The 140,827-nt window shown below is 51.7% G+C and overlaps 1 protein-coding gene across 1 annotated transcript; it reads left to right on the top strand.

The window, feature by feature from the left end:
• Nucleotides 1-46,049: 46,049 nt before the first annotated feature.
• RBM19 (RNA binding motif protein 19) lies at nt 46,050-98,460 on the top strand. The gene is made up of 25 exons (XM_058816718.1): nt 46,050-46,150; nt 46,789-46,971; nt 47,357-47,479; nt 47,652-47,690; nt 48,480-48,693; nt 49,787-50,043; nt 50,488-50,562; nt 50,802-50,880; nt 51,525-51,596; nt 52,521-52,721; nt 53,250-53,380; nt 53,706-53,827; nt 54,531-54,627; nt 55,037-55,147; nt 55,960-56,160; nt 56,673-56,790; nt 57,018-57,154; nt 58,130-58,190; nt 59,445-59,524; nt 59,922-59,977; nt 61,498-61,614; nt 79,568-79,673; nt 85,183-85,303; nt 91,185-91,298; nt 97,918-98,460. The coding sequence occupies exons 1-24, from the start codon at nt 46,115-46,117 to the stop codon at nt 91,274-91,276; spliced, it is 2,829 nt and encodes a 942-aa protein (XP_058672701.1). The 5' UTR covers nt 46,050-46,114; the 3' UTR covers nt 91,277-91,298; nt 97,918-98,460.
• Nucleotides 98,461-140,827: the final 42,367 nt, after the last annotated feature.

Here is a 140,827-nt window from a genome sequence, read left to right as displayed (position 1 = left end):
TCCAGGCAGCAACGAGCTTTTCTTCCCAGAGAAAGCTGGGAATATCAACTCAGGGAGCTGCCTGCAGCACAGGGACGTGCCTGTCCTGCCTTTGGACACAGCCAGGAGGGACCCAGTTTGAGCCCAGTGGGGACCTCGGGCACCAGGTTGGGCTTGAAACCTCTCAAGGATCCTCCTGAACTGGTATTTCTGTGACTCCACAGAAATTTGGTGCCTTTTGGACACCAAGTTGCCTCTCTTTTCCATGAAATCTCATCCATGAGGAAACCACTCCCACCAGTACCAGGCACTGGTTGTTCCATGGATTTTTCTCTCGTTTTTTCAGCACTAAATAAGGGATTGATCCAGCACCACCATCCTGCAGACAGAGGTTTGTGGGACGACTTTCACCACCAGCACGTGAGTGATATCAACAATAATTTCTGTGGCTGTGCAGAGAATTCCAACTCAAAATTGGAAGAAGAGCAGAAGAACTGCTCCTGTTCTTCTCCCAGCAGAAACAGAAGATGATGTTGGGAAATTACAGCACGAGTCTTTCTTCTCCTCCTTCTCCTCCTTCTCCTTCTTCTCCTCCTTCTCCTTCTTCTCATTTTCTTTTCTTTCTTTCCTCTTTTTCTTCTTTTTCTTTTCCCCAAGCTGAACAGAAACACTCAACAAAGAGAACTTCTTTTTTTCCCTTCTCACATCAACAGGATTTGCCAAGTAATGAGAGAGGACCAAGATGTGTCAAATGCCATCCCAGAAAGGTAAAATGGCTTTGATATTCCACAGGATCCAGGTTTGTTTGTAAATTTGGGGCTTTTCAGGACAAAATCTTTGTCGTCATTTCAATTAACAGGAGCAGAGTCTTTTCTATCAAGTTTTTATTTAAGAGAGAACTCAAAAATCTTGGTGGAAAAATCTTTTCCTCCTCTTTTCCCTCTGTGGGAAAAATACAAGCTGAGGAATGCCAGTGCCTTGAGAGCTGACTGAAAACTGCAGTCTTTTAGTTTGAAAACACAAAATGAAATTTTCCCCTTCTGCAAAGCAATTAGAAACCAGCATTTTTCATGCAGAAAAACGGGAGAAAAGCAGTTAAGTGTGGAGGAAGTCTATAATGCTTCCTGACTCTGGGATTTATTTTTTTAAATAATTTATTTTAATAAAAATCTGCCATTTAACTAGGAGAAAATGTTTTATTTGAATTTTTGTATACATAGTTGACATTTACCAGCATCAGAATGCATTATGACATTTAATATATAATAATATGTCATTATATATTTTAATATTCTTTAAACAAAATGGTCCAGTGAAATAATGGCCAAAGTGAAATGAAATATTCTAGCAGTGCCTCTGGAAAACTGAGGAAAAGCTTTGTCCCTCTTCAAAACTTTCAGAGAAATTGAGAAGTTCTTGCAAAATATTCTGATTTTGATCCAAGTGTGGGTTTGGAAGGAGCAAGAACTTCACTTCCAGGAACTCTTTGATCAACTCCTTTGGATCCATGGCTCTCTAGCTGCACTTGGAACTCCAAAATGTGCTTTTTTTGTCATTTCCTTCAATCAAATTATCTCATCCCTCTAGAAGGAAAGGCAAAATTGGTCATTATCCTCATTTTACTGCCCAGGAAGCCAAGTTTTAGGGAGAGTTGGAAGGAAAGCCAAGGTTTAGTGGCCAGCTCAGTGCCTCCCACAATGTGGATGTTCCTACAGGCCCAAAGGAGGAATATTCTGGATTAGGGATTTTGGGAAGGACTGTGGGAATCAACCTCCCTGCTAAATCCACTTTTGGGGGTTTTGCTGTGCTGTATCCCAAATAAACTGGGATTTTTATGCACTGCCACTGTGTGTAAAACTGTGTTATTGCCATTTCCCAGTTGGATTTTTCAATTTCACAATTTAATTTTGTCATTTCCCAGTTTGATTTTGCCATTTCCAGATGGAATTTTTGCCATTTCCCAGTTGAATTTTGCCATTTCCGGACTGAATTTTTGCAATTTCCTGATTTGAATTTTGTCATTTCCCAGTTGGATTTTTGCCATTTCCCAGCTGAGTTTTGTCGTTTCCTGATTTAAATTTTGTCATTTCCCAGTTGCATTTTTGCCATTTCCAGTTTGAATTTTTGCCATTTCCCAGTTTGATTTTTCCATTTCCCCGGTGAATTTTTTGCCATTTCCCAGTTGAATTTTGCCATTTCCAGACTGAATTTTTTGCCATTTCCCAATTGAATTTACCATTTCCAGTTTGAATTTTTGCCATTTCCCAGTTGGATTTTGCCATTTCCCAGTTGAATTTTTGTCATTTTCCCATTGAATTTTTGCCACTTCCCAGCCTAACCTCCTCGGCAAGGAGCTGCCCCCATCATGAATTCCCTGAATATTCCCCAATTTTCTGTTTATTTGCTACAAACTGGAAGTGTGGCCGAGCTGCTCAGGGTTGAATGAAGGTTGTGTCCCGTTTCCTCAGGCTCTCCTTGATCCTGATTTTAGGAGAAGCTTCCTGAAAACAACATGACAAGTGTCGTTTGTCCCATCACAGTCAGCCTGTGTCCCATCAAGTCACCCTCAACTGATCTGCAACCAGATTTGAGAGGTAAAACCTGTTTCTTTTTTATTTTTAAAGTGCCTGCTTTCCCCTGGAGGAACCTCTGGAGTCCTTGGGAAGACTCAAAAGTGACTGAATAAACTGGATTTTTTTAATATTAAAGTGTTAAAAACTGGTTCAGGCTGAAAGGGAACATTAGGAACATGATTATTTATTTTTCCCCCAAATTCCTATTGAAAACAAATAAATAACTTTATGGATTGGCATCTATCAGGGCTTTTTTCATGGTAACAAGTTTTTTTTAGCCAAGATAAATGGCAAAATTAGATCAGGAAATGGCAAAAATTCAACGGGGAAATGGCAAAAATTCGGCTGGGAAATGACAAAATCAAACTGGAAAATGGCAAAATTTAAATCAGGAAATGACAAAATTCATCTGGGAAATGGCAAAGTCCAACTGGAAAATGACAAAATTAAACTGTGAAATCGAAAAATCCAATCGGGAAATGGCAATAACACAGTTTTGCACACAGTTGCAGTGCTTGAAATGGATAATAAATATAATTTCCAAATTACAGTTAATCACAGCAGCTTTGCCCTTGCTGCATGAGACCCTTTGACCCAAAACTCTGGTGGAGGATTGAGATGAGCTGGGATTAAGGTCCTGGAGCAGGATAAGATCCCACCTTCTGGATTTTGGGGTCTGTTCCTCTCCTTGGAGAAGCCAACTGGAAGAAGTCTCCACAAGGTCAGATGAATTCAAGTATTTCTGCAATTTTTTGTCCTTTTCCAAGCCCCATTCCTGCTACTGGAGTCGTGTTCCCATTCCTCAGGTGGGTGGGAATCTGTCCCTTCCCAAACCTTCACCATCCCAGCTGTCCTGAGGAGGATCTGATCCACAGCTCCCAGAAATGGCAGCAGCCAGGGCAGCTCTGAGGTTCACCCGGCTGGAATTACAGCAAACCCTGCAAAAGGGACCCTGCAAAGGGATTCCTGATGTCCTGTGACAGGGACTGCCCTCATTTCCAGCCTGTTTCCAAAGGCTCTGACAGTGGCTGAGCTGCAATCAGAGAAGCAATAAACAGGCTCCTTGGCCACAAATGAGGAATTAATTGAACACTTGCTTTTCATTTCCCCGCTCCTTGCCCAGGACTGAGCTGAACTCAGATCCCTTTGATAACGTGCTTGCCACTGCAGGAAAAGGCCATGATGGCAATTTTCCCCTCTTGGTTGGGGTTTCCATAATTTTCTGCTTGATTTGGGTGGTTTTTTACCAGTTCTTTTTCCTCTTTTCCCACAAGATCTTCTCTTTTTCCAAGCATGGTGAGCTGGGAGGAAGATTTGGCACAATGTCTGTGGAAAAGGTGTCAGTGGTAGCAGGGAGTGGCAATATTTAGTCAATCCCAGAATTCCGGGATGGAATTTGGTTGGGAAGGTTTTGTATTTGCTGGGACCTCTATGGCAGGAAGGAATGATGAATGTGACTCCACATTCTCAGAAGGCTAATTTATTAATTTATGATACTATATTATATTAAAGAACACTATCCTACACTAAAGAATACAGAAAGGATACTTACTGAATGCTAAAAAAATAATAATGAAAACTCCTGACTCTTTCCAGAGTCTTGACACATCTTGGCCCTGATTGGCCAAAGAGTGAAAACAACTCACAGCAGAATCCAATGGAACAATCTCCTGTGGGTAAACAGTCTCCAAACACATTCCACATGAGCACAACACAGGAGAAGCAAATGAGATAAGAACTGTTTTCCTTTTTCTCTGAGGCTTCCCTGCTTCCCAGGAGAAAAACCCTGGGTGAGGGAATTTTTCAGAAAATGTGAAAGTGACAGCGAAAGTGACCTCAGAACTCCTTTTGTTCAACCCCTGCTGGTTTTCGCTATCCCAGGTTGCTCCAAACCTCATCCAAGCTGGCCTGGCCACTTCCAGGGATGGGGCAGCCTCAGCTTCTCTCAGTTCCTTGGTGTCACATCCAGTGCAGCACCTGGATCATGGATTGAGGAGAGTTTCCCATCTCTGCTTGCACCTTTGGATACTCCAGGTCTGGAATGACTTCAGAGAGCTGCTGGGATCCCTGAGAGCAGGTAAATTGTGAGTGAAACTCCTTTTCCTAGGGGACGTGTCTCCAGCTACAGAAAAATTGCTGCTGCTGTGGGAAAATGAGCTTTTCCCTCACCTTTACATGTCCCTGGCACTGGGAATTCCTCAATCGTGTTCCTCCCTGGTTTGCAGCATGTCTGTCCCCTACAAATATGGGAAACCTCCTGACAATGATGGGAACAATGTTTGGGTGCCTGAGGAGAAGCAGGAACACTGTGCTCAGTTAGGGGTTGGGTTTCCCTCCCCATTTCTTGGTAGAAATGACTCCTCTGGGTCCCTGCCATGGATTTTCCCTTCCAGCCCTGATATTTTAAACTGAATTAATCTCTTTACCCTCAGGGCTGGTCTCTCCTCAGCCCTTCTCCCAGAGCAGAGGGACCATCCTGCACGGGGCAGGATCTGACCTGTCCCAAGGCCATCCATGGTCACCACCTTGCTCCTCATTTCAGCGACCCTGTTCCAGGATTTTGCAGCAGAATATGGAATTGCAGAGAAGATCTGACACTTCCCTTGCCCTATTTTTGTCTCTCCCTCTCTTCCCCCAGCACGGCCCAGCGCCAATTACAGCCTGGGGCACTCCCAGAGGGGACATTCAGAGCCAACAAAGTCCCGTCCCCCGCCCTACAAAGGCGACATCTCCTGGGCTTGTGCCCTAATGAGAGCAAATTTTTTGTCCAAACATTTGAAGCGAGGAGGTGCCTTCTCCTGCCACCCCCTGCTGGGGTTAATATCATTATCCACTTGGCTCTGGTTGGGAATTAAACCAGGGGCATTCCCTTCTTTTAATGAGAGCTGACAGTGGCTCCAGCAGTTCAGAAGGGAATTAGGGAAGCAGGGATGGCTGGGGAGTCTGTCTCCCTGGGCTCTTATCCACCAGCCCTGCTGCCCCGAGGGATCAAAGGCCATTTACCTGCTGCTGAGCACAAATCCCTTGGGCTGGCACGCTGGAATAAGGCTTTACCCCTCTGGAAAAATCATTCCAGCAGGCAGAGCAAGCCAAGGATCTGCTTCAACAGGGCACAGAGGAGCCCCTTGAGGTTTTGGGCATCGTGGCCACATCTAAAATAGGATTTTGGAGTGTTAAACCTGGTTTTGGTTAGGATTTGGTGTGAACAGAAAATTGTTGGTGTAGACAGGCTGGTGAAAATGTAGCCAGAGTAACATTGAGGAGAAAATGCTGCATATACATCTATGCTGCATATACATCTATTTAAATTTTTTTTTTAAATTGAAAACTCTAAGTTTTCAATGGCACCTTTTGGAGTTCAGATAAGTGCTTCAGAGAAGGGGTTTTATTTTTAGAAATGAAAAAAAAAAAAAAAAAAAGAGCAAGCTGATTAGAAAAACCCACCAAAACCTCCCCCTGTGTCTTATCACTGAAAAACAGCAAGTTCAGCCTGTCCTCCTCTCTGTCTCAGGATAGGTTTGATTAGAAACATCAAAAAAAATGCGGGACAAAAATGTGAATTTTTAATCCCATTTTAAATGACCTTTACCCATGCGTGAACTCTCCTTTTGAAGTGCTGCAGCGGCTCTTGCCCAGTCTGCTCCGAGGGAGAGGTGCCCAAACAAAGGGAACCATTTGCAGGGATGGTTACTTGTGGCAGGATTCCGGATTCCAGCGCTGGGACATGACCAGGAACTCCATTTCCTGGGATGCCAGGGGAATTGCTGGTGCTCTGGAGGTGGGGAGGAGACACTGAGCCGCACAAAACAGCCCCCAGGGTGTGAGAATGGACTGAACAGGCTGATTGCAATGGTTGCAGGGAATTTTCTTGGAGTTTTTTTGTGTGCTGGAATAGTTTATAGCTGCCCTGTGAAAGGATTGGGAGGAAAACCAATTCCTCCTTCATGGATCACAGAGAGGATGCACATTGCACTGCTCTGCCATGGAGCTTCAGGTGCAGCTGGATGATTTCAGGAGCTGATACAGGACAAATTCAGCCCAAATCCCATCATTTCATGGCATGGTGTCCTCAGGAGCATCCCAGCTTAAAAGTCATGCTCTAGCATAAATCTTTGTCTAGGAATTACTAGCATGGATCTGGGGAGGCAGGATGCCTGCTGGAAGAAAATGGGAGAGTTAATGGCTCTGGGGATATTTCCTTGCTCAAAAGGTCAGGTCAGAGGTGCTGCTGCTGGGGACCTGGTGGCTCTTGCTGTCCCCTTGGTAGCACTGGGGACAAGGGACAGCAAACAACAGCTTTGGGGAACTTACAACACTGGGAAAACCTGGGCAAAACAACAGTTTTGGGGCATTCAGAATACCGGGAAAAACTGGAGAAAATAACAGATTTGGGGTACTCACAACACCAGGAAAAGCTGGATGAAATAACAGTTTTGGGGCACTCAGAACACCAGGAAAAACTGGACAAAAATAACAGTTTTGGGGCACTCACACCGACAGGAAAACCTGGATGAAATAACAGCTTTAGGACACTCACAAAACTGGGAAAACCTGGGAAAATAACAGTTTTGAGGCACTCACAATACTGGAAAAACCTGGATAAATGTGTTGCAGTTACAGCTGTGATAGGAGAAAAAAATCCCTTTCCCTGATGTGCATCACAGAGAAAAAAAAAATCCTGCTTTTTCCCTTTAATTGGAAAGCTGAAAATTAATAATTAATTTGAAAAGGAAAGCACTTTTAGGCTTCTGGATGAGAGCTTTCACTTTCCAATGGCTGGGTGACAGAGCTTGGGGAAAGCCAACACTCTTAGGGGGAAACCGGCCTGGTTTGGTGCAGGGCAGGGCTGCAGGGAAAGGCAGCATTAAGGAGCTGAACCCACTCATGCATGCCCAGCAGGGCTGGGGGTGCAGATGGAAGTGGCTGGAGCCATCCATCCCTTCCCTGCAGGCTGGGAGGGCACCAGGCAGGAGCTCAGGAAACAGCCAGTGAGAATGCAGCCCTCTCTGGCAGGAAATCAATTTGATGTGTGGGGGCTTTAGGTTGGCTTTTTCCCTGTTTCCCCTCCTCTTTCCCATCTCCAGGCAGGTGTCTGAGGTGAGGGTGTGGGAGGAATTGCTGCTTGGCTGCTCCCTGTGCTCACAGCTGAGGTGCAGCACAGCCCCCGTGGCCCCAGGGTTTGTGCTGCTCCCTGTTCCCCATCCTCAGGGAAGGGGATGGAGCTGGAGAGGTTTCCAGGGTCACACATTTGAGCTGTTTGTGATAAAAATGAGAGCAGGCTCTGGGTACTAAAGTGATTTCAGCATTTATTATAATAAAAGAAAGGCCCAAAGCAAGGGGGCCCTGGGCTGAGCAGGAGCGCTCCTGTTGAGGATGGAGCAGCAGAGATGTAGTGATGTTCCAGGAGGAGCAGCACACATTCAGTGGGTCAGAAGCCCTTTTTATCCTGTTTTTGTCCCTTTGGATTGGTTTCTGTTTGGATCCTTCATTTGCATGAAGGTTTAAGGTGCATCTTTGATTGGTCTCATGTGGTTGTTTTTAATTGATTGCCAATCACAGTCCAGCTGTCTCAGACTCTCTGGTCAGTCACAAGATTTTATTATCATTCCTTTCTATTCCTTGCTAGCTTTCTGATTAAATCCTTTCTTCTATTCTTTTAGTATAGTTTTAATATATCATTTTCTTTTCATATAATATATATCATAAAATAATAAATCAGCCTTCTGAAACATGGAGTCAAGATTCTCATCTCTTCTCTTGTCCTGGGACCCCTGTGAACACCACTACAGGGTTTGACTTCTGAACTTGATCAGAGAGGAGGAAAGGCTGAGCAGGGGGTTAAATCCAGCCCTGGTCAGGGAAAATCACTGAAGTGAAGGGGCAGCACAAGGGGTTTGGTACCAGGAGAGCAGAAAATTGATGGGTCAGGCTTGGTGGATTCAGCAGGGCTGGCTGTATTTGGGAGCAGACCTAGCCAGGGGTCTGAGATTTCAGAGTGACCCAGCTTTGAGATCAAACCTCTGATCTTTAGATCCTCTTTGTCACTTGTCCTTGGTGGTTTGGGACCTTGCTCCTCCCTTAATCCCCCAAAAATCAAAACTGGCCATCCCTTTCCACTGCTGGGTGCACAGAGACCTGGGCATGAGAGGAAGAGATGGCACTGGCTTAATCAGGAAGGGCCAAACTACATCTTTGCAAAGGTGGAGATGAGTTTAAGAGATCAAACAGCACCAAGAAATTGGATTTCAAAAAGCTTTCTGCTTGGAAATATCAGAGTATCTGGCGGTCTGGCCTGTAATGTCATGTTTTCATAAAGCAAAAACTGCCTGAGCCGAAATATCAGGTCTTAAATGGCTACTTGGGTCAGCAAATAGTCATTCAGCCCAAATAATGAGAAAGGGAAATGCCACAGTGAGGGCAGGAAAGGGGACAGAGCAGGGGACTGATGGCCTTGAGACCAGGCCCATATCCCTGCATAGGGGCTGGCAGAGACCCTGATATATCATCTGTGCCTTTGAACAGCCCCAGGTCAGCCAGGCAGCTTCATTCATCTCTTTCAGGCAAGGAGAGGAGCAAATTCCCTGCCTGGTCTGGATTCCAGATGTGTGGCAGTACCTGGGCTGCAGAGTCTCAGCAGAGCCCCTGGATCTGGAGAGCACCAAGTGCTCCTGATAGCAGCAGCACATCCCTGGGGACACCAGAGCTGCTCCAGCCTTTGGAGCATCCTGCTGGAGCTACCACCCACCACTGATGGATGTAACCCATTGCAAACATGAAATGTTATTTAAATTCTTTCTCTGGCCAAAAGCTGAAGGAGAGAACTTCACACCACGGTCATTAAGACCCAGCTACCAAATCTCCCTCAGCTGCTTTTAATCATCTGGACATGCCCTGAGCTCCCAGATGCCAGGTTGGGTTTGTTCCCCTGCAGGAACTTGTTAGGCTGTCAGCCCTAAATGTTCCAATATCCCAGGTGAGGCACCTCCCATCTTCATTTAATTATCTATCTCCACTCCTACAGATATATGCAGTCTCCCAGCTTGTAGGGGAAAATAGATGGCTTGGAAAGGAAAGGATTGAGGAGAGTTTGCTTTGCCTTTTGTTCTCCAGCCATCAGGTCTGGACTGGAAACCACAAGCTGACGAAAAGGCTCAGTATGGGGGGCTCGTACATCTGCTGCCTGCATGTCTGATCTGCTCCGGGCTGTGTTGGGCCACTTAAACCTGTGGTTTTCTGCCCTGTTAACAAGGCTGATGTTGGGAAAGGAAATGTCATCCTGGTTCATAATTTCAGGGAGGGGAGAGAAGGGAATCAGTACACAGAACATTACCTGGCTTGGGCAAAGGGGCATTTTTCTCTCTCTTTTTCCGACTTCATTTAGATTCTGCAGAAGGAAACTGCAGTTTGGTTCAAGCCAAACCTAAATGGAAATATTATCTATAGAAGGCTTCAGAATGCTGTGGATTGGGGGTTTTTGTCTGCCTGCACATGATGTCATCTTTTAACACTTGTCTGTGTCAGCCCTTGGTGAGCCCAGCGTGGCCCCAGCGCTGTTCTGTAGCTCATGTTCAGCTCGTTGTGTCCCTGCTCAGTCCCTGGGAAGCAAAGATAAGGCCCTAAGTTATGTCTCTACCTCTTGGCTGTGTTTCCTGCTCCCCACAAACGAGCTGGAAACAGGGAGGAGGAAAATTCTCCAGGGATTTTTGCCCAGTTGCCTGCGAGCAGAGACCCTGCCAGGCTGGAGCATCCTCGCTCCCTGCTGCAAAGCCCAGGAGGTGCCACTGGCTCTGACAGGGAGAAGGAGGCTTTGGAAAACACTCACATTTCTGCCGAGGCCTCTGCTGTGTCCTGTTCCTGCCCCCAGCCCACCGCTCTCATTTCAGCAATCAGCTGCAAGACAAACCAGCTGGCCCCTGCCGAGGTGTGGAAAGTCCACCGGGGGATTAAGCTGGTCTTACCATCAGTCCTCACTTGTGAAAATACAACCTACTAAGTTTTCCTAGATGATGCAGTTTTCAATTGCTTTTGTTTGCTTTTCAGGCAGGTCCTAAATCAGGCTGTCAGTCAGGCTCCCTTCCTCCCCCCGCCTCGCCTCCGAGGCGGCTTCCAGGCTGCTGCAGGACCTGCAATCTCTTTCCCATTGCCCTTTATTTATGGGGCTTTCCCTTCCTCTCGCTAGCAAGGGAGGGAGCCTGAGCTCTGCAGCTCGTTCTCTGGAGCTGCCAAAGCAGGGTGAGGGGCAGTGATGCTGTCAGGGATGCAGGGGCACCGTGGGGACACTGTGGTGGCACTGTGCATCTCCATTTTTCTCCTTCACCATCTGCGATGCTGCAGACTCTGAAGGGAGGGTGTGGAGATCGTTATCAGTGTCCTACGAAGCTCTCACACCTGGAGGAGGATTTCCCGTGAAAAGCTGAGGGAGAGGCTTTATATCTGCCCTTCCTTCCTGCCCTGGGCTGTCACAGCCCTCTCTTGGCTGCAAAAGGGTTTGTGCAGTGTCCTGGTGTAGTTGAGATGGTCATAACACAAAGCAACTCCCCATTTTCAGAAGGTTTCAAACCCTATTTTATTACAGCATGCATGCCTTTTATATATTCTTAAAAAACTCCTAAGTTTATGTTTTACTCATTGGTCAGGAAAGACAAACAAAGTGCCAATTGGAATAGGCAGTTGCAGGTTTCTCCTAATTATAATTAATATATTTCATTATATAACTAATTATAATTATCCTTTCTTTCTTGGTTTCTATGTCAACGAACTTGGTAGAGAATTCTTTCAGGGATAAACATGGATCCTCTTCTCAAACTTCTCTCTGCTCACAGAAGTTGCTGTAAAACCTCTTCCACGTTGTCCTGCACATAGAGAAGAGCTGAAGTTTGTTAGAACTTGTTGCTAGAGTTCCAAAAAAGGGTGCCACGTTTTTGGGAGGATGAGGAGAGGCTGAGAGGAGCAGGGAGCAGCTCTGTAAGGTGGAAACTGTGAGTTCATGAGGAGTCAGCCTCGTGCTCCATCCCACCAGGCACATTTTTATATCTTTAGGTGCTTGAGTACAGCCCTGTCAGCACATGGGAAAGGAGGTGGTCCTGCCTGAGTGTGTGCAGCACATCCAGCACATCCCAGGCAGGGATTGGCTCTGCCTGACCTCTGGAGCAGGTTTGTGCCTCTGGGATGCAGCAGAACTGCTCTGGGAACGTTCAGGGAGGATGGGCTAGGATTTCTGGGCATCCAGAGCAAGGCCTGACCCACATCTGTGGGCACTAAGGTGCCTCTCTGAGCTGCTGCACAGGTCCCTCTGGCAGAGCTTGCTGATCTCCAAGGACCTCTGTCACTGTAGGACAGGAAACAACACAAGCGCACATCGCTGCTCTCAAGGTGAAGAAAAAGGGGAAGTTTATTTTCTGACTTCAACATTTGTTTTCTGATTCCAACATTTATAGTTTTCCAAAAGTGACGGTGGATTGGAGGGTGACAGTGCCACCTCTCTAATGACACTGGACAAACCAACAGTCCATCAAATTTCTCCTCCTCCATAAAAGAATGCAAAACAATGAGTTACTTACAGAAAGTGTGTGAGAAAGTTTGTTACAAGAATGTAAACATCAGAAGGCTTAGAAAATCTTAAAAATCTTAGAAAATATTAGAAATCTTAGAAAATCTTAAAAATCTTAGAAAATCAGGGTGACAGACCTCTACAAATCTGGCCCCAATCCTGCAAGCAGCCACATCTCCTGCCCCCAGCCCGGCCTCAGTGCTCCAGGTGTTTTCTTCCACCTTTGTCTCATAACACAACTCACAAAGGACACAGCTCTTCCAGATCTGGCAATCCCCGAGTCTGCTCCCAGCAGCCCTCTAAATCCTGCCCCTGGATGTGATGTGAATTGCAGGGGCTGTGCCTGGGGGAGGATTCGAATGTCACCTGGTTAACGAGCTCACCGGGTCCCTTCCCTTGCAGGGACAGCAGCAGGCAGGGATGGAGCTAAAACTCTCCAGCTAAAACCCTCCAGCTCTGCTGCTGGAGAAGCTGATGGCTCTGATTCCTCTGATTCCGCTGCTGTGGCTGGTGTGACACAGAGCTGGTGGGGCTGGGGCATTGCTGGGATCAGGGCTTGCAGCCCTCCCCAGGCTCCTGGGGGAGCACCGTGCTGAGCTGCTGGAAACTCTCACCTCTGATAAGGGAGAAGGCAGAGAAAAGCCAGGGCTTGTCTCATGCTGGTGGAGCTGGAATTTGGTGTACAACCAATGCAGAATGGTCCCTTCCTGGCAGAGAGGTGTGTCCTTGCCCTTAACCCACAGAACAATGCAAATCCTGCTCTAATACACCCCATTGTTGCCACAGTCAGGCAAGGAATCATCCCCAAATATTTTATTTAGTGAGAAGTGTGGCTACCTGGGCAGATAAGCAAGGCAAGGTACCCTAAAGCTGCTTGATGCCAGAGGAAGATTTGGGAGTGTTGATATCCAGGTGAATGGTGGTTTTCTGGCTGGCTGTAGGATGGGAGAAAGGGATTCCCAAGCATTTTTCCTGCTCTTGGCTGATGTAAAAATGGCTTGGTCAGCTGAAGAGTCACCATGCAGACGCATGGTCCCAGCAATAAGGCTGACAGTGTGGTGGCCCCTCTCTTTAACAGCTAAACCCACAGGATCTCCTCACTCCAAGCCTTGAGCTGGGTTTATCTCTGATTTTAGCCAAGCCTGAACAACATTGGAACTGAGATAAAGCTTTCTTTTCCTTGTCTTCTTTGCATCTCCTCCCAAGCAGCCTGGAGATGAGTGGAGAAAGCTGCACCTTCCAGCGCTCCAGAGAGTCAAGAAGGACCCAAATTTCTGCTCTTAGTGGTTTTGTTCCATGCAGCAGGAAGGAATAAGAAGAATCCTGGCTGAAACACGAAGGTGGCTGTGCTGTTAAAGAGCCCAGCCCACAGAAGGAGGGGAAATACATTTTCCCCTGTGCCAAAATGAGCTGAAACACCGAAATTCCCTCGTGACACAGCCCTGATGTGAAAGCCAGGCTGCCTCCCCTTCACATATCTGCAGCTTCAGGGGAAAACCAGGCAGGCACAAACCCTGCCAGGTGTGTGCAGCACAGCCAGGGCCTGGGGGGCTGCAGAGAACCAGGCTGGGGTGCACAGCATGGCTGGGGAGTGTTTGGGGCATGCTCGGGGTGGGAGCTGCATTGTGACCGTGTTCACAGGGGTTCTTGGATGACGGAAGAGGCAAGGATCTGACTCCATGTTCCAGAAGGTTTGGTTTACTATTTTATGATATATATTACATGAAAACTATACTAAAAGAATAGGAGAAAAGGTTTCACCAGAAGGCTAGCTAAGAATAGAATAGGAAAGAATGATAACAAAGGTTTGTGGCTCGGACTCTCTGTCCGAGCCAGCTGGTGACTGGCCATTAATTAGAAACAACCAACATGGGCCAATCACAGATGCACCCGTTGCATTCCACAGCAGCAGATAATCAATGTTTACATTTTGTTCCTGAGGCCTCTCAGCTTCTCAGGAGGAAAAATCCTAAGGAAAGGATTTTTCAGAAAAGATGTCTGTGACACTGCATCGTTGCCCTTGGGTGGCTTCATCCCCAGCAGCTTGAGCAAGGGTTTATCGAATTCCCAAGGTCCCCAGGGATGTGGCTCGCTCAGCTGGAGGAAGGAAAAGCATCTGGCTGGTGTCAGCTGGCTGTGGCTGAGGGAGCAATGAGGCATCACTGCACTGTGCCTGGAACTGGGATCTGCTGGATCTGGGACCTCCTGTTTGCTCCCAAGAGATCTTCACACCTTTGGAATGATGCTGGATTCATTGCTGGGAAAATGCTGCTCAGGAGTCTTTACCTGGGAGCTTGGTCCTGATTAGAATTGCAACATCTCAAAGGTAAAAAGGGTTCCTGAAAGAGCTCCAAAATACCTGCTGTGGGTATTTTAACCCAAACATAATAACCAAAGGGTTAATGTTTAACTGAGCTCCATGTACCAGCTTCCCTGGGAATCTGGTTTTTAACCTGATACAGAAAAATGGGAAAATGGCAAAGGTTTTATATTTTATTTGGATTGAGAAGCATCCAGAGGCAGCACCATTCCTCAGGGGGCTCTGGTGGGGACAGCTGGAGGCAAACCAGGCTATGCTGTGGCACTGCTGTCCCAGTCATTGGAACAGACCTTGCAAGGGGATTTGGGAGCCACTGGAAGCAGAGCTGGCTGGGAATCTTTGATAAAGCACATATTGGAGTCACTTGGTCAGATGAAACTTCTCAGAGCAATGTGTGACATGTGTCAAAGCTGAAACTGGGAATGCTTCCTCCTTCAGAAGGGAGAAAAAAGGAGATCCAGGAATAGAAATGAATTTGTGGAAGTGCATCCAGGCTGTGTTGGCTCCAGCTCTCTGCAGTCCCAGAAGCACAAGGAATGGCTGTCACTGACACCTCCTTGGCCACCCAAGACCCCTGATGTGGTGCCAGGACCCACCATGGTGTTGGTGTCCTCAGGGAGTGCCACGTGCCAGAGCCTCTTGTTCCATGCATGGTGGTTTGGATAAAAGAATTCAGGTTGGAAGGGACTTTTAGAAGTCATTAAATCCAATCCCCTGTCATGGGCAGGGCCATCTTCAGCCTCAGAGCCCCATCCAGCCTGGCTTGGATGTTGCTGGATGTTTCCAGGCATGGGATGAGCCATGCTCCTCAATCCCCACTCAAAGCAAACTCTTGAGCCCAAGCCAATAATTCCAACCCCTATGTTCTCCTTTCCCTTTCAGAAAAATTCTGGAGGTAGCCACTTCTGTGTGGTGGGAAGCAGGAACATTTTGGGAATGTTTCAGCATCAGTGTTCCTGCTGCCCTGGGCATGGAGAGGTGCTCTGAGGGTGAGCTCCCTTCAGCTGCTCCTCAGGGTAAATCTGACCCACGTGCTCACCCAGTGCATAGACACTGCCTGTTGAAAAGGCAGTAAATCAGCTAAAACCCTCAGTCAGAGCTGGCTTGGCAATGTTTTATGGTGGAATTAGAATAATGAATGAGAAGCCTGCTGTTTGTGTTAGTTTTGGCTTAGGAGCTGCAGAAAAAGTCTGGTACTGAACTTGGCGATAAACTCTCCTCCATCTCAGGTTGGAAACAACTTTTTAAAGCCTCCAAGAGCCAGGAGGGTGAGAGGTTGGCACAGCACGAGCTGAGTGAGCATTAGGGCTGGGATCAGAGGCCTGGGTGTGTTTTGGGGCATGATGAGCCCTCATTGCTGGAGGATCCAAGCTCTTCAAAGCTTTGGACACTCTCGTCCTCAGGGTTGGCCCAAGCTGGAGGAGCAAAGGGAGTTGGCCAAACCTGTTAAAATCCAGCTATTTTCAAGCTCTGAGTACCAAAACTCTCTGGGATCTTTGGGGTTGCTCCACTCCTGGTGGCAGGTCACCCCTCACGTGTCCTTGGCAGGTTCCTTTCCAGATTTGCTCTCAGATCCCTGCCTGAGCTCGTGGGTGTAGAATGAGCTTTGTGCTCTGCCAGAGCTGCAGGGGCTGGAGAGAACCTGGCTGGGATCTGCCAAGCTTTGACCTGGCTCTGGATGGCTCCTGGGTGGAGCTGGGCCAGTTTTCCTCTGGCTGGGAGAAGATACTCTGGAAAAACCTGAGTGGGACACAGCTGGGATGGATGGATGGATGGATGGATGGATGGATGGATGGATGGATGGATGGATGGATGGATGGATGGATGGATGTGGAGCATTTCTGTGTTAGCATGAATGATCCAACAATGCAGTTCCAATGCATGAGCCCTAATCCATGCATGCTGCAGCAAATTCCCATTTTCTGGAGCACTCTGTGCCCATCAGCCCCTCTGATGGCACTGGGAGGAGTGGGCACCTGGGTGTGCTCAGCTCCCTGCCCTTCAGAACTCAGCAGGGCTCTACAAAGAGCTGGAATTATCTCCCTTTTCTGGATCCAGGTTTTATTTCCTGGTGGTGCTTTTTGCCCCCAGATTCCTGCTGCTTGGCTCTGAGTGGGAGACTCATTTCATCAAGGTTTAGGATCCTTCTTTTCCAAATCCTTACCCTAGAATATGGACCCAAATCCTAATTCTTTCACAGTATCAAAACTTGGCAACACTCAGTCTCATTTTTGCTTCCATAGTTGATTTTCTTCTTTCTAATTAATGTCACCTTTCCAGAGGAAATCCCTGCTCACCTGCCCTTGCCATTTTTCATCTTATTGGTGTTTTTTCCTCTGGATTTTTGAACTTTTCTTTCTTAAATTGTTTAAAAATAAACGTTTCATGATGGGAAACAACTTTTGAGAGCTGCACAAAGGCCTCTCCCACCTGGTGAGGTGAAACAAAAGCTGTGATATGCAGTTTGCAGATGGAGCCTCCCCTTTCACTCTAATAGGAACACCATTCCTAGCAGGATCCTACTCAAAAGACCAAACCATGGAAAGCCTAAACACATCCTACCTCACATCCATGTTGGATAAGCTGAAACCTTTGTGTGGGGGCTGCTTAAAGGGCGGAGTTTGGATTTCCAAAATTTGGAAAGGGCAAGATTTTCTGCCCTGCTGCATCTCCTGTGGGTGACCCCAGTGGAAGGCCCAGGCTTGGCCTTTGCCAGCAGCCATTGCAAGGCCCAGGGACAGCAGAGCCCTGTCCCCACCTCTGGCACAAGCGTGGGCTTTGCACACCCATGTTGAGCTCAGAAGCACAAAACAAATCCCAGCTGAGCTCAGCTGGCTCATCCCAGCCTGGTGTGCCCTCCCCAGCAGGGAATTCCCTGAGGGCTGGATCAGGGGAGAGCTCTGCCCTGTGGGCCCAGCCATGCCTGGACCTGCAACTCGGCATTTCTGTCACATCTTTCGGCATTTCTGTCACATTTCCAGCTGCTCTGGCAGGGCCAGCAGGGCTTGGGGGGACAACAACACCACCAGGGATCCCTCTGTGTGCCCTGCTGCCACCACAAAGCACAGGCTGTCCCCACACCAGCACCAGGCCTGGCCTCTCCGCGTCCTTCCCTGCCCCTTCTCCTCCTCCTCCATCACCCCTGGACTCCTCCACGCTGGGTTCAAGTTGGTCCCAAGTTTATTTTGGAGCTGGATCAGCCTCCCCTGAGGCCAGGCCCGTGGCTGCCTCCTGGCAAAGTGGCTCTCTCAGGGGCAGCCTTTATCTCTTTGAAGATTAGGGGGCTTTAACATGTCTTTAAAGTGAATTTCATCCCCCCCCTCCACCAGCACTGCTCTGTTTTATTATGATAATTGATGACCAGCAAACTTTTCTTTTCCTTTATCTCTTAAATATGTTTCTTTACCCTTAAAAATGCAATATTTCTTTTAACTGGGAATATGGATGGGTCTGTGTGGAGCAGGGCTGCCTTGGAATCATCTGTCAATTTGATCGTGTAAAGCCTCTGTTTTCAGCTGGCATCCAGTGCAGATTTCAAAGCTGTGACTCACCCCTTCTTTGCACAGTTAGGAGTGAAAAAAACAAAAAAGGTAATAAAAAAACTTTAAAATAAACGTTTTCCAAGTGGTCAATTACTGAGTTTTATTTTTGAGCCTCTGTGTCAAGGAGTTTTGGGTGTGTGAGCTCAGGAAGGATTAAAAGCACTAAAAGATTTCAGTAGCAAGGGCTACAAAATGAATGGCTGGCCTTGGAAAGAGGAGGTTGGAAGAAAGAAAATTATTGTAAATGAAAGGCTAAAATTCAAAGTTTTTTAACAAAAGATAAGGCAGGAAAGGGGAAGTCATGGTATTAATTTAATATATAGTCAAAACATTTTATTTGAGTATAATGTAGATAAACTCATATAGCAAATGCTTGGAACTGAAACTGCCTTTTCCCTCCCTGCAATAACTGTATAAATAACTAAATAAATCCATATCTAATGGATAAATATATAGCTATAAATCTAAATAACTAAAATAAACCCACTATTAGACACAAAGGACGTGTAAAACTGAAACACAGATACTTCAGTGAATATTGAAGTATGTGAAAATGTGAATATTTTCATATTCACTGAAAATGTGAATATGCTTTTTTTTTAAAGCAAATTTATATGATTTTACCTAAATTGCCATTTTCATCAGTGTGATCAGAGCTCCACTGGGAACCAGCCTGTGTTTGCTGGGCCTGGTACCCAGCCCAGGGCTCTGAAGGCTCCCAGGAAGTGACAGTGGCTCTGTGCTCCTGCCACCAGTGAATTCTGTCCCAAAATCCCAGGATTTCCCCAAGCCAAGTCTCCAGATGGTGTCAGGACAGAGGATGAGCAGCAGTTTGGGGTTTCCTGGCTTCTCAGAGATTTTTGTGACACCTCATCCTGCGCACCTTAAGTCCACATGTGGGGAAAGGGGGCACAAAAATGAGCATTGGTAAAGCCTGAGGAGCACCAGTGGTGGCTCTGGGGCAGGAGGATTCCAGCAGCAGGGATGATTCCCAAGGGCTCAGGGCTTGCCATGCTGTGGGTAGCAGTGCCAGCTTCCAGAATATCCCACTCCAGGATGGGTGAGCCCAGCTCCCTGCAGGCTTTTGGGGTGAATGCCATGGGTGTTTGTGTTTGGGAGCTCCCACGTGGGACCCACCAAGGCAGGGTGAGCTCATGGTTAAACCCCAAAACCACAGAATTGTTTGGATTTAAAGGGTCTTTAAAACCCATCTCATTCTACCCCTGCCATGGCAGGAACATCTTCTGCTATCCCTGGCTGCTCCAAGCTCCATCCAACCTGGGGGACACTTCCAAGGATGGGACAAACCAGCTGTGATACCTCCAAAGACCCCAGAGAGACTGTGGGGAAGCAGAGCTGAGGGCCAGGAGCTGGGTGGGATGCAGAAGCTCTCAGAGCACAAATCAGGGCTTTTTAACCCCAAATTTGCAAGCATCTGCTGATGGGAAGCCCTTCATGATGCTGAAAAGAGCTGGGATTTGATGGTTGCTCAACCTCTGCAGTGAAGAGTGAGAGGGATGTGAAATGCAAAGATCCCACATGTCCACTCTAATTTACTGAGTTTGCCATTCCTTGCACCAGGCAGTGGCTGGAATTACTCCTTTCCTCAAGCATGATGATGTTTTTCCAAGTGTTTTGTAGGTTGACACTTTCCTTCTGGACCTGGGAGTGCTCCTGCCCAGCTCTGCTGGCTCTTTGTGATCACCTGCAATGAGCCACACTCACCTTTCCTTTGCCATCACAATGCCAAAGGCTGTTTGCTCAAAAATTCACACCAAGCTCCACCTAGAAGTGCCTACAATGTTTTCTGAGCTTCTGAAAACCAAGAGCCGCTCACCAGAAATGTGCCAGGGTTTTTTTATACCCTCTGAATGTGGCCTAGACCTGCAGAGAGCTTGAAACTGGTGTTTTTCAAAATATGGCTGGCAAAGTGAAGTAGAGATGAGATGGGGAATGAAGGTTGGAAGGAGACAGACAGGAAGGAGAGCAGAACTACCAGACTGACCCCAGAAGAGCCCAGAGTTTGGGTGTGAGGGCAGGATCTTTGTGGCGACTGTGCTCTCTGACTGCTTTCAGTGAGTGAGCTGTTGGTGCTGAGGTGGTCCTGCACACACCCAACCCCTCCTGTCTCAGGTTGCTGTTGATAATTGCTGCCCCGAGATGTGCAGGATGTCTCTGCTTTGGCCCGTGCAACTGAAGAACGAGTCTGGACTCTTCACTTTTCGGTCTTGAGGTTGTTTATTAATTTTTATCTATAAAATTTTATTTCTGCCCAGCTGAAATCAGCTCAGCAGGGCAGCCACAGGCACTCTGTGTTGTTCTTTTATACTACAAACTACGTATAACATATTTACACTTAATTCCCAATACCTATCACCTATGGTAGACAGTGCACTTCTACTCTAAACCAATCCCAAAGTGCCAACATCACTGCAGAAAATGGAGAACAAGGAGAAGAAGAAGAAAGGCTGGACATGCCCAAGTTCCTCCATCTTGTCCCCATAACCTCCATGCCAAAAATCCTAAAATCTACATTTTCACCCTGTGATTATTTTGTTATTACACCATTCAAACCTGTGTGACTTTCATGTCCTCATACAAAGCTGGCAACTTGCTCCAAGGGTCAAAATCAAATCCCCAGATTTTGGGCAGCATGCCAGGGTCTCTGAGCCTCCTGATGGGGTCCTCAGCAACTCTGGACATCCAGAGGGATGTGCTGAGTTCCTACACTCCTGGGAAAGGTGATGGCCTTGGAATGAGATGGTTTGAAAAGCAGAGTCAGGCAGAGCTGGGGAGAAGCTCTGCTGAAATCCCCCTTGACCAGTGAGGCTCCCCCTGCTTTTGGGGCCACCTCCATCAGTAGCAACAGGCTCAGGCTGGGTTCTGAGTGGAACCAGGGATGAAAAGCTGCCTTACAGGTCCAGGAGCCCACCCAGGGCCCTGCAGCCGGCCCAGTGCCAGGATGAGGATGGATCCAAGGGCCATTGAAAGCCCTCATCCGGCGTATATTTGGTTTGTCTTGTGTGACACAGAGAACCTGAGTTATTATTTGATCCTGCTCTGAGTAATAACCAGATAAATGGGCCTGAGGATTTCCAAATAAACATTTTAATAAATGAGGGGGGAATTAAAGGAGAGCTGCTCCCCCCTCCCCTCTCCCCTGCTGCCAATATTAATGTTCAAATGAAGGCAGGCAGTGTCTAACAGAGCCCCGTGTACTGTAAATACATTTCTTGCACTGTCACATATAAACACAGCAGAGATGGAGATCAAAAGGTCTCTCAGTGCCGAGCAGAGCCGTGTGATGAAGTGAACATGTTGCTTTGTGCCTGGGCTGGGGTGATGGGACGCCTGAGAATAACAGACTGGCTGGAGACGGAGCAGCCCAGAAGGCCTGGGGGGCCTCAAAGGGGAAAAAAAAAAAGAAAAAAATCCCCACTAGCAGCAGGAAAAATAAATAATTCCGTTATCTCTGATGAATTTCTGCCTTTGATCTGGCTTTTCCTCTCTCTCGTGCTGCCTTTTCGTTCCCTCTTCTCCCCCCAGCTCCCCCTCGGACGCTTTTTCCCCCCTTCCCCTCTGGGTTTGATTTATCCCTGATGGATGGGCAGAGCTCTCTGCCCAGCCCTGCCCCAGGACATCCCGGCTTCCTTTCATTCCTGGAGAGCCCCCTGGGCTCTGCTCTGCCTCCCTGGGATGTTCTTCCCCTTGGGCAAGATGATTTTTGTGCCTCTTCCAAAGCCCAGCCTGCCCCATGCTGGGGTTATTCAGCTTAACCTTGACAGCTGCTAAATAATTGGGTGTTTCTGCCAGGGCCAGTGCCTCCTTCCTGAGCCACATGGGTGCCTCTGATATTTCCCTGCAGCAGGAAAGGAATAAAGGTGGGGTTTGGAAGCAGCAGAGAGGGGTTGGGATGGTGGGAGAGCCTGCTGAGGGCATGGATGGGGAGCAGGGATGGGATGTGGTGGGGTTCATCCTCCTCAGGGCCACTGGGATGGTCCTTGCAAGGAGAGGACACCAAAATATTGCTTGTCTGCACCTTAGGCTCCGCTCTGGAATTCAGGTCCAGGAAGGCCCAAATTGCACGAAAAGGCAGCAAAAGGGAATGGCTCAGGGAGCTCTCAGTGCCCAGGTGAAGATGTCCTTTAAAAACCTGAATTTTTGTCTCTCTTTGCTTGATAATCCATCCAAACCACTCCATGGGCCTGCTGCAAACTCCCACCCTTTTTCTGTAGCTACAAAGGCAATAAAATGGTGTGGCTCTTGCTGGAAGGAGCTCTCAGGAGATGTAAAAACCCCCTGCACACATCCCTGCTGCTGCACCCTCTGTCCCACCCCACAAACCCCTGGGTTGATGCATCTCCTGTTTCCCACAACTCAAAGCCAAAATTCACAGTGTCTTGACCATTGGGTTGACAAAAGGTGCATTAAAAAAATCCTGACAACTCTGCTTTGACATGTCCTGTCTCCCAGCCCAGCTGGTTACAACTTCTGCTTCTACATCATATTTAATATTTATAATTTTCCTAAAAATCCCTGTGAAATAAAGGACATTTCTGGTTCAAGCCCAGCTTGGTCAGATGTTCCCTCCTTTTTCATTTTTTCCTGCCTGTGGTGCTGTTCTGATCAATCATTCCTGATTTTCCATCCCCTGGAGACGTCTCAGCAGTGGCAATCTCTCCCTTTGGGCTCTTTGGCCCTAAATGAACTCATCCTTTTTCCAGAAGAGGATAACTTAAAAATTGATGCTCCACTTTTGGTGATTTGTATTTTAAGGTGTTTACATTGATACAGAGTTCACTCATCTATTCCCTTTTGCAAAATCCTCTGATACTTTTATTTGTGCAATTCCCTATTTTTGTTGCTATAAAAAGAAGTTTTTGCATAAAGAATTTTAAGGATTTTTGTACAATCAGCGTGCTCATGGAACCTGCTGGCAGTGAAATTCCCCCAGACTTCTTTGCCTCACCAAAAACCACCTAACCTGTGAAAATTCCTACAAAACCAATGTCATAAAACCCTGAAATCAGCCTGACTGATGCTGCTGAGCACCATGCAGGGCACTCCTGCCCATTAACACTTCAAGCAAGGGGGAAGAACTGATAGCAAAACTCACAAGGAGAAGAAATAATTCCAATAAGAGCCCAGAGCAGGTTGGAAGCAGAGCTGGGAGGAGAAATTTGGCCTTTCCAAGCATTTTTTGTGGAGCTGCAAGGTGAACAGTAGCAATTGCAGTGCCAGGGAAGGTCACACCAAGCCCCTGGAATCGTCCAGATGTGCTTTGAAGACATCCAGAGATGGCAAATCCATCACTTCCCATGGAGAGCTGTGCCAGAGTTAATCACCCTCACTCCAACATCTGTGCCTTGCCTTTGCTTGGAATTTGCAGGGCTTCAGCTTTGGATTTTTAAAAATTTTTCTTTTTTTCCCTTGCAGGGCTTCAGCTTTGCATTTTTTTTTTTAATTTTCCTTTTTTTCCCTTGCAGAATCACAGAACCTTCCTGGCCTGACACCCTGAGCAAGGGCTTGGAGAGCTTTTCTGAGCTGCTTATCTTGGATGTTTGATTAATTCACTTTTTTTCTACAGCTCAATACAAAACTCTGTACTCCCATCAGAGTGTACAGAGTTATCTTTTTATTAGGATAATAATATAAATTATTATTAATAATTATACGATCAATAACTATATTATTATATAATAACATTACCATTTAATAACATATTAACAATAATGTAAGATAATAATCATGATTAATATTTATTAATTATCACTTAATTAACATTTAATAATAATTTCTATATTAATATTTATATTAACCAATAATATTAATAACTGTATTAATATTAATGCTATTTATAATGTTAATTAGTAGTAATATTTATAAATAATATTAATAAATTATATTAATAATATTTTATAATCAGTAATATTAATTTCTTGATAAGGAATAAAGAATTATCATTCTAATGAATGACAATTTCATTCTTCCTTTTATTAATAAGGAATAAAGAATTGTCATTCTAATTTAAATAAATATATATATTTCCTTATCCATGAATAGGAATTTTGGCATTAAATAAAAATGTTCTGATTTAAATCGCCTGCCAGTGGATTTCTCTAAATTGATAATTTGCAAAAAAACACTCAAAAATCAAAATCAGGGAGGTGCCCTCTGTGGTTTTGTGGCACTATTTTGGTTTCTGTGGTTTCACTTGTCCAGGTTTCCATGGTAAATACATCATTTATGGGAATGATGGGGAAAATATTTTTAAAATGTCATTTTATCTCCAGCCATGCACCACAGACCAACTGTACAACTCCACACACTGGAGAGGCACAAGGGAACAGATCTCCACTCTGATTTTAACAAAGAATGGGATATCCTGATGAGCCCAGCTGGTAAAACACCCAGGAGGGAAGGAGAGAGGATTAATTAGCTGCCAGTAATCAGAGAAAGGGCAGGAGTGTCCCTCCCTGGGGTGGTAAATCCTTTATAAAGCCCTGGGACTGCAGGAGCTGCTGGGATGCTGCGGTGGCTGCTGGCCAGGTGAGCATTCCCTGGGGTAGGTGCAATTCTTTCCTGCATGGGGAAGGTGTTGTTTGCTTGTTTGTGTTATATTTTTGGGGGCAGAAATCTCCTGCCCCGGGTGCTGCTGGTGTTTGGGGAGCAGCATTTAGAGGGCTGGCTGAGGAAATGCTCTGGGCTGGCCCAAGGGACAGAGTTTAGTCACTCCCTGTTCTGTTGAGCAATTCCATTGAGTCCCCTCCTCAGGCAGGGGCTGCTTTGTGCTTTTCCAAGGTTCCTGTTCCAGCTGGATAATCTCTAAAAACCCTGAGAGTCTTTGCCTTGGGGCTTGGCTGGCTCCAGAGCTGCAAGCAGGAGGGCAATGGGGATGTGCTGAGTTTCAGTTTTGGGGTCTTTGTTTCCTTGTTCTCCCAAATTCAGGTGTTCTCCTGAATTCTGCCCCAGTGGCCTTCACTCAGCAGAGGTGTGTCCCTGAGCCCTGCTGGGGACAGGAGGTGGCAGACACTATGGTGAGGGTTTATACCTTCCCTCCCCACCTTCAGAGACCCCTTGGTTTTGGGAAAAGCCCTCAAAATCTTTGGATGAAGCAGGGCACTAATGGGCAGCAGTGGAAGCCACTGCCTCCTCTATCAAATAAATCCTCTAGCACAGATTTCTTGGGAAGTGACTTAAAAACCTGGACTTTAAAACCTTAAAACCCAGGATGTTTTAAGTCTGGAAGGATTTTTCTGTTCTTTAACCCCCTGAATCTCACTGAGCCTTTGCTGCCCCTGATTTTCAGGCTCCATCATGCATGTGGAGGTGAAGCTCTGGAGATGTTGGGGGCCAGCTGAGCAGGCTGGAGCTCCCTCCTGTTGGGAAGGATGAAAGTTTGACAAGAGAGTCTCACAGGTATGTGTGCTTAGCAGAAAGATTTTTGAATGTAGAGTCTGATGAAGGAATAGAGATGGAAGCAAGCTGTGATATAGAAGAAAAGAATTGCCGAGCCAGTCTTACTGGATAACCAAGGAGGCAAAGGGTGTGTTAGTTAGAAGGGGTTTTTATGGCTTAGAGCAAAGGATAAACCCACCTCAAAAAAAAAAATATGTTTTTACCAAGCAGAAAGATAGCACAGGCAAACAAGTCAGCAAAGTTGCAGGTAGAAAAAAGGTCTCAGAATTTTCCACTGCAAGAAAACTGAAAAACAACTTCTAGCTTAAACTGTAATGTACTAACTTTTAGTGATTGGAGAACAGTAACATGAATATGGTAATTATAGTAGTTATGATAGGCTATAGATAATAGTTAAGGTATAGATTGGTTCTTTTGTATTAAGATGCTCAGCAAGAAAAGTCTATAATGCATTGTAACCAAATGAAAAGTATATAATGCAATGGAACCAAAACCAAAGGGACTTCAGGCCTGCCTGCAGCTGGAGCTGATAGATGTGGGCACAGCTCTGTCACCCACAAGCCTGGACTGCTGTAACCTCTTGGATGGAATAAACTGCATTTTGGAGAGCCCCTGGAGTCCTGCATCCCTCATTTAGGCTCTTGGAGCAGCAGCCTGAGGAGGAGGCTGATCCAACATCTGGGAAGGAGCAGCTCGCTGAGCACTCTGCTGAGTGACTCTCAGAAAGAGCCCAGGCCTGGGTGGGGAGTGGGGCCTTATCTCTCCCCCAAACATCTGATCTTGCTCCTGAGGCCAGGACCTGACAGCTTTGTACATTAGCACTTTTTTAAAGTGATGTCCACTTTTGAAATAGTACCTGTCCCAAGAGTGGTCACTTCATTTGACAAATGCCAGCGATGACAGCTGGATGTTACAAACTCCAGCCCAGCTCACCCAGAGCTCAGGGGGGATAGCTGTGCTCCCCTTGGTCTGTGGGGTTATCTGGATGTGGTGCCCACCCTGAGCCATGGCCCAGGGCCCTTTTGGACCTTGGATAGGGGCTGTCCCCATGGGATGGGTGCCTGGATCCCACCAGCAGCACGGTGGGACAAATGGGGCAGCTGAAGGCAGGAAGAAAAGGTAAAAGGGTTTTTACAATGGGGTTTTACCACCCTCTGTCTGTCCAGAGCAAGGAGTGAAGCCAAGCAGAAAATTCATTCATCTCCTCCTTACACAGGAAGGTTTGAGCTGAAGTTTCTGGAAAACCCACTTATCTCCTCTGTCACAGACATCTTTTATGAAAAATCCTTTCCTTAGGGTTTTTCCTCCTGAGAAGCTGAGAGGCCTCAGGAACAAAATGTAAACAATGATTATCTGCTGCTGTGGAATGCAACAGGTGCATCTGTGATTGGTCTCATGTGGTTGTTTCTAATTAATGGCCAATCACAGTCAGCTGGCTCAGACTCTCTGTCGGACACACAAGCCTTTGTTATCATTCCTTCTTTTTCTATTCTTAGCCAGCCGTCTGATGAAATAATTTCTCCTATTCTTTTAGTATAGTTTTAATGTAATATATATCATAAAATAATAAATCAGCCTTCTGAAACATGGAGTCAGATCCTCATCTCTTCCCTCATCCCGGGACCCCCGTGAACACCGTCACACTTCTCCTTATACAGGAAGGTTTGAGCTGGAAGTTTCTGGAAAACCCATTCATCTTCTCCTTACACAGGAAGGCTTTAGCTGGAAGTTTCTGGATGAGGCTCCATCTCCAAAGCTGCCCCTGGCTGTGATTTGCCCTGGACAGAGCTGGCTCTGGGGGCCTAAGGGGGTTTGCCTGGGTTGCGTGCTGAAGAGCTGGGGCAGCCTGGGTGAGAGGAACAGGGCTGGGAATTCCCTCCTGCTCTGCTGGGCCTGCCAAGAGCCCTGGTGCTGCTGCTGGCCTGTCCAAGTCACCACTAAAAGCTGCACTGAAAGAGCACAGCTGAAGTGACAAATGAAGAAAGCTGGGAAACACCACAATTTGGGTTGCTTGATGAATTTTCTGCCTTTGTATTTAACCTCCTATTTAAATAACCCACTGCCTTGGAAGGTGGTGGCCTGCAGAGGGTTTCTCTGGCAGATGCCTGGGGGTGCTGCAGCGATGTTTGTGTTGTGTTTGGTGTGAAAGGGCTGCTCACAGCCCCTGGCTGAGGGGTGCTGGGAGCAGATGGGGTTTTCTGGCCACTTGCCTGCGCTGTGGGATGCCCACCCACTGCTGGAAAAGTGAACTCTCAGCCCTGGAATCCAGAGGGAAGCAGAGGGAGCAGCTGGATGTCAGCAGCGCTTCACTCTTTTCTGTGGCTACCAAGCCTCTCCCCAAAGTTTCCCATATTATTCCCATTTTCCCAGCAGGATTTCCTAGAGAACAAGATGTGGCTGAGTGTGTGACTGCTGTGCCCTGGGGAGCACCAGCTCTGCGCAAGGTCCAACGTGTCTGGTGCTCCTCAGTGTGTTTGGCTCCTCATGCCAGCAATGCTGCAGCTCAGGGGCAGCACCCAGCTGGGTATTGGGCATCTCAAGGCAGCCAAAAACCCCTGAGCATGGAAACCTCTTCAGATAGAGCAGAAAAAATGTTTTTTGGGAAATTCAGGCATAGCTGAACTCTTCTCTTGCTGATGGGCAGAGGGAAAGGATTTCAGTGCTCTTCAGGCATCTCCTGTGGGTTGATGTTCCTCTCTTCGGTTCTTTGGCTCTCCACAGTTTGGCCCCACACCCTTTCTCCTCTGCCAGCCCTTTCTTCCCTTAAAAATATGCTCATAAAGAATATCAGAGGCTGAAAGGATCCACAAGGATTTTGTCCAGCTCCTGGCCCTACACAGGACAGCCCCAACAATCCCCCCCCCCTGTGCCCCTGGCTGATGGAGACTCTCAATTGCCAAACCCATCAGTTTTTGGGCAGTTGTGGGTGGGAGTGGGAACTGGATGAATTTTTTCTCCATTCAGAGGCTCTTAGATGCTTTCCCCAAGTATCACTTTGATGTCTTGTAGCCATCCCTGTATCTCTTGGTGCCCACCTTCCCCTGCAGCTGCCACATGTCCCTCCACCCCTCCTCACCTCTGCTGAGACCCGAGTTATGATGTGAAACTCAAACACTTCTGGACAACTGGCACAGCCCAAGCTGAGCCTGCAATTTCCTGGCTCATAAAAACATGAGCTTCCTTCAGGCCCAGGTCTCTGCCAGGCCACACTGATCCAAGTCCCACACCACCTCCCCAAGGCTTCCCCACCCCCAAAATATTTCGTGACACCAGCAATGAGCTTGATTTTTCTTTTTTTCTTTTTTTTTTTTTTTTTTATTGTTCCATATGTTGGAGACACATGGAAAAATGCATAGGAGAAATCCTCTCAGCCAGGGAGTGAAAAGCCCCTGAGTTTACAGGGTGTTGCAAATAATCTGAGGCAAAACAAATGTTTAAGGCTGCCTCAACTGCCAATTTGGAGTGCATTGTTTTAAACCTGGGAAAACAGGCCAAGGGGCAGTTGTTAATGGGCCAGTAATTTTCCTCCTTTCTAGGCACCCTAGAGCAACAAATATCAAATATTCCTTGGGAAAGGAATCAAGTGTGGGGGCCTTTTTATTGAACATCTCCAAAGCCTTCATTGCCTGGCCCTTGGAGCGCTGCAGCTTCCAGGGAGAGCTTTACAAGCAATAACCTGCTTGGGAAGCAGAGCAGGGAAGCCACAGAGCCCAGTTTGCAGCTCATTGTTGGGGCTGCCTTTTACAAGCCACACTGGGGGCTCCCAGCAGCTGAGCTTTTTGTAGCCCAGTCCATTAAACACAGCAGGCAGAGCTAAAGAGCAGCAGGGGATGGAGCCCCGGGGATCCTGCAGAGCCAAGCCCTCTGCTCTGTAACCAGCTCAGCTGCATCCCTCTCAGCATCCCAGCAGCAAACAGCCTGGGCACTGAGGCTAATGTGCTGCTGAAGGGAAGGTCAAGTGTGGAAAGGGCCAGGGATGGGGTTTTTCCTCAGTGTTTGGTTGTTGCTGCAGGAGCAGTTGGCCAAAACGCTGCTGGTTCTGGTCATGAGCCAAGCCTGGTGTGTGTGTCACAGACATCTTTTTGTGAAAATCTTTTCCTTGAGATTTTTTCTTCTTGAGAAGCTGAGAGGCTTCAAGAACAAAATGTAAACATTGATTATCTGCTTCTGTGGAATGCAACAGGTGCATCTGTGAATGGTCTCATGTGGTTGCTTCTAATTAATGGCCAATCACAGTCAGCTGGCTTGGACTCTGTCTGAGCCACAACCCTTTGCTATCATTCTTTTCTATTCTTAGCTTAGCTAGCCTTCTGAGATGAAACCTTTCCTTCTATTCTTTTTAGTGTAGTTTTAATGTAATACATATCATAAAATAACAAATCAAGCCTTCTGTAACATGGAGTCAGATCTATGTCTCTTCCCTCATCCCAAGACCCCTGTGAGCACCATCACACGTGTGGGACTTTGGAGTCCTTGTTGAGGCTTCTCCTCCTGAGGTCTTGGTGTGCAGTCCAGGAGATGTGGCAGGACCCAGGGAAAGGCTGGAGCTGTGGCAGGGGAGGGTTAAGATGGATTTCAGGAGAAGGCTCTTCCCCCAGAGGGTGCTGGCAGTGCCCAGGCTCCCCAGGGAATGGGCACAGCCCTGAGGCTGCCAGAGCTCCAGGAGAGCTTGGACAATGCTCCCAGGGACAGGGTGGGATTGCTGGGTACAAGGCCAGGGGTTGGATTTGATGACTTTTGAGAGTCCCTTTGCACTCAGGCTGTTCTGTGTGTGCTGGGCAATGTCCCCAACCCCGGCTCCCACCTTTCCCTGGGCACGGTGTGGCTGTGCTGGCTCTGGGCAGCCAAGAACACCAACACTTCTGGAAGGTGCCTCAAACAAAGCCAGCCTGAATTTTGGAGATCCATTATTTCTCTTTTGGGCTGCAGGAGAAGGGAGGGCTGTTGCTTCGTAACATCAAGTGAGGGACTCTCACTCCATGGTGCTGTCGGTGCCATGAGAGGGGGGCGTACAGGGAAAAGGGATTAAACACTTGGTTTTTACAACTCCCAGCTGCCCTCCCTGACTGCCAAGGGCACAGGCACTCCCTGCCTTGTTCACTAGCTGGGATTGCTGGTGTTTTCCCAAGAAAAGCCCCCCAGAGCACTGAATTCCCCCCTCAGCTCCAGCCCTTCCCCTCGGAGGCAGCAGCGTGGAAATCCTGCAGTGCTGATCCTGCTGCCCTTGGGATCACCTGCCTGGGACAAAACTGACATGGGCTGAGTGGGGGGCAGCAAAAACAAACAAACCACCACTTTTCACATTTAATTTTTAAATTTGGCCTGGCTGAACCCTCTGCTGTCCTTCCTCTGCAGGGGCTGCCCTTGGTTCTCAGCTGCTGTCACTTGAGCTGAACATCTTGGTGTCATCTCAGAGGACCTGTGTCTTCTTGTCCTTCCCCAGTGCTTTCAGTGTTTCACTTGGAGGCTTTTACCTGTTGGCAGCTCCTTTTCTGCCCGCCAAGGCTGGGGGAGGGAAAGGAGTTGTTAGATAATGCCCAAGGACTGTGGGCTAACACCAAGGCTGGGTTGCAGTTTTCATCAGTGTTTTTAGTTGGAAAAAAATAGAGATCTGACAACCTGAGTATGCTGTGGGAGCTCCAGGCTGTAGCATATTGCTGGAGAAAAGTAAATTTCTGCTTGAATTCCAACTGTTCACCTCTACTGTTTGCAGAATTGTCCTGTCATTTGTCTGCTTTGGAGCAACCTTGTCATTTAGCTGTTTTTTATCTTTGATTTTGAGGGGTTTTGTTTAAACCACTTGCATTACTTCAGAGGAAAATAGCTTGAGTCTGTATTTTAAATTAACTTCTGATTTATTGATTTGCAAGCCCACGGTGTAAATTGGTCTGGTTCTGGTGTAAATGGTGATAATTCCACTCAAGCCCTCTGTGATAATTCAGCTGCACATTTTCCTGTGCAGGTACCTGCTATTGTCCCATCCCTGGCAGTGTCCAGAGCCAGGCTGGGCAGGGCTTGGAGCACCCTGGGATAGTGGAAGGTCCCTGTCCATGGCAGGGGGTGGAATGAGATATTTAAGGTCCCTTCCAACCTAAACCATTCCATGATTCTATTGCACTCCTGAGGTAGAAAGCTTAAAATCATGGCTCTGAAAACAAGTTATTTTTTATGTAAAAAGTCTGGGTCGCAGTCCTCTGTGTTTAAGGAGGAATAATTCCTGTTCATTAAGGGATTCAGGGCTGTGCTGAGCATCCCGTGGTCCAGCGCCGGTCACTGAGGGATGCTGCAGCCGCTGGTTGCCATGGAGACGGGACAACAGCGAGCCTGGGATGCGATTTGGTCCCCACCGGTGTCGGGGGAGGAGGGGACGCGGCCGGGGACCCTCGGGGCGCTGCCCCAGCCCCTCCGGAGCGGCGGTCTCGGGGCGAAGGGGGCGGGTGACACCTTGTGGTGGCGGCTCCTGGCCGGGGCTGGGCCACCAGAGCAGAGCCTGCTGGGCCACTACACTCAAATCCAAGGGGAGACATTCCCGGGAGCTTCCCTGCCCGAAGCGCCCGCACAGCTCGGGATGGAGACAAGGCAGGAAGCCCCGGGGTCCGGCAGGATGCAAAAGCCATTTTTTCCTCCTTGTGCCAACCAGGATGTGCGCCAGGGAGTGGAAATTCCAGCCATCCTCAGCAGCAGGGCTGTGGATGGGTTTTCCTGGAGTCCTGCCTGGCGGGGTGCTCGGCTTGGCCCATCCTGTTCCTACACACTGGGCACAAACCTGGGGAGGCTCTGGGACCCAGCGGGCACTCATTGCTGCCTTCCCTGGCATCCCACAGCACTGTCAGGCTCTGGGAAGGAGCCTCAGGAGGCAGAGGGCTCTGCCAGGGGGTGTTAAACACCAGGGCCTGGAGGCAATGGGGATGAGCTGTCCCTGGAGCAGCAGCAGGAATAACTCTGGAACAACTTTGTGCATGTGTTGATTCCTGATGCTGGCTGGTGTGAGGAGGATGCTGAGCCCTCTGGGTGTTCACCTCTTCCTGCTGGTTTTTATGGGCCTTGTGTCTTTTGGGAGTCTGTTTCACCCCCAGATGTGGAGATAAAACATTAGAGCTCTGAGAATTCCTCAAAGTGCAGGAAGTTCCTGCCCTGTGCTCCATCCTGGAGAGGAGGGACAGGTGTGATGGTGTTTGCAGGGGTCTGAGGATGAGGGAAGAGATGAGGATCTGACTCCATGTTTCAGAAGACTTGATTTATTATTTTATTATATTTATTACATTAAAACTATACTAAAAGAATAGAGGAAAGGGTTTAATCAGAAGGCTGGCTAAGAATAGAAAAAGAAGGAATGATAACAAAGGTTTGTGTGTCCGACAGAGAGTCTGAGCCAGCTGACTGTGATTGGCCATTAATTACAAACAACCAACATGGGCCAATCACAGATGCACCTGTTGCATTCCACAGCAGCAGATAATCAATGTTTACATTTTGTTCCTGAGGCCTCTCAGCTTCTCAGGAGGAAAAATCCTAAGGAAAGGATTTTTCATAAAATGTGTCTGTGACAGGCAGGCACCCTGCTTTCCTGGGAAATGGGGAGGTTTGGAAGTGTTTGGCCTGTCCTGGGCAGGAAAAGGCTCATCCCTGATTGGGACTGGGATTTTCTTATTCCCCTGGAGTGTGGTTTGGCTGCTGGCTCCCAGCACCCTCCTGCCACTGTCCTGGTCCCTGTGAGTGACAGGGACCTGCCTCCTCTGGGATGCTGAGGGAGCAGCCAGCAATTCCTGCTGTGTCCATCCCTCCAACAGCAATCGAGGAATAAAGAACCTTGGGGCTTTGGTGCCTGGAGGTCACTGGGCTCCTGCTCTTTGGCTCCCTGGCTGCCAGCAGGTCTCTCCCCTGCTCTGTGTGAGTTTGGTGGCACAAAGTCCCTGGTTGGAGTCACTTTTTGGAGTGGGATCTTCTTGGTTCACCCAGCTCTGGGTGGGAGCAGGACTTGGAGTGCAGCCGGGATTTTATATCTGATGGGGGGTTACAGCTGCAGGTACTTCAGTGCTGGATTAATCAAGTGGATTTTGTAGTGCTGGAGGGAAGGAGCTGTGGAGTGAGACCCCACTTTGGGGGTTGTGGTTCTCCTTGGCCTCATGAACCCCTGGTGGGGGGCAGGTTGTCCCCACAGAGGCTTTTGAGAGCTCCTCTCTGGGCAGCTGAGTTGATGGGCAGTTAATGATTCGAGAAGGATGGAAAGGTTTAACTCTACCCTGCCTCAGCCACCATTTTTCTGGTTGGGTGGGCAGGAGGCTTAAAATGCCACTTTGGCTGGCAGAGAGATGGGGGCCAGAGGAAGGGCAAGGAAAAAAGCTTTTACAGCCAAAAATAACTCTGGAACAAAACGAAGAGGGCAGGGGGCAAGCAGGGAAAGGGAGAAGTGCCTTCTCCAGGGAGCAGCCCTGGAGTTCTCATGCTCTGAGCAGGAAAGCTTGGCTGTATTAAAGGCAGTCCCCAGGTGCAGAGCTAAAACAGGCACGTGTGAGAGCAGCAGGGGATGGTGGCACAGGGCACAGCGCTGCCCTTCCTCCACTGCGTGCTCCAAGCTCAGCATCCTCCCAACAAACTCATCTATTCCAGCTGGGACACGCTGGGACGTGGCCATGGTGTGGTGGAGTTCACAGGATGAGGGAAGAGATGAGGATCTGACTCCAAGTTTCAGAAGGCTGATTTATTATTTTATGATATATATTGTATTAAAAGTAAATGATATATTAAACTATACTAAAAGAATAGAGAAAGGATTCATCAGAAGGCAAGCAAGGAAAGGAAAGAATGGAATGATAAAAGCTTGTGACTTTCAGAGAGTCAGAGCCAGCTGACTGTGATTGGCCACTAATTAGAAACAACCAGCATGGACCAATCAAAGATCCACCTGTTGCATTCCACAGCAGCAGATAATTATTGTTTTTCTTTTCCTCTGAGGCTTCTCAGGAGAAAAAATCCCAGCAAAAGGATTTTTCATAAAATGTGTCTGTTACAACCATGGCCCCTGTCCTTGCCTTGTCTCTGGTGATGCTGCAGCTTCCTCCCACCTCCAGCACTGCTGTGACCCTGGCACAGGGCAGGAGAGGGCACTGAGCGGATCTTGTGTCCCTTAATCCATGGATGTGGTCACATCTTGTGTCCCTTATCTATGGATGTGGTCACATCTTGTGTCCCTTAATCCATGGATGTGGTCACATCTTGTGGCCCTTAATCCATGGATGTGGTCACATCTTGTGGCCCTTATCTATGGATGTGGTCACATCTTGTGGCCCTTCATCCATGGATGTGCTGCTCCATGCCCATGGGTGTGTGTCCTGGAGATGAAGGATGGCACTCTCCAAGGCTGGGAAGGGCTGTGGTGTTCACCAGGCTCAGATCTGAGAAGAGCTGAGGACACCCAAGGACTGGGTGTCCCTCTGGGAACACCTGAGGGATGGGGACACATCTCCAGCCCCTCACTGATCAGATTTGATTTGGACAGAGGGAGATGCCTGTGGTGGCAGTGGGGAGCTCTGGCTGGAAGTGTTGTAGGTGGGACAGGAGGAACTTGCTGCTTTTTTGGGATTTTTGGATTTTGTAGTTTTTTTGGTCTCACCCCACTTGATCTAAACACCCATTTCCCTCAGGACCTCAGAACCCCCTTGAAGAACCTGTTCTCTCTCTGATCCTGCCAGATCCCTCCTGTCACAGGGAGCAATCCCATGGGACCCAGGGGCTGTCAGCTTTTGAGCACCAGGAGAGCAGGGAAAATGGAAAAATTTCCTGTGCCAAAATGGCAAAAAATCAGAATAACACCCCAGAGAGGATCTCCTGGCCAAGAGCAGCATCCCTGCAGGGCGCAGGGGCTGTCCCTGCTCCATGAGTGCCCTTGGTGCGTGTCCCAGTGCCTGATGCTGCCAAAGCCTCACCCCTGTGGCAGAGCCCTCCCACCAACACTGGGATTTTCAAAGGAAGATGCAAGTGTTGGTTGGGTACTGAACTGTCAGTGGTGGCCAGGAAACGCTGCTATTCCTTCCCTTGCCAGAGCTGGGAGACGATAAACACCGGGGGCTGCCTCCATTCAGCTGTGATCCATCAAGGAGGGGGGGCCTGGCCCCAGGGAGGGGTGAGCAGAGGTCAGTGATTGTGTAAACAGGCACTTCAGAGTTCACCCCGAGCTGGTATTACTGTAATTCATTAGAGGTGTCAGCCTGCTTTGTAGTTCCTTGCTTGGAGAGCCCCCTTGCCTGGCAGCTTCCAGCACCCAGCCTTGCCAGCAGGAAAATAAACTTTGCAGGAGGCAAAGCTGCACTTGCAGCACCACCCTTAAGTAAAATAACATTTAAAAAAAAGTGAGGTTTGGTGGCTCTGCTGGTTTCCTGGCCAGGCTTTGCTGCAGGCTCAGAGGTTCCTCCTGCACTGGGGAATCTGGGTTTGGGGAAGGCTCTTTGCTCCTGCCAGACACGTGGAAGTGAGGAACAAGGTGGTGTCTGAGCTGGAACCAAGGGATTTGTTTAGGGAAAACACCCTGAGGGCACAGAACACCCCACAGGCAGCATTTACTTCCAGGAATTCCAAACCCTTCCTAGGCAGGAGCTCAGGGAGCACAGCAGCTTCTCCCTGTGTGGAGCATCCTTGGAGCCAACCTCACCAAATCAACAGCTCTGTTGTGCCCAGGGCAGGGTGGGGAGCCTCCTCTGCAGCCCCCAGGTGGATGCTGGGCTTGGCAGGGGGCTTGGTGCCACTTGTCACCATCTGGGGATGGTGACAGCAGCAGGAGCCTGCCAAGCCCAGGAGGAGGAGGAGGGCTGGAGCTCTGGAACAGCTTGTTCTGCTGCAATGCTTCACCCAGCACAAAAGGACACTCAAATTCCCCCTGATAGCGGTGAGGAATCCCAGCATGGCATATAAAGTGCCAGAGGTGCCCAGGGAGAGGCTCCTGGGGAGGATGGAGCACTGTGGGGGCAGCCCCACCAGCTCAGGTGGGCGCTCTGGTGTGGGGGCATGAAGACAAAGGGAAAGAGAGGGAGAACAGTGATGTTCCACTGTGCCCAGGGGTGATAACAGCTCCCCTTCCCACCACAGTGTCCCTGCAGGTGTGTGTGGCACAGCAGAGCAGGGGACTCTGCAGATGGAGGTGTTGGGGGGCTGCTGTTCCCCTGGACCCTGCCCAGGAGGGACTGGGGGCTCAGCTGGGTGCTGACAGGGATGAGCTGGAGACTGGGAGTCCCCTGTGGGTCCTGCTGGGCTCTCCAGCTTTGGGGGTGTCCCTGTGTGGGTCCTGGTCAAGTCCAAGGTCACCTGCCAGTGCTGGTGCAGAGCTGAGAGGAACAGGCACAAAAATGCAGAGAATTCAGCTCTGTTTGCAGACATGGGGGCCTGGCAAATCCCTCTGCAGAGCTGGACTTCATCATCATCATCATCATCATCATCATCATCATCATCCTCCAGGGGACACAGCAGCCCTACGTTTGCAGGTTTTGAGGCACCAATGGAGGTTTCTCCTCCCCTGGGGCACCTGCTGCTACATCCTCTTTGCTCTCACCAAACCCCTGCTAAGGGAGATGCAATGTGGTGCCCAGCCATGCTGGTCTGGACAAAGAGAACAGAGCCTCCAAAACTGCTGAAATTCCAGAATTGGCTTGGTTGAAGGCTGGATTTGATGATTTGGAGGCTTTCCCCACCTTAATGATTCCACAATTCCAAACCAATGACTGCTAAGCCAGGTGACAATTCTTATTTCTCCCTTATCTGCCTCCTAAATGCCACAATCTGCTCCAGTCCCACCTCTCCACTCCCCAAACTCACTGCTGAGGTATCAGAGTGCTGCATTCCCAAATAAATCCATCCTCTCCCACCCCTCTGCCAGGCACTGTGTGTGAAACACTCTGAGATGGGCCCATTCCTGATCCCTTGGGGCTGGAACCAGAAAAGTGGCAGCTCCAGCACTGTAATTGCCAACAAACCATCTGGCCTTGCTTGTTTGAACGGTGTGCTGCTCCCTGGAGGGTCACTGAGGAGAGAGGGTGCCCTGCATTCCCCACTGGCATTCCCAGGATCTGTGCAGGGATCAGCACAGGCTTTGATCCCCAGCCAGGGCAGGTGCTGCCAATATTCCCCTGCTCAGCCTCTCTGAGAGGGAAAAGCATTTGTGAGATTGAACTGCAGGAGGAGGGAGCTCAGCTGGGGTAGGTGACAAATCCTTGGAGGGGGCTGCCCGTGGCCTTGTGTCACAGCTGTCCCTGTCACATCGGGCCCTCCCCATGCTGCTGTCACCGAGTGTGGCCCTCCCGAGGTGTCAGTGGTGGCCTGTCACCCTGTGCTGCCTCAGAGCAGTGCCCAGCGCTGTCCCCTCCCCTGCCACAGCTCTCTGTCCCTCCCTGCTGCCTCTCCAAAACTCCTTTCCATGGATGGGATGGGGATGGGGATGGGGATGGGGATGGGGATGGGATGGGATGGGATGGGATGGAGCAGCTGCATCCCTGTGCTAAGAGTTGATGTCACAGCTTAGGAAGCCTCTGGCCACTTCCAGAGCCCCCACAAAAGTGAGGGTCCTTGGGTGGTCCTTAGTGCTGGAGCACAAATAGTGCAGGTGTGGCAAGGGGAGGCTGTGGTGGCACCCTGGCTGTGTCACCTGGCTTTTCCCTGTGCCTCAGTTTCCTTCCCTGCTCTTTGGTGCAGGATGTGGCCATAGTGGGGGCCGTGGATCTTGGTTTGTGGGGGATATTTTGGCAGGTGAACCCTTTGAGCTGGGACTTGACTGTGGGGACATGGCAGTGCTGCTCACACCATCCCTCCTGCCTTATTGAACCTCATTTTTCTGGCAAATCTTTCCAAGGAGCCTTCAGGTTCACTTGAGAAGACCCAGCCCCATATTCTGTGGGTCTGGCACAGGAACACCCTATTCATTCCCTGCCTGCTGCTTATCCTGCTCTGGAATGGGTCACCTGCAGCTGGGAGGGCTCAGCCTCAGGAGAAGCTTCCTGCTCTCCACAGCTCCCTGAGCAGAGCCTGGAGCCAGGTGGAGGTTGGTCTTTTCTCCCAGGTAATGACTGACAGAGAGGAAACAGCCTCGAGTTGCACTGGAGGAGATTTAGTGTGGATATTAAGGAAAATTTCTTCCTGGGAAGAGTTGCCAAGCACTGGCTCAGGGCAGTGGTGGAGTTCCAAAGCTGGAGGAATTTAAAAGATGGGTGAATGTGGCACTGAAGGATGTGGTTGGGCCTGATAATATTGCAGTTTTTTCAATCTGAATGAGCCCATGAGCTCAGGCACCCCCTCTCACCCTGGCAGCCACTCAGGTCATGGGGGATCCCAACCCTCCACTGCTCCCCAATTCCTCTGTGCCACCCCCATCACCTCTCCAACCCCAAACTCTCCATCCACCCCAAAAAAAGCCTCAGCCCTGCCAGACTCCCAGCCTGCTGTAGGACCATTTCCATGTCTTTATTTTCCCAGGCTTTGCTGATAAATGCTGTCTCCGTGTTCCCGGCCGTGATGGACTCGTTATCAGGCACTGCCTGGCGAGGAAGCGACCTGTGACCCCGCCCGGGGACACGGGGTGAGCCCGAGGGAGCCGCCCTTATCGGCCCTGGGGAAAAGCTTCCCTTTTTAAAAGCTTCCCTTAACACAGGAGCCTCGGCCGAGCCCCAACAGCCACGGGGACGAGGAGGAAGGTGAGAGCGGGCAGGATGAGGGATGCGGGAAGCACCAGGCATGGGGTGGGATTATTCCTGCTGGGGATGGAGGGTGTTCCTGGGGTTGGAAAGAGCTGAGTGCTGCAGGGGAGAGGGGCTGGGTTTGATAAACACCTTGGTGAGTCCACCTGCTCCTCCAGACAGGGATCCCACCCGCGTTATCAGAGGGATGAGATAGGAGCGGCCGCAGGGAAGGTGACAGGGGACATCCTTGGCACCGGGACACAGCCCAACATCGGGGCTGTCCTGCACTGCCACCACCCACCTGGGCTGGGAGCTGTGTCCCCCTGTCCTCTATGTGTGTGTCCTGCACTGCCACCCACCCACCTGGCACAAAGCAGGGCTGGGAGCTGTGTCCCCGCTGTCCCCACAGCCCACCTGTCTGGCAGGAGGAGCCGATTTGTCTTCTCTTTTCCTCCCAGCTGTTTTTAGAGACAAATGACCTGTCCATCCATCTTTTTGGAGGTGATAAAAGTCTCAGGCACTGAGACTGCCCCTCTTTTTCTTCAGCTGCCTCTCCAGGGAGGAGCTGCAGGGTTTGTGGGAGCAGGGATGATGGAGTGTCGTAGTTGAGATGGAGACAATACAAAGCAACTCTCCATTATCAGAAGGCTTCAAAGCTGTTTTAATTATAGAATTCATCCAAACCCTTTCTAGGCAGGAGCTCAGGGAGCACTTCTCCCTGTGGGCTGATCCACCCGTGTGGAGCATCCTTGGAGAAAACCACCTGCAGCTTTTTATACATTCTCACAAAACTCCTAAGTTTACACTTTACTCATTGGTCAGGACAGACAAAGTGCTCACTGGAATAGACAGTTGCAGGTTTCTCTTATTTGTCCTTCTTTTTTTCCTTGATTTTTATGTCAACAACCTTGGTAGAAAATTCTTTCAGGGGCAAACATGGATCATTTTCTCAAACTTCTCTCTGGCTCACAGAAGTTGCTGTAAAACCCCTTCCACAATGGAGAACCAAGGAAGAGATGGGAATCCCATTTCTTGTTGCAGAGAGGACAACACCCTGCTCGGGACAGAGCCCTGGGCAGAGGGAGCAGCCCTGCTCTGCTCTCCATCCCTCTTCTGGGCTGGGGGCTGTGCCTGTGTGGCTCCCTGGGCCACCCCCAGCTCCCAGCAGGGATTAGCTGGGGTGGGTTTTTGCCAAGTCCCGGCTGTCACTGCGTTCCCACCTTTGATCAGGAGTCGGCATTCCTGGAGTGCTCCCTCTCCCACATGTTGTGCTGATCAAAGGCAGCTGTTGCCTGGACCCTCCCCTGAGCCCATTTGCACACACACACACCCGAAAATGCAGAAATAAAGGAAACTCAGGGCGGTGGAAGGGGTGATGGATGAAGGAGAAAGCAGGCAAGGGCAGCAGCAGGAAGATCCCTCTCCCTGGGCTCCTCATGGAGGGTCCCATCCACACCCCTCAGCAAGAGGGGTGGGGAGTCTGTCAGGGTCTGAAGGGAACTGCTGCTTGGGGCAGCTTGGAAAATGAGCTGGACCTTTTCTGTCAGCGCTGGGTGGGTGACAGCAGCAGCCTGGGCCAGCTGCAGCTGTGGCAGAGCACAGCCAACATCTCCCCCAGCTTTAGGTGGGGTCAGGAGAGAGCTGTAATCCCACCCCAATCCTGGCAGTTTGTGTGTGCTCAGTGCCAAACCCAGCCCATCCCCTCTGGAGAACCATGGAGGCTCTGCTGGGAGACGTGATGGGGAGAGTGATGCCAGGAGGGATTTGACCTCGTGGATCACCTCCTTCAGCTCTGCCAGCCAGCACCATGCACTGCTCCAGAGGGAGAGGAGGAAGGTCTGAGCCTGCTCTGCTGGTGGCTCCTCTCCTGGGCAGGTGTGGTCCCATCAGCTGTTCTGGCAGATGAATTAATTATTGCTCGTGGACAGGGTTTAACCTCTGCTCCCCGGCCGCTGTAATGCAAAGCACTTGGATGAGCTCGATTTCCAAGTCCTTTGTGAATCCTCCTCCATGGAGGTGGCATCAGCAGTTTGTTTGTGCCTGATGTGAGGGGGAAAATCCCTCCTGCCCTTCCTCATCCTCTCCCCCATCTGCTGATCTCAGCCTTGCAGTTTGGCTGGAAGGCTTGGAAAAGAGAGACTGGCACAATCTCCACCAAAAAAGAGGGCAGAGAGCAGGAGCATGGACACACTCCCAGCCTGTCCCCTTGGCTGCAGGTTCAGGTGAGGGCAGGTGTGCTTGGCAGCCAAATTGTGCTGCCCACAGTGACACTGCAGCAGTCACACCCCCAGGCAAGGACAGCATCCTTGCAGCATCTTGTCCTGTAGCAGAGGGTCTGGCAGGCCAGGTGGGCAGAGTCCCAGGGATGAAGCCCTTCAGAAGGGCAATTTCTCCTCCTCCTCCCTTGGCTCCATTGTGCAGCACACAGCAGGGACAAGTGTCCCAGGCACTGCCTTTCCAAGCACCAGCTCTATCTTTAAAGCAGCTTTTTATCTCCTTCAGGACTGTCAGCACAATCTGCTCATACAAGGAGTCTTTGGCCATCTCCCCTCTCAAAATTTAACATCTCCAGCAGCAAAACTGAGGAGGTTCAGGGAGCATTTCCTGTGGTGCTGTTATTAAAGTAATGTTACCCACTGAAGCAGGGCCAGCAGACCTAAAGCAGGCTGTGAGTGTTGCTGATCCCATTCATCCCGGTCCTTGCTGCTGTCCGTGGGTGAATTTAGTCAGTGGAAGGTCCTCAGCCAGGTGACAGCCCTCTGCAGTAACCCCCAAGGCAGAATTCACTCATTTCCCACATCTCAAAGAAAAGAGAAGGACCGTGTGCCAAGGAAACTGAGCGCCTCCCATGCTTTCTGCCATGGAGGGGTGTGGGTACACTGGGAACCCCCCACAGCCCCCAGAGCTGCTCAGCAGCATCCTGTGAGCTCCAGAGAGGCTGCCTGGCGTGGGGGAGTCTGTCAGAGCCAAGGTGACCCCGGCTCAGAGGGATTTTTACCTTCCCTGTCCACCTCCAGAAGCTTCCGAGGCTGCCCCAATCCGACAGGCATGAAGGGCACCCCGGGGCTGTGCTTGTCCTTCTCACAGGGCTGGCACTGCCAGGCTGGCCAGGGCAGGACAGCACAGCACAGGGGCTGCTCTGGCTCGGGGTCACAACTCTGCTGCTGCCACTCATGCTGGCATGGCACGTGTGGCACCTGAAGAAGTTGGGGAACCTCCGGTGCCCCTTTGGGCACAGAGAGAGAGAAGTTCTCCAAACACCACATTTGCAGCTGACCTCTGCCTTCTCCCACCCAGGGGCAGACAGGCTCTGCAGCAGCTCCTTTCTCTTCTTCCTCTCCTCCTCAGTAGCACTTTTCCCCCTGGTGCCCTCAAACCCGGAGCACAAGGTCCCTTTGTCCCTCTGCCCACAGAGAGATGGCCCTGACCCCATGGTGGCCTGCTTGGCAAAGTTCAGTTCCTTGGCTGCAGGCAGCCCATAATAACCCTCACAGACAGCTGAGCCCTGCTCTTTGGCAGGGGGAATCTCTCAAGGCCCTGTCTGACACTGCCCCAGTGTCCCTGTGTGCCCAGCATGGGTCTGCAGAGCGAGGGAAAGGGGACAGTTGTCACCTGGACCCTGCCACCAGTCTGTGGGCGCCCCAGCATGGAGTGTGGGGACAGCAGACAGACATGGGGCTCTCTCTGGGGGAGGATGTGTCACCTTTGCTGGATCTGTCACCTCCCAGTCACCCTCTGCCTCTCTCTGCTCTCAGGCACCTCAGGGAACAAAGCCTGGCACAGCCCTTTCCCTCCCTGCCCACCCAGGTGCCACCTGCAGCCACCCAGCACTGCTGTGGGGACAGGTGACACATAGTGACACTGGGACACAGTGTCTCACACTGTCGCCATCAAAGACAATCATTCCCATGGGGAAAAACATCCCAAATCATTGATTTGGACTCTGTTTCAGAGCATGTGTGGGTGACCTGCCCCAGTGAACCTCCACACTGGCTCTCCAGTGCCTGGCTTGGCCCCTGCCCGTGCTCTGTGCCGGCAGCAGAAGGGTTAAGGATGATTTTCAGAGCAGCCATTCAAGCAATGGGAACTTTCCAAAATCTCCTTTGAGCCTTCTTAGGACAGGGCCTCAGTTTCCCTCGTTCCCAGGGCTGGGATCTCAGGCTGGAACTGAGCCTGCCTTGGGGAAGGACCTTCCATGGTGCAGCACAACACCTGCTGAAGGGACAGATCCCTTATCTCTCTGATCCCCTTAAAATCCCCAGATCTCCAGAAAAAGGGTGTTCCCACTCTTACATTTGCAAACTTAAAATCTTGATCCACCCTGAGGAGCAGAACCCACAAAGGAAATCAAACCTGAATTTGGTGTGTGTGACTCTTGTGCTTCTGTACTGCAGCTTTGCATGTACAGGGGAGGGGTAAAATCAGTTTGCAATTAAGTGAGACCAGGATTGGCCACATTCACTGCAAGAGTCAGTGGGTACCTGGCCTGGTCTCAGGTAAGCACTGCTGGGAGTGAGAAGAGTGTTCTCTGTCTGATCCCCAGGCATCCTTAGGGCTCACACCTGCAGCAACTGTGGGCAAAATTCCACGTGGGCAAAATCACCCCTGATTGCAGAAAGGGCAACGAGGGGGCTGCAGGTGCAGCTGTGGTGGGAGTGGGGACCTGCCCAGAGCAGAGGGGTCAGACACAGGCAGGGTCCATCCCTGCCCAGACCCTCACAAGGCAGAAACAGGCAAGGGCAGCCCTGTCTGGGCAGCGTGGGCACTGCTGCCAGCTGCACGCAGCAGGTGAGGACGACACGGGCAGGGTGACAGGGGACAAGTGTCTCAGAGAGGACAGCAGTGACAAGGGCAAGGTCTGGATGCGTTAGTGATGGCGTGAGGGTCCTGTCAGTGCCAGCCTTCGTGGCAAGTGACAGCCCTGACAGCCCTGGTGGCCAAGGACAAGGCAGGAGCGGAGGGCGAGGGGGGAGGGAGCTGTGTCCCTGTGCTGTGACACCGCAGGGACAGCCCTGTGAGGGGACAGAGGGGCAGCTCCCCTGCCAGCCTCCATCAGGGCGGTGGGGTGCACTCTGAGCAGGGCACTGATGGCATTCCCACTGCTGTGAGGTCCCCAGGACGAGGTCAGAGATGAGAATTTGACTCCAAGTTCTCAGAAGGCTGAATATTATATTATATTACATTACATTACATTATATCATTACATTCATTATATATTATTACATACATTATATACTATAATATAGTATAATATAAATATAATATAGTAATAATGTAATGTAATTATATGAGTATAACATAGTATAATATAATATTATATTATTACTATATTATATTATATTATATTCATACTATTACATTACATTATTACTACATTATATTTATATTATACTATATTGTACTCTATTATATTATATTTATACTATATTCTACTATACTATATTTATTATATTATACTATATGAAATTATATACTACAACTATACTAAAGAAAGAGAAAGGACACATCAAAAGGCTGGCAAGGAATGAATAATGAAAACCTGTGACTGACCAGAGTCCCAACACAGCCAGACTGGGATTGGTCATTAAGTTAAAACAATTCACATGCTGGGTAAACAATTCTCCAAATCACATCCCAGAGCAGGAAAACAGGCAGAAGATGAAGCTTCACAGCTTCCCTGGAGAAGAAATCCTGGCAAAGGGATTTTTGATAAAATGTCACAGAACAGTGACACAATGCCTCCTGCTCCCCCTGCCCTGAGCCTGGGCTGGGCTCTGCTCTGCCTCCTGGAAAATGCATTTCCCTTGCTGAGAGCTGCCCCCCATCCTGCCAGGACACTGTCCCTGCCCTGTGTCCCTGCAGCCTTGGGGACGGGCTCAGCCGGAGCAGCCTCCAAGGGCACCAAGGAGAGGCTGTGAGGGGCTGGAATTGCTCCAGTGACCCCTGGGGTAGCTCCAGACGGCGGGGAGAGAGGGTGAGGGCTGGTGCTGGAGCTCGGAGCTGTCCCCAGCATCTTCCTCTGGGAATAAGGGTGTAATTTGGATTGGTGTAATTTGGATTTCCAGCTGGTGTAAGACAGAGCTGAGGGCTCTGAGCAGGAGGAGATGCTTGAAGAACAACACTCCTGCTCAGCCTCCAGCAATGGAGGATGGAAACATAAAATACTAAGTTGGAAGGGACCTACAAGGATCACAGAGTCCATCTCCTGGCCTCTCTCTAGGGGGAAGAACCTTTTCCCAATATCCAACCTGATTTCCCCCTGGCACGACTGCAGCTTTCCCTCAGGGCACAGCAGAGATTGGAGCTGTCCCTCATGAGGAGGCTGAGGATGGTGTTCATCCTGCAGTGTTCAGTAATCCTCCAGGGATTGTTTTAATTCCATGACTTTTGCTCTCTTTGATCCTTTGGAGCTGTCACAGCACAGCATCCTCTGGCTGTGGGGTTATTTAGCCATTCCTTGGAGAGAATCTTTATTCACAGAATCACAGAATGGTTTGGATTTGAAGGGACCTTAAAGCTCATCTCACTCCATCCCCTGCCATGGCAGGGACACCTTCCACTATCCCAGGCTGCTCCAAGGCCCGTCCAACCTGACACCTTAAATACATCCAGACATCCAGAGTTTCCCTGGACTAGACCCTCTGTCCCCCCTTCCGCATGACTTTTAGGGATGACATCGATGCTCTCTCTCTGCGCCATCCCCCTGCAAACTCAGCATCTCTGACCCAGGAGCGGCGGGCGCGGAGCTCCCTCCTGCGGCCCCGCGGAGCAGCGCGGACGGGCCGGGAGGCTGCAGCCCGCTCTGCGGGGAAACCCGGGGGTGCTCACCCCCTCCTCACCCTGCCCACCTCCCCTCCCCGCCCATTTCGGTCCCCGGTGCCCCATGGATGCTCTCGCCGCCCCCAGCCCTGCAGGCCCCGTTGCTAAGGGGCCGTTGCTAAGGACCAACATCCGGGTCCCAGCGTGCGCATGCGCAATACCGCCCGCAGACCACGTGATCAGGAGAACATGGCGGCGCCCATGGGGCGGCGTGCGCGGCGCTGAGTGCTCCTTCTTTGGCGTCTGTCGCTGCCATGTCGCGACTCATCGTGAAGAATCTCCCCAATGGGGTGAGGCTCTGTGCGGTGCCGGGGCCTGGGATGAGTCTGAGGGCGCTGCGGGGTGAGCGGGATGCGGGGCAGGGAGAGGCACCGGGAGGGGAGCGTGTGGTGGGGATGGGGGAGAGAGGGTCTGAAGTGGTGGGAGGATGAGGTTTTGGAGTGGGAACGGCGAGATGTCCCGGGGGAAGGGGCTGTGAGGTCGCGGTCAGTGCAGGGATGCGGAACATGGGGACACTTCGGGGGGAGGATGGTGGGAGAGCTGCTGGAGGGGTCAGGAAGGGGCAGGAAGCAGCGTGAGGGGCATGGGCTGGCAGGTGGCAGCCCCTCAGGGTGGGCAGTGGATCGCTGTGGTCGCTGTGCCCCTCTCGCTGCCCGGGGTTGGGTGCCGGTGCCCTCGGTGCTGCTGTGCCCGGCAGGATCCCGCCCTGTTCCTGTGCCCGGCAGGATCCCGCGTGTTCCCCATCCCCACGCGTGGATTCGGGGGGACATGAACGGGTCTGGGGGCTGAAGTGGGGATTTAGCTCACAATGAGCTTCCTGCAGCCTTCCAGGAGCCCTTTGAGACAGAATGTGTCGGGTTGGACTTGTCCTCAGAGGCTCCCTGGGGCTGATTTCCCTGTGTGCTTCCCTCCCTCCCTCCTTTCCCAGATGAAGGAGGAGCGTTTCAGGAAGCTCTTTGCTGCCTTTGGCACGCTCACCGACTGCTGCCTCAAGTACACCAAGGATGGAAGGTTCCGGAAATTCGGCTTCATTGGCTACAAGTCTGAGGATGAGGCTCAAACTGCCCTGAACCACTTCAACAAAAGCTTCATTGACACTTCCAGAGTCACAGTGAGCTATCTCCAGAAATAAATCCTTGGAATTCCTAAGGAATTGGATCTCAGGGAGGGTGGGCAGGCCCTGGCACAGGTGCCCAGAGCAGCTGTTGCTGCCCCTGCATCCCTGGCAGTGCCCAAGGCCAGGCTGGATGGGGGTGGGAGCACCTGGCACGGTGGAAGGTGTCCCTGCCATGGCAGGGGTGGCACTTTAAGTCCCCTTGCCGTCCTGGGATGGTGTGCCTGTGCACTCCTGCCTCTCTCATGGTGATTGAATTTATAGCTCTGTGCTTTTAAAAGCTGTTCCTGCACCCTCCCTCCATCCCACCAGGGTTTCAGTAACTCCTGAGTGAAACCACCCAGCAATTACAGCCCTGTGTTTAATTACATTCTCATTCCAGGTGGAGCTGTGCAAGTCCTTTGGTGACCCCACAAAACCCAAAGCCTGGAGCAAGCACTCTCAGAAGGCCCCTGCCCCAGAGAAGCAGAGCAAGGAGCCCTTGGCAAGTTCAGGCACAAAGAAGGTGAGTCCTGCCTGACTCCTGTGTGCCAGTGCCAGTGTGGGCTGTGGGGAAGGGCACAGAACAGACATCAGAGTCCTGGTGTTTTCTGCCTCAGGGTCTCTGTTCCCTGTGCTGTTGGGTTAACTGGATTTTTCTGTGTTTCTAATAAACCTTTCTGGGTGTTTCCCCCAAGGATAAGAAGAAGAAAGATCCAGTGGATAACTTAAAGGAGGTGAGTTGAGGTTGGGTTGCTGTCCCTGTATTCTTGCTGCTGAATAGTTCCTTTCTGTTCTGCTTCCCACGCTGTTCATTCAGGCTGGGACAGCCCAGTTCTGTTGTAAAAAATCATTTTAACAACCCCAGCATGGGGTTTTATGGTCAGCTTCTCCTGTGAGCACACACTGCACCCAGGTCTGCTCTGTTTCAGCAGTTCTGGGGTTTAAACATATCTGAGTTGTATCACATTTAACTTTCCTCCTTTTTTTTTTTGTGTTTCCTGCTTTTTTTTGTGTTTCCTCCTTTTTTTGTGTTTCCTCCTTTTTTTTTGTGTTTCCTTCCTTTTTTTGTTTCCTCCTTTTTTTTGTTTCCTCCTTTTTTTTGTTTCCACCTTTTTTTTTGTGTTTCCTCCTTTTTTTTTGTGTTTCCTCCTTTTTTTTTGTGTTTCCTCCTTTTTTTTTTTTGTGTTTCCTCCTTTTTTGTGTTTCCTCCTTTTTTGTGTTTCCTCCTTTTCTCCTTTTTTCTCCTTTCTTTTCTCTTTTTATTTTTCCTCCCTCCTTTTTCCTCCCTCCTTTTTCCTTCTCTCTTTTTTGTTTTGTTTTCTTCTTTAAAATACTTTCTAAACACCAATTATAAAAAAGAATAGGAATGAGACACCTTGAGAACGTTTTAATCACCTTGTCAGTGAAAACTGAGCTCCCCTTAAGGGATTTTTGGTTTTACACTGCTGGAAATGAGGTGATATCTTGGGTTCCAGATTCACTATGAGTCTGTGTTCACAGCTTGTCTTTTTTTTCCCACTCAGCTGAAGGAAGATAAAACATTCCAGGAGTTCTTGGTGGTTCACCAGAAGAGGTCCCAGGTGGCCACCTGGGCTAATGACACTTTGGCAGAGGAGCCCAAGAAGGGAAAATCAGCCACAGCAGCAGCATCTGATTACCTGAACTTTGATTCAGATGAGTCTGAGGAGCTGAGTGAGGGTGGGGATGAACCCTCTGAAGATGAGGAGGAGGTCAAAGGTACCTGAGGGAGCTGTCACCCTTTGCTTGTGTCCTGGGACAGCATTGGACTCAGTGCCACCAGGAGGGCTGGCTCTCACCTTTCTGTGCTGGGAATGCCTGGGTGTCTCCCCAAATTTGGGGAAATGCAGTGTCTGATATCTTGGGGTGCCATTTGTGCTTTCCCTGTGTCATTAGGGAGGAGTAACAGGACAGACATTTGCAGCTTTCCTTGAAGTGTTTTCCTTCTTGCAGCCCTTTCATCCTCCAGGATTTTCAGGGCTGGAGGTGGTTTTGGTGCTTTAGGAACCTGTGGGTGGCTGGGAACTCATCTGGTGTCCCTTTGATGGATGTTTCTGGAAATTGGGCCTGCCAAGGTTGAGGGGAAGGGACGGGGTTCAGTGTCTTGGCTCCAGAGAGCAAATCTGGAGCAGTGGCTTCATTCTGAAGACTCACAGCCTGGTGTGTGGAATTTAGGATGCAGTGTCTCTGCTCCCACAGAGGGAGAAAGAGAACCTTGAATTTGTTTAATTTGGAGGCAGAAGAGGGAAACTTCAAATTTACACCCCAAGTTTGGGGTGGATCTGAAGGGTTCACCTCTAACCTGCAGGAAGCCTCCTGCCAAGCAGGCTCACATAATCACACCAGGAAATAAAGATTTTTTTATCTCCCTCCCTCCTTCCCTCCATGGGATTTCCTTATCTGTTCTGGTGGAGTGGGTGATGTTTCCCCTCCTGCCCCTCATCTCTCCTTGGGTAACTCAAATCCAGGTGTGATTGTGTCCTTTTCCCTGTAAAACCAAACACTTCAAACCCTTCTCTGAGGCCTGCTTTGGGTATTTAGTTAAAATTGTGACAAAATACTTCATCCTGGAGTACCTCAAACCCCTTTCTACCTAAAACCTTTCATGTTTTATACATGAACTGTTGCTTTGAAGTCCAGGCTGTCAGTCTGGCAGTGCAAGATGAAATTGCTCTGCTGTTTTCCCATGGAAAAGGTGGAGGATAAGGAGGTGATGGCCATGATTGTGTCAGTTCTCAGCTTTTTCCTGGCCTGGGGGGAGAGCAGCAGCATCTGTGTGAATAAAACTTCTCTGCTCTCTCCTCTCTGCCAGGAAAGAAAGAAGGGAAGAAGGCAGCTACCAGCAAAGACCTCTCAGATATGGATTACCTGAAATCTAAAGTAGTGGAGGATTCTTCCTCCTCATCCAGTACAGAGGAAGAAACAGAGACTGAGGAAGAGGAGGAAAGTGAGACTGAGGAGGATTCAGGCATTGCAGAAACACACACAGAGAAAAAGGGGAAGCCAAAAGCCAAACAAACAGAGCCAAAAACACCAGTGGGGAAGAAGAAAAAAGGATCCACACCAGAGGTACAGCTGGGTTAGATTTGTCTTTTTTGAAGCAGCAGCTTTGTGGATAGCAGGTGTCTGTCAGTCCTGCAGAATGAGCTGACAGCCTGGGAAGCTGCAGGCCCCATTGGGTACCAGCTCTCTTGCTTGGTGTGACCCATTTACAAATTTCACTGAATCCCCTCAGGGCTGACTAAATTCCCAAAGATGGGGCTTCCAGATAAGTGCTGCTGGTGCCCTTCTCAGAGGCTTTTTTCCAGGAAATGCTGCCCTGGAAAAATGCAGCTTTTCATGGCAGTGCTCCTTCAGCTGGCACCTCCTGCCCCAGGCTGCTGCAGCTGTGCAATCTCCTGATATTCCCTGCCACTCTTCAGCCTCCTGTTTGTTGGCCAAGCCCAGCTGGTTGTGCTGTGATTTCTGTTCTTTCATTCAGCTTTTTCTCCCTTTTTTTCCTCCTCTGTGCAGAGCCAGGCCAGCTCAGGGGAAGCCAGCACTGCATTCACAGTGAAACTCCGTGGGGCTCCCTCCAACATCACTGAGGCAAGTTTGCTTTCCCAGCTGGAGAAGGGGGGCTCAGGGGTGTTTCAGAATGTACCTCTGCAAGATATTTGCAGAAATTTTTCACTTCTCAGTCCTTTGAGGGCTTTGTGGGTGATCAGGGCAACTTCTGAACTGTCTTTGTGCAGAGATCTGAGTGCTTTATTTATAAAAACTTAAGCCTGCAACTTGCTGCTCCCTGTATCTGAGAATTATTCAAACGATTCTGATTCTTCCCACAGCAAAAAATTCGGGAATTTTTCTTCCCTCTGAAGCCAGTGGCAATCAGGATGGGGAAAAAGGGCCAGGGGAAGAATTCAGGTAAGAGCTGTGTGTGGAAGAGGGGTGGGATCTGTAAGTTAGAGGATCTGTTGGTCACCCCTCTGCTCTTTTAGCCTGCATTTCCACATCCCTGGCTTGTGGCCTGATTGTTGGAGACCTTTCTGTGACTTTGCAGCTCTCCTGCCCTACTTGCTGGCCACAGGATGCCCTGGGCAGGGGAATGTTGGCTGTGCTCCCTTTGGAATAGCAGCAGGAGCTTTTTTTTATTGAGTTACATCCAAAACTTTATTCTAAACACCCCAACCCATGCCAAGGAAAAGCCTGTTCCCCTGGGATAGCTGCAGCAGCCCAGGGCACTGTGCTGATTTGTGGGAGCAGGTCCTTGGAGCTTTGCTGTGTGCAGAGGTACTGCCTTCAGTTTTCACCTTTTATTTGCTCTCAGAGGCACCTGTGAAAGCCTCCTCCAGCTGCTAAGTAAAGTTTTTGTGATTTTTATATAAAGAATAAGCTTTGAAAAGGCAGTCTGACATCATTTCCAGGCTGGATTGAAACTTTCCATGGGAGCTGAATGCTCTGCCTATAGGAATCTATATTAAAGCAAGCCCAATTCACCCTTAATTACCCAATTAGTGGCTGTGTGCGTTCCCCACATGATGCTCAGCTGAACCTTCCCTTCCTCCAAGGTTACATCTTTGTTGACTTGAAGAGTGAAGCAGAAATGCAAAGGGCCTTGAAGCGGAAAAAAGAATTCCTGGGTAAGGGCTGTTTGTTCTCCTCCTTGTTCCAGCCTGAGCTCAGCTGCTCGAGTGTTCCCTGCACAAGTGGCTGCTGTGATTGGAGTTTTTCCCAGGCACATGGGGGGATTTGTTCCTTGGGATAAACCAGGTGGGGTTTTGGGGCCCTTGTGTTTCACCCTGTGCTTGAGGTGGTTCTTGTTGGGGTAAAACTGACAGTGCTGGAGTGCAGCTTTGTACAGACAGTGCTGGAGGCTGGGCTGCAGCCCTGGGCTTGGCCTAACCCTTGGAGTAACTCCTGAAATTCTGTTTGCAAATACTGCGTGGGCTGGCACAGACTCTCTGAAAGGAAAGGGGGCTGGGGTTGATACCCCGATTTTTATGAAGACTGATTTTTACAGCTCCCACCTCCCCCTTGTTTTTGAGTCCTGCTTAGAGCCTATGGGGCTGTAGTTGTGTCTAACCCTGGGTTCTTTGTGATGCCTTAAGCTTTAGCTTTCACATTATCCAGATTCTGTGCTGCATTAGTTTATAACTCTGAACTTCATATCGAGTGTTAGCAAGTTCTCCTCACAGCTTAGTCAGACAAAATCCTTTTCCAGTTCAGACCCAAAAAGTGTAAACAGCAGCAAATTGAGAAGAGCAATCTGGGAGGACAGGACTTCACAACATAAGGTGTAATTGGACAATTAACCCCAATATGTGAATGGACCAAAACCTATAAAAGTGTGAAACCTCCATGACCCGAGGTTGGAGCCTTGGCCAGGCTCTTGTACACCCCAAGGTGTATCCTTTGGAGGCCTTTTAAATAAATACCTGCTTTATTCCTTTAACACTGCCTAGCCTGTGTTCTGGGCAGCCTCTCAAGGCATCATTTGCATGTGGGTGCTGTTTGCTCCTGGCCTTGGGAGGCATCCAGGATCCCTCTGTGTTCTTTGGGGTCAGGTGGGCGCTGTGTGGAGGTGTCCCGGTGCAGGAACACCCCAAAAGAAACTGCTCCAGCAAAACCTGAGCACCAGCCCTGGCAGAGGACCCTGAGGGATGATGAGGAGGAAGAGGACCTGTCTGAATCAGGGAGGCTCTTTGTCAGGAATCTGCCTTTCACCAGCACTGAGGAGGACTTGGAGAAGATCTTTTCAAAGTATGGTGAGTGTGTGCCATGGGACTGGAACTTGCAGGGCAATGTCTTTCCTTTGTCCAGAGCTTTTCCTGCTGGGTGGGGATGGACAGAGCTTGGACATTGCCCAGCTCCCACATCTTTTATTTTCTGGTGTGATTGTGAGCCTGTTTGGCAGGAGGCTCCCTGCAGGTTAGAGGTGAACCCTTCAGATTCACTTGACATCCCAAACTTGGGGTGTAAATTTGAAGTTTCCCCTCTTTTACCTCCAAATTAAAGGCATTCAAAGTTCTCTTGGCATCCTGGGGCAGAGAGGGTGAGGCTGTGGATGTGTTTGTCCCTGACTGAAGGTGAAGGCAGCTGCTCAGAGCTTGCCTGGCTTGTGTCACCTGTCAGAGACCTTGGGCTGCTTGTCCTGGGCCCTCCTTGTCCCTCTGCAGCTCCTGGCCCAGGCTGGTGTCTCCCCACCCATCCAGAGCTGCTCCCCTCATCCCTGATTGTGTCTGGGAGGTGCCAGTTCAGGGACATCTGTGACCACTGAGCCTTGCCTCCTGCAGGACCCCTGTCAGAGATCCACTTCCCCATTGACAAACTCACCAAGAAACCCAAAGGATTTGCCTTCATCACCTACATGATCCCTGAGCATGCTGTGAAGGCCCTGGCAGAGCTGGATGGGCAGGTGTTCCAGGTACAGCTCTGATGCTTTTCCTCTGCTTTGGACTGCAGCTGGTGGGGATGTAGCTGAGTTTGCTTCTGGGCTTTGTTAAAAAGGGTTTGAGGCTTTCCTGCAGGTTCTTTTGGTAGAGCAGCTTGGTTTGAGCAGCTTTCAGACACCAAAATCCTGGTAAAGGTGGGGAAGGAGCTCTGATTCTGTCTCAGAGCCACTTTGACTTGCAGTGGTGGCTCCTTTGGGAAGGAAAATTCCCTCCTTCCACTGACTGGGAAAGATGCCAGGAAATTTCCTCCATGTGGATTATTCCAGAGCTGCTGGACCTCTCCTTCCTGTCTTGCAGGGCAGAATGATGCATCTTCTACCCTCCACCATCAAAAAGGAAAAAGTGGAAGATGGAGATGCAGAAGAATCTTCCTCCTACAAAAAGAGCAAAGAGGCCAAGGACAAAGCCAACAGTGCCAGGTACCACACAAGCTGCCAGATTCCCAGGAATGCATGTGGGATCTTCACAGGGGTGCAGAGATCCCCAGAGCTGGTGAAGCATTTGCTGTGCAGCTCTGTTTCCTTTCTCTCTCACCTCCCCAACTCCTCTGCCCAAGAAGCTGCAGTAGCTCAGTGAGCAGCAGGAATTGAGAGGTTTGAATGGCTTTGGTGGGAGTTCCTTCTCTAATAAGAGTTAGTCTGGTTCTGTAATTTCTGTAATTCTGCAGGGAGGTGGTTTCAGATCAGCTGAACCTTTCTCCTCTGCTTGGCCACCTGTAATTCTAATTGTAGAGGCTTTTTCTTGCTGTGTGACAAATCAGTGTGAAAGAAGTGGCTGATACTTTCTGTCTTGAAGGGAGAAGGGTGCAAAGGGAATTGCAAGCAAGGGGTTTGCATGGTTTAGGAAACCAGTTGGAAAGGTGTGTTCCTGTGAGGCAGAACCTGAACTTCAGCTGCAGAGCTGTGGCCAGTGAGGTGTGGGGAAGCAGAGCTCACTGCCTGCACAGCTTCTCTTTGCTCTCCAGTCACATCTCCCTCATCCTGTCCCTTCCCTAGGGATCTTCCACCCTTCTTTCCCTCTCCCGTCACCCTGCCTGCTCATCCTGGTGCTCAGAACTGTTTTATCCCAGGATTTTTGGCTGGAGGGGCCATGACTGACCCTGGCTGTGTTTTCTCTTGGCAGCTCCCACAACTGGAACGCTCTGTTCGTGGGGACAAATGCTGTGGCTGATGCTATGGCCCACAAGTACAATGCTGCCAAAAGCCAAGTGCTGGATGCTGTGAGTTGGGTTGGGATGGATCAGCTGGGCTGGGACATCATTTTCCTGCCTGTTTCTTTGTGCCAGGGCCTTGTCTTGCACAGGAAAAGCCTCTGTGCATCCATGGGCACCACACAGGCTGTGGGGTCTGAGCCTATTGATCCCTTGGTCCCCAACCTTCCTTCCCACTCTGCTTTCCTGTGGCTGAATTTTGCATTTCCACATAACTAGAAGTGGTGGAAATTAACACCCTAAAGCTCAGATCCTTCCTGGAAATTTCATTTTACTCTGGGACGTGTTTGAATTCCAACAGCACAGTTTATTTCCAGCAGCTGCAGAGGAGCTGGAGCATTTTACCCTCCAGCTGCCTGCCACATTCCCTTTTGCATGTGCTTCTGAGAGCAGCAGGTGACTGAATTCTTGCCTGCAGGAGAGCAGAGACAGCGTGGCAGTGAGAGTGGCTCTGGGAGAAACGGAGCTGGTGCAGGAAATCCGCCGGTTCCTCGTGGAAAATGGAGTCAGCCTGGATTCCTTCAGCCAGGTGAGAGGCACCAATGGGATCCACCTCTTTTAGTCCTGGTGTTCTCAGCTCTCTTGGAAATTGGTAATTAAATCCTCAGCATCTTGCAGGATTGAACCCTCCCTGATGAGTTCGGAAATTATTGTATTTGCTGGGGTGCCCCATGGCAGGGAGGAATGATGAATCTGACTCCATGTTCTCCATTTATTATTTTATAACACTATATTATATTAAAAAATACTAAAGTAACTAACTAAAGAATACACAAAGGATGCTTACTGAATGCTAAAAAGATAATAATGAAAACTTGTGACTCTTTCCAGAGTCTCGACACAGCTTGACCCTGATTGGTCATTAAGTCAAAACAATTCACATGAAACCAATGAAACAATCTCCAAACACATTCCACATGGGCACAACACAGGAGAAGCAAATGAGATAAGAATTGTTTTCCTTTTCTCTGAGGCTTCTCAGCTTCCCAGGAGTAAAACCTGGGCAAAGGGATTTTTCAGGAAATGTGAATGTGACAGGAAATGTATCCATTTGAAAAAGCAGTGGCTCTCAGGATGGGTGAAATCCATGATATGATGGCATGAGGATGGTGGGCAGGGAAGGAGCCCTTGTGGATCTGCAGCTGACACCTCCATCCATGAGATGTGGATTTTCCAGGGAGTGTTTCCTACATGCCTGTCAGTCCTGTTGGATCTGGGGAGAGGCGTGACAGAGAGAGGGAGAGCACAGCCTTGGAGATCTGAAATCTCCAGTTAGAAAACTGCTGGATTTGCTCTCTTCCATGCCATATTCTTTGTTTCTTTCCCTGCTGGCTGTGCCAGGCTGCTGGTGAGAGGAGCAGGACCGTGATCCTGGTGAAGAACCTGCCAGCTGGCACGAGTGCCCTGGAGCTGGAGGAGCTCTTTGGGCAGCACGGGGACCTGGGCCGGGTGCTGCTGCCAGAGGGAGGCATCACAGCCATCGTGGAGTTCCTGGAGCCCACAGAGGCCAAGCAAGCCTTCACCAGGCTGGCCTACTCCAAGGTGGGGGCACTGCCTGGGGAGGGGGGTCTTGGTGAGATGGGGAGCTGCAGGAGGGCTCACTCTGAGTGTGGGGGGCACAGGGAGTAATGGGAAGGTGTTATCCCAGAGGCACTGATGCTCCAAGCTGTGTCCTTTGGGTTTAGGGAGGTGCCTGGTACAGCAGAGCAGGGCTCAGCCTGCAGAGGATGCTGGCGAAGGGGCTGTGACACAGCTGGAGGGTTTCCTTTTCCTCTCTCAGTCTGGGAGTGACCCATGGCAGGCTGTGGTCCTGTAAGGCTGGATCCTTCTGTGACAGAGGGTTCAGGCTCTGGTCCTGTAAAGCTGGATCCTTACCTGACAGAGAGTTTAGACTGCAGTCTTGTAAGGCTGGATCCTTACCTGACAGAGAGTTTAGCCACTTGCAAAGGTTATTCAGCTTTTCCACTGCTGATTTTCATTACAGAGCAAGGTGAAAATGAAGCTGAGAGCAGAGTTTTTCCTTCACTCCTTTCTCTCCTGTCTTCCCTTCACAGTTCCATTCTGTGCCCTTGTATCTGGAGTGGGCTCCAGTGGGGGTTTTCCTCAGCCCAACCCCTCAGAAAAAAAAAGCTGGGGTTCCAGGAAAGGATGGTGAAGCAGGGCTGGTACCAGGTAAGAACTCTGGCTCACTTGCTGGGGTCTCTGTGTTTCTCTGGGGTTGTGTCAAGCCCCAGGATGTTTTATCTGGGTGACCTCCCACTGTGAGGGCTGATCTTCCCTCCCTAAACACATCACCTTTCTCCCCATCCCAGGGGCTCCCCCACAGTTTGAGTGGAAAACTCCCCCAAAATTTGGCTTTGTTGCATCTTACAAAGTTGGGTTTATTCTCCTTGGTTCAGGTGAAGCTATAAAAGACTCAGAGGAAGCAGCAGAAGAGGAGGAGGAGGAGGAAGAAGAAGAAGAAGAAAACATTCCTGGTTGTACCTTGTTCATCAAAAACCTGAACTTTGCCACCACAGAAGACACACTGAAGGAGGTGAGCAGTAAGGACACAGTGTTTAAAGGATTTCAGCTGCAGCCAGTGTGATCTGGTGGGAGATGAGAGAGCACTGGGTTATGCTGGGGCTGGGAACATCACTCCAGGTGTCAGATAAGACAAATGCATCTGGAGCTGGTTTTGTGGGGTTTAATTCCACCTAGAGACAGGTGGAGGCAGTAGGAAATCCTCTAACAGAAATCTACTAAATCTTCTGATTTGCCATGTTTTCTGTAGTGCTGCTCTTTGGGACAGGCACTGCTGCAGCTCTGCCACTGCTTGGTGTGTGAGAGGCAGTGAATGAATAAATAAATGATGATTTCTGAGTGTGCTTTTCCTCTCAGTTCTGCTGACAGTGTGCTGCCTTGTGCTGCTTCACCTCAATAAGCACTTGGGAGAGAGAGTGGCATTCCTGGAGTTATGTGGGGTGGTAATACCAAAATAAGGAAAAGCAGCTGGAATTTCCACCTCTGGCACTTCTTGTAGCTGTGTAAAATGCCACATTCCATGGCTCAAGCACCCTGTGAGTCTTGCAGAGACTCTGCTCCAGCTGTGGACAAATAAATACCCAGTGCAGCACTGGGACTTGTCACCTTTTCTTTTTCTGGCTTTACAAGGGAGTCAAATAAATAGTTTTCTACCATCTAGCCCCCATTTTTGGGAAGAGCTGTGTTCTAGGGACAGGCAGCACCCACCCTTAAGGCTTCAACCTGGCTGAGGGCATCTTGCAATCCAGAGTGTTCCTCCAGAGCCACCTCAGATCCCTGCACTTTGAGGGGTGTGGAGGATTTCTGGGAACTCCTGCCTTGATACCTTTCAAACTCTGTGTGTGTGTATTTGTACAGAATAATTTGCTGGGGAGAGGCTCAGCTGCAGTGCTGGGGAGGTGGGGCTGTGTGGCACAGGGCCCTGCTGGCAGTTGAGTTACAAGCCTGTGACAAAGGGAACTGAATCACGTGTCCAAATTCCTTGCAGACATTCTCCAAAGTGGGAGCCCTGAAGAGCTGCACAATATCCAAGAAGAAAAACAAAGCAGGTACTCTAGATGCTGCTGTTCAATTCCTTCCCTCAGCTGAGCTGAGGGCTCAGGTGTGGCATTGCTTCAGCACTCATCTGGCTGAGCATTTGTGCTCCTGCTGGCAAAATCCTCAGTGCTTCCAGAAGTGTTCCCGTGGAAAAGGCTGCAAGCAGCAGCCAAAGCTTCCCCCAGGGTTGGGTCTAGAAGGTTAAAACTCCATTGTGGGATTTGTGGAGATGTGGCCTTCTCTTGAGATCTTGAGACGGGAGAAGCCAAACTCCTTCAGGATCACAGAGGAGAGTGGGATGCAGGCTGACAGGAGCCAGTGCCCTGTGATGATTAAACCCTGCATTATCCTGCAAATATCCTCAAGGATGCCTGGCTGAGAGCTGTGCTGAGTGGGCTGGGTTTGCCTTCTCCCTGCCAGCCCTGAGCCCCCCAGGCTGCAGGGATGAGTGCCTGTGCCTGCTGTTGGCTGCTCTCCCTTCCCAACCACTTGGATTAAGGGAAACACTGGCTGGAGGGGCTGGGGCTTCTCCCTGGGAGCTGCACAGCTTTGTGGCTTTTCCTCTTGACAGAGCTTCCTTGTGATGTGATATTTAAATACTCAGATCTGCTGGGAGATAAAGAAATAAAGTGAATTCTTCAGTTCTGTGGATCCAAACAGGCAGTGCCAAGTGTGGGCTGATCTTGTAGCACCTGATCCCTTCAGGCACTGGGGGTCATCTCTACACTGTGCCACTGCTGAGGCTCTGAAGTTGAAAATGGGGTGTTGTTTTCTCCCCTCATTATTAATTGTCCCTTAATTATGGCTGCTGTGTTAGGCACCACGTTGCTTAGGGGTGTGGTGGGACTGCAAACCTTGGCTGGGGAAGGATGGCTCTCCTTTGTTGTGCAAGTGACAGCTGCTCACCCACTCCAGTTTATGGGATGTCTGTCCCACAACAGGATCTCTTCCCCTGATTGTGACCAGCAGTTGCTTTGCAGTGTTTTGTTTAAGGAAGTTGCACTGAGATGATGCAAAGCAAAACATTGGTTTTGTGTGCAGCACCTCCTCATCACATCAGCACCAAAACCAGCTGGTCCAGAGCAGAGCCTTGCTCAAAAACTCAGCCAGGGGTGCTCATGAGGTCAGCCATGGACAGGCTGGCCCTTTTCATGGGATATTAAGCTTTTGTCCCCCCAGTTTTGGCAATCAGTGCTTGCTCCTGGTTTGTTTTTATATCCTATATCATCACTGCTTTCTTACCAAGCTCCTTTCTCTCCTGACAGGCACTCTGCTTTCCATGGGCTTTGGCTTTGTGGAGTACAAGAAGCCAGAGAGTGCCCAGAGAGCCCTGCGCCAGCTCCAGGTGAGCCTGAGCCTGACCCCATGGAGTTCCCTCCAGAGATTTGCTTCAGCCTGGCACTGCCAAATGCCCCTGGGGATGTCAGGGCTGAGGGTTGCACTGCACAGGTGGAGAAGCCTCTAAAATGGGCCAGGCTTTGGAGGGAAGAGGGTTTGTAAAAGGACAGACTGGTGGAGAAGTTTGTTTCTTAGTGCTGATCCAAGGTGGAAATCCCAGAAAATGTGCGAGGATTAAATTTTCATGAGTTTTCCTGTCAGGTGCAGACCCAGATATCCCCTCACAGAACAAATACTGATTAATGTTCATTTAGTGCTGCTTTACCTTCTAATTCTTCTATATATTTATTTCTATTAATTATATCCTTTTTTTTTTCCTGCTGTTTCTTTGTTTGCACTCCCAGGGCTGCACTGTGGATGACCACAAGCTGGAAGTGAAGCTGTCAGAGAGAGCTGTCAGGTGAGGCTCACCTTTCCCCTCAGTGACATTTCAGCTGCAGTAATCCTTGGGAGCTTCTTCCCTTCTTCCCTTCTTCCCTTCTTCCCTTCTTCCCTTCTTCCCTTCTTCCCTTCTTCCCTTCTTCCCTTCTTCCCTTCTTCCCTTCTTCCCTTCTTCCCTTCTTCCCTTCTTCCCTTCTTCCCTTCTTCCCTTCTTCCCTTCTTCCCTTCTTCCCTTCTTCCCTTCTTCCCTTCTTCCCTTCTTCCCTTCTTCCCTTCTTCCCTTCTTCCCTTCTTCCCTTCTTCCCTTCTTCCCTTCTTCCCTTCTTCCCTTCAACATCTGCATCCAGGAGTTCTCCAGCTGTTGAACACATCAGCCTTTGCTCTGCTCTACTGACTCAGTTTAGCTTGAAAGGAAAAAAAAAGGGGGAATGAGCTGAAGTGGGGCCCCAAAAATGAGCCTGAAGTGAGAACCAGGCAGAGTTTTCTTCCCTGCCCAAGGAAAAATCCTGTTTTGGAGTTCCCAGGGGTTTAAAAAGTTCTTGGAAAGAAATCTTCTCTAGGTAATGAAGTGTTCTATCTGCTCATCTGAGAAAAAAAGAGCTTTAGAATAATATTCAAATTATTTATCAAATCTGATCAAATCAAGACAAAACCAAATTTCCTGCTTGAAATAAAAGTTTGGATTTAGCTCCTTTGCTCTGGGCAATCAGGCACAGAGGAGAAGGTTACTTGTGGGTGAATTTACTTAGAATTAGGCTCAGTTTTTAGGGATTCCTTCCTAGTTTTTACTCAGCACAGAATATTCTAACTGTAAAGCTGCAAATTAATCCAGGTACTTGAATGTTGGCACCTAAACCTTGTGCTTCAGACACTCTGGAAACCCTACTGGAAGTGATATCTGTTAAATGTCAAAATTTGTTTGAAAATCTGGTTCCTGGAGACCACAAGCAGTCTGACAGCTCCCTGTGTCTGCACTTCGTATTTCAATTCTTTCATAAACCATTTTTATCCAGTTTGATTTTGAAAATCCCTTCAGCAGGTATCCAGGCCACAATGGGAAGTGCTTTGCTTTATGAAATAAGCTGCTGCCTTTTGTGTTAGGTAAATTCTCACCTTGTCCAAGTGCAATACAATTCCAGAGGTAAAAAAAAATTAAATTAATACTCTGTTACAAAATTTCATTGACTGTTTTATAAGCCAGGAAGAAAAATAATTAAAATTAGCTTACATTAAGCTAATTTTAAAAAATATATTCATTAATGCATTCTCCTTACAATTAAAGGGCAAGATTTGGTGACAGATGTGGCAAATTGAGATGAGGACCTCAACTGGAGCAAGATGGGCTATTTCATTTCCAGATGGAGGATTTTAGGGTGTTGGGAATTCGATATTTCTTGGTGTCCTGTGCCACTGGCACAACCCAGGATGCCAGTGTGAGCTGGTTTCTCAATTTTCCACGTTCCAAGTCCTGAGGGAGCCACAGTTCAAAGAGACTTTGCTGCTCCCTGCTCTTCACCTGCCCTTCCTGTTGCCTTCCAGGCCTGCTGTGAAATCAGCCAGGAAGAAACAGACTGCTAAGAAGCAGAAAACTTCCAAGATCCTGGTCAGAAACATCCCCTTCCAGGCCACTGTCAAGGAAATCAGGGAGCTCTTCAGGTAGGAAAGTGATTTCTGGGGTCTGTGGGTCACTCTGGGGTGGAGCTGCTGTGATTTTCATACGAGGTCTTTCTCACTTTGTGAATATTGTGAATTTTTTCTTGTCTTTGTGGAAGAAAACGGGGATTTTGGGATCACCTCTGTTCTGTGTGTCCTCAGCCTTTTGTGCTGTGATTTAAGCCTTGTTGCATCCTGAAAAATAGACAAAACTTTGTAAAAGGAAAGGCATCTTTGCTGCTCCCAGGAATGTTTTCCTCACAGGCTGTGGTCCCTGCTCTGCTCTTGGTTTGCAGGAATTGTTGATTTTTTTGCCTCTGTGGCCTCTGTGGGCTTGTCTTAGCAGAAGTTGGGTGCTTTTGTCACATTTCTGGGGCATTTCTTTCCTTAACCCTTTAAAACCTGCTCAGAGCACCCAGCGCAAAGCCCCTGGCAGTGATTTTTGTGTTTCCCTGTCTTGATGGAATTGCACCTCCTTTATTTGTGTGAAGATGTGGCTCCTGTGTGGCTGGCAGGCTGCTCCCTTGCAGGCTGTGAGAGATGAATTCCAGGGATTCATTTGGGATGAATTCCAGGGATTTCACCAAAGGCAAAGCATGACTTGGCTTTTGGACAGGGATGTGATGATGGTCACAACAACGAGATGCCTCTAGAAGAGCAAAAGGTTTTTCTTGAAGCATTTTGCTTCAGTTCTGCCCTGAGGGATCCAGGCAGAGCCCCTGGGCTGCCAGTGCCATGCTGAGTTTCCTCAGCACGTGGAGCTTTGCTAATTTAAATCCCAACACTCCCAGCCAGAGCCGTGACCCTCGTAAAGCTGGAGCCAGCAAAGCCGGGGCTGAGGTGAAGTTCAAGGCACTGGGAGGGTTTGTACATCACAGGCACAGAGCCTGTGGGGGGTTTTTGGTGTGGGATTTTTCCCTCCTGTCTTGTCTGGCACCTCAGAGCTGTGGAGAGGAGGGGCAGGGGAGCATCTGATTGATTTTTGCAGCTTCCAGCTGGTGACAGTGCTCTCAGAGCTTCCCTTTCATTCACCTGGGATGTTCAGAGCTGGGTTTATCCTCAAAACAAAAACCTGCAGCTTGGGGGGACATTCTTTTCACTCCTGTCCTCTGGAGCAGCCCAAACCAGGCACAACCAGCACCTCACCCTCCTGGATTGCTTTGTTTGTGCCCTTCAATCAGCTCTGGAGCTCTGGGCTTGCTCTGCGTTTAGGAACCTGCCTTAGTTTGGCTTTTGTTAGGGATTTATTGGCAATGGCAAGCAGTCCTTTGGCAGTGGAAGGGCTGGCAGGGCTGCAGGGGGCACTCTTAGCCTGCCCAGGAAAGCCAGCCTGGGGACAGCAAGGGACAGCCAGCCTGGGGACCACCAGGCCACTCTGCCAGGCTGATCACCACACAGCCTGGGGACAGCCCCAGGTTGTACAGGATGAGCGTCTTCCCTATTGTCTCCCCTGCTCCAGAGCCACCTTCCAGTCCTGCAGCAGCAGAAAAATCAAGAAATATGAATTTTAAATAAATAAATATTAATTTCAAAATAAATAAATGTTAATTTATAAATATTAAATTAGGAATAACTATTCAGTTGATATGTGTGTATTTATTTTATGTACACACACATTATCTACATCCACACAGACTCTATATGTATGTATTACCCCAGAAAAATAAATAGATGATGTCAATATTGTTCAAAAAATATCTGTAACACATTATATATGCGTAGATATATTTATTTTTCCCCCCAAACAAAGATTCCCATGTTTTGAGCTTTGTCAAGGAGCTCAGTCCCCCTTCTCAAATGGCCCCACAGGAGGTTTAGGTGGCACTGAAACAGCAAACCAAGGGAGCTGGGTGTTCTGGAGAGTGGATTTTTCAAGCTGCTGTACCTGCCCAACTCTGGCAGTTCAGGGATCCCTGCCCAGGCTGGTTTTACACTTTTGGATCTTGTTTTTTTTATGGATCCATCACTGAAATGTTCAGCTTTGCCCTGCACCACTGCCTGTGTTCCTGCAGCAGCCTGGAGGAACTTCTCCACTCTGGAATGTGGGGCCAGCAGGCTCTGTTCCCTGGATTGGAGAAAGGTGCTGCTTAATTAAGGGGTTTGAGGGGAGTCAGGAATGCTCTGATCAGCAGCTCAGATCCTCTGCCTGCAAAATAATCCAATTCTAGCAGTTCCACAGGCCTCAGGTGCTCTCTGCTCCCAGCCCATCCCCTGTGGCATTGCTGGGGGGTGACACTGGTTCAGAGCATGTCCTGCCACGTTCTCCTGGAGGTTCTGCCCTCTCTTGCAACCTCAAGAGATTTATTTGTCTTTTTTTTTTTAAGATAACACCTATCTTCTTCAGAGGGAGAACTGCTGTTCAATTATAGGGGCTGCTTTTGGGCGAGGTGTGAAGATTTAGCTTTTGTGGGTGTGTTTTTTTCACCCATTTTTGTTCTTGATTAGACCCTACTCTTCTCTTTACTACCTGGAAAAATAACAAAAGGTAAATGGTGCTTAGTTCTTAGCAAAGAGCCACAGTTAGGGGAGGAGAGACAAAGGGATTGCTATCCCATGAAGGCTGCTAATTCTAATTTTTCCTACCAAATTGTGGGGCTTTTATGGCAAGACTTGTTGTTTTTTTTTTTCTCAGAAGGAACTCTAGACATGGCAAGCTGAATTGGAGATCTGTGAAAGGCCACATTTTCACAGATTGGAGCCCTGGCAATTTCTGAAAATTGGGCTCCTTTAAGAATCTACCTCATGAGATCCATGCAGCCTTCATTGGGAGTTCCAATTAACTCTTTGTTTCAGAGCATCCCCTTCCACCCTCCTTTCCCAACTCCACGAAGATGGAAAATCAGGCTGTGTGCAAGTGGTTTATAATGTTTTGAGGAGATGGGGGTTTCATTTTCCTCAGAAAGGGAATGATAAAATTTAGAAAAACACTTCTTAAAGGATTCCTGCCCAATCCAAAGCAAGCTGGGGATGGAGTCAGTCCAGGGTGTGCTTAGAATTTGGTAGAGCTGCTGCTCATCCCACCAAAGGATGGAGTTCTTGGAGTTATGTGTTTTGGGAATTAAGTTGTTTCTTTTCTTTGCAGGATATATCTGAGAACTCAGAATTTTGGTTTTATCTTTGATTTCTCTGGAATTTGCAGCAATTGTTAGTTCCAGTTAGCTGAGGAGATCGGGACTCAGGTGGTTTATCATCTCTCAGGAACTGCAGTCAAACACGTTGCACAAAGCTGTTAAATCACAAAATTATCATTAGCTTTAGTTTGCCTAAAGAAGCAGCGAGCAGAAAAGCAATTGAAAGGTATTGCAGGGCACAGAACAGGTTATCAGGGACACTTATCTGCACAGCCTGACTTTCCTGCACAGAAAGTAACACTGCTTCTTGCAGAGACCTTTGGGGTGGGTGTCTCTTTTCATTTCAACTCCTTTGCTGACTGTTTTCTTTGTCTTGACAAAGACATGGCATTTATTGCATCTGGCAAAGCAAATGTGTGGGCCTGATGAGGAGGAAAAAGAACAATTCCTTCTGATGGAGGGGAAAAGTGAAGTGGGACAAGACTTGGGAGTCAGCCCCTTCTGAGAGAAGAAAAAAATCTCTGCAGGGAGAAAAAAATCTCAGGGAGATGCAGTGGATAAACTGGCAGAGATATTTTTTTATTATTTTTTAAGGCAATCTTTATGAAGTTAATTTTATAAGATGATGCCTTTCACTTCTTCTGACCTATTATAATAAAGTGTAGTTACCAGAATGGGCTTTTCATTTCCCATTATAAAGGACACGGTGGGATAATGAGTCCTTCTGCCAGACATGTTTGCTGTTCACACCTTTCTGCCAGTAATGGAGTCTACATGACTGGAGACAATTTCTCCTTCCTCCTGTTGAAGATGTGGAAAATCTGTGCTGGTGAAAGACACAGGAGGAGAAAAAAAAAATTGAGGAGGAGAAACATGTGAGTTTGTTAAGCAAGTGCTGGGCAGAGTTAATTAGAGCATTCCATGCAAACAGAATGCCCAGTGCTGCCAGGATCGCTGGGCTTCACTTTTAAAACCTCAAATGTTGTGTGAAAAATGGCTCAAAACTGATTGCTGCTGCTTCTTAGCTGCTTGAATTTTGTCTCCAGGCAGTGGCCCAAGGGCTTGGGGACAGCTGCAGAAATTACTGGGGACTGTGAGGGATGCTGGGGTAGCACAGGGGCTGCAGGTGGTTGGTGCTGGCACATCTGGGGCAGGACAGAGCTGCTGATGTGGCAGAAGGAACAGGGGAATGAATCCCTGAGCTCCCCTACAGTGCTGACACCTCTGCTTGTCCCAGGGTGCTCTGCTTGCAAGAAGGGAGTGCCCAGAAATGAATTTTGGAGAAGCAGAAACCCCTGGAGAAGCAGACCAGGGCCTGGGTCCCACCTTGCTGGCCTCCCCTGAGGACTGGAAGGGCTGTGGAATTGCACCTTGCCTGGAAACCTGTCACAAACAGCACTTTGGGACCAGAAGGTGTTCCAGAGGTGTAGTGGCAGCTGGGAGGTGCCTCTGAGTTTGATGTGGTGCTGAGTGGGTCACCACATCGTGCCCTCCAGGAAGCAGGTGAGGCCATGAGCTCTCCGCAGCCTCCCCAGGCCCCTGCTGCAATGCCAGGGGTCTCCATGTGCTGCTTGGCATCCCAGTGTGGCTGTGCTCCGGGCTTTCCAGCTTAGGGCTGGGTTCCCAAGCCTTGTTTTGGCCTCTCCTTTGGGATAACAACATTTCAGGGCAGCCCATGCTGGGAGCTCTGGGCCAGGAGCTTCAGGGAGCTGGGTCAGGGCTGAGGGTGCTGGCACAGTGGATGAGGTGTCTGTGCTCCCATCCAGCTCCTCACTGCAATGCCAGGGCTGTGCTGGGCTGCTCAGTGGCTGCCTGGTGCCTCTGGGGCTGCAGGATGCTCCTCTGGACTGAGGCTTTTCCTCCTCTGTCCCTGTCCCACCCTTGCTGTTTGGAGGTTCTCACAAGGATTGCACATTTGGAAGTGTTTGTTGATTTTGGTTGTGGATAAAAGGAAGATGCCTGGCTGATGGCTCCCTGTGTCCTGGCTGAAGGGCTCAGCCCCAGTGCTGGCTGTCAGTCTGTCTTTGCTGTGCCAGGGGCACACAGCACATGTGGGGCTGTTGGAGAGAGGCCAGAGGAGGCCCCAGAGCTGATGGAGGGGCTGGGAGATGCAGGAGAGAAGGTTCCAGTGACACCTCAGAGCCCTTTCCAGTGCCTAAAGGAGCTCCAGGAGAGCTGGGCAGGGATTTGGGACAAGGAATGGGGTGACAGGACACAGGGAATGGCTCCCAGTGCCAGAGGGCAGGGTTAGATGGGATTTTGGGAAAGAATTCCCCCATGAGGGTGAGGAACCCCTGGCACAGCTGCCCCCTGAGCCACCCTCTGCTCTCCCACCCCTGTGGGCTGTGTGCCCTGCATCTCCTGCACAGGTGCCAGGGGCATCACTGCAGCCTTTGGCCAATCCTGATGTTTCCATGCCCAAGCTGCAGTGTGGCACAGGAAAATACAGAGTGCAGGAGCTTTTTGGGAAGCAGCTTGCAGGAATGTGCACCAGGAATGCAGGGATCTGCTGGGCTGCTTTATTTCTCTATTTCAAACAGCATAAATTAAACTCTTTTTAATTATTTTTTCCCCTCCCTCTTCTTCAAATCTTCTCCTTGTGTGCTGGAAACCCAAACACAGCAGAATTGGGTTGATATTCAGAGGCCAGAAATGGAAGTGGCCACTTTAATTTGGCCACTCTCCAAAGAGAGCCATGGGGTGGGGGAGAGGGAAATGGGTTTGCAGTGCTGTTTTTCAGTCTGAATCATAAAGGTGTTTAACATAGATAAGGAAATGTTTAACTCTGTGTTATCTTAGCAAAGTTGCTTTAAAAGGTGGCTCTTCCCAAGAGCAGAAGGAAGATTTTTGGTTTTCAGCACATCCCTTTCCTGGGTTTGAATATTCATTACGTATTTGATTTTTATATTTATTTTTTCCCCCTTTTCTGCTCTCCATGTACTCCAGATCCCTTTTCTGCCCACCCAACACCTGGATTTGTCCTGTGCAAATGAAGGGAATTTCTGGGCTGCTCTCTCCTGACTCCTGCCACCTCTCTCCAGGGCATCCAGCCGAGCTTCCCAAGGGAACTTTAATTAGTTTTCCACACAAATTCCTCAGCTCAGCAGCGTGGAGGGGCTCAGGGAGGTGGAGTGAGCTGGGGAAGGGGCTGATTTTGGAATGTCTTGTTCAAATGCCACTCTGGGGTTTTGCTTTGGGCTTTTTGCCATTTTTTTCAGTGCAAAAAAATTTCAGATGTGGGCAGGTGGTTCTCCATAGGGAGAAAAGCAAAGCCTGCTTGTGCTGTGTCCTGAAAACAACCCACTCAGGGTTCTTAGTGTTACAAAGTGGTTTTTTGTCTGAATTAAGAAGAGAGTGTGTGTGTCTAAGAAAGGAAAAACATGGATTTCTCTTTTTTTTGCCTTATATTGTGGCCAGTTCTTGTTAATTCTCAGAGTTGGACCTTTGGGGGCTGCCAGCTGGGGCACTGCACAATCTATAACATTGAAATTACACAACTTTTGAGTTTGTGTCTCAGCCTGTCATCAAGGTACAGCCAAGATGATTATCTCCTTGCTCTTAAAATTCCTCTGTCTGTTGGGTTTGTTAACTGCAGCTCTTTGCTGGTGATGTTGATCCATCCACCCCCCTGCCTTTCACTTGTGTGGGTATTTTTCAGTCTCACTTCACGAGAAGGTCCTGAACAAGCCTCTAATGAATCACAGCTTTCTCCTCACGATGACATCGTGTCCTTTATTTGCATCTCTGTTTGCATCATTATTTTTTTAACCTCATGCCTGCTGCAGCCTTTCTCCCTCTCCCAATCTGGGAGCTTTTTCAGCCTTGGGATGTGATTGCAATTAAAGCCCTTCCATTCCAGAGTCTCTCACCTCCCCTGAGGCTCTGCCTGTGCCCAAGGCCTTTGAACTGTGCTGGCTTCTGCAGCTGCTGGCACCAGCAGCATTTCTGTCTGCACCTTGTTTTTCCTGAAGAAATCAAGTTAAGGCAGATCAGGATGACCATCTGTCTTCTCACCTCTCTTTCCTCCTCCCCCAGCAGTATCCTGAGCACTTCCAGGCATCTGGGAGAGGACAGGAGATCTTAAATTTGCTGCAATTAAGTCCAGGGGCAAGCTGCTGAGCCTCATCCTCTGAGGAAGGTGCTGTTGTGGGACTGACCCCTTACCAGGCATCCAGGGATTCACATCAGCTGCCTGTGAAGATGGGATGGTTTTTCTGCCCATATTCCCATTTACTAAGTACCAGGGAAGCTGGAAAACTACATTTTGTTCTGCTGCCCATCAGTGGTCTGTGCACATCAGGCTGTCCCCTCCTGGCTGGGCTCTGGGCTGTTTGGAGGACAGCCTTGGGTCTCCTTCAGCCCCTCATTTTTTTGGGCAGCTCTTTGTGAAACTTCACTTGGAAAAGCAGCAATATTGACTTTTCCAAGCCCAGGAGTGCCAATCTCAGCATCTCAACAGGCTGGGGCTGCTCACAGGCAGCACCACTGAGATTTGTGCCAAAATCCACCCTGCAAATCCCATTTCAGGTGTGCTCCGTGGCTCTTCCCTACTTCTCTTTAACCCAGCTCTTGCTCTTCCCACTCTTTGATGCCATGCCAGCAGCTGAGGGGTTAAAAGAGTCTGGGGGGGGCGAGGGGGTGGGGATGAGGTGTTTCAGCTGCTCATTACTCACTGCCAGCTTCCCCCAAAATCATATTAATTTCACGCTGTCACGCAGGACTGCGCTGTCTGTGCCGGCAGCAGCCAGGAGGGTGACAGGGCTGGGGGGAGCGTGGCTGCCCCTCATCCCCACCATGGCTGCCCCTCATCCTCACCCATGGCTGCCTTTTTGGGAGCTCTCTGGTGCCTCTTTCCTCACCCAGGTGGGACTGGGGCTGCTCACCTTGCAGGGCGATGTGGGGAGCGCCGTGCGCTGCCTCCCGATGATCATTTTCCACCCCGCTGCTTGTGCAAAAACCCCATGAAATTGGGTCTGCTGCAGCAGGGAGGTCTGCAGGAGGGAGGGAAGGAGGGAGGGGAGCTGCCAGCCTGCCCTGCCCTACCTGTGCTCAGCAAGGATGCTGCTTCAAAGTTGCTTTTTAACCACTTGCCTCCCTTTTTTAACACCAGCGAGCACAGTAAAGATCGAGCTGCCTTTGCCTCCTGTCTGATTTCTCCCCCTTTTCTGCTGTTTGCTCAGTGCATCTGCCAGAGCTGTCACCTCTGCAGGGACTTACTGCCATCAGCTGGGTCTGTGACAGCTCCCACACAGGCTCAGCATTGCTGAGCCCATCCTGGCTGAGGCTCACTCTCCATGGCAGACATTCTGCTCTGTCCCTGCCATTTGGATTGTTCTCACCCCTAGAACTCATCTCACCTTTTTTCCAGGTTTGTGCTTGCAATTTTTTGTGGGTTGTGGCTGGAAGGATGATCCCTTCCCTTTACTCTCATTGTGGCCCCACTTCTTGGAGCTCTTGGCAAGGAGGTTGGACTTAGATGATCTCCGACCCAAACCATCCAGGGATCCTGTGGAATCTCTGTTCTCTCATCCTGCACTTTCTGAGATGGATGGAGAGCAATGAGCTTTCCATGAAATGGAGTGGGAACAGCATCACTGAAGCCCATGGTGGCTCAGGCAGTGCTTGCACCAGTCACTCCCTGTCTTTTGGGACTTTTCTAGGTGACCTGTGAAGACAAATCCCACTGTGCAGAGTGGCCTCTGAGCTTTGCTGTGGTCATGGCATGTTGCCAAGGGGTGACCAAAGTCCTGGAGCAGGAGGAGAGCCACCATTGTGGCTTGGGCAGCAGCCACACCTCCAGTTTGGGCACAGGATGGGTAAATTGGGCTGTTAGCAGTTAAAAGCCACCTCTGCTCCCAGAGCATTTCCAGGAGGAGCAGAAAATGGGATTTTCTGTCTCTGGAGCGTGGTGGCTCCCAGCCTGCCTCACCAAGGAGCTGCTCTGTGCCTGCTTTTAATGCTTGGCCTTGTTCTGAGCCCTGGCAGGTGTCCCATGTGGCCAGCCTGGGCTCTGGGGACAATCCTGAGCTCAGGAGAGCTCACAGCCTGGCTGTGTTTGAGCCTCCAGCTCAGCGCTTGCGTTCCCGCTGCGCTTGCGTGCATTTGATCTCCCCTCTGTGTTTCTCTGTTCCCCTGATGAAAATAATTAATCAGGTTATTTTTCTAAGTCATCCTGCAGCTTTACAGGGACAAGACTTAAATAAGGATTCTCTTTAAAGCAGAGCTGTGTTAAAATAGCTGTGTGCCTATAAATATCTCATTGCTTCTATATTTATTCCCCAGCTCAGAGCAGAGGTTCTACAGCTGAATATAAGATATTTCTTTATTTTTTTGGATTGTTGATGCAGCTGGTATCTTAACAGCAAGGCTGCCTTCTCCAAAGGATGCCCTGGGTACACCTTTGGGTTTCTTCTGAGTTTCCTAGTTGCTAGTTGTACAAATTTCCTCTTGTCTTTGAAAGGAGCTGACTCATAAGAATCCTCCAGGAGCAGAGATTTGCACCAGACCCTCCTGTGAGCACTATTTTTAGCATAACTTTTTTTTTTTTTTTTTTTGACCAGAGCTGCATTCTGATCAGGATTTTCAAAAGAGCCCAGGAGAGATAAATCCCCAAATCTCAGCTCTGTGGGAGCTGCAGGTTCCTTTGAAATGCTGACCCTCTGGTGATTAGGGCAGTGACTTGGTGGCTCCTAAGCCCTGGTCCTGCAAGGTGCTGCGTGCTGGGAGAATTGTGGCTTAGGAGTGTGAGCTCTGAGAAGGGCTTTGCAGGCATTGGGGGCTCTTGTTGGAGGCTGTGCAAGGATTGAGATTCCCTGAGGGTTGGGATAGAGGGGTCTGTAGGTGACTGCTGCATTTGTACATCTCGGCTGCCAGGGGAGCAGGGTTTGGCCCTGCTGTGCTCCAGGGAGGTGATGTGGGGGAAGATGTCCTGATAGAGCTGCTCCTTTCTCCTCCAGGCTTGAATGTCTTTTGTCTCCCCCAGCAAAAATTAAAAAAAAAAAAAAAAGTAATTACTATTAGGAGAAACTAGTATTAGTAGTAGGATTAAGAAGGAAGATGTTGGATAGGTGAAATGAGGGGATTTGAGAGTGACAGCAGAGGGGACCAGAGGCCTGCTGTGACCAGAACCAGCTCACAGCTCTAAGATTGCCCAAGAGAAGAGAAGCAACAACAAAACCTGAATAATATTAAAGTATGATTTTCCACCTCCATCCTGCTTTGGGGTGACCTCTTCCATCACACACCCACCAGTTATCTTTAAATCCTCAAACTCTTTTGGGGTAGCTTTGAACTCCCAAACTCATGTCAGTGTTCAGCAGTGCTGCTAGAAGCCAGGGCTTCCTAAAGCTTGTGGTGCTCCCTGTGCCAGCTCTGCACCTTCCCCTGGCCCTTAGGAACTGGAATTGTGGGCATTGAGGTGTGAAATTTCAGGAGGAAATCTGTTCCTGCTTTCATCAGCCAGTGAATCATCGCTGTCTTTAAAGCATGGAAATAAACGTGGAGAATAGGCAGGTGTCTTCTCCTGGAGGTGTCAGTGAGTCCTGGCTGCTTCTCCCTGATGTCACCAAGTCTAAAATAGATTTATGGCAAGAAGTGGATTTAAAAAATACTTCCCACCCCAGTGGTGCAGGCTCTTCCCTCAGCAAGGAGCAGGAAACAAAGCGGGGCATGTGCAATATCCATAGGGAGGCACATCCTGGGATCTTGCTTTGCAGTCAGACCAGAAAAAAAGATGGGAACAAATCAAGAGATGCCCATCTCTCCATCCTAAAGGTGTGTGAGGCTGCTGGGTGGGGCTCTGCACATCCCAGCTCCTGCTGCAGGGGCTCCAGGGCTCTCATTCCTTTTTCCCACACTACAATTCCAGTGTGGGAGCCGGCTCTGGAGGGCAGAGCGACTGTGACAGTCACACAGAGCAGCTGGAGCTGGAAAATCAGCCTGAATTGGGAGGAGCAGGGGCCTGAGGAGCTGCAAAGGGAGGTGCAGGGACATGATGCTGCTGCCACCAGCACAGCAAATCCAGCCAGGGAAAGGCTCCTTTTCCCACCAGCCTTTAAAGCTGATCTCTCCCAATGTTAAAACCTCCCAAAGTCAGATTAAACGCAGCGAAATTAAGAAACCAAACCTGGTTGCAGCACCTGCTTAAAAATGACTTAAGTGGAGGGATATTAAAATTTTAAGACTTGCTGCTGTGCTGCTGATGGAGGATTTAAAAAAAATAATAATTACTGTTGGGTGGTTGTTTTTATTTTTTCTTTCTGCTTGGTTTTCAGGATTGGTTTCTGTTTAGCGTGCGCCCTAATTGCGTAATTACACGATAGACTGGAGTAGAATTTAGTGTGTGTAATACCAGTTATAAAGAAAGCCCTAATTATGTAGATCTTCTCAGGTAAATAATACATCAGGGGCATGGAGTGGCCTAATTACTGTTCTGAAAACCTGCCTAATGACTAATTTGCTTGGAATTTCAGAACGCTTTTGATAAGGTCCCTCATAAGCAACTGTTAAGGAAAATAAATCGAGAAGGGATAAAATGTTTTGCTGTGTTTTTAAACAAGGCAGTTAAAAGCCACAGGAAGCAGCCACTGCCTCTTGATCCAGCATCTTGAGGAGAGGGAAGATCCATCCTCTGACTGCTCCTGCTCTGGGGCCAAAGCTGTTGTGTTCCTGATCCTGCTTTGCCACGAGCTCCAAGAGAGGCTGCTGCCATTTTCCACTAAAAATGGGATTTGTGGGTCTATTCCCAGCTCCTTGGAAGAAACACATCCATGTCCACACAGTCCCTGGCACCTGGAGTAGTTGTGGTGTTGGGCTTCTAAATAATTCTTGAAGATCTGTGCCAAAATTGGATAAATCCAGGAAGAACTAAGCTTGGAGCTTTTCACTGAGGGAGTGAGGGCAATCCAAAAGCTGGAGCTGTTTTCCAGTGGATCTCATGGACTTCCTCCATGATGAGCTGGGACCAGCAGCAGTGTTATTCCAGGGAGTGTGTGAGATGCTGCAGTGATGGGAGCCTGGATTTGGCCCTGCCACAGGAGCCTCAAGGACAGAAAACCAGGCTCAGGAAAGGATGCACAGAGCAGCTGAGCCTGGATAGGCAGCAGCACAAGGAAAAGGAGGAATCACACAAAGCAAAACCCAGTTGTGCTGCAGCAGCACATCAAGGGCCTCCAAACAAAGATGATGCTCCTGGGCAAAGAGGAAGCTGGAAAAACTGATGATCCATGGTAAAGAGCAAGGTGCAGACGTGGCTGTCCCCTGGCTTTTCACACAGATTTCGCAGGAGCTTTGATTATCCAGCAGGGCATGAATGAAGGATCAGCTTTGCACTGGGGACTGCTTCCTGGTGTGGGCCAGGGGGATGCTGCTCCCCTGCTCTGCTCCCAAATCTCTCCACCAGAGCTGGAGTGAGCCACAGTTTGAGCTCCAGGATCCAGAGGTTCCCTCCCACCTTGTCTTCCTGTGCCTTCATTTGCTGATTTCCAGAGGTGAAGGAGACATTATTGATGCTACTGCTGATAATGGTAATAGGGGAGATGGGTGCCAGATAATTCCTGAACTCTCTAACAGGATTTAAGCTAACAAGAGAGGAAGGCTTTTTTCTTCCCTCCTTCCCTTTCCCTTCCTCCTTTTCAGCTATTTCCTGTGCCGGGGATAACAACACCAAGGAGTGTTAAATTGGCTCTGAATGTCCACCCCTGGCTGTCCACATTCTTGTAACGATTTCATTAGCTTGAATTATCCACGTTATTTTCTTGTAATGGGATTAGCCATCCTGGAGTCAGCTGAAGTCCTGGAGCGGGAGGCGGGAGGGCCCTTCTGCTGCGGATTCCATTAACTCCCTCATGCAGGGGGTGCAACTGGCCATGGCTCAGCCCAGGGGCAAAACCATTTGCCAGGGTCCTGCCTTCCTCCAGGAGGAAGAAAGAAAAAAAGGACCATTACTGTATTTTATTTCCTTCCCCCTTTTAATCAGCAAATGCAGAGGCAGAGTGTGGCGGGGCCTTCTGGAGGGGGAAGGTCCTGTTTGGGGGAAAAAGAATAAGGGATTGAGTGAATTCCATGTGGCTGCAGCCTGCTCCTGGGGCTGAGGCTGTGCAGGGAGGGGAGGGAAGGATTTGTGTCTCTTTTGGACTCTTCATCCCTGCCCAGAGGCGTTTGGGATGAGCGGTCATGGTGCTGCTTCATCCGCCTGAGCTCCGGCCTGGGGCTGCCAGGGGACAGCTGGGCAGGGCTGGGGAGAGCAAGGCAGCAAGAGGAGAGCTGGAGGAGGAGATGGTGGCAACCCAGGAGAAGGTTGGCAGCCTTGAGAAAGGTTTTCATAACCAGTTTTTCAGCGTGGTTTTGCTGTTTTGTTTTTCTTGAAGGGATACAAACCAGAGAGGGGGATTTAGGACTGCTCTGTGCAGTGGGACCTCTGTACACATCTGCAGAATGCTCAGGGTGATTTTTGTGGTTGTTTTCCGAGATGTTCTGTGGTTTTGGCACTGGACAGATTCATGGTGTCTGTTGTGCTTGGCAACCCAAGAGTCCTTGACCAGCTTGTGGATTGGGGTGCACCAAGATCAAGTCAGGTGAACACATCTCTGTGTTTGGGACTTGAAAATGCCCATCAGGGATGGACAGTCTGGCCTGTCCCAAGGATTTTGCAGTTTAAGTGCTGCTCTTTGAGACAGGGGAGGGGCTGAAATGGAGGGAAAGCTTCTCAGCTGGAGAGATGTTTATAATTTCTTTAGGAGAAACTGTTCCCTGTGAGGGTGGGCAGGCCCTGGCACAGGGTGCCCAGAGAAGTTGTGGCTGCCCCATCCCTGGCAGTGCCAAAGGCCAGGCTGGACAGGGCTTGGAGCCACCTGGGATGGTGGAAGGTGTCTTTGCCGTGGCAGGAGGTGGAACGGGATGAACTTTAAGGTTTCTTCCAAGCAAACCACTCTGATTCCAGTTTCACCCTGGTCTGTCCCGTGAATGAGCATCCTTCACTGCTGCCTGGAGCTGTGGGGTTTTCTGGGGAGCAGGGAGGAAGGAAGGGGAGGGAAGAGGTTTTCTGGAGCCCACTTGCCCATTCTCCTCTGTCCCATGGCCTCTGGGCTGTGTTGGAAGGGTGTGTAGGCTCCTTCTGGTGGCCAGGCAAAGCCAGGTGAGCTATGGGTTGTGTCCTGAGCTGGAATGTGCTGCTTAATAGCAATATAATGTCCTGTAATTAGCAGGCAAAGGACTTGCCTCCCAGCTGGCCTGTGCCAGAAGGATATAATTACAATCCCAAGGAGTGATGTTCCTCTGACCTGCAGCCAGCTTGCAGTGAGGAGGAGAAATCTCTTTTTCCTGCCTGTGTTCAGCCAGGGAAGCAGGATGGCAGCTGGAAGAGCTGCCAAAGCAGCAGGAGAGCAGCTGATAGCCAGCAGTGCCATGGAGAAATGCTGTACCTCTTGTGTGTGGGAGGGAGGGGATGTCCCTGCTGGCATCTCTGGGATGCACCCTGAGCTTGGAAGGGGTGACTGGTTAAGGGAGAGCTCGTGGCTGTCTCTGTTCTGCAGCCCTGTGGATTGTGGCTCAGCCAGGGCCAGCACAGGCTTTTTCTGCTTTCCCAGCAAATCTGAATGGGCACAAAACAAAGGCTCTCATTTAGGAAATAGGAGTTGCAGTGTTAGTGGAGGCTGTTATCCCTCCCAGCCAAGAGCAGGAGAATGTGCCAGGCCTGGGAGAGAGAGGTGTGAGGCTGGATCTGCCAGCCTGGCTGGCAGGGCCTGCAGGGACAGGGGAGCCCAGGCAGAGCTACATCCTGCACACCTCCCCTCCTGGTCCTGATTCCACCTGGGATTTCAGAGAGTAGCTGTGGGACACCATTTTTCATGGACCTGTGGGAAGGAAGCCAGGAACAGCTGTGTGCATGGCTGGTCACCAGAAGCTCTGCCATGCAGCAAAACTCTTTGCTTTTGGCCCTCAAACCTCTCTGTGTTAATTGTGAGCAGCTCCATGGAGGTTTCACCAGAGATTTGGGGTTGCTGCACAGCTTGGCCACACTGAAATCCCATCCCAGTGTCCTGCCAGAAACCCAGCTCCAGGCCAGGCACAGGTGGGCTCTTCAGGACTGAGGATCAAGTCCTGTGCAGAGTTAAGCCAGGCTGACTGCAAACAAGTGAATGTCTCAGGCCTGGAAGGGCTTTGCTCCCACAACCACCAGCCCTGGAGCAGGGGCTCAGGAGCACTTGGAGAATGTATGGATGGGTGAATGAGGATAAATCCAGAAACTGCTCTGGTTTCACACTCACTGATGCTGGAATCCTCCCTGCAAACCGTGCTGCTGGAGGGAAGGAGCCTGGCCTGGTGCTGTGCTCCGTGCTGGCAGCAGGATTGCTGATCTCTGCCCACTTGGAGAGGAGAGAGGCCCCAGCACCCAGAGGAACCCCACCCTGGGCTGCTGTGGGTTTTTTCACTCCATCTGGCAGTGCCACCATGTCTGACTTGCTGTGACTCCACAGCCATCCCAGCCTCTGGGAGCACATTTTCAAACATCTCCACGACATCTTACAGAAAAGCTTTCTTCCTTCTCTTGCCATTATGCTCTGGTGTCACCTGGGTGATGTGCTCCATGCTTTTCCTCCTCCCGTCCCCATGCCTTTGCCATGGCACAATCCCTGCCTGGCCATGCTGGATGAGCTGGAGTGGGAGCAAAGCCATCAGCACCTGGCTTCCCTGGGCAGGGAGCCTGCCACTGCAGGGGGTAATTGGGTTTCCTTCTGCCTCTGCCTCTCTCTCCCCCCAAATCCAGCAGAAATAATTGGAAAGGAGAGGTGTGAGTCTGTGCCTGGCACCAGAGAGGAGAACATTAAAGGCCGGAGCTGTGCCTCATTCGCAGCTCCCGCCGGTAATTGCTGTGTTGTGTTTTCTAATTAGCGCCGCAGTGGGGGGGATGCTGCTCCCCTGCACGGCCCCTCTGGGGTCAGCCCTGTCCCCTCGGCTTCCCTCACCCTTCCACCTCGTCTGTTCCCTGCATCCATCCCTCTGGAAGCCCAGGGAAAGCTCCTGGCCAGCCCTGCTGTGCATCTGAAGCAGGTATCCCCTCCCTTCCCTCCTCTCCTCTCCACGTGTGGGTGGCTTGGACTGCTCTGAGCTGATGAGGAAGGAATTGCCAGTTTCTCCCAGCTCTGCGCAGGCTGATGTGTGCCAGCACAGCTTCCCTGGCACTCTAAATCCAGAGCCCTGCTGCTCCTGTGGGTACCCCTGGCCACCCTGAGTGCTGGGTTTTGGTATCAGAAGGTCAGGTTGGTGTTTCAGTGCACAGACTGAGCGTTTTCTGAGATCTCCCTTTGAGCAATACTCTGCTTTTGTTCCTTCAGCAAATATTCTGCTGCCCCCAGGCAATGTCCTTGATATTTTTCATGGAGAGAGAGACACTAGAGTGTGCCCATGGCCCTTACCTCCCATTTTTCCTAGCTAGATGGGCATCCCCATGGCTCAGGAGCTGTCCCCTTGCCTCTCCCTTCACCCAACTGCAGCATTTGAGGTGCTCTGGGGATCCTGGGAGTCCCTGTCACCCCCACCCCAGGGAAAAACCCCAGGATCTGAGCTCTCCAGCAGCTGAGGCTGCTCCCTGTGCCGTGCTGGGGTTTGTTTGTTTGTTTGTTTGCGTGGCTCCAGCTCGGAGGGGGCAGCAGGGAGAGGGAGGGAAAGCACCGAGCGCGAGACGTGCGGATTCATTTTGAAGCTTCATAACGGTGCATTTACACACCACGTTGCCTAAGGAAATTGGGTGGATGAATGCCTGGTCATGCTGCCAGTGCAGCAGGTTAACTCCCAGGATTTAGCTTATATCATTTCACGAGAGCGTTTATGGCCTTTACTGTGTTTATTCCCAGGTGCTCTTTGGCACTGCTGTATCCCAGGCTCCTTTTGTGTATGCACGCCTGTGTGGAGATTTTCAAATAAAATAACACATCTCTTCAGACCTGGGCCACATTAAATATTTATTGCCTGCAGTTTGTGCATATGTGTTTGATAAATGGGTGTGAGGGGAGGGGAGGGGAGGAGAAGAGGGAGCTTGGCAGCAGGGAAAGCATTGGCTTTGTCCTGGAATTTCTCCAGGGGATGGCACTGGAGAGAGGTGTCCAGCACGTGCTGCCTTTGGGGCTAAAAAACCTTTGTAGGGTTTTTGGACAAGGTGGGATGGCTACATGCCTTGCTGCTCAAGCCACACGTTCCTTCTGTGGGACAGGAACCCCCTTATCTCCCCATTCCTGGCTTTCCATTGACACTGCAAAACTTGTCTGAAATGCTGTTGGATATGGAGGTTGTTGTGGTCTGCTGGATTCGCCTGTTTCCCTTCCTACATCCAGAAAGCTTAGATAAAACCAGTTTATTCCAGCACAGAAGCTGCAGGATGGCAGAGGCTGAAGGGTTAGAGTGAGGAAATCCAATCATAAAAAATGCCCAGGATCCCTGGAGTTGGAGGGATGACACCTCTGGGGATGGAGGAGCTGTTCTGCAAACAGAATAATTCCCTGTGGGGCCATGCTCTGTATCCTGTGCACTCCGGCCCCTCCTTAAAGGTGCCAATAAATCTGTTTTGGGGGGATCTGGAGCAGCCCTGGTAACCTGGAGATGCTTTGCTCACCCTGAGCAGGGTATGGCATTCTGGCTGCATCTCCTGAGGGAAGGAGAAGCAAAGCAGTTACATTAGAGAAGTTTTTTGTATTGTTAAGTTTTATATCCAGAATTATGCTTAAAATCCAAGCTGAGTTTTTTAAGTGGCATTTGCTTTGGAAATGGGGCTTGCAGGGCTGCAGGACACCACTCAGTGTGGGTGTGCAGCTGGCACTGCCAGGGTTTGTGGGGAAGGGGTGACTCCTGCCTTCATCTCACACTGTTCCTGCTCTTCCTTGCATTCCCAGCACCTTTGGAGAGCTCAAGACCGTCCGGCTGCCCAAGAAAATGGCAGGAACAGGGTCCCACCGGGGCTTTGGCTTCGTGGATTTCGTCACCAAGCAGGATGCCAAGGTGAGCTGTGCCCTTCTGGCACTGGCCCAGGTGGGGAGGGCAGCCTGGAGGCTCTGTCCCACTGAGGTTTAGCCCAGGTTTGGGCTGGTAGCATTTTCCAGGAAAGCTGGACTCAGGCTGAAACCCCCATGTGGGCAGCAGCAAAACCCAAAAGTCAAACCTTAAAGGGGATAATTTTGGTGCAACTGATAAAATAACTCAAAATCCTTGTAATACAGCAGGACAGGAGCTTATTTTTTAGGTTTGGTAGCACCAAGGTGAGACCAGGATGGTTTTAACCCAACATTAACACATGAGGAAACCTCTGCACATGTCCCACCTCCAGCACCACCTTGATTTTAGGGGAGTTTTGGATATTGTGGCTAATATTAGTTCCCTAATTTGTAACTCGTGCAAGGCTTGTGTTCACCAGTTCTTCTGTGTGTTTTGAGAGCCCCCTGTGAGCAACATTACCCTGCTGCTTTCCCAGTGACTGTGCCAGAGGATCGGTAGTTATGAATTTGCCTCATTGATTTATTTTTTGAAAGCTTTCCTATATCTTTAAGTTCCTTCCTTTTGCAGAAACAAGGGGATTGCAGCCTGTCTGATGATGGTATCCTGCTCTCATCCTTTGCCAGAGGTTCTGGGGCAGGGTGGATTTCATCCTGCTGCTGATTCCTGGTGGTTTGGGCAGGGTCTGGAAGGGAGTGGCTGTAAGCACAACCCACAGGATGTTATTGCTGGAGGGAAGGGACCACATGAGCCCCTAAAACTCCAGATTTTCCACACTGTGAGTGCAGATGAAGGAGAGAGGAGGGGGGAGCCAGCCAGAGCCTGTGTTTATGTTTTTAGACAGCATTCATTGATCCAGGATCACAAGGGACTATTAGATCATCCCTTCCAGCCTGACCTCCTGTATAACACAGTACATGGAGTTTCTTTGTTCGTCCTGTATTGATCCTAACTCAAACTTCCCTCTGCTCAGCTTCCCTCCTCCCCTTGGGGGTCAGCTGGGGGTGCAGGGATCCCCCCAGTAGCCTGATTCTTCTCCCTGCACCTCGAGCTGTGCCTGTGGCTCTGCTCAAAGCAGCTTTGCCTTCACCTCTGCTTCATTGCACAGTCACTCAGGCTTTGTTCCGGGGGTTTGAATTAATCTTTTTCCCAAGGAAACTTTAGGCTTTGGATGGAATGGTACATAGAGGGGCCTGACTGGTTCTTTACTGCTGCTCTCTGGGGGAAACAGGCACAGGCTCAGTGTTTGCTTCCCATCCCTTTTCATGCCCTCAGGGGCTGATTCCAGCTGCACTGGACAAATGGGAATCTCAGTGATAGGCAGCCCATCTATGGTGAGGGGAGAGAGCCAGCCCAGGGCACAGCTCCCAAAGCTCATGGAGGGGAGCATGCAGGGAGAGAGCTGCCCTGTGGAACAGCTCTCAGCAGGGTTTTCTTCTTTCCCAGCAAAGCAGCTCTTCTTCCTTCTTCATATTTTTTTTCCACCCTCATCTCTTTGAGGGATTTAATTGTCTCACAAGTGGCACATCAAGTACACTCCATTGGCCGTCTGGAAGAGGATGCACGGTGTATTGATGAATAGGATCCTGAATATTGTAAACACGCTCATAATTGGCTTAGAGTTTATTGCTGAGTGAAATGAGAGAGGAGGGGAGTGGGCCTAGAGACCTCTGAGCTGAATAGCTCTGACTGTCAGTGACGCTTTTGCTCAGAGTGGTAATCTGGAAATTGCTTATAAGCATCTTATAAAACATGATGGGTTTGTAATAGAATAGTTAGGCTGCCTTTGTTGGGCATTTAAAGCCTGTGACCTCCCGTGTTTGTCTTTTTCTCTGAACGAGCACGGCTGCTGTAGGAGCGCACATGGAGATTTTCCACAGCCAGCACAGACACAGGGGCTCCTTCTCCCAACTCCCCAATGCTGTGCCTGCAGATCTGCCCCGTCAGGCTTGGCTTGATCTCCTCAGCCTCCCCTGCAACTCTGATGCACTGGCAATACCAAATTAACTCCAGTTAAGGAAGCACTAAACGTTTCCTGACGTTCCCTGTGCAGAATCGTTGCGGAATTGTTTTTATTTTTGAACTATTAACTGGGAAGCCGAGTTCCCACTTTTCTCCCCTGTTGATATAAAAATACATCTGGTCTCCAAATAGAAATTGCCCATTTGGGAGAGACAGCCAGTGCTTTCAAAATGCACACACACGGAAGGAAAAATCCTTGTGTGCAGCTGGCATCGCGGAGAGCATCCTCAGTTGGGACCGGCTCTTGCAAGGGAGGGAGATTTATCAATCTCCTAATGTTGTTGACCCTTTGTCCCTCTAATGATTCCAGCCTGGAGGCTCTTTGGCTTGAGTATTTAATAGGGCAAGGGGGAATCTGGAGGCAGAGCAGCACTGTCCTCCAAATGAGTGCAGCAGGCAGGGCTGGCGCTGTCACACCCGCGGGTGACAGACACTGCGCTCCTGTCCCTGCTCTCGGCCCTCCCAGCACAGCAGGCTCTGCTCCACAGCTCTGCCTGCCTCCTCCCAGCAGCCTGCCCTTCCTGGGGGGTTATCAGCCACCTCTTCACTTGGAAATTCTCTTTCTGAATCCCACAGACATGTTTAAGCTGCTGTTTCAGCCTCTCTCTCTTTCCTCTCCCCACTTTTTCCTGCCATGCTGAGCCATAATGTTAAGCTTGAACCAAACTTTGCAAAAAATGCTCGGAAATGGCATTTTAAATCATGGTCACATCCTATTCTTGAGGAGGAGAAGCCCATAGTGTTTTCATGCAACCCCTAAAGCATCTGGAAAGCAAATGAGGCCTGGGAAAAGGTTTGCCAGGGATCTGCAGGCTTTGGGTGGCCTGGCAGAGGGTGTGTTACCAAATGCAGCAGAATCAGGTTTGGGCATTTCCAAAGGAGCTTTTTGTGGCAAAGGCTCTCCTTAAAGGTGTAGGAATATATGGAGCATGGGAATTAGAGGGCTTTTGTGGTGAGTCTCTCTCTTGGATGAGCAGTCACCACACCTGCCTTTATCCCTCATTTGGATACAGCTCCACAAACCTCTGGTCCTTCTTTGTTCTCCAGAGAGCTGTCCTGGGGAGGCAGATGCTCACAGAGAGGAGCTGCACCCCAAAAATAGCTCCTGCTTTCTGTGAAAGCCAGCCTGCTTCTCCTCATTTCACACTTGTCACCTAATTAAAATATATTTTTCCCCTACCTATGTCTTCATTTGGAATAGCAGCAGTGGCAGATTTCCTCCTCTCCCTGGAAGATTTCCAGCAGTGTGGATGTATGGGGATGGCATTTCTCCCCTTCATCCTTTTGTCTTTTAAATCATCAGTGCTTTCTCTTTTTTTTTTTTTTTCCCCTGAAAAAGTCTCAATTCCTCTTAGAGCAATGAACAGCTAGTTTTGTCTTTTAGCTCGTTTCCAAAGAAGTGACGTCCGTGTGTTTGTCACCTGAAATGTGCAGCTTCCCTTCTGCATTCCCAGCTCCTGGAGCCCATCTGGAAGACAGGGAGCAGAGATCCCAGTACAGGCTGGAGCTTTCCTTCATCATGGGTGCAAACCAACTCATTTTGGGGACGTGTTTGGCCAGGAAGGGCCAATATCACCAGGCTGGTGTGTCTCACCCAGTGGGTTTCCTGCTCATAACATGACTTGATGGCAGCATCTGCCTTCTCTGTTGCTCCATGACCTTTCCCAGGGCTGCCAGCAAAACCAGAGGATGGCAATCCCATGAGGAGGAGGAGGAGGAGGAGGTGGGGGCAGAGAGGTGGCTCAGAGGAGCAGAGTCCACCAAGTGCCACTTGCACCATGGTCTGCCCTCCTCCATGACTTGTGGAGCACAGATGAGCTGTGTGCTGTCACCCAACTTCCCTCTTCCTTGTGCTGTGGGAAGGAGCAATCCAAAAACAGGAATTAACAAAGGAAATGCAGTGTTTAGAGCCATGGGTTGTGTGCCAGGCTTTGGAAAAGGCTCCTGGTGCCAGCACAAACAGCCCTCACAACTCCCTCCCACCACCTCCCCCCAGTGTTTGTTTAAGCCAACACATTGCTCTGCTAATTGGGAGATAGGCCTCGAAAACACAGCAGCAGCAAATAAAAACAGCTGGAGCTTGCAACTCTTCCAGGAGGAATGTGCCCCTGGAAAAGGGGGCACTCTGCCCTGCCAGGCTCACCCTGGGGGTGCTGGGAAAATGGGAGTTTCACCCATGCCATGGTGGAGCTGGTGCTCCTTGTCCCTGCTTTATAGCACAGGAGGGTTATATGAGTGAAAGGAGTGTGGAAAGAGAGGAAAGCTCAGGTTACTGGGTGCTCGTTACTGAAAATGGGATTTTTTTACTGGGTTTCATAACCCAGCAGCTCAAGGAGGGTCTGAGGAGCAGCTGTGGGCAGCAAAGCAGGAGAAGCCCCTCTGCCCAGAGATGTGGCATTTGGGGACAGTGGTTCAGAGCTGCTTTTAACAGGTGGCTCAGAGGAGGGATGTGGGCTTTGCAGGACAGCTTGGGAGCTGGTGTGGGGCCTCCAGATGGGAGCACAGGGCCCTGCTGGACAGCAGGATGTGTGTCTGATCCTACAGTTGCTATTTTTCTTCCAGGGATGGAGTTTGCAAGCTCAAAACCTGAGCTAATCTCAGCCTTAGCTGAGGTTTTTGAAAAAGCATTTGGGGCATTTCTCTCCCCCTGTGCCCAGCCTTTACTGTGGGAGCATTTGTGGGCCCCTGGGGATAAAAATATTTGGCCAGTGTGTTTGTGTATTTGCATTGTGTGCCCAATCCTGCTCAGTCCTGAATTTCCTTGAGATTCTGTGGGAACTAAAGACAAAATCAAACTTCCCTGGACTGAGTCAGTGTTTTCTGGATGTCTCTGCTGGTTGGCTAGGGACAGAGAAAGCCATCTGAGCTCTGGGCTGGCTGGCATGTTTGTATTCAATATCAGCAAGATATTCCAGCTGTATGGGTGTTAGCAAACAGGACCTAACACCAGGAAACCTCTGGGTTTCTGCAGTAGAGCAAACCAGCACAGGCAGAAAGAGCAGAGGATTTCTGTGCTGGCTTCTGCTCTGCCACATGTGCTGCCACCACAGCCAAGTCACCAAATGGCTGGCAGGAGAAAGGCAGTTTTCCATCTTGCTTCCAGAGCAGAAAGGAACTCCTCTGTCACAGCTGAGCTGTGTTCCAGCAGAGAACAGGGTGCTGGGCAGTCACAGGGTCCCACCCAGAGCTGCAGGGGCTGCAGCATTCCCGGCTCAGGGTGTGCTGGGTTCCAGCCTGCCCCCAGGAGCAGAGCCAGCAGCAGTGGTGATGGGAATGTGCTCTGCTGCAAGTGCAGAGAAGATAAATGACCGAGTCAGAGCCTCTGATGGAGATGGATCCTGCCCCACCAGAGCAAAGCACTCTCAGTACGATGTTCTCTCGTGGCCTTTCCACCCCAGGGCAGAGGGAGTGACATTTCTGCCTTTCCCTCCTGTGAGCCTGTTCTTATTTCCTCCTTTAATTTCTTTTTTCTTTTTTCTCTCTTTGAATTGTGCAGAAAGCCTTCCAGGCCCTGTGCCACAGCACCCACCTGTATGGCCGCAGGCTGGTGCTGGAGTGGGCAGACACGGAGGAGACGCTGGAGGCCCTGCGCCGCAAAACCGCCCAGCACTTCCACGGTAACTCTGCTCACACTGCCACACTGCTGGGGGCTGCCAGCCCCCTGTGCAGCCTCAGCACACTGGGGGAGGCAGGAGGCAGCCAGGCCAGGCCTTTGTCTGGCAGCTCTGCCTGGGAGCTGTTAACTCTGCGTGTGCCCAGGCAGCCATAGCGCCTTTGCTCCCTCGGCCCTGGCTGCTCCCGAGGTGGGGACAGGCTCTGGGCATGCAGCACGTGGATTGAAAAGGGAAAATTCTGTGGTGATGGGATGCAGAAGGGGCTGCTTGGCTCAGGCTGCTGGGAGTGACAGCTCTGCAGATGACAGCACTGCAGGCTCCTATTGACAGCCATCGACAGGCACAAATGCATTGCTTGGCAAATATTTATGTTGGAAGGGCTCCCCTGGGCTGCAGGGCTAAGCTGGAGATCAATGCTCCTCCTCCTGCATCCCCTTCCAGCTTCCCTTCTCCATCACCACATGCCCATGGCCCGGGGGTTTGGCAGCAGTTGTGGGGCTGCACATCCCTGGTGAAGGAAGAGCAGCACATCTCGTTATTCAGTGATCCTGACTGATCCAGTGATCCCCATCTCCCTGAAACAGTGCAGGGGCAGCAGTTGTGGGGCTGCACATCTCAGTTATTTAGTGATCCTGACTGATCCAGTGATCCCCATGTTGAAATGGTTCAGGGCTGCTCCTGAAATAGTTCAGGGCTGCTCATTGCAGGCTGGGCAAGCTGCAGTTGGGTGGTGGCAGGGCTGAGGGTGGATGTGCCCACCCAGAACCCAGCCCTGGAGGGACACGTTGTGCACGTGGAGAAAACAGCAGTGAGGTGTTTCAAGCTCCCCGTTTTATCTTCAGGATCTCCTTCCCCCCTTTCCACTCTGCTCACTGTAAGGGGAAATAAGCAGTCTTGGCTTTAGGATCCTTGCAGACTCTCAGCGCGTTTCCCAAAACTTGGGGAATCTTATTCCAAATTTTTGCCTGCCTTTGCTCCAGCCTCCTTGTCTGGGCTCCTCCTCACCAAGCTGGGGCCCTGGGGAGGGCAGCAGGAAGGGCATTTTCACATCCCAGCAGGAATGCAGCCTTGGAGCTGAAGTGGTTCCAGGGTCTCAGGTGAGACACAGGAGCAAGGCTGCCCCTCTCCATCTTTAGGGATGGGAAACATGATGGCAGCACAATCCCTGCTGTGCTCCAGCCTGTCTCAGGAACACCCAGGGACTCCAGGCCTGGCCAGTAGCTAATGCTGTGGCAGAGCAGGGTGTGCCAGGAGGGATCTGTGCCAGGAGAGCCAGGCTGGGGCACACCTGTGGGCACCAGGGTCTGGCTGGTGCCTGGGACCAGGTCTCAGCCTCTCTGTGTCACACTGGAGGGTCAGGGTGAGATTTTGTTCCCTTGGGAAATGCCTGCTCCTGGTTTCAAGGCACTGTGGGGTGCCCAGTGTCTGTGAGGTGAGGAGGGAGCTGGACCCTGTCCCTCTGTGGGTGTGCAGCGGGTGATATTGATAAAGAGAGGAAAAAAGGCTGGCCCCACTCTGCCTGCAGCCCTCTGGAAGGGGGATGCTCGTTCAGCTTTTCTCCCTGGTGTGGCTAGAGGCTGCTTTTCCCACATGGAGCAGGGATGGAGAGGATGCAGAGCACACACAACACCCAACAGCCAGGCTGACACTGTACATCTCTTTTCACTGGTGGTACAGCCCAGAAAACAGGATTTTTCCTACTGATCCCAGTTTCCCCAAGACTCCTCCTCTCCCCACAGGGCCCAGGAGCAGCTCAGACATCCCTGTGCTGTTTGTCCCATGAGTTCTCCTCTGCCAGCACAGTGTGGGTGAACTGTGAGGGTCTTCCTACAGCTGCAGTGGCCAGGTCCCCATCCCAAGCTGGAAATGGGAAAGAAAAGATCCTTTAAGGTCTTCAAGCCTCAGGAAACAATCAGGACTGAGGTCTGTGGTGTCCCCAGCTCTAATGTCAGCCTCATCATCTTTGTCTTAGCATTTCAAGGTCCTGACCTGGGCTGTGACAGACGTGTCCTACCACTCTGCTCTCTGCTACAATTACACACCTTATTTCTAGAGACCATTTAGAGAGATTGGGCTTCCAGTTCCAGGTCTCTGCTGTTATTTGTGAAGGAGAGGTCTGGTCTCCCAAATCTTTTCTCCATGCAGGCATTTGTCATGGCAATCAAACCACTTCTGAGCCAACTTTTCAATAGGTCTAATAGATGCAATAAAATGGAATAGGCTTCCTTCCCATTTTGTGTAGTTTTCAGGTCATTCTTTATGGCTTGTTCTGAGGCTTTGTAATGTTCCAGGAGAAAGTGAGGAGCCCAGGAGTGGTCACTGACTGCCACGGGTGATTTCAGTAGTTCTGTCAGGAGTGAAGCCACAGCTCAGCCCTGAGGCCTGGCACCTCAGCCCTGCTGGCTCCCAGCAGAGGTTTAAGGCTTTTTGCTCATTTCTGAGAGTATCAGCTCTTCATCCTGGGGCAGGAGGCTCTTATATTAGACAGGAAAAAAAAAGACACTTTGAGTTTTGTTTGCACCCCACTTAATTTGTGGGCAATTTTAATTGTTGTAAGGTGGCTGGAGGGCTCAAGGGCCTGGCCAGGGACAGGCTGTGTGGATGAAATTAGTGACTCTATGTGGGAAGGAGCAGCCAGGGAAAGCTTGGCCAACAGTTGTCCCTGTAACCTCTAGTGCAGCCCATAACCTGGAGCAGGGCTGTGACAAATGCCTCAGCAGGCCAGGGACAGGTGACAAACGCAACCAGCAGCAGCATCTCAGCCTGGCTTGGGCAGGGGGATCCTCCCTTTGGAAAAGAAGGAGCACTGAAGCTTTGGAAACCAGCAGGGTGGCTGTCCTGGCTCGAGGACAAGGGATCCCACTGGGGCAAGGGGCAGGCGTGGATGTGTGCCCTGTGCAGGGGGAACACTCCACACTCACCCCTGCATCCCCAAATGATGGAGGCACCACTCCCAAAGGGCTGAGAGCAGCTCCAAGCCCTTTCCTCCCCAGCTCCATCCTGAGGGGAGCTTGGCAAGCACTGCCCAGCCCTCGGCGTGCTCTGCTCTCCCTGGGAGCCTGGGGCTGTGCAGGGAGGGCTCTAGCTCCCAGTCCCACTAAATGACAATTCTTCATGCTCCTCATGCAGGGAAGGCTCTGGCTCCAATCCCACTAAATTATAATCCATCCCTCAGCCCAGGCCCTGCAGGGAGGGCTCTGTTCCAATCCCACCCAGTGCTCCTCAGCCCAGGGCCATGCAGGGAAGGCTCTGGCTCCCAATCCCACTAAATTATAATCCCTCCTTCAGTCCAGGGCCATGCAGGGAAGGCTCTGGCTCCCAATCCCACTAAAGGCTGATCCCTCCTGTTCCCCCTCAGCCCGGGCTGTACTGGGAAGGCCATGGCTCCCAATCCCACTAAAGGCCGATCCCTCCTGTTCCCCCTCAGCCCGGGCCGTGCAGGGAAGGCCATGGCTCCCAATCCCACTAAAGGCCGATCCCCCTGCTCCTGAGTCCGCCCCGCCGCTCTCCCGCCAGGCCTAACGGGGGCAGCCAGCTGTGCCGGGCCGCTTTCCTGCTCCTTGCCATCGATCAAAGCATTAAATTGACAGATGGGGAATTTCACCACGCCGGGAGGGGAACAACGACTTGTGGGGGGGTTGTGATGGTGTGTGAGGAGGGGGTTCAGCTGGGAGGCCGTGGGGGGCTGTAGAGCAGCCGAGCCCCGCTGTGGCTCATCCCTGGTTATTTACAGCTGTGGCTGGAAGCAGGGGGTAGCCAGGGAAGGCACGGTCCTGATCCTCCTGCCGGGCTGGGAAAGCCTTCCTGCCTCCATCCTCTCTGCCAGATCGCTCCTCCTTTGGCCTCCATCCCCCAGGTTTCCTTTTCCCTCACCTCCCAACCGCTGGGCTCCCTTTTTATTCTCCTTTGTCCTTTCCTATTTCTTTTTAATTTTTTTTTTCTCGAGAGCATCTGTAACTAATGCAAACACATGCCGGAGCCGGGGAGTAAAACCCTGCAGGATTAGCGTGGCATCCACAACCCTGCCACGTTCTAATCCCGTGGTAATCCCCCTCCCGGCCCACCCCCGCCGGCTTTGCCCATTGTTTAAAGGAAGCAAATGGGATCGTTAGCGGGCAAACCTTAACCAGCTTGGAGCAGCAGAACGGAAGGAAGCCCAACCAATTCGCCTCCCCACACTCCTGGGTTTTTATTTTCCCCTTGTTAGACAAGAGGAGGATGCTGCTGGTGCTGCCCGTGGCAGAGCTGGTGAATCTGGGGGATGCAGTGGGGAGATTTCACTGCCAGGTGCTGCTCTGCTGAGGAATGCCCCCTGTGCACCCAGTGTCCCAAATCCAGCTTTTCCTCCGCTGTGCAGCCTCAGCATTGTGGGATCCCCATGAGGCTCTGGTTGGGAAGGAGTGCCAGGTACAGGACATGGTCCTACAGTGGATTTGGGAGATGAGAGCACGTTTGATGCCACATTTGGGATGCTGCTGGTGCTGCCCGTAGCAGAGCTGGTGAATCTGGGGGATGCAGTGGGGGATTGCTCTGCCAGGTGCTGCTCTGCTGAGGGATGTCCCCTGTGCACCCAGTGCCCCATATCCAGCTTTTCCTCTGCTGTGCAGCCTCAGCATCTCCATGAGGTTCTGGGTGGGAAGAGGGGGCAGGTACAGGACACGCTCCTACAGTGGATTTGGGAGATGAGAGCACATTTGATGCCATTCCAAAGCAGGAGAGCTGGGAGCAGAGTAGAGAGGGAGAACTGCTGAGCTGGCACCTTCCTCCAGGGTGGGTTATCCCTGGTGCCTTTGGGTGATTGAACTGGGAGGAGCTGCTGGAGGGTCTGGGGGTGGCACATTGTGGCCCCCATGGCTCCCCTGAGGTGGAAGCTGAGAGGGCAGCAGGGTCCATCAGCACCCTCGTCCCCCTCCTGTCCCCACAGCCCCCAGGGAGAAGGCAGGCAGGTTCTGGCTCTCTGTCAAAGAATTAATTGAAAAATAAAATCATTAGATGGGAACTCCAGAAATGCAAAAATTGTTGGGAGTTGGGGGGAGGCAGAGAGGGGGGGGATGTGAGCTTTTGTCAGGTTAATTTCTTCTGTATTGATGTTTTGTGACATTTACTTGTTGTTTATCTCCCGCAGCAGCTGTAATACTAAAAGAAAATGCACAGCTTGTTCCATTTATTTATTTTACACCTTTTCTTTAGTCCTATGGTATGTTTGTTTGTTTGAGAAACCCAGCGAGGCTTTTGATGTCTGAAAGCAGGATTTAAACAGCTGTTCTCCATGTGCTGCAAGCGAGCTGGGGAGCCAGGGGGGAGAGGGGGCTGTGCCACGGCTCCTGCCCAGCAGAAAGGAGGGTGTCAGCCTCACATCAGGGACCAAATGGCTTTGTCACCTCAGAGCCAGGGCTGGGATCTTCCCTCAGGTGCTGGCAGCCCCCTTGTGCTGCAGGCATTGGGAGGGATTGTGTGCAGGGTGCTGTGGGGCAGAGCAGGGACATGGTCCCACCCAGGTGAGGGATATGCTGCTGGGATGGGGTGGTCTCAGCCAGGCTGTCCTGCCAAGAGCCCTGATGAGCTCCTGCTCAGGCTTGCAGCCACCTTTCCACAGGGAGATGGTGAATTTCACAGTGAATTGGGGTCAGCAGGAAGGGCTGGCATCACCATCACCTCTCTGGGTGCTGTTTGCTCCCAGGCTGTGAATTAAAGCATGGGTGGGAGGTATTGGAATCCCAACTCCTTCCAGGACCTGCCTGGGGAGGAGAAGTCGATTATATTGATAACCCTCATCTGAAAGTGTATCCTGCTCCCTCCAGCCCCCTCAGCCCCTCCCAAGGTGTGTCCAGGTTGTAATTTTTGCTTTTCTCTCCCCGCTTTGCTCCCACCCTGACCTGGACAGACTCCCCGAAGAAGAAAAAGCGATCGGAGCTTTTGAATGAAATCATGGAGCACCTGGAACAGGAGGACAATAACAAGGATGAGGACATCTAACAGCTGCCTGGGCTCTGCTGAGGTGGGTGCTGGGGCAGGGTGGGCACAGCTGGCCCTAAAAGTCACAGTGTCCATGCTGTAGGGTCGATAGCACCAGGAGCAGGAGAAGGTGGAATTCCAAAGTCTCAGGAGCCTCCAAGCAGGAATCCCACCCTTTGCATCTCCCAGCTGTGACCCCAGAGGCTCCTGGCTGTGGTCCCAGGGGTTACAGCCCAGATTTGGCTGGGTTTGAGCCCAGTGTTGAAGTGAGTGCATGCCCTGGGTGTGTTCTGTGTGCTCCCCTGGCTGTTGGCATCCCCCAGGGAAAGGCAGCAGAATCTCTGTCAGGTGTGAATTGTCCCTCCTTGTGGGCTGTCAAAAAATCAAAATCCCTGTTTGGACACCAACCTGCAGCTGCCACCATGTCACAGATAGTTTGGCAAAGGCCAGCACCAAAATCTCCACAACTTCTCTCCCTCCAAAAGCACCACACCCCGAGTGAGTCCTGGCTGCCATCACTCCTGCTTGTGTCTTGGGGCAGCATCTCAAGGCTGTAAAATATGGGGTGGCAGGAGGGAGCCAGGATGAAATGGCTCCCCAAGGTCAAACCCTGCAGTCCTGGCAGCCCCTCTGATCCTTTCCAGACACCCAAGCTCACCCTGTGTGGGCTCAGGAGAGGTGAGGTGGGCTCGTGGTGTCCCTTGTGTGAGTGTGGCCACTGTGCAAACCCTGAGTATCTGATGGGAGCCTGTTCACAGCAGCTGAGCTGGGTTAAACCACACTGCCTGCTCCATGCAGGGCCACTGCAGGAGTGCCAGGCCTTTGGGGTGACATCTGTCAGGGCTTGGGGTGCCATCTGCCCAGCTCTGATTTGGGGGTGCCTCCAGGTATGTGTGCTGTGCTGCTCAGAGCCCAGCCCTGTGCTTACAGACATGTCCTGTCCCAGCTTTTCTGCAGAATTCCAAGAACAGGGCTCAGCACTGAGCTCCTGCCCAGGGACCAGAGCTGTGACAGCCCTTGCTGGTCCCCTAAGCTGTGCTGCAGCTCCAGAGCCCTGCTGCTGCCACTGAGAGGCTTCCCAAGCCCCACAGCAGCCATTCCTGCCAGCACCTGGCTCAGGGGACAAACCAAAATCCAGGAATAGCCCCTTGGGATGTCTCAGGGCTGTGGTGTGAAACCCTCATCCTGTGCAGCAGGTGGGGAAACTGAGGCACAGGTGTGGAAGCAGTGCTGTCAGAGGGGGTGACAGTGTCACCTGAAGTGGTGACAAGCTTGATTCCCCTTTTTTTGCTTGGCACTGACGAGTGGCATTCCTGTCCCTTCACCACCTGCCCCAGCACTGGCACAGCTCTGCACCAGGGGGTCACTACAGTGAAATCTCAGCCTCAGCTCAGTTAAATTTCAGCCCAGCAGGGATGTCTGACCATCCTGCCTGGGCAGGACCAGCCCAAGTCCAGCACAGAGGACAGAGGAGCTGGGCAGGCTCCCCTCCAGGCACATGCATCACCCAGCACATGATTTCAGCAAAGCTCTGCAGCATTGCAGCTTGGGCTTGGATTTTCCTGTGGGTTTTTTTTTTTTTCCCTGTTTTTTCTTTTTTTTTTTCCTCTTTCCCTTCATTGTCTTTTGTGGCAGGGCAGGTTTCTTGCTGAGTGTCTCTGAGGTCTGCAGCAGCGACGAAAAGGATTAGCACAAGCAGAGCATGTAGGCTTTAGAGAACAGAGCAGAGTTTGGTTTCAACATCTAATTCAATTTGTTCTGCCGAGATTGAAATATGAAATGGTTGCCAGTCAAACGTTCAAAGGGGGAGGAGGGAGGAAAGAAGAGAGGGAGCCTTCTCAAATTTAAATTTTAATGAAAATTAATTTAACCCTTTGATATGTTTTAAAACATGTTATTTCCCAGGCTGGGAACACGCTGGAAAACATTCATGAGGTTTTTTTTTTCCCCTGTACCTTCAAACATAATGAAGATTTTCTTTTTCCCTTAATGATACTTATCTTGTGGAGCAGTTTGACATTGGTTAATTTTTCAGGCAATTTGGTATCAAGGAAATCTGTTTGATGTGAGCAGGGGGGGGGCTGTGTATGTGTACACAGATATATATGTGCCTGGACATTAATTATGGAAGTGCTGATCACAGCTCTGGAGAACAGTTGGAGTTAATTCCTGCTCCACTTCTTTGTTACGTACTGAGAATCCCACACGTTGCACCCCTAAAATTACAGCAGGAATTTTCTCAAAACGAGCCTACACCTGAATTAAAATGATCACCTAAGTAGGTCTGCAGAAATTCAGCACTCCCCACTGACTGTTTTCCTTTTTTCCCCCTGATCTGAAGCAATCCTAATGATAAAATAATGCAAACTCTGTTACCTGTCCATGGAGCTAAAGCAGGGAACAGCCTCCCCCTGGTCCTTAACCTCAGCTGTGCTGCTGCAATGCTCTTGTTTGCTTTGGGAGGGGGAACAGTTCCTGTTCTATTATTCAGGAAGGTTTTGTCTGTACCAAATGATTGCACACTGCTGGTTGTGACTGGGCTGGGATGAGCTGTAGTCCTGTCCCCCTTGTTCTGCTGGCTCTTGACAGCCCAGGGTGGTGTCACTGTGTGTGCCTGTCACCCCTCAGCTGCCCTGAGCTCCCTGGGCACAGCTGGGCACAGGAGGGGTGTGGGGCTCATTTTTGGGGTGTGAGTGCTGTAGCCAGGCTGTGGTGTGGCAGAGAAGATGAGCAGCTCCAAGCTCCAGCTCATCCATCAGCCCTGGCTGTGCAGGTGAGAGCTGGGTACAGCCACCCCAGCTGGGCTCTCTGGGCTGTGCTCAGCCTCTGCTCTCCCCTCAGAAAGCCCAAAATAGTGCTTTACACTCAGTTCTGGCTGCTGGGATGCACTGCAGGGTCCCTGGGGGGCTGAACCCTCTGCCTTGGCCAGTGTCTGTCAGGTTGTGACAGCTCCATCCAGGCTGAGACCCTGGTGAGCTGGACAGGAGCAGGAGCTGTGCTGGCTGCAGCTGCTCCCAGGCACGCTGCAGATCCCCCTCCCCAGGGCCAGCTCTGCAATTGGATTAGGATATTATTCAAATGCAGCTTTTTTTACTGAATGAGAGGGTTAAGGGGTTTTAATGTAGAAGCAGCTCTCCCTCATTGCTGCCTGTTGCCAGAGGGCTGTGTGGGCTTTTATCTCCTTATGGGGACAGCCAGCAAAGCAAGGCAAGGCACAGAGAGACCCAGGGAGCCCCTCTGCTGTGCCACAGTGCCCTGGGAGTGCCCAAAGTGACCCATTCCCTTAGAAAACTCCTGACCACCATCTGTGTTTTCCTCTCTGTGCTACAGGAGAGCTGGCAGGGACAGGCAGGCAGCAAATGGGAGCTCTTGGTGGTTTCTTGTCATCAACACTGCACTGCTCCTGCAGTTCAATTTCTACAATTCCAGCTCTTCTCATTCCTTCATTTTCCCTGGTCTTCCTCCCATGGAATGAGGTCTGGGAAGCACTTCAAGGCCAAGCAGGCACAGTAAATGCCATTCCCTCACCCTCTGCAGGAAGATGTGTCCTACCTGCTGCTTTCCAGCCCTGCTGCTGCCTCCTGGAGCTCTGGAATCTCCAGAGGGAGGTTCAGGTTGGACTTCAGGAAGAATTTGCAAATGCAGATTGAGAGAGTTGACTTGGATGCTGGCTGGGAGATTTGGGGAGCTTCTCCTTAATCCCAGAGTCCCAGGAGAAGCTGAGTTGGAAGGGGCCAATATTCCAACACACCTGGGCTTTACCCTGGGGCACAGCATCACCAGTGTTTGGCACCACATTCCAGCTTCCAGCAGCACCTTCCTCAGCAGGAAACGCAGCAGGAGGAGGAGGAGGGTGCAGCCTCCCTGAGTGAGGCACTCTGCCTCCTGTTTTCCCTAAATGTGTGCACTGGAGAGGAAGAGAAACCGCATGGCCGGGCTTGGGAGCTCAGCCTTCGCCAGCCATGAATAATAATCAGGCTCAGTAATTCACAGCAAATAGGGATCCAAATTGGCTAATCAGGGAGGCTTTCACCCCAAACTGGAGCTGGGGAGGCAGAGCAGAGCAGAGCTGGGGGTGTGCAGGAAGTGATGGCAGCACAGGAGCAGGGAGGTGGGCAGGATCCTGGAGGAGGGAGGGTCTCACCTCCCCGGGAGCTGCAGGGGCACAGTCCCTGCATTCCACAGGCTGTAATTAGTGCCATGTAATGAGGTTTGTCTCTCTGTTCCAGCCCCAGGACCATGGTGGGCTGCTGGGGACCAGGGGGGTACAGAGCCAGCGTCACCATGTCCCCACATGTGGCATCATCCCCAGCTCAGGGTATAGCAAAGCTGCTGGAACAGAGTGGGAGGGCAGTAAGGGCTGTGGTGTCAGGAGAGGTGATCTGGGGGGGAAAAGGTTTTCTTAGTGTTCCCTCAAGTAAAATTTGGTGTTTTGTTGTTCATTTTCTCCTGCAATACCAGGTGGGGCAGTGGTAGGAGCTGCGCTCAGCTGCAGTGAGGTGGGGCTGGGGGTCTCCATCTGCCAGCATCAGGCTCTGACAGGGAGGAAACATCCCAGGGACACCCCCTGTGAGCAGGGAATGGCTCCAGGTACCCAGCACTGGACAGAGCAAGGACAGGCACAGTCCTTCCCTGCTGCTTGCCAAAATACCCTTCCAGCAGCATCTGAAGGCACTGTTAGATCAAGTGAAGATAAAACCATGGAAAAACTCCTCAGCCCAGCCTCCCTGCAGACGTCAGCCCATGATTTGGGCTATTTGAGTAGGAGCTGGAAGTGCAGCTGATGAGGAGCTGGAGGAAGGCTGCTCTGCAAGGTGTTTTGCAGCTGCTGAGTGAATTTGGAAACTGAGGAGGAGCCTCCAGCCACATTCCCAGTCCCCTCAGCCCCTCCCCTGCCTGGGGCACACCACCCTGGAGAGATTACACTGCTGCCTGCCTCCTTTTGCAGCTCTCCCAGTGCTGCTGGCCTGCAGCAAGTCTGCATTCACCTAACCCACAGCAGCTCTGTCAGAAGTGATTTCCCTCCTGCCCTTTCCCTCCTTTTCCCTTCTGTCCCCTCCCCACACCACTGGATTAAGAGCACTCCCCAAATCCAGCACACTGGGAGGGATGGAGCCAACAAACCTCCTTCAGCTTCCTTTGCTCTGGGACTTCCTTTCCTCTGCAAGGGGTTTGGGGTGTGCAGTGTTTCTCCATGGGGTGTGATGGGAGCTGTGTGATGCCTCAGCCCCTCAGAGCTGATGGCCAGGACCTCCCCATCCCTCCCTTAGAGCCTCAAACATCCCTCACACCAGAGCTGGAGGTGGGGTTTGGCAGGGGTGACAAGGACAGCTTTGTGAGCCACGAGGGATGGAGAGTGAAGCAGGCTCCTGCCTCTCCCACAGTGCTGACCCCAAATCTTTTTGGATGTAAGAGTAGCCCCTGGCAGCAGCCATCCCCCTGGTGCTGGTGGGGCTGAGAAATCCAGGGCTTTTTACTTCATCAGCTTAGAAACCAGACCAAAATAGGAGAGATCTGGGCCTAGGCAGCCACCCCTCTGAGCCATCCCCTGCCCCCAAACCCAGCAGCAAAGCCCAGGCTTAACCTCAGCCCCAGCAAGGCTGAGCCCACACTGGAGCTCCACACCTGGCTGGGACAGGGATCTCCCCTGCTGTTTTGGGCAAAGCATTAATTTCTGCATTTTGTGGTTTGGTTTTAAGCTGATGATGTAGAAAACCTTTAAATTTCTATTCTCCCCCAGGCTCTGGGTGGGTGTGTGGGATGAGCTGCTGCCGTGGGCTCAGCCTGAGGCAGGCACACACAGCCCATGGGGCTGCTTTGGTGGCCCCAAAGTCTCTTGTGACACCCAATGGGGAGGCAGCAACAAGGCAGGAGATGCTTTAATTCCATTTCCAGCTCAGCCCAGGAAGCAGCAGGGTGGACTGGGCCAGGAGCAATTCCACCCAGGTGGCACAAGAGCTGGTGCAGGGCTGCATCACCCCAGCAAGATAAACAGGACAGGCACATCACCCCAGCAGAGCAGAGCAGCAGCTCTCCCTGCTGAAAAGCAAAACCTGGGAAGTTTCTTCTTTTAATTTAACAAATGAGAAGGCAAAGCAGCCCCGTGTGGTTTCAGCTGGGGATCTGAGGCCTGGGTGGCAGCAGGAGGGGGCTCAGCAGGCAAGAGCCTTGGGCTTCGTTAGGATTCAGCCCTTGGAGCTCTCCTTTCCCTCTGATGCCTGAGTGTGATTGACACTTACAAATTACCCAGCCAAAAGTGTCGAGTCTTTGACCCCTGAGTAACATCTTTGGCAAGCCTGAGATTTGCCAGCATTTTGTCATCTAATTACTACAAATCCCTTGAAAATTCACTGGCTGGTGAATTTTTAATGCGGGACAATTTCAATGTGATGCATGGCCCAGATGGGCAGTGCAGGCTCCTTCCCTCTCCCCCCTCTGCCTCCCTGCCTGCCCTTCTCCTGCTTCCCTCCTTCCTTTGCCTCCCTCACCCCCCCAATCCCATTCCTTATCTCCCTGCCTCTGTGCATCCCCACCCGTGGAAGTGCTCTGGTATCTCAGCCCCTCCTGGGCTCTCCAGCCCAGCTCAGTGTCCCCCCTGTCCCCTCTCTATCCTGCTGAGGAAGCTGCTACATGGAATTCATTTTCTTTCCCCACCTTCTCAGGTTTCTGGCTGATGGATGGAACCGGAGAAGCCTCCATGAGGAGCCAGCCCACTTGTTGCCAGTGGAGTCCACTCATCCTGTGAACCCAAGGGCTGATTTATGCCCTGTGTCCAGATCCTGGGAATCCCAGCCTTTGAAATTCAGAGAGGAAGGAAAAGCCTTGTCTGCTGGCAGCTCCTGAGCATCACTTCTTAAGTCCAGGCAGGGATTGATTCCCTTCATCTCAGCCCAACCTGAGGGAAGAGGAGCCTGGAGCAATGGACACTTCCCTGCTGACCTGGGGACTGACAGAACCTGCCCTTAATATCTGAATTAAATAATTTCTGTACATTAAAAACCCCATTCTGTACATTAAAAACCATATTTTTAATTTCCCAAACCGAGCCACATCTGAGTTTTGGTTAGGTTTGTTTCTTCTCCACAGCCAGGTAGTTTCTGGGGCCAATAGAGAGATAAGAGCAATAATTTCTGTACATTAAAAACCATATTTTTAATTTCCCAAACTGAGCCATGTCTTGATTTTGGTTGGCTTTGTTTCTTCTCCGCAGCCAGGTAGGTTTTTTGGGGCTGATAGAGTTATAAGAGCAATAATCCCTGTACATTAAAAACCATATTTTTATTTTCCCAGACTGATCCACATCTGAAGTTTTTTTGGCTTTGTTTCTTCTCCACTGCCAGGTAGGTTTGGGGGACCAATAGGAAGATAAGAGAAATCATTCCTGTACATTAAAAACCACATTCTCTGCATTACAAACCATATTTTTAATTTCCCAAACTGAGCCACATCCTCGTTTTGGCTGGCTTTGTTTTTTCTTCACAGCCAGGTAGTTTTTTGGGGCCGATAGAGAGATAAGAGCAGTTTGGGGGCTGACAGGGGAATAAGAGCAATAATTGCTGTACATTACAAACCATATTTTAGTTTCCCAAGCTGAGGCACATCTGGGTTTTGTTTGCCTTTGTTTCCTCTCCACAGCCAGGTAGTTTTTGGGGCCGATGGGGAGATAAGAGCAGTTGAGGAGGGAGGCCTGGGCTCTGCTGTGCTGGGCTTTGTGCCTGTGTCATTCCTGTCCCCGCTCACAGGCAGTCGCCTCCCGTCTCTCCCTTCCCAGCTTTCAAAGGGAAAGAGGCTTTGCTTTTCAACCAGGGTACTGCTTTACATATGTAGGCAGCTGATAAAGTATTTTCACTTCGCCCCTTTCCCCTCTGGGAATTGCTGTCTTACGGCAAAACTGTTTTGTCTGACAAGGGCTGCAACAGATTACACGTGTTGGCTGCAAACACGGGGCCTTTTTTTACCCCCTTCCCCCCCCTTTTTTTTTCTTTAAAAAAAAAATAAATCTCTATCTCTGCAGTGCCAGGAGGAGCTCTGCCTTTTGTCTCCAGCCCCCAGGAGCAGCCCAGAGTTGGGATCTGCTGGTGGCATCAGACCCCCTGGGTGGTGCCTCTGGCCAGATTGGTTTTCTCACCGAGGTTAATTTGAGCCTGAATCCATGAAAATGTCACTGATTCCATCAGGGCTGAGCACATCAGATGGGCTGGCTCTGTGTTTGGGAGGGGGGAGATTTTAGGAGCCCTCAGCATCCAAAAATGCTGCAGCCACAGCATCCCCGGAGCTCAGGGGGACTCAGAGTGGTGCTCAGGGCCAGGCTGCAGTGCCACACTGGGGACCACGTCTGATCCCCTCATGGTGGTCATCCAGGACACCCCAACCCATGGGCCAAGGGTTTCTCCCATCCCCAGCTGGGATAGCTTTACAATTTGCTTTTTAAATCATATGTTCAGGCATTGAAAACCTTAAAGCCCTCAGGTGGCACCAGCAGGAGATGAGCAGATCTGAGAAACCCCTGCCCAGGTTTGTCCCCTGGCACCACGTCCTGAGCTGCCCCAACCCTTGTCCTGCCAGCAGCACTGACACCAGAGGGAAGGGCTGGGATGAAGGGAACTCCAGGATTCTGGGATGTTTGGCTGCTCAGAAGCTGCACACCAGGGCTGAGACGTGCCCAGATTGCAGAGGGAGAAAAATGAGGACACTGCAGTGCCTTGGAATGGGCACCCAAACCTGCGGGTGCCACAGGGGGATTTGGAGGAGAGGAGCCCTGGGAGGGGGCAGCTCATCACCAGCTCATCCAGGCTGTGCCTTGGCTGCTTTAAAGGGAAAACACAAAAACTTTAGTGATGGTTTGAAGGATTCAGACCTGGAGTCACCCCAGGGTGCCTGGAATATCCAGCAGTGCCAGCACTGAGGGACACCTGCCTGCTCCCAGACCTCTGGGCACCCAGCACTGGGCAGAGTTTGGGCACATTCCCCAGGGATCCACCCAGCCTGAGGGGATCCTACTGACATGCCTGTGGGACAGCACCCCCAGCAGCACAGTCTGGCTCTGGGCACTTCGTGCTGGGCATTTCCACACCCAAGGATACCCAGAAGTTTTGTGAATCCCTACCTGCTCTTTTCCACATTTTCTCCTTTTTTCCCCCCCATTTTCACATCCTCACTCATGAAATCCCATGCAAGCAACAGGTCTGGGCCCAGGGAACACTTTGCTTGCCCCGAGTTGTTTGTGGAGATAATTAACTGTGTGTTCTCAGCTGAAACCTGCCATGGCAGCCTGGGGCTGTGCCATCCATGGGGGATGGACTGGGACAACCACAGGTGGAAAACACAGGAGGAACCAGCTGAGAGTGACCTCCCTGGGCTGCCTCTTCTCTTGGTGTGTCCCTGTCCCTCAGTCTGGGCCATTCAGATCTGGGGACATCCTTCCCCAGCTTCTCTGTGCCCCACAGGAGCCAGGGATGGGCGCTGCGTCCTCCCCTGCCGGTGTGGGAGCAGCTCTGGTGCTTTTCCCATTTTTCCCAAAGGATTCCAGGATTCCTGCCCCTCAGGCCCCCACAGGAGCCAGAGATGGTTGCTGCATCCTCCCCTGCCCATGTGGGAGCAGCTCTGGTGCTTTTCCCAGTTTTCCCCAAGGATTCCTGCCCCTCAGCCCCCACAGGAGCCAGGGATGGGCACTGCATCCTCCCCTGCCCATGTGGGTGCAGCTCTGGTCCTTGTCCCACCTTTTCCCAAGGGTTCCTGCCCCTCAGCCCCCCTGAGCTCACCCCACTCGTGTTCCTTGCAGAGCCAGGCCTGGTGCTGCTCCTGGGAGCACACTGGGTCCATCAGCTGCTCAGGGGTGACACTGCTGGACTGGACAGGGCCCCCCACACCCCCCCCAGGGTCTCCCCAAGGCTGGGAAGATCCTGGCACTCCCTGAACCCCCTGCTCCCTTCGTGCCTGGCTGAGGAAGAAGTAATTAGTGCCGCTTGCTCCAGCAGGCAGTGCCCAAATGTCAGGGACAGCAGAGTCATTAGGACCTGGTTTTACTCCATGTTTGCTCCCAGAGTCTGTGTGTGTGAGGAAATTCTGGGGGTGAATCCAGCCCCAAAGCACCAGGAAAAGTCCCTTCCCTTCCCCTGGCTGTGCTGCCCAGCTGCTGCCTGCCTCAGTTTCCCTTCTGTCGCCTCTGTAAGGTCCCCGCATCCTCCATGGGGACAATCACAGGGTTATGTGATGGGGGCTCAATGCTGGCCCGGGGGGTGCAAGGGGCACCCCAATACCCCTGGGGAGGCCCAGCAGCCAGGGCAAACCTCCTGCTCCCATTTAGAGCTACAAACCAGATTATCTGTCTGTGCTTGGTGCCCATCCAGGTGCCCCCACGCTCCCAGGGCTGGGTGCCCGAGGCTGTGGGCAGGTTTGGGGGCACAGGCAGGCACAGGGTGCTGCAACAGGACCATCCTGCACCCTCCTTCCCATCCCTGCTTCCCACCCCTGCTTCCCATCCCTGCACCAGGCAGGAGAGGGAGAGAGCGGCGGGAAGCGGGAGGGAAAGGACGTGTCAAATCAATCATATTTAAACAAAAGCCTCTTCGGCCCAAGGGCCCTTTTAAAAGCTGCTTATTTAATTAAAAGTCCCATTTTCCATATTTATGGCCCTTATTCAGTTAAATATTAACCGCCTGGGCCAGGGCTGGTTTATTCTTTGGGAAGAGGCAGAGTTGGGAGGTTCATTAGGGGTTTATCAGGAAGATGGATGGATAAAGGATGGATGGATGGATGGATGGATGGATGGATGGATGGATGGATGGATGGATGGACGGATGTGGGACAGCACATGTGGGCTCCTGATGGTGCCTGGGGACTGTGGGGATGACACCACCACTGCCCTGTCACCTTCCAGCAGGACACAGGGTTAAAAACAGGGGAACTGGGGCTGTTGGGATGGGGTGGGAGACAAGCAGGGACAGCTCCTGCAGGAGCCACCTGAACCACAACATCAGGCACAGTTTATGCACCCAGCTTCCCTAAGCTGTGCCAGAATAATCATAAAAACACCTCAGTTTTTCCCTGGGGTCACTGGCTCCTGGCCAAACTCTTCCAGGACTGTTTTCCCCAGGATTTTATTCCCAGCAGTGTGTGAGAACCATGGCTGTGCCAGACAGGCTCTGCTGGGTTTGGACATCTCAGGGCTGGACACAACCTCACTGAAGGCTCATCTGTGGTGTCACTGCTCCAGGCTGGCCTTTGGGACCTCTGGGGTGTCCTTGGAGTCATGGAGGGGGCCATAGCAGCTCAGCTGGCTGCAGGGGGTTGGTGGTGGCTGCAGATGAGGGAATGAGGAGAAACTGGAGTTTATGTCTGGTTTGAAGGGACCCTCAAGACCCAGTGGTTCCATGGGCAGGGACACCTTTCCCTAGAAGGAAGGAAGGGAAAACCAGGGAGCAGAGGAGCAGCCATGGAGTCAGTCCCTCACTGCCATGGGGCACAGGGGAAGCCCTGCAGGGTCTCCTCAGGGCTGATCCTGCAGCACACCCTGCTCTGGACGTGCTGGGACATCCCTGTGAGAGCTGCACACACACCAAAACCTCCCTCTGAGCTCTGTCCACCCTTCTCCCTTTAATTTTTTGGGAGCCCAGCCAGCATCCCCATGCAGCTCCCGTCCCTGGAATGCAGCGTGGTGACGGGAGCATCACCTCCATCCCAGCACGGTCCCCACAAAGCCACCCCTCCTTGTCCCTCCCACCCTGAACACCAGAGCCCACGGGGACCCTGCCGGGGGAGGGTGGTGCCGGCGGGGCAGGGAGTGAAACGGAGCCGGTGATTTCCTCCGGGGAGCGAGTGGGGGTTGGCTGGCGCTGGCAGGAGAGGGAGAGACACCGGGTTATCAGAGAAGTGTGAAGACAATAATGCAATCTGACATTTCTGAAATGAGACCCCCCGGTTGCCCTGGCAACGGCTCACGTGGGACCGGCTCCCGGGAGACGGCTCCGAGATGTGCTATAAATGATGTTTGATTAGAATTTAAATCATTTAGGCGGAGAGCAGATAGGCCTTTTGTCAGCGCGGGGACCCGCGGGGGTCACCCCGCCGCCCGCAGCTGCCGGCGCCCCCGGGGATGGGCTGGACCTGCCCTGCCCTGCCCTGACCCCTCCAGCCGGGACCAGAGCAGCTCCTGGCCACAGCAGGGACGAGCACTGAGCCCCGAGTGCCTCCGAGCCCTGGAGTCTGCACCTGAGCTTTGCTTCGAAGCCGCCACAACTCTGCCGTGGTTTCTGCCAGATGAGAGCCTTGGCTTTTGCCGGGCTCTTAATTGAGATAATGACACTTCTGAATTAATCCTGCCTCCCTGGAAGGGTCCTTCAGGTGCAGGAATGCGGCATGGTGTCACCTGCGAGGGGAGTGCCCTTCCTGGGGGACGTGTCCAGCTTTCCCCAGCACTGGGACATGCCCAGCTTTACCCAGCATGGGGACGTGTCCAGCTTTCCCAGAAATGGGACATGTCCAGCTTTCCCCAGCATGGGGACATGTCCAGCTTTACCCAGCAATGGGACGTGTCCAGCTTTACCCAGAAATGGGACATTGTCAGCTTTCCCCAGCACGTGGATGTGTCCAGCTTTCCCAGAAATGGGACATGTCCAGCTTTCCCCAGCACTGGGACATGTCCAGCTTTCCCCAGCATGGGGACATGTCCAGCTTTCCCCAGCACTGGAACGTGTCCAGCTTTACCCAGCACTGGGACATTGTCAGCTTTCCCCAGCATGGGGACATGTCCAGCTTTCCCCAGCACTGGGACATGTCCAGCTTTCCCCAGCACGGGGACATGTCCAGCTTTCCCCAGCACGGGGACATGTCCAGCTTTCCCCAGCCCTGGGACATGTCCAGCTTTCCCCAGCATGGGGACATGTCCAGCTTTCCCCAGCACTGGGACATATCCAGCTTTCCCCAGCACGGGGACATGTCCAGCTTTACCCAGCACCTCCAGAGCACAACCTGGGATAATTCTCCAGCATCCTGAGCTGCTTTGGGGACAGGAATTTTGCTGGACAGCCATCCCCTGAGGATTCCTTGCTCTTGGTGCACATAGTGATGCCTTTTTTGCTGCACAAAGCCTTCCTTGGGATGAAATTTACTCCCCTGGCTCTGGGGCTTGCAGGAATTCACACCTGGAGCAGGGTCAGCAGCCCTGGGTTGTGTTCCTGCCCTACCTGGGCTGCAGCACAGAGGGTTGGGTGCACCCTGGGGATGGGGATGGGGATGGGGATGGGGATGGGGATGGGGATGGGGACACCACCCCTGTCAGCCCAGGTGTCACCACCCAGTTCCATGAGAAGGTGGCCTAAAGGCATCTTGACCTTCTGGTGAGCTCTCATGGGTGGTGGCACCATCAGAGCCAGAGGCCAGCCCATTTTGGGGAGCCCTGAGAAGCTGTTTATGTGCTTTAATATCAACCAGGGCTGGGACTGAGTGAGGAACACAAGTGCCTGATTCCCCAGCTGGTGATACAACGGTGTCAGAAGCAAACCAGCAACAGGAAATTTATTTTCCTAGAAATTTTTAAATTCCTTGCTCTTTAATGCCATGATTTAGATCCATTGAATCTTTAGAGCTTGCTTTTCCGCCCCCCCAAAAAATGCCATCTGATCATGAAATTAGAGCTAAACTAATAAATCTCAACAAATATTAATCTAATGAATTTAGCTTCTTTCTGTTTGTGGACCAGCAAAGAGGGGAATTGCAATGTTCTCATATGTATTAATTATGTGAATGTATTCCACAAACCTTTCCTGAGTGCCTTGGTTGTGAATATTCTGAGTTTTGGTTTGTGGTTGGGCCCACCCTGTACATTCAACTGTGGGCTTGGGATAAGAGTTCAACCAAGGGGAACCTGGATGTTAAAATCATTAAATGGTTTGTGTTGGGAAGGTCCTTGAAGCTCATCCCATCCCAATCCCTGTGGTGGAAGGAGATCTTCAGCAGAGCAGGTTGCTCCAGCCCATCCAACATCTTACAAGCTCTGAGCTTTGCTGCAAAATTCTCCACTTCTGATGGTCTTCAGATGGACTCTCTGAGGGTCTGTGGGATGAACTGGGTGGGAGGAAAAGCCTTGGGTGATGCAGGTTCTGGATGTGTTTTGGGGTGAGTGTCTGTGGGAAGAACTGGGTGGGAGGAGAATCTTTGAGTGATGCAGGTTCTGGATGTGTTTTGGGGTGAGGGAGGCGCAGGGCTGGGCTGGAGGAGGCTCCTGGACACCTCTGGGTGGTTTTTGGTGGGATCTCCATGACTATAAAATCACTGGCGGTGCCTCCAGCCAGCTCTAGGGTGTTGCACTGGCATTTACTGACAGATGATGTGTTGGAGTGGTGGTGAGCTCTTCCTTCGGGGAGCAGCTCAGCTCTCATCAGGGCAGGGCAGAGTTGGGGCTGCTCCCAAGCCCCCCCAGCGAGCTCTGCCCCCCAAAATCCCTGCTCCTGTGTTTGTGTGGGGCTGCAGAGCCTGCCCAGCTCAGGGCCTCAGGAACCTGCTCATCTGGAGCCCTCCTTTCACAGCTCTGCCTCTGGAAATGGGGTTTGGAGCAGGAGGCTCCCCTGGCAGGTCCCTGCCCGCTCCCAGGGCTGTTCTGGAGCAGATTTTGGGTTAAGGCTGCTCTGCCCAGCTCTGGAGCCTTCCTTTTGGGGGAAAGCCTGGCACTGGAGCCAGAGGGTTGGCACTGGGCTTTGGGGATGAATTTCCCTCCTCCAGCCCATCCTCTGGGACTGGGGCACCCCCTGTTTGGGGATGGATTTCCCTCCTCCAGCCCATCCTCTGGGATTGGGGCACCCCCTGTTTGGGGAGAGGGGCTCAGAGAGCTCTGCAGGAGGTGAGGGTGGGCAGGGAGGGCTCAGGGTGACACCTCAGGGTGACACCTGGGGGTGACACCTCGTTAATTGGCACGGGCTGGAGGTGCAAACCCAGGCAGGAACGGGCTTGTCATCCCTGGGGAGCTGCCCTGGGCATGCACAGAACTGCCAGGAGGGAAAATAACGGGGTTTGTTCCAGATCAGAAATGAATTAAACACCCCTGATCCACCTCCAAGCTGTACCACCCCACAGAAACACAAAACTGCTTCTTGTTGTGTTGTTCTCCTGCAGTGCTTTGCTTTTGGGGCTCACCCTGCACACACAGGGCTGGGGACACTTCCCCGGGTGCCACCAGCTCTGCCCTCCTGGATGCTGATCCCTGGCAGGCCAGGAAGGAGCTGGAGTGGCCCCAGGTAATAAAGTCTGATCCAGAACGGACATAAAACTGAATATATGGCTGATTAAAGACAAATTATTTTTGGCAAATATTAATGTTCCAGCAGGAGTGGCACAGCAGCCACTTCAGCACATCTCTTTATTTCCCTTCAGCTTTTCAGTTTGATGTTTGAAACACCCACCCAGGACTGGAGCATCCACCTGGGGCTGGGGATAAGGACAGGGAGAGGTGGCCCTTGTCACCTCCCTGGCACTGCCTGCTCCCTTTTCCCTGCCTGGAAATGTGGGGAAAAGCTGTGTTTGCCCCTCAGCTGAGGAATGCAGCACCTGCCTAGGTGTGCAGAGGGTTTTCCCACTGGGAAGGTCAGTGCCTTGCTGTTATCACAAATCCCCTGGCCATGGACAGGGAGCTTCTGGGTGTGGTGGCCTTGGGCAAAGCTGGTCCTTGGGAAGGGTCAGGGTTGGTTGGGGGCTGGTTCTGTGGCTGTTACACTGGTTTGCACTGGAGAAACCTGGAGAGGAACTGGTAATAAAGGCCTGGAGTGATGGGGAATGGAGTTAAATTGACAGAGGACAGGGTTAGGCTGGATATTGGGAAGGAATTGTTGTTAATCCCTGGCAAAGGGGCCCCAGAGAAGCTGTGGCTGCCCCTGGATCCCTGGAAGTGTCCCAGGCCAGGCTGGACAGGCCTTGGAGCAGCCTGGGATGGTGGAAGGTGCCCCTGCCCTATATATATATAAATATATATATTTATGTATTTTTAATATGTTTTTCTTTATCTCTAGATATTTGCTGCTTGCCCTCGTGCTTATGCAGGCATCTTCCATCACCCAATGCCTCGGGGGCAGAGGGAAATGGCACTGAGAGCTCTGCGGGCTGGGAGGGGGGACAAGGGACACCAGGAGCAGATGGGGCCACTCCTTCTCCTTCTCCTTCTCCTTCTCCTTCTCCTTCTCCTTCTCCTTCTCCTTCTCCTTCTCCTTCTCCTTCTCCTTCTCCTTCTCCTTCTCCTTCTCCTTCTCCTTCTCCTTCTCCTTCTCCTTCTCCTGCCACCCCTCGCCTCCAGCAGCTCCAGCCCCTTGATGCCCCTCGGTTCCCCCACCCCTGACCCCTCAGCGCTCCAATTCCTCCTCTTTGTCCCCTTTTTTCTCTTTTCTCAGCCCAGTTTGCTGCCCAGCTTTTGCTGCAGCCCTTTGGCCGATGAACATTCCGTTTGTTTGCCCAGGTTGGGGCTGGTTGGAGCCACAGGAGCCTCAGAGCCCATCCTGGTGCCCATCCTGGTGCTAGGCCTGGGGATGCACGGGCTGGGGTGGGAAGGGAGAAGTGAGCAAAGCAAACCCATTTCTGAAATTGTCCCCAGCTCAAGAGAAAAAAATCCCTTCATTTCTCCCAGGGAAATCAGGGGATGGATCTGTTGGGTCCTGCTGAGGCAGCTGTGTGTGAGAAGAGGAGGATTTGGGGTGGTTTGGGGGTCCCACAGCTGGCAGTACCACAAGGAGGTGGCACCAAAGCCCAAATCCATTCTGTAGGGTCTACAGGGAATCCCTACTCCTGCTGCCAGGGGGGACAGGGACAGGGAGGGGTGGCACAGGGTGGTTCAGGGGTCCCACAGCTGGCAGTGCCATGACGAGTTGGCACCAAGACCCGAATTTGGAGTCTCTAGGGATTCCCTGCTCCTGCTGCTGGGGGGATGGAGACCTGGAGGGGTGGCAGGGGTGGGGGTTCTGCCTGCTCAGGGTGACAGAACACACCCCAAAAACCCCTCTGGATGCAGGCAGTGCTCAGATAGCCAGGCTTTGCTGCTGGGCCGTGCTCCCAGCCCTCCTCCAGGTGAGCAATGTCCCTCAGCATCCCCCACCCGCTCTTCCCGGTGCACGGGATGCAGCAGCGGCCCGGAAAATAAACACCCAGCGCTTAGTGAAGCTGTTCTGCCGAATTTACACCTTTGGCCGGCGCTCGGAGCGGGAGGCAGGAGCCGCGGCCGCTCCCCTTGATGGGCGCATCCATCACGGGCTGTGAATGGCCGCGCTCCGGGAGGATCGAGCGGGGACGGTGCCGGCTCCCCTCGTCCATCACCGGCCGGGGACAGCGCTGGCAGCCACCCCGGGGACGCTGTGGGAGCGGGGACAGCGCTGGCAGCCACCCCGGCAGCTCAGGGATGCTGTGGGAGCAGGGAGGAGCGGCAGGATCCATCCCACAGCTCAGGGATGCTGTGGGAGCAAGGAGGATTGGCAGAATCCATCCCACAGCTCAGGGATGCTGTGGAATCAAGGAGGATTGGCAGGATCCATCCCGGCAGCTCAGGGATGCTGTGGGAGCAGGGAGGAGCAGCAGGATCCATCCCACAGCTCAGGGATGCTGTGGGAGCCGAGAAGGAGCAAGATCCATCCCACAGCGATCCCGAGCGGCTCCAGCAGCCCGTCGGGGACAAAGGTGTCACAATCCCCATGAGCTGGGCCAGGGCTGTGCCCACGCAGCCTTTTAAAGGGATTTTTACAGGGATTTTTGTGTAGCTGGATTCTCCTGGAAGCCACGGTGCTTCCTGGTGTCTCCCAGCCCTGGTTTTGTCTCCCTGTTCCCATCTCCTGCTCGAGTGCCTCTCACCTGTTCATTCCCTCTGATGGCATCAGGTACAAGTGGCTGAGCAGTTAAAATGAGCACCATCACCACGGGTTTCTCTATTTCCCTTTCCCTGGCAATGGGGATTTTTGCTCTCCTCCAGCTGCATTCCCAAGGGATTGGGCCTGTCCCTTTCCCTCTGTCCCCTTCTGAGGGGATGTCACCAAACTCCAGGAATGCAGAGCGGTCTGGAAATGCAGAGATCATAAACTGTGGGGCTCCTGTGCTTTGGGGTGCTTGAAGGGAGCAGATCCTTTTATATTTTCACCAAATGGAGCTGGGGGAGCAGTGCTGGGGCTGGGTGCCCACCCTCCTGCAGAGAGAGGAGCAGAGCAGGGAATCAAATGGGGTTTTGAGGGAGGGAAAAGGGTTGTGCGGACCCCACCCACTGCTTGGTGCTCCCAGTGTTTTCCTGGCTCTCCTTTAAATCCTCATCCTGCTGGGGTGGAGCTGCTGTGCCCTGTGAGCCATGGGAACCCCAATCCTGCTGGGATGGAGGTGCTGTGCCCTGTGAGCCATGGGCACCCCAATCCTGCTGGGGTGGAGGTGCTGTGCCCTGTGAGCCATGGGAACCCCAGTTCTGCTGGGGTGGAGGTGCTGTGCTCCTGTGAGCCATGGGCACCCCAATCCTGCTGGGGTGGAGGTGCTGTGCCCTGTGAGCCATGGGAACCCCAGTTCTGCTGGGGTGGAGCTGCTCCTGTGAGCCATGGGAACCCCAATCCTGCTGGGGTGGAGGTGCTGTGCCCTGTGAGCCATGGGAACCCCAATCCCCCAATCCTGCTGGGATGGAGGTGCTGTGCCCTGTGAGCCATGGGCACCCCAATCCTGCTGGGGTGGAGGTGCTGTGCCCTGTGAGCCATGGGAACCCCAATCCTGCTGGGATGGAGGTGCTGTGCCCTGTGAGCCATGGGGACCAGTGGGGTTCTGGTTCTGGGAGCACTGAGTGCCATGGAAACAGCTCCTGCCTGAGCTGTGGGATATTTTGGGGGACAAAACATGGGGAGTTCGGACTGGAACCAGCCCTAGTGTGTGATGGGTGCAGGCACAGACTGCTCTGACCCCAAGATTTCCTTGCACCATTACATAAATCCATATCCACATATTCCAGCTGCCTCAGTGATTAATGCAGCTCAGCCCCTCCAAGTTTATTACTCAGAAGTTCAGACCAACTCCAGACCCCAAAAAATGTTGGTTTCCCCTCTCTGAACTCTTTCTCTCTGGTGCTGGCAACCAGCAAATACAACATCCCAAACCTTGTGAGGAGGATGAGGGATCTTCCTCCTCAAGCCAGGCTGAATGAGGGAAAACCAAACGAGACTGCAAACAACCCTCTTGTAATTTCTGGGGTTAATAGAAACATCTCTGCTGGTGGAAGGAAACAGATAACATTGCCAGGCCCTGTTGTGAATGGAGCCCCCTTTCTGCTGTCCCTTCCTTCTCCCCACTGTCCCCAAACCAACCATGAGTGACCCCACAGCTACAGGGCCCTAACACACTCACAATTAATGATTCCTGAGGCAGAGTGTGTTTGGGACAGGTGGGAGCTGCTGGAGGAGATCCAGCCCCTCCAGCCAGGGCTGCCTGGCCCAGCTTGGGGTGCCAGGGCGGAATCTGGTGCCAGGGCTTGGGGACCCTCCCCAGGGTGGCAGCTGCTGGCTCTCCATGGATCCTTGGGCTGCCTTGGGGACCATCCCCAGGGTGGACACTGGTGGCTCTCCGTGGATCCCAGAGCCCCTCACTGTGCCCTTGGGCTGCCCTGGGAATTGCTGTGGGCTGGTGCTGCACAGCAGGGACAGGGAAACTCTCACTCTGCTGTGGGATAGTGGGATTTAGGGGATCTGGATGGTGCTGGGGGGGTCCCAACCACCTGAGCTCACAGTCCGTGTCCCCCCAGCCCAGACTCTGCACCCCAGCTCCTCATTAATCCTCCACCCAGCCCAGACCCTGCACACCAGCTCTTCATCCATCCCCAGCCTTCATCCACCCCCAGCTCTTCATCCACCCTCACCTCCTCATCCACCCCAAACCTTCATCCATCCCCAGCTCTTCATCCACTCCCAGCCTTCATCCACCCCCAGCTCTTCATCCATTACCATCTCTCATCCACCCCCAGCTCCCCATCCACCCCCAGCCTTCATGCTCCTCATCCACCCCAAACCCTCATCCATCCCCAGCTCTCACTCACCCCCAGCTCCTCACCACCCCAAGACCCTCATCTACCCCCAACCTTCATCCACCCCCAGTCCAGACCCTGCACCCCAGCTCCTCATCCACCCCCACATCCTCATCCACCCCCAGCTCTTCATCCACCCTCAGCCTTCATCCACCTCCATCTCCTCATCCTGCCCCAACCCTCATCCACCACCAACCTTCACCCATCCCCAGCCCCTCACCCACCCCCAGCCTTCATCTACCGCCAGCTCTTCATCCACCTCCATCTCCTCATCCACCCCATTTCCTCACCCACCCGCAGCCCTGATTCCCCCATCCCCGGCGTTCCCAGGGGCAGGCTGGGCTGGAGCCGGGGCTGGAGCCGGGGCTGGAGCCGGGGCTGGAGCCGGGGCTGGAGCCGGGGCTGCTCGGGGCTGTCGGTGCCTCGGGCGCCTCTCCCGCCCGGGCTGGCCGTGCTCCATCGCCATCCTCCCCCCGGCTCTGCTTTCCCGCTCCTTCCCTCACAGCTGCTTTCTCCTTCTGCTCCTGCTCCCCTCTCGCTCCCTCCACTCTGCCTCAGAGACACACATAACTCTCCCGTGAAATATATACAGTGTAAATATATAAAAAGCCGGCGTTTGCCTGCTGCTTATGTATTCATGAAATAGTAAATAAATTTTATGGGATAATGTGAAGGCTGCCAGGGAGCAGGAGGATGAAAACTAACCCCTAATGAGGCTCCGTGTCAGTTTGGCACACTCGGGATCGATCTGCCGCTTCCATTTAGCGCCCGAGCCCGGGGGGGAGGAGGCGCTTCCCCGGCGTGGCCTCGGCAGCGGCGCCGCGGGGGCGAGCACGGGGTCACGGGCACGGGCACGGGCACGGGCACGGGCACGGGCACGGGCACGGGGACGGGGACGGGGATGGGGATGGGGATGGGGTGAGCTCCGGGGGTGCGGGGCTGGATCAGGGAGAGGCTCCGGAGGGTGCGAAACGGGGGGGAAGAGCGTTCTGGGGAAGAGGATGCTCTTGGGGAGAGATGTGGGGGCAGAGGGAGGGACGGATGCAGGGAGGGATGCAGGGGGGATGCAGGAAGGGATGCAGGGATGCAGGGATGCAGGCAAGGATGCAGGAAGGGAGGTAGGGAAGGATGCAGGGATACAAGAAGGGATCAGGAAGGGATACAGGGAGGGAGGGAGGGATGCAGGGATGGAGGGAGGGATGCAGAGGTGCAGGCAGAGATGCAGGGAAGGATGCAGGCAGAGATGAAGGCATGGATGCAGGGATATGCAGGGATATGCAGGGATGCAGGGATACAGGAAGGGATGCAGGAAGGGATAGGGGGAGGGATGCAGGGATGCAGGGAAGGATGCAGGCAGGGATGCAGGCAGGGATGAAAGGAATGATGCAGGGATGCAGGCAGGGATGCAGGCAGGGATGCAGGCAAGGATGCAGGCAGGGTTGCAGGATTGCACAAGGAGGGGTGCAGGGAAGGATGCAGGGTTGGAATCAAGCTTGCACAAAGAGGGATGCAGGGGTGGATGCAGGCTTGCATGAGGAAGGGATGACCGTGGGAAGCAGCTTGCGTAAGGAGGAACGTGGGGAAGGATGCAGGGAAGGATGCAGGCAGAAATGCATGGAGGGATGCAGGAAAGGATGCAGGAAGGGATGCAGGATGCACAGCCAAGCGACAGCCAAACTACAACTCTCCTGCCCAGCTATGGAGGGGCCAGTGTCTGTCCTTCCACTGAGACCCTCCCCTGGGAAAAGGCAGCTCCTGGCTTGCCCAGGGCTGAGCAGAGCTGGGGCTCTTCCCTGCAATCCTCCCAGGGAGCAGCAGCTCCATCAGGGATGGAGGAGGGTGATGGCTGCCCTGGCCATGTGGAGACCCCCTTGATCCCTTTCTGTGCTCTCAGAAGGAATAGTGGGGACACAGAGTGTGGGGAGCACTGCAGAGGGGAAGGGCTGGGCTTTGGGAGCACCCACAACAGCCAGTGAGACCCTGGGGGGCACCCCAGAGCCCTGTGGGGCTCAGCCTTCCCACAGGAACTGCCCTGTGTTTGAGAGGCTGTGGGTGCAGGACAGCAGTGCTGGGTCCCCCAGCCCTCCCTGCTCTAGCAGAGGATGTTGTGGGTATGATATGGTGGTTTGGGATTATTTGGGGTATGATACAGCTTTTCCTTTAATTCAGTGTTTGAGGAATAGGGTCATACATAACAGCGGAAAAGCAGGAAAAATGAGTGTGTGCTTCCAAACACCTGAGCATGTGGGAATTGTTGGGCACACCTGAGAAGCTCCTTCAGCCAGGGAGGGATTTCAGGATTTTGGTAGCTAAAACCCAGCCTGGGTCGGAAAGGAAGCAGAAATGTTGGTCTGGTTAATGCTGGGAGTCAGCTGCAGGTCAGCAAAGTGGGAAGAGCACACCAGCACTGAGCTCAGGCTGCATCTTCCCAACATCCCTGAAAAATGTCAGAGCTTCATTTAGAGAACAGCCAAAGTGCCTGATGGAATACCAGAGGGGATGAGAACTATTTACACACATAAACACATTGAAGTTTTATCCTCTTTGGAGTGCCCAGTTCGAAGGCACCTCTTGGTGCAGCAGGGCTGGGGGATGCAGGATGCTGCTGCTGCTGCTGGAATTTTGGCTCTGGATGGGTTTTCCATTAAGGATCTGAGGAAAAGCAGGCAGGGATGCAGACAGGGATGCAGACAGAGATGCAGGGAGCTGGGTGAAGCAGCAGCAGCTTTTCCCCTCCATCATCACCCTGCCAGCATCCTCACAGAGCCGCCCCACGCGAGGCACGGCGCTTTGGAAAGTCACGATATTTGGGGTATTTACAGCGCTGTTTCGTTCCCAATTACCATCCTCACCCCGAGAGAGCTGCAGCCTGCATCTCCGGTATTCCTGTGCCTCGTGGGGAGTGCAAACAGCGCCGGGCTCAGCCCCAGCCCCGGTCCCGCAGCCCCCAAGGGGCGGGACGAGCTCCGGGTGCCGCTGGCTCCCCTCAGCATCGCAGCCCTTCCTTCCTTCCTTCCCTCCCTCCCTCCCTCCCTCCCTCCTTCCCCCCCCCCTCGTATTTTTTTTTATGGATGGAATGAGATGGAGAAGTAAAAATTATTAACCCCGAGGTCAGCGCTGGCTGCCTCATTCCTCTCTAGCTTCAAGCACTTTCTCCCTCATCTGTTTCACAGACAGCGATGTTCGGCTCAACACATTTGCATATACTTATTGCATTTTTTTAGTCTTTATCTATTTATTTATTTTTAAAGAGACAGAGCTGCTCCTGCCTCTTTTTTTTTTTTTTTTTTTTTTTTTTTTTTCCCTCCTGTGAGTTTTCTCCAGCTGCTCTTTGGGATTTGATTCAGCTCTCTGAGGGAGGCAGGGGAGTGCAGCACCTGCAGGGATGCTGGGCTTGCCTCTCCTCCTCCCACGTTGATTTCACCGCTGCTTTTTTCCACGTTTTCCCTAGAAAATGGCTGAGCTGTCCCTCTTGGCTGCCGAGGGAGCAGGAGCAGGGTGGAGGGTGGCCAGAGGGATGGATCCATCTTGCTCTTCATGGCCATGGAGAAGCGATGGGGAAGGGCCTCAGGAAGCTCCTGGTGGCCCAAAGCAGGGTGGAGATGGAAGCTGCTCACCATTCCAAGGCTTTTCATGGATGCCAAGCACAGCTGGCTCCCCCAAAGTCATCAGCACGTGTCAAAACCTGGACTCTCATTTAGGAGGCAGCATCCTCCTCCTCTTCGCCACAGCAAAGCTTCTCCCACCAACCCCAAGGAATACCAGGGAGAGGGGGAAAGAAAAAAAATAAATAAAAAATTGCCATTGTTACATCCTTATCTCAGCATCTCCCCAAAAATCCCTCTCAGATATCCATAATGGTCCGGCAGCTATTAGAGGCGTGGGAAGGAGGGAAGGGAAGGAAATGAATGCCGGGTGAGAAGGGAAAATTCATAGCCCGGCTGATACGCCATGATAAATAATTATGAGTTATTAATTTTAAATTACATCTTTAATGCGTTGCATGATTTTAATTCCCACCACAGTATTAATATAGGGGCTGTGGGTTTGATTAATTTAAAGTGGAACAGAAAGGTGTCGGTTCCCAGCGCTGCCGGCGACCTCGCGGGGCTGCACGGGGAGGGCCCTATTCCCTTTATCCCCTTTATTGTGGGATCAGCGCTGGGATGGCGCTGTGGGGTGGCTGGGGAGGGTCCAAACCAGGCTGTGAACAACAGCAAGGTGTTGATAATCCCACAGCTGCTTTATTTCAGGGGGAATCCATGAGGGAAGAGCATCACAGGAGAGCTGGGAGCACCCATCCTGCTTCCCAGGTGGATGGAAAGCAGCAGAAATCCTCCCTCAAGTGCTGCATCCCAAATCCACATCACCAGCATCACCAAAACCCTCTGGGTGCCTCCAGCTCAGCCCCCGTGTGCCGGGGCCAGGAAGCTGCTCCAAGTTTGCTTGGCCAGTAAACTTCCCCTAAGTGTGACAATCGCTTTAGCTGCCCAGCGAGGATTTACCGGGCTTCTGTTATCTCTTTGAAAGTCGGAGTTCTCCAAATGGCCATGAGAGAGCAGCCGGAGAGGTCAGAGCCAGTTAGGCTGCACAGCCGTTCAAAGCCCCCTTGCAAGCGGCATTAAAGACGGGATTAAGTCTAAGAGGGTTATGGAGGGAGGAGTAAACCAGCCTTGTCCTGCACACAGCGCCGAGATAAGGCTCTGTTCTCTAGGTGTGAATTCCCGCGTGTGCAAGCGCAGGCACTCCGGGCTTTGCGGCAGAAATTGGAGGGATAATTCCGGAGGCGCGGGGATCAGGCGGGAGCGGGGCTGGGGCGGTGCCGCCGTCCCGCTATTTATGGGATTGCTTAATGCGGGCACAAACAGCCTCCTTTTGCTCTTGTTGGGGGCATGGGTGTGAGGGCACACTCTGCTGTTTATGGGATTGTTTGATCCGGGCACAAACAGCCTCCTTTTCTTCTTGTTGGGCGCAGGGATGTAGGGGCACAGCCCACTATTTATGGGATTGTTTAATCTGGACACATCATCCTCCTTTTCCTCTTGTTGGGGGCATGGATATTGGGGCAGACTCTGCTATTTATGGGATTGTTCAATCCGGGTACAAACAGCCTCCTTTTCTTCTTGTTGGGAGCATGGATATTGGGGCACACTCTGTTATTTATGGGATTGCTTAATCTGGACACAGTAGCCTCCTTTGCCTCCCACTGGGGGCACGGATGTGGGGGCACACCCTGCTGTTTATGGGATTGTTTAATCCAGGCACAAACAGCCTCCTTTTCTTTTTGTTGGGGGCATGGATGTGGGGGCACATCCTGCTATTTATGGGATTGTTTGATCCGGGCACAAACAGCCTTCTTTCCCTCTTGTTGGGCACACCCCGCTATTTATGGGATTGTTTAATCTGGACACAACATCCTCCTTTCCCTCTTGTTGGGGGCATGGATATTGGGGCACACTCTGTTATTTATGGGATTGTTCAATCCGGGTGCAAACGGCCTCATTTTCTTCTTGTTGGGCAAGGGATGTGGGGGCACACCCTGCTCCCATCCCGCCTCCAAAAGAAAGGTTTGGGATGGTTTTGGGGTCAAGGCTGGGCTGGGGGTTGTCCTGAAGCATCCCATGGTCCTGAAGGATCTTTTTCTCCTGGAGCATCCCGTTGTCCTGCTGTATCACCTCTGTGGGGTCACACAGTGCCCAGGGTGAGGGGCTTCCCTCCCTTTCCCCTTTCTCAGGGCTGGAACTGGGTCTGGAAAGGCTTCCCACGTGCTCCTGCACCTTCCCAGGTGTGCAGCCTGATGGAGCTCCTGTGCTCTGCCCAAGAGGAGACACAGCCCTGAAATCCCCATGGATGGGATGGGATGGGATGGGATGGGATGGGATGGGATGGGATGGGATGGGATGGGATGGGGATGGGATAATGGGATGGGGATGGGATAATGGGATGGGATGGGGTGGGATGGAATGGGATGGGATGGGATGGGATGGGATGGGATGGGATGGGATGGGATGGGATGGGATGGGATGGGATGGGGCTGGAGCAACATCTGTGTTTGCCCTCCCAGCCCCTCAGAGCAGTCATGGAAAGGCCCTGCCTGGGGAGATGCTCCTCACCAAGCACCTCCAGGGACGCTGGCATCCCTCCCAGTGGGCTCCATGCCCCTCTCCATGTGTTCCACAGCCCCAGGAGCTGCCGCCGGCAGAGGGAGCAGGAGCCGAGCGGGATTTGAGCCTTTCCCAAGCACAGCCTTTGCATTTTCCCATTTTTGGCTGTGTCCCGAGGCTGCTCTGGGAAGAGCCAGGTGCCAGAGCTCAGTCTGCACGCTCAGAGCCCGTTCAATTAAACAGTTCAGGGAATTAACTGCGTGCCACGAGCTGCAGCAAAGCAGGGACGGCTGGATTTGCTCCTCGCCAAAAAAACCTGGGAAAACAGCGCTAATAAAGAGGATAAGTGAGTCCCTGCCTGCTGCACAGAGCCTTTTCTTTCTTCTTGTGCCTCGTTTCCCGCCTTTGCCCAGCTGGGAGGGCTCTGTGCTCGGGATGCTGCTCCCTCAGGGGATCAGCGGGACGGGGATGCCCAGAGCTGGGGCTTGGCCCGTTCCTCAGAGCCCAGGAGGGATTTGCCAGGGCTGGGGATTTGCTGCAGGCTCGGCCGGGAGCTCAGCCCAAGGTCAGAGCCCGGCTGGGTCTGTCCCAAGGCAGGCAGAGCTCAGCCAGGCCCAGCATTTGGGTTTTGCCCTCCCAGATGGTGTTTGAGCATCCCTGGGGGGATTCGTGCCCTGGCTGCTCATGCCCCTGTCCCAGCACTTGGCCCCGCTCTCTCCTCACTCCTGATTTTCTGTCCTGCGTCTCCCATTGCCCTTCCCTGTGCCAGGCAGGGCTGGGTGCTGCTGCTGCCCATCCCAAGGGTTTGGGCACACAGAGCATCCCCATCCTGCCTGCTCCAGCACAGGGAACAAACTGGTTTTTCCCATGGAGCTCAGAGGCACCTTTCTGCTTTGGTTTTCCCTCCAAAGACAAAAATGAAATCGTGAGTGAAGGGTGGGAGCATTTCCACACCCTCAAATCTCACTGAGGGGATTTTCCAGGACAGTTTTCCTTGGCTCTGCCATGGGATGCAGGGATGGAGCCCCACAGGCTCCACACCCACCTTGGGATCCCCTTTTGCTGCATCCAGGGGCTTTTTTCCATCTCCAAGCATTTTGTGTGAAGGCACTGGCCGAGCTCCCTGCTTGCTCCCAGGGCTCCAAGCCTGGATTTGGGCTCTGTTCCTGCCTGGCCAGAGCAGGCTCCCTCCCCAGGCCTCTGTCAGCAGGAAGATGTAGAGCAATCACAGCTCTGTGCTGCAAATATTAATTATCCACTAACTGCTCTCCAGGCAGCCATTAGATCTCAGCTCTCAGACAGCTGTTCCCAGCCCGAGGGATGCTCCAGAGGGGGAGCAGCAGGGAGGGGTCCCCACGCTGCCATGGGAGGGGTCCCCACGTTGCTGCTGTGTCCCCAAGGCTGCCCGAGCCACTGAGGGCAGGCAGGATTTGGGTGCTGGCACTTCTCTTTCTGTGGGAAATGTTCCCATTCCAGCCTTTTGAGGGTTTGTTCTTCCCATCAGCTTCCAGCCCTGCCCCGGGAGGATGAGGAGGATTTGCTGCCTCAAGGAATTTCCCCTTTCCTCCTTGTTTTATCTCACTGAACGGGGCCACAAGATCTCACTGTGATCACTTGAGACCTCCTCATCCTCTGGCTCATTTCCTAGATGTTTTTTGGTCACAGTAGCCTTCCAGCACATGCTCCACTCCCACTCTCACCCTGATGCATCACAAACCTCTTCCATTTTCCTACTTTTTGGGCAAATCCAGCTTTTTTTCCCACTTATCCCTCTAGGATCAGCTGTTGGCCTCAGTCAGGGTGAGGCCACACCAAAGGGGGGCTACCCACAGGCCCCCAGCCCCAAACCCTCCATCACCTCACAGATTTGCACCAAGGAGCTGCAAAGGAGGGGGGAAATTCCTCAACATCCTCATTGGGATGGGATGGGATGGGATGGGATGGGATGGGATGGGATGGGATGGGATGGGATGGGATGGGATGGGATGGCATGGGATGGGATGGCATGGGATGGGATGGCATGGGATGGGATGGCATTGCCCAAGCTTTGTGGGGCACATGGAGCTCCCAGATCTCAGCAGGATGCACACCCAGGGATGATCCCACCATGGATCCCATATCCCTCTTTCCACCCCTCTTCCACAAGCAGAGACACCAACGAGGAGCTCGTTAAGGAAATAAATGAGTGAGGTGGGCCCGTGCTTGTATAAATCTCTCTGAGAGAGCACTCAGACGTTCCAGATTTGAGCTGGCCATCGTTTAAATTACTGCTCTGCCTCCCCTCAGCCCAGCCCCTTATTACCAGGGGTTTAATGCTCAGGGCTTAATTGCAATGGCTGGCGAGCTCCCCCTCCAAGCTCTCATCAGGAATTAGCTGCTTCTCCTGCCCACTCATTATCCACCCAAAGGCAGCCAGGGAGAAGGGCTGGGTGCCTCCCAAGGGGCTCTCTGGGCTCCAGGGGAGAGCCCCTTAGCATGGGAGCTGCCTGGAGAGCTCAGAATAATTCTGTATAATTGAATGTTCTCCTCCAATTGCCCAGGGAGCAGCTGGGAATGCCTGCAGGAGCTGTTGGAAGCAGGAGATGGCTTCTAAAAGAAGCTGAACTGTGGGGATGGTTCCACCTTCCTCTTCTCACCATTTATCCTCCTCTCCTGGGTGATTCACTGCCATAACCCTTCCTTACCCAGCAGAGACAGAAATTGTCACCCAAGAGCTGGAATTGTCCCATCCCTGGAAGTGTTCAAGGACAGGGCTTGGAGATTGCAAGGAGGGTGGGACAAGATGGGCTTGGAGGTCCCTTCCAACCCAAACCCTTCCATGGTTCTGTGATTCTGGGATTTTTTTCCCCTCAAAATGAACCAGGGGAAGGGGAAGGGGCTGTGCAGCACCAGGCTGGGAGCAGGGAGCTCCTGCTGGAAGGAGGGAGATGGCACCACAAGGGAACAGTTTTGCCTCTCTGGAAAATGAGCCAGGGGAGGAGGGACCGCAGCAAGACTTTGTGACCCTGGCAAGGTGAGATTGTTCAGCAAGCCAGGAGGGAAAGTATGAATAAAGGTAAAAAAATAAGTTGGGGAATAATCAACATATTAAAAAAATGTTCTATGTGCTCACCTCTTGAGGGGGAAGATCCCAAAAGAGCTCAAAATTCAGCCCAGTTTGGCCAAAAGGGGTCCAGTGCAGAGTTGAAAAAGGATCCCAAAACTGCTCAAAATTCAGCACAGCTTTGCCAAGGGCTCCAGTGCAGAGTGAAAAAAAAAACTATGAAACCCCCAGAACAAGGCAAATTTATGGGGGTTTGGAAATACTTACCCACCTTGCTGCACAACCAGAGGTTTCCTTTCCCAAACCCCCCCAAGGGCACAGCAGTGATTTTTGTGTGTCCTGCACCCAGCCCAGGGCCAGGCAGGTGGCAGAGGGCACAAGGGGATGCCAGGGGTGGGCAGGGGGTCCCAGGGATGCTGCTCCCAGCCTGGCATCAGTAATTGGCATTGTGGGCTCCGCTGCCCTTTCGGTGGCACCGTGTTTAATTGCACTGGCTGCCAGTTCAGGGAAGAGCTGCTCGGGGGCCTTATCTCTGCTTTCACCATTTTTCTTTCTGGGAAATGAAGTTAAAAATCCCTTCACAGCAGCTCCAGCGGAAAAAAAATTAGTCCCATATCACTATTTAACATGCACTGCTAAAAACTAGATAAACACAGGCCGTCACTTGGAGATTAGCTCCTCACATGACTAAATGATTTATTTAGAAGATTCCTTCTTTTCTCTGCTGCTCCCTTTCTCTCTCTCCCCTTTCCTTGGCTAAGAACATATTAATCAGAAATTAGAGGCAGGCTGAGGGATGGAGAACAGGCTGACAATGAGCAAACAGGGAAAAGGGGGAAAGGGGAGCAAGGGAAGGAAGGGTGTGAGGATGGTAGGAGTGAAGGGAAGGAGGCAAAAAAGGCTCCCAAAAATGGATAAAGAGGGAAATTTGAGAGAGGGAAAGAGAATGGGATGAGAGAAGGAGGTGGAAAAGGCTCCAAAAAAATGGATGAAGGCAGGAATTTGAGAGGAGGAGGTGGAAAAGGCTCCCAAAAATGGATAAAGAGGGAAAAATTTGAGAGGGGGAAAGAGGATGGGATGAGAGAAGGAGGAGGAAAAGGCTCCCAAAAATGGATAAAAAGGGAAAATTGAGAGGGAAAAAGAGGATGGGATGAGGGATGGAGAACAGGCTGACAAAGAGCAAGCAGGGAAAAGGGGGAAAGGAGAGCAGGGGCTGAGGGAAGGAAGGGTGTGAGGAAGGTGGGGGTGAAAATGGACTGAGGGAAGGAAGTGGAAAAGGCTCCAAAAAGGGATAAAGAGTGAAAATTGAGAGGGGGAAAGAGGACATGGGAAGAAGGAGGTGGAAAACGCTCCCAAAAATGGATAAAAAGAGAAATTTGAGAGAGGCGAAGAGGATGGGGTGAGAGAAGGAAGTGGAAGAGTGCAAAAATGGATAAAGGGGGGAAATTGAGAGGGGGAAAGAGAATGGGATGAGAGAAGGAGGAGGAAAACACTCAAAAAAATGGATGAAGAGGGAAATTTGAGAGGGGGAAAGAGGACAGGATGGAAGAAGGAGGTGGAAAAGGCTCCAAAAAAAATGGATGAAGAGGGAAATTTGAGAATGGGAAAGAGGACATGGGAAGAAGGAGGTGAAAAACACTCCAAAAATGGATAAAGAGAGAAATTTGAGAGGGGGAGATGGAAAAGGCTCCCAAAAATGAATAAAAAGGGAAATTTGAGAGAGGGAAAGAGGACGGGATAAAAGAAGGAGGTGGAAAACACTCAAAAAAAAAAAAGGATAAATAGGGACATTTGAGAGGGGGAAAGAACAGGTGGAGAGAAGGAGGTGGAAAAGGGCGCAAAAAATGGATTAAAAGGGACATTTGAGATGGGGAAAGAGGATGGGATGAGAGAAGGAGGTGGAAAAGGCTCCCAAAAATGGATAAAGAGGGAAACTTGAGAGGAGGAAAGAGGATATGGGAAGAAGGAGGTGGAAAAGGCTCCCAAAAAGGGATAAAAAGGGACATTTGAGAGGCAGAAAGAAGACTTGGGAAGAAACGGGGACCAGGCAGGGAAGAGGGGGCTGCTGCAGAGGTGAAGGGGTGGAGGGCAGGGCTGAAAGCCCGGGAAGAATGCGCGCAGGGAGGGGGAGCAGCCCCGATTGTGTGCGGCCGGAATGCGCGGGGCTTATCCCGCGCCCCGGGGGACCCTGGCCCTGCATGATTAAGGCCCTTATCAGGCACGGAGCGGCCCCCCGGCCCTCGCAGCCCCCCTGCCGGCCGGGGCCGGGGGGATTTGCGCCCCCAGCCCCGCTCCCCGCTGCAGGTGCGATAAGAGCATCCCCAGCATCCCCAGCATCCCCGCGGGCGCGGGGTGCTCGCCGGGGATTTGCGAGAGGGGGATAAAGGCAGAAACAAGGCTGGCGGGATTAAAGGGGAGGGGTCTCTGCTGGGATAGGTGCTGTGCAGTGTCCCTTCGCTTTTATCCACGCAGATAACCAGCCCCGGAGGCTGAGGCCTACAACGATAAGGAGATTAGAGGGATTGGCTCATTTGTAGTGAGATCCTCCAGCAGGGATATTGGGCTCTCTATAGACCCGCCAGAAGGTTATCTAAATGGGCTAGACTTGAACTAACCCCGAGCTGGGCCCCGGGGGAGCTCCTGGGACAAAGCAGGGCCGAGGACAGGGACAGAGCCGTGCCAGGGCTGTGGGCAGGCCGGGCAGGGGATGCTGGCATGGCCTGGGGTGTCCACAGGGCCATTCCGTGCTGCTGGCACAGCCCTCCCTCCTCTGGGATGCTCCAGGAATGGTGGGAGAGGCAGGAGAAGAGGAATTCACACCCGCGGGCACTGGGAGGAGTTATTGTGCCCACCTGGCCTTGCCCTGGCACTGCCACCCCACCCCATGCCCGCAGTGCCCAGCAGTTCTGCCCCCAAACCTGCCCCTGCGGGTCATCGTTAATTTTCCTGAGCACCAGCCAGATGGGAATTGCAGTTCAATCCAATGTGTACAAAACCAGGAATTCACATTTTTTATGTACATCAGCCAAATCTCGTATAAGCTGGATAGATCAGAATAAAAGGACTTGCATTTCCTACACAGCTTAAATTCTTGGAAGGCTGGGAATGCTGTCTGCAGCAAGGGACCCAAAGCTCTCAGCACACCACTCCTCACTCAGCTTAAGTGGAAAGACAAAACCACATTTTCCTGCTTTAGGCCTTTCAATTCCCCTCCCAGCCTGGACAAACCAGCACCCATGGAGGAAACTGAAATAAAATAAAAGTATTTTACACACTGGATGTTATCAGCAAAGGCCACTCTGGTAATTTGGGGTTGAGGTACTTAGCAGGCAACTTTTGGATGGTTCAGTAATTTAACTTCCTTTAAAATTTCAGCAGCAAATATGTGCAGTTATCTTTTTACATATGTATTTAAAATTGTACATATATATTTAATTTCAATGTGAATAGATTATACTAACTTCAGGCTTTAACATAGGTTTACCATAATGTTAACTTTAATTTTAATTCAATTAAGTTTTTAAGGCAAATGTAATTCATTGAAATTAAAAACCCAGCTTCAATGAAAAATCAGCTTTTAATTATAACATCCACCTCTCCATTTCTTTTTTTTTAAATTGATTTTGATCCCCCCCCCCTTTGCTCAGAATTATAAGCAACTATCCTCGAGCATCAGGGGGTGGCTGTGGCTGCTAGGGTGAGTCCCCAGTCAGAGCCAGGCCAGCCTCAAGACATTTCCACCCCCTGCACTGCATCTCCTCCAGTTCCACATCCAAATGTGGGAGGAGGAACTGGGATTGGGTGATCCAGCCTGGCCTTGGGCACTGCCAGGGGTGCAGGGGCACCTCAGCTGCTCTGGGCACCTGTGCCAGGGCCTGCCCACCCCAATTCCCAATATCCCATCCATCCATCCATCCATCCATCCATCCATCCATCCATCCATCCATCTCTCCATCCCTGCCCTCTGGCAGTGGGAGCCATTCCCTGTGTCCTGTCCCTCCATGCCTTGTCCCCAGTCCCTCTCCAGCTCTCCTGGAGCCCCTTCAGGCCCTGCAAAGGGCTCTGAGGTGTCCCTGGAGCTTCTCCTCCCCAGGTGAGCACCCCCAGGTGTCCCAGCCTGGCTCCAGAGGGGCTCCAGCCCTGCAGCAGCTCCGTGGATTCCTCTGGGCTCTCTCCAGCAGCTCCAAGTCCCTCCTGACGTCTCACCTGGGCAGGGCAGAATTCCCTTCCCTGCTGGGGGCTCAGCACAGGGAGAGAGGGATGGGATGGAAAGATGCGGAAGGGAGGGAGGGAGGGAGGGAGGGAGTGATGTGTGGGATGGATGGGATGAAGGGAGGGGGGGATGGATGGGGTACAGGGAGGGATGGATGGGATGAAGGGAGGGCTGGAGGGGATACAGGGAGGGATGGATGGGATACAGGGAGGGCTGGAGGGGATACAGGGAGGGATGGGATACAGAAGGGATGGATGGGATGATGGGTGACCAGCCCAGCTCGCCCCCAGGATCTCTGGAGCTGGCACAGGGCGCTGGGAGCAGAGCTGTGCCCCAGCATCCCCTGGCACCGCGGGCATCGCCGGCAGGGGATCCTGCCTGCCCTGCCCGTGCTGATCTGCCCCTCTGGCTCCAGCAGCCTGCTGAGGATGTTTTTGTGTTTTTCCGTGCCCACCAGGCCTTGCCATTCCTCCCACGGTGTTTTCCCTTCCCTCCTCCCGCGGCCGGGAGCGCAGCGCTGCCCGACAGCTCCGCACGCAGCATCCTCCTCCTCCTCCTCATCCTTCTCGTCCCCCGCCGCTCGCTCCTCTTCCCTCCTTCCCCTTTTTTACACCGATTTTTTTTTTTTCCTCTTTACACTCCTTTCTCCTTCCTCTTTATTTTATCTCGATTTGCCACAAATCTGTCCCTCTCCAGAGCAGCTGCCATCTTTGTTCTTGGCCATTATCAGCGGCGGCGCACGGCCGGGCAGACAATTGCTGACTAATAGACTGTCTGGGAGCCTTTGTGAGGGTGGCTCTGTCACCGTGTCCTGTCACCCGCGCCGCCCCGACACCCGGCGACAGCGCCGAGGGACCGCCAGAGGGCTGGGAATGAGGGGGGAAATGGGAGAGGGAGGAGGGATGGAGAGAATGGGAAGGATGGAGAGGATGGAGAGATGGAGGAGAAGGAGAAAGAAGAAGAAGAAGAAGAAGAAGAAGAAGAAGAAGAAGAAGAAGAAGAAGAAGAAGAAGAAGAAGAAGAAGAAGAAGAAGAAGAAGAAGAAGAAGAAGAAGAAGAAGAAGAAGAAGAAGAAGAAGAAGAAGAAGAAGAAGAAGAAGAAGAAGAAGAAGAAGAAGAAGAAGAAGAAGAAGAAGAAGAAGAAGAAGAAGAAGAAGAAGAAGAAGAAGAAGAAGAAGAAGAAGAAGAAGAAGGGAAAGAAGGGGAAAAGAAGAGAGAAAAAGATCACAAGAAAAGAGAGTGGAAGGAAGGAAGGAAGGAAGGAAGGAAGGAAGGAAGGAAGGAAGGAAGGAAGGAAGGAAGGAAGGAAGGAAGGAAGGAAGGAAGGAAGGAAGGAAGGAAGGAAGGAAGGAAGGAAGGAAGGAAGGAAAAAAAGAAGAGCAACAAGACCAAAAGAAAAGGGAGTGGGGCAAGAAGGAAGAAAAAAAAAAAAAAAAAAAAGAAGGAAAAGAAGAAGGTCCAAGTAAAGGGAATTAATGGAAGAAAGAAGAAAACAAAAGAAGGAAAAAAGAAGGGAGGAAAATCTTCTCTGAGGAGAGAAGATAGTGGAAAGTGAAGGGAAGAGAAGGAGTGGGGCAAAGAAGGAAAGAGGAAAGTAAAAAGAAAAAAATTTAGAAAGGAAAATAGAAGGGAAAAAAAGAATGAAACAAGAGGGGGAAAGGAAGGAAAAAGAAAGAAATTAAGACGGGAAAGAAGAAAAAAGGGGGGAAGACAATTTTAAAAGGGCAGGAGGAGAGAAGGGGGAAAATGGAAGGAAAATAAAGACAGAAGAAAGCAGAGTAAAAGGGGCAAAGGGGCAGAGCCCGGGCGGGCTTTGGATCATCCGGGACAGGCGGGGACAGCTCGGGACACGCTCCCGGCGCTCCCTGTCCCGATGGGTGCCAAGGGCTGCCCCGGGGGTCTCTCCATGCCAGGGGCTCTTCTCTCCCCTCAGAGGCAGCTGCCGTGGGTGGGAGCCAGCCCGGGCTCCTGGGGGAGCCCAGCTTTTGGGGGCCCAGCTTTTGGGGGGCCCAGCTTTTGGGGGCCCAGCTTTTGGGGGCCCAGCTTTTGAGGGGCCCAGCTTTTGAGGGGCCCAGCTTTTGGGGAGCCCAGCTTTTGAGGGGCCCAGCTTTTGGGGGGCCCAGCTTTTGGGGGCCCAGCTTTTGGGGGGCCCAGCTTTTGAGGGGTCCAGCTTTTGGGGGCCCAGCTTTTGGGGGGCCCAGCTTTTGGGGGCCCAGCTTTTGAGGGGCCCAGCTTTTGGGGGCCCAGCTTTTGGGGGCCCAGCTTTTGGGGGCTCAGCTTTTGGGGGCCCAGCTTTTGGGGGCCCAGCTTTTGGGGGGCCCAGCTTTTGGGAGGCCCAGGCTGCTGAGGTGGCCGGCGTGGTGTCACCCCACAATTTCCCAGTGTCCCCCCTGGCTCCCACCTTCCCCCAGCCTTTGAGCCCGTCAGCTCCCCGGGCACAGAAACACCCGGGATCCTCCCCCAGCAGCACCCGGGGGTGCTCAGGGCTGAGCCCCACCCTGGAGGGCTCCATGGGGGGTGTCCCCAGCCGGGCAGGCTCTGCCAAGGCAATGTGACACGGGAACCCATGGGTGCCCCCAGGATCGCCCCAGCTGCTCCCTGTGCCGGGGATCCCGAGCAGGGCAAGGAGGAGGCAACACTTTGGGCTGAATTCTGTGAAGTTTGGGGTTTTAATTCCCTCCATCACCCCAAGGGCCCGTGAAAGGAGCGACAGCAGCCCTGTGAGAGGGACAGGGCAGGGCTGCGAGGACACGGTGGGGACAGAGGGGACAGGGCAGGGCTGAGAGGACACGGTGGGGACAGAGGGGACACCAAGGGCTGGAAGAGCACGGTGGGGACAGAGGAGACACGGCGGGGATAGAGGGGACACTCTGGGGACAGAGGGGACACGGCAGGGCTGAGAGGACACGGTGGGGACAGAGGGGACACGGCACGGCTGGAAGAGCACGGTGGGGATAGAGGGGACACAGCGGGGATAGAGGGGACACTCTGGGGACAGAGGGGACAGGAAAGGGCTGCAGGGACACGGTGAGGACAGAGGGGACATGGTGGGGTCAGAGGGGACACGGCAGGGCTGGAAGGACAAGGTGAGGACAGAGGGGACACGGCCATGGCTGCAGGGACATGCTGGGGACAGAGGGGACGGGGCAGGGCTGCAAGGACACTCTGGGGACACAGGGGACACGGCCATGGCTGCAGGAACACGGTGATGACAGAGGGGGCAGGGCTGGAAGGGCACGGTGGGGACACAGGGGACACTCTGGGGACACAGGGGACACGGCACTGCGGCGCTCCCTGCGGGATGCGCCGGGGCCAGGCGGGAGCGGCGAACGGCAGAGGGGGCTGCAGGTCAGGAGGAGCGGGGACACGGCGGGGACACGGCGGGGACACGGCAGGGACAGCGCTGGGGACGGGCACGGAGCTGCTCAGGGCTGCCAGGCCCTGGAGGATGGGGCTGGATGTACCCGGGTGGCACCGAGGGCACCAGAACCCCGGGTACAGCGACAGCGCTGCCACCCCTCGCTGCCATCTGTCCCCAAGGGGGTTCTCCATGGGGAGCCGGACCCCAGAAAGCAGCAGGGCTGTGGGGGGCAGAGCATCGCCGCTCCGAGCTGTGCGCACGAGGTGAGAGGAGCTGAATCGCTGATTTCCCCAGCGGGTTCTGCTCCCGCTCGCCGCAAAGTTGTGAACAAAATGACCGGCCATGCATTGAACGGGCTTACATCGCTCTCCATATGGAAATGAAGATAATCCAAGTCTGAGCTTTGTGTTCTCCGGGAGGGAGCGGGGAGGGAGCGGCGGCCGGGGGGATGGGGCAGGCTCCGTGCTGGGGGATGGATCCGGCCCCAGCCTCCATCCCGAGCCAGCGCTGCCACCCCGGGCTCCAGAGGCTTTTTGGGGACACAGCAGCGCCGGTCCCAGCCCCACTGGAAGCTGAGCTGGATGGTGGTCACAGTTAAATTCGAGCCTGCTGTCCTGACATCCCCTCTGGAATATTTCGTTGCATAATTCAGCCGGTCTCCCCCTCTCTCACACACATCCCACCCACCCACGCCTGTTTGTTCCAAATAATGACAAAGAAGGATTATTCTCCCTAAACAAAGTCTTGCTAATTAGAGAGACTTTTTTTTTTATTTGGCACTTGTAAAACCCTTGAAGTGCTGTTAACAACTCGTTTAACAAAGACAGAGAAAAAACCCCAATGAGCAAATAAATAAATTATTTGGGGTGATATCCGAAATGAAATCATCCTTCCCTGGGCAGTTTTTGAGGCTGTGGTTTGTGTGTTTTCCTCTGGATGTTGGTTGGAAGGGGCAGTATCCTGCAGTGCTGTGTTGGTTTATGCACTTTGCCATTTGTGTGGCTGGGTTTCAGTTCAGTTCCTCTCTTTTGGGTCCCTTTTTGCAGCACAAACCTGCAGGAACACTCCACTGACACCAGCAAGAGCTGCTGGATCGCCCTCGAGGGGTAGGAGGGAATCCAGGGCATGGGAGATCAGGATCCTGCCCTGTCTCTGAGTGTTTATGATCAGTGTCACACCTTTGATTTCCCTTGGCCACCCCAGCAATGAGTGCAGGGCTCAGGGCTGGGGACACCGTGCCCTGCTGGGAGCGTCCCCACTGCGGGGTGCAGGGAAAGGAGGGCACGGGAGCGGTGAGCACCTGCCTGGGTGCCCCGCAGGAGCCATTCCCCATTGGGGTGCTGCGCCCAAAAATCCCTGTGCATTTTGTGGCTCTCCCCCAGCAGGTCCCGGCGCCAGCACGTCCTCAGCGTGAGCTTTTCCCACCTTTTTCCGTGGATAAAACGCACATCCTGGCTCAGCTCGATGTCTTGGCTCCCCCTGTAGCCGGTGGGGAGAGAGGCACCCCCAGCCCCCCAGACAGGGGTGGCCAATGCCAGTCCAGCCAGGGCTCCCCTGTGCCCTGCCAGCCCATCGGGTGCCCCCAGCTCGGGCTGCACCCCAAACCCTTCATCTGGGGGCTCCTGTGCCTGCCCCAGCACAGGGACACCGCCAGTGACACGGCCATGGTGGGTACCTGTGCTCCCCAAACAGGGACAGGGACAGGGACAGGGACAGCGCTGTGCCAGAATCCCCCAGGGCACCGTGAGGGGCAGCCCTGCCGGTGCCACCCAGGGACACGGGGCTGGCTGGAAATGGGGACAGCCTCTCCATCACAGCACCCCGCGCTGGCAAATCGCCGTGACTTCACAAATCGCCGCTGCCGAGCTGAGCTGTGGAAACCGCTCCAGTGCACGTTCCCAGCCCCCTGCACACGGCAGGCAGCGCCGGCTGCTTAAGCCACATTTCCCTGTGCTGCTCGCAAGGCGCCTGAGGGGTCACCTGGCTGCGGGGATGGAGCTCAGAGGCTCCACAGACACTGCCACCTCCCTCGGGAGCTGGATCTGCAGCCAGGCATGGTCCTGCCCCCCTGGGGATACCCCAGCCTCGGCTGAACCCCATCCCCGTTTCCATCCCATCCCCGTTTCCATCCCATCCCCATTTTCATCCCATCCCATCCCCAGGGAGCTCTGTCCAGCCTGGCAAGCCCCACACCTTCCCCAGGCATTTGGGATTTTCCAGGATCACTTTGTGCCTCATGTGATAAGATAGCAAAGGTTTGTAGTAGATATGGGGGGTTTTGGAGCAGAATTCCTCCCATCCTGAATTTTATTTAGGATTGTTCAGTGGGGTGAGACCTGCCCATATGGGATGGGATCCTTCCTTCCTTCCTTCCTTCCTTCCTTCCTTCCTTCCTTCCTTCCTTCCTTCCTTCCTTCCTTCCTTCCTTCCTTCCTTCCTTCCTTCCTTCCTTCCTTCCTTCCTTCCTTCCTTCCTTCCTTCCTTCCTTCCTTCCTTCCTTCCTTCCTTCCTTCCTTCCTTCCTTCCTTCCTTCCTTCCTTCCTTCCTTCCTTCCTTCCTTCCTTCCTTCCTTCCTTCCTTCCTTCCTTCCTTCCTTCCTTCCTTCCTTCCTTCCTTCCTTCCTTTTCTCTCACTTTCTCCACTTTCTCTCTTTCTTTCCCCAGAAGAAAATGGGACAAAATCAAGCTTTACCCATGGCTGTGGCAGTTTTCTGCCCTGAGACAAGGACCTGAGTGATCCCCATGGAAAATCCCCGTCCCTCAGCAGGGAGCTCGTGTCACTCCGTGTCCCCACACACCCAGGGCCGGGAGGGGGCTGACAAATGACCTGGGACAGCAGTGTCACAGATACTGATAAAAGCCATTTGTCCCCGTTCCTGAGCCCATGGGCACGGCAGGATCTCTCCCTGCCCAGCCAGGAGTCGTTCCCTGAGCGTGGGGTGGGGGAGAAGGGGATTTGTGTCCAAAAACCCCAGAATTAACGGGATGAGCTTCCAGAAGTTAAGGAAAATGGATCAGCTCTTCCTCCAAGGGCTGAGCTCTGGGGGCACAGTGCTCACCCCCTCCTGTCACCCTGACGTTGGGGACACGAGTGGCAGGGCCAGGCTGGTTTGGCAGAGGAGGGGAGAGCTGATGTCCCCGGGGTCTGGGCTGTGACAGCGTGGGTGTGCACTCAGCCCTGCTGCAAAAATCAAGGCTGGCTGGTTAATTAAAGACCTGGGCGCCGAGATCTGCTTATTCAGGTCTGTGGTAGCAGCGCCATAAAATTGTCACGCCCCATTTCCCGGCAGGGACCGAGGCAGCTCCTGCAGGAGCCGCTGCCTTCCCCGGGGTCATTGCTCATGAGCTGCAGCACCACGGGCAGCTTCTGTCCTGGCCAGCCCAGCAGCAGCTTTTACCCGGTCTGGGCAGACCTCAGAGCCTGAATTTGGGCATCCATCCTTCCCTCCAGTGAGGCAAAGCAGCGAGAAAACCTTGGAGCTGCCCACGATCTCCTGCCAGCACATCCAAAAAATCAATGTACAAACACAACCCCCGTGGGATGTGCCCACCACTGAGTGACACCCAGAGCTGGGGAGCTCATCCACCCCAAACCAGGGGGTTTGCACCCAAATCTGGCTCAGAAAATAATAAAAAAAAAAAATTAAAAATCCATGTACAAACACAAATCCATATACAAAAATCCATATACAAAGCCCCCCAAGGGATGTACCCACCACTGAGCGACACCCAGAGCTGGGGAGCTCACCCACCCCAAAGCAGGGGGTTTGCACCCAAATCTGGCTCAAAAAAAAAATCAATCAATAAAAATAAATAAATCAAATAAAAATAAATAAACAATAAATAAATAAATAAATAAATAAATAATAAAAATAATAATCTGGCTCCTCATCCACCCCAAACCAGGGGGTCTGCACCAAAATCTGGCTCAAAAAATAAATTAAAAAAATGCATGTACAAACACAACCCCCTGTGGGATGTGCCCACCACATGTGCCCACCCTGAGCTGGGGAGCTCATCCACCCCAAACCAGGGGGTTTGCACCCAAATCTGGCTCCAAAAATCAATTTTAAAAATCCAAAAAAATCAATATACAAACACAAATCCATATACAAAAATCCATATACAAAGTCCCCCGTGGAGTATACCCACTGCTGAGTGACACCCAGAGCTGGGGAGCTCATCCACCCCAAACCAGGGGGTTTGCACCCAAATCTGGCTCCAAAAATCCAAAAAAAATTCCAACAAAAAAATCCACGTACAAATGCAGCCCAGCATGGGATGTGCCCACCACTGAGTGACACCCACAGCTCATCCACCCCAAACCAGGGGGTTTGCATCCAAATCTGGCTCAAAAAATCCAAATAAATAGATAAATAAATAAATCCATATACAAACACAACCCACCACAGAGTGATACCCAGAGCTGGAGAGTTCTGGCTCCTCATCCACCCCAAACCAGGGGGTTTGCACCCAAATCTGGCTCAAAAAATAAAAAAAAATCCAAAAAAATCAATGTACAAACACAACTCCCCATGGGATGTGCCCACCACTGAGTGACACCCAGAGCTCATCCACCCCAAACCAGGGGGCTTGCACCCAAATCTGGCTCAAAAAATCAATTTAAAAATTCCATATACAAACACAAATGCATACACAAAAATCCATACACAAAGCCCCCCATGGGATATGCCCACGACTGAGTGACAGTGGAAGCACATCCACCCCAAACCAGGGGTTTTGCACCCAAATCTGGCTCGTTCCCACAGAAGCAGCTCCCTGTGCCTCTCCCACACCCATTTCTCGGCTCCAGAGCCGCCCCCAGCCCCGCTCGGCACCACCTGACCCCGGGAGGGGCTGATTTGGGGTGGGGGAGAGCCGAGCAGGGCAGGGGAGGGGGGGGTGGGCTTGCCATGTATGCTTTTTATTTCAGTAATTCTTTTATCTTGTTCTCGCACCCTGAACAGTAGAAGCGTTCATCAAAGTAATTGACGTGGATGAAATTAGCGCTTCCTGCTATGTCGGACAGATAAACTTTGCTGAATATTGATTTTGCACAAAGAAAATGACATGTGCTTGGTCCTCACCCTTTATCTGGACGGAGCAGGGAGATGCTGGGGGAGGCAGGGGGGAAGGAGGCGAGCCTCCGCTGGAGAAGCATCCATAAGAATTACTTTTATCTCTTCCTCCACGAGAAGACAACAGCAGATAAGGCAGGGAGACGGTGGGGAGGGAGGTGAGGGGGGATGAGGGAGAGGAGCCCAGCAGAGACCTCCGCCGTGGGCTGGAAGGGGCTGGGGGCTCTTTGTGCGGGGCTGGAGCGGGATTGGGGGAGATAATCGGGATTTGCAGGGATGGGAGGCACCGGGGAAGAGCAGAGACAGACGTGGGGCTGTGTCACCTCTTGGGGGGCAGTGGGGCTCTCCGGGAGGAGGAGCAGCTCCTGCGGGCATGGACATCCCGAGGGACACAGGACAGGGATGGGACAGCCCCTCCGTGCCCCCAGGGCTGGGTCTGCGGTGCTTGGGAACGCTGGGAGTGGTGGGAACATCTCCAGTGGGCAGGGAGCACTGCCAGGAGGAGATTGGGGTTTGGAGCCACTGAAAAGCAAAGCAGCTCTGCTCGATCCCACTCTGTGCTTCCCTCTGGCCGCACGGCGGGCAGAGCCAGGGTCACCCAAAAATACCACCCCAAAAAGTCCCTCTGCTCCCTCATGGACCTGTCCTTGCTCCAGGCCTGGCTCAGAGGAGCCACATCCAGCCCTGAGGTCCTGGGGAATGGGGCTGCAGGAACAGAGCTTGGTTATCCCAAAGAAAGGGGCAAAGGTGGCCTTGGAGAAGCAGGTGGGGTATCGCACAGGGTGAACAACAAACCAGCCTTTGAGTTTTCCAAAGGTTTCAGGGAAATCCATCCATCCATCATCCATCCATCCCTCCATCCATCCATCCATCCATCCATCCATCATCCATCCATCCATCCATCCATCCATCCATCCATCCATCCCTCCATCCATCCATCCATCCATCCATCCATCCATCCATCCCTCCATCCATCCTTTATCCATCCATCCTTTATCCATCCATCCTTTATCCATCCATCCTTTATCCATCCATCCATCCATCCATCCATCCATCCATCATCCATCCATCATCCATCCATCCATCATCCATCCATCCATCCATCCATCCATCCATCCATCCATCATCCATCCATCCATCCATCATCCATCCATCCATCATCCATCCATCCATCATCCATCCATCCATCCATCCATCCATCCATCCATCCATCCATCCTTTATCCATCCATCCTTTATCCATCCATCCATCCATCCATCCATCCATCCATCCATCCATCCATCCTTTATCCATCCATCATCCATCCATCCATCCATCCATCCATCCATCCATCCATCCATCCTTTATCCATCCATCCTTTATCCATCCATCCATCCATCCATCCATCCATCCATCCATCCATCCATCTATCCATCCATGCCCCTTGTCCTGCCCTCGGTGCTGAGTCCCCTGGAGGAGGGAGCCAGGGTCACCAGGTCCCCAGGTGTCCTGGAGACACCACTGCCAGTGGCACCACAGGGCTGCTCTGCACAGCCTGGCACTCCTGGCACCACAAACTCACTCAGGAAGTGCTCAGGGAAATGTCCAAAATCTCCCTGTGTGAGGCTCAGAGAGCCACCAGGATGGATGTGGGCAAGGAGAGCCTGGGCAAGGAGCAGCTCCTGCTCCCTGATGGGACAGTGGTGATTTTATAGCTCATTTGTGGATGTTTCACACAGAAAGGCTGAAACAGGGATTATCCTGAATTTCCCGCCTTGTGCTGAGCAGAGCTGGGCATGGAGGAGAAGGCAAGGGGGGAGAGGGCAGGAGATGGATTGATGGATTTTGGGGGAATTCACCCCTTCCCCGAGCACATGCATCCCCATGTGGAGCCATGGGTAGAGCTGAACACTTTGGCTCAGTTTAGAGGGAAAAGTGTGGTCCAAATGATCTTCTCTGGGTGGTGGTGGCAGGTTCTGCACTTGGATTTACTGAGAGGTGGTGGTGGGAAGCTCCAGCAAACCTCCCTCCCTCAGCAGCTTTGCAGAGGACAGCTTCTTCCTGCACAAGGTCCCCTTGGCCTTTAATTCCTTTCTACAGGCTAAACCACAGGTGCTGGGATATTTCCCAGACATTTCCAAGGACCTGGGATCAGCACCTGAGCTGAAAAATCCAGGTTTAATGGCTGAAAATCCAAAATGTCACGGGTGGCCTGGGGATTCCCCAGGAGGAGCTGACCCCAAGACCTTCCTTCTGCTGGCTCAACACCACCCCCAGCTCTCCTGGTCCCCCAGATCCTGCTGGGGGCAGCTCAGATCTTTGCCAGGGTAGAGTCAATAAAATCTATGGTGTCGCAAACTGTGGCATCCACATTCCCTGAATACGATTCCTTCTCCCAGGATTTTTCTTCTGGGAAGCTGAGAAGCCTCAGAGAAAAAGGAAAACAATTCCTATCTCATTTGCTTCTCCCGTGCTGGGCTCACGTGGATGTGTTTGGGGATTGTTTACCCACAGGTGATTGTCTGATTATATTCTGGTGTGAGTTGTTTCCATTCATTGGCCAATCATTGCCAAGCTGTGTTGGGACTCTGGAAAGAGTCACGAGTTTTCATTATTATTATTATTTTAACATTCTGTAAGTATCCTTTCTGTATTCTTTAGTATAGTATAGTATTCTTTAATATAATAATATAGTATATTCTTTTATTAAAGAATACTATACTAAAGAATACAGAAAAGATACTTACTAAAGTACATTTATTATAAAGTACTAAATTAGCCTTCTGATAAGATGGAGTCCTCCTCATCATTCCTGCCTTTGTTGGTGCCCTGCATTTACAATACCAAACCACTAAAAATGACTCCCTAAACCACCATGGGGATGAGCCAGCCCAGCCCTCATTTAACTCCCCACAACCCCAACAGCAGCTCAGGTCACCAGCAGAGCATCCAGCTCTTTCATTTATCCTGGGAATACCCATCCTGGTCCTGTGCCACAGATCACCTTCCATCTGGGGAATTAGGAGCCGTTTCTGTGACTGTTTCCCCAGGGTGATGCTCCCCTGGGAAGGCTCCATTCAAACCCTTTGCACCAGCAGAGAATCCACACCCCTGGTGGGTTTGTTCTTCCCATGAGGGTTTCCTCCATCCCTGGGAAAAGGGAAGCTGGGTTTCACCTCAACTGGATCCTTACAATTTCTGACTTCTCTTTTTTTTGATTTTATTTTTTCCCCTAGATATATTAGGCCTTGGGAAAAAGAATAAAAAATGCAGCCTTTGGTTGCTGCCTGTATTTTCTAGACACAGTGCCTTGACATTGAGAGCAAACAGTTATTAAATAAAAGCATTGTTAGGCATGCTTTTAGTCCTGACACCTCTGGTAAATCTGCATTTATTATTTAGTGAATTAAGTGGTTTTAAATCAAGTTATAATCGGTGGGTGCCCTTGCGCTGGGTATTTTATATCCTCCTGCTTTGTTTGCAATTTCTGTACTATTTCTTTAGGTGCATTATATCTTTTCTTTGAAATAACATCACATGCTGCTCGTGTGGGTCCCCAGCTTCCCAGGAATGCTCCTGCCTTTATCAGTTTGATGTCCAGCCCTGTCCTCCTGTCCAGGTCCATCCCATGAAGAGAGACCTTTGTAAAATCCTCTTTATTGCTCCATTTCATTGGCAGCTGCCCAGTTTGTGGGGTCACAGCTTGGAAAGGTTTTCCTGCAGGAGACTGAGGATGCTCAGGGGTGCTCATGGACCCCAGGGCTCGTGATGCAAAGGGGAGGTGCCACCTGGCATGGGCCAGGCTGAGCCTGACCTCAGCAGCCCTTTGGGTCTCTCACTCTGCTTTTCTTCCATTGAGAAAGTTCTGGGGAGCAGAGGCTGAGTGAGAACTGGGTCACCCCAAGCTCAGGGGGGTGTTTTGGCCACCTCAGCAGCACCACAAAGGCCATCTGTTCATCTCTCCGTGGCATGGGCATCTCCAGCTCCTCAGGATGTTGTCATGTCCATCTCTCCATGACATGGTGACCATCTCTCCATGCTGTGGTCAACTCTGTTTCCATGGTGTGGTCACCTCCATCTCACCCTGGTGTGATGACCCCCAGTTCTCCGTGGTTTGATCACCTCCATTTTCATGGTGTGGTCACCTCCATCTCTCCATGACATGGTGACCTCCATCTCTCCATGATGTGATGACCTCCAGTTCTCCATGGTGTGGTCACCTCCATCTCTCCAGTCACTCCCATCTCTCCATGCTGTGGTCACCATCTCTCCATCTCTCCATGGTGTTGTCACCTCCATCTCTCCATGGCCTCCTCTGGCTTCAAATGCTCAGGACAAAGCCTGGACTTGTCACCCAGCATGCCACCACCTTCTGTGCCCAGGATCAGGTGTAAGAATCATCTCACCCAAATTTTGGTGTCCTTATTGAGCCACCAAACCCTGACCTAGCTGAGCCCTGCTTTAGAACCCCACCATGCCCCAAACCCCATCGTTTTCCAGGCTGATTTCCCACCAGCCTGGCAGGAAACCCTGGGCCCTGCCAGTGCCCAGGTGCTGCTCCTCTCCCCCTGTCCCACTGCTGACACCAGCTCAGGGTGCCCACACCTCATCCTCATCCTGCCCTGGGGCTGCTGCATCCCATCCTCCCCCCACGACCTCCCTCCTTCCCTCCCTGTCCCCCTCTGAGCCTGTTTTCCCATTTATCTCCTTTGCCTGGTGAATATACATAAATATGAGCAACTGTGTCTGCCAGTGACCTTACCTGCCCTGACTAAATTCATGTAGTGTCTGTGAAGATAATTCGAAAGCCATAAGAAGATAATAAAAAAGGAAAGATAAAAAAAAAAAAAAAAAAAAAGAAAAAGAAAAAGGGAAAAAAAAAAGGAAAAAGGGCAAGCATTGTGGTTTGTATTCCCTTATCTAACCTTCTGCAGGCCCTGGGTGGGAGTGCAGTCCCTCGCTATTTAAAGGGATGCTGCACTTGGGAACTGCACGAGGCAGCTGCTCACAGGGACGGGGATGGCACAGCCAGGGCTGCCACCAGGGACAGGGCTGGGCAGCTCCTGGTGCTCTCTGCAGAGCTCACAGTGTCCCTCTGGATGGGGAGGGGAAATCCTGCTGCCAGCAAAATCCCCCCCAGGAATATCAGCCTGGCTGGTGCTTCCCCCTCCCCAAATCCGAGGGGACACCCCAGCAGGGAAGCACATGTAGGACCCCAGCACAAGCAGCTGCTGGAAAGACAGAGCTTGGAAAGAGAAAAACCCATCTCTGGGTGTGATTTTATGGGATTTTTCATCTAGAAACCCCGCTGCAGCTGGAGGCAGGAGCGGGCATTGATTGCAGGGACGGAGGGAATTATCGCGGGCGTCATCGCGGCGGTGTCATCTCGGAGCAGAAGGGTTTGTCAGATAGACAGGAGCCAAAATGATCCTGGAGAACAAAATACAGCAACGAGACCCCCAGGAGATAAAGCAGCAGGCTGGGGAGAGCAATCCTGAGCTCTCCCGAGCTCCAAGGAATGCTGTGATCTCTGAAATTGCTTCCCACAGAATTAAAGCTCTGCTGGGCCTGGCTGTACCCACCCTGCCCTGCCCTTGAGGCTCACACCAAAACCAGCCCAAGCAACCCCAAACTCCTCAGAGCTTTGCCCAAAACTTTGGGCTTTTTCGTCCCTGAGCTTTGTGGCTTTGCACTGCTGGGATCTGAGCGTGACAAGCCAAACCATCCCAGAGCTGGGAATAAAAAGCTTTGGAAGAAACAAAAACCCCCAAACTCCTCAATGTGCAAATAAAATTTGTGGTTAGTGGGGCCACCACAGCTCTTGGTCTTGGTCTAGCAGGAGCAGAGGGATGCTTGCAGGTGCTTTATGGCTCAGGGTATGATGCTGAAGCATCCAGAGCTCCTGGGGTGCCGACACTCCCTGGGTGAAGCTTCTCCCTGGTCTGAGCTGCTGCTGCTGCAAACCCCAATCCCTGAGGAAGAGGAGGTGGGGGACACAAAGAGAGCAGCAGGTAGGACCTGATGGGACAGGGGCAGAGACAGAGACAGAGACAGGGGCAGGGACAGGGATGGGGAAAGGGACAGGGACAGGGACAGGGAAAGGGAAAGGGAAAGGGAAAGGGAAAGGGAAAGGGAAAGGGAAAGGGAAAGGGAAAGGGAAAGGGAAAGGGACAGACACAGGGAATGGGATAGGGGCAGGGAGAGGGACAGGAACAGGAACAGGAACAGGGAAAGAGACAGGGCCAGGGCAAGGGATAGGGACAGGGGACAGGGACAGACACAGACACAGGGACAGGAACAGGGCAGGGAAAGGAAAAGGGACAGGGACAGGGACAGGGACAGGGACGGGGACAGGGACAGGGACAGGCACAGGGGACAAGCACAGGGCCAGGGCAGTGACAGGCACAGGGACAGACACATGGGCAGGGACAGGCACAGGGGACAAGCACAGGGACAAGGCCAGCCGCACGGGGGACACGGGCACATCCCCGCGCGCAGCCCGGACACGGCGGGGCCGTTCTGCCGCCTTTGTTCGGCAGCTCCGGAGCGGCGCGGGCACAAAGGCCGAGGTGAAAGGGGTTAATTCGGGGGACAGAGGTAGGATGTGAAGATGCAGAGCGGGACAATGGGCCGCCTTCCTCTTTTGTCAGCGCGGCCATTGTGCCGCGTGTGAAAAATGAAATCTGTTTCATTTTCCTCCCAGATGCGATCGGGCGCCTCTATTTAGAAGCCATCAAAAAAAAAAAAAAAAAAAAAAAAAAGGCAAAAAAAAAAAAAGGCAGCAATCCAAGTGCTCCCCGGGGGTGGGTGGGGGGAGATCCAGGCCTGCCAGACACGGGTGTACCCCACAACTGCCTTTATTTTATTTATTTGTTTGTTTGTTTGTTTATTATATTTATTTGGATTTAACCCGCTCCCTGCCTCCAACGCTCAAGTGGCTGAAACAATTCCGGGAGTCAGGAGCAGGGCAGAGAGGTTGGGATGAGCCCAGCTCTCCATGCCCACCCCATGGACATCACTCTGCGTGTCCCACCTTGTCCCCACACTCAGTCCCCCTCTATTTTTGCAGCTGATAATCAAAAATTCCCCTTCATGCTTGCAGCAGCAGATGAAAGTGGAAGGAAACCCAGTCCCACCGCTCTCTCCCCCCTCCTGCCTCTGCCCAAACCAATCCCTGGGTTTGCCACCAACGTGAGAAATTTTCACCTCCAGAGAAGGTGTGAAACTTGGCAGTTTTGTTCCCTCCAAAGGGAATTACAGCCCTCGCAGAATGCAAACAAACAAACAAATGCAAATTAACCAGGAAAAGCACCGAGGGTTGGTTTTTTTTTTTTTTCAACACACGCTTTAACATTTGCCTCAAATTAACAAATCCAGCTGGAAACTCTCAAGTTGTATTTTTTTTTCCCCATCCGAATCCACAGCTGGTTGTCCCTTGAGGTGCCAGTGTGGGTGACAGTCACCTGGCAGCAGGCAGGGGGGGATTTGGGTGGTGGGCAGAGGAATTCCTGAACCCCAGTCTGCTCCAAGAACCACCCCCAAAAAAAAGCCCTAACCCCCCACCCAAAAAAAAAAAAAAAAAAAAAAAAAAAAAAAGGAGAAAGAAAGAAAAAAAAAAAATAAAAGAAAACAAAGAAACAAAAAAAAACAGAAGGGAAGATGGGCAGAGAACAGGATCAGAAATCTCCTCTCCGAGCTCTGGAGCAGGACACAGATGTGCTCCAAAGGCTGCAGAACTCTCCCAGGAAAAATTCCAACAGAACTGGGGCTCAGCCTGGAGAGGAAAAGGA

Source organism: Ammospiza caudacuta, chromosome 18, assembly GCF_027887145.1.
Source record: "Ammospiza caudacuta isolate bAmmCau1 chromosome 18, bAmmCau1.pri, whole genome shotgun sequence".
NCBI lineage: Eukaryota > Metazoa > Chordata > Aves > Passeriformes > Passerellidae > Ammospiza > Ammospiza caudacuta.
The sequence above is the reverse complement of the archived record's forward strand: the minus strand, read 5'-3'. Positions and strand labels throughout refer to the sequence as shown.

Coding starts and splice junctions, on each gene's coding strand:
- RBM19 (XM_058816718.1), top strand. CDS start 46,115: ATGTCGCGACTCATCGTGAAGAATCTCCCCAATGGG. Junction 46,972..47,356: donor TTGACACTTCCAGAGTCACA/GTGAGCTATCTC, acceptor TTCTCATTCCAG/GTGGAGCTGTGCAAGTCCTT. Junction 53,381..53,705: donor TGGATGGGCAGGTGTTCCAG/GTACAGCTCTGA, acceptor CCTGTCTTGCAG/GGCAGAATGATGCATCTTCT.